The sequence below is a fragment of the Condylostylus longicornis genome, unplaced genomic scaffold (assembly GCF_029603195.1).
Source record: "Condylostylus longicornis isolate FDR11 unplaced genomic scaffold, ASM2960319v2 ptg000135l, whole genome shotgun sequence".
Taxonomy (NCBI): Eukaryota; Metazoa; Arthropoda; class Insecta; order Diptera; family Dolichopodidae; genus Condylostylus; species Condylostylus longicornis.
The window spans coordinates 18,964,048-19,108,226 of record NW_026578103.1 but is presented as its reverse complement, the minus strand read 5'-3'; the positions used below and the strand labels follow the sequence as shown (position 1 = coordinate 19,108,226).

At 27.2% G+C, this 144,179-nt stretch overlaps 1 protein-coding gene across 1 annotated transcript; it reads right to left on the bottom strand.

Moving 5' to 3' along the window:
- Nucleotides 1-72,261: 72,261 nt before the first annotated feature.
- LOC129615438 (ATP-dependent DNA helicase PIF1-like) lies at nucleotides 72,262-128,742 on the bottom strand. The gene is made up of 2 exons (XM_055530649.1): nucleotides 128,465-128,742; nucleotides 72,262-72,322 (listed from the first exon to the last, which is right to left on the bottom strand). The coding sequence occupies exons 1-2, from the start codon at nucleotides 128,740-128,742 to the stop codon at nucleotides 72,262-72,264; spliced, it is 339 nt and encodes a 112-aa protein (XP_055386624.1).
- Nucleotides 128,743-144,179: the final 15,437 nt, after the last annotated feature.

Sequence of the window (144,179 nt, the reverse complement as noted above, 5' to 3'; positions counted from 1 at the left end):
AATCGCTCTATCTCTTCTAGTTTAGCCAGAAAACGCGTTTAAAGTTTTGCAAGTGATTTTTTCGAATATCTCCAAAAATATTTTTGCTACAACCTATTATCATATATCGGCAGAATCTGTGCATTTCCAGTGATCACAAAAAACACATAGAATCGCTCTATCTCTTCTAGTTTAGCCAGAAAACGCGTTTAAAGTTTTGCAAGTGATTTTTTCGAATATCTCCAAAAATATTTTTGCTACAACCTATTATCATATATCGGCAGAATCTGTGCATTCCCAGTGATCACAAAAAACACGTAGAATCCCTCTATCTCTTCTAGTTTAGCCAGAAAACGCGTTTAAAGTTTTGCAAGTGATTTTTTTAAATATCTCCAAAAATATTTTTGCTACAACCTATTATTATATATCGGCAGAATCTGTGCATTTCCAGTGATCACAAAAAACACGTAGAATCGCTCTATCTCTTCTAGTTTAGCCAGAAAACGCGTTTAAAGTTTTGCAAGTGATTTTTTCGAATATCTCCAAAAATATTTTTGCTACAACCAATTATCATATATCGGCAGAATCTGTGCATTCCCAGTGATCACAAAAAACACGTAGAATCGCTCTATCTCTTCTAGTTTAGCCAGAAAACGCGTTTAAAGTTTTGCAAGTGATTTTTTTAAATATCTCCAAAAATATTTTTGCTACAACCTATTATTATATATCGGCAGAATCTGTGCATTTCCAGTGATCACAAAAAACACGTAGAATCGCTCTATCTCTTCTAGTTTAGCCAGAAAACGCGTTTAAAGTTTTGCAAGTGATTTTTTTAAATATCTCCAAAAATATTTTTGCTACAACCTATTATTATATATCGGCAGAATCTGTGCATTTCCAGTGATCACAAAAAACACGTAGAATCGCTCTATCTCTTCTAGTTTAGCCAGAAAACGCGTTTAAAGTTTTGCAAGTGATTTTTTCGAATATCTCCAAAAATATTTTTGCTACAACCTATTATCATATATCGGCAGAATCTGTGCATTCCCAGTGATCACAAAAAACACGTAGAATCGCTCTATCTCTTCTAGTTTAGCCAGAAAACGCGTTTAAAGTTTTGCAAGTGATTTTTTTAAATATCTCCAAAAATATTTTTGCTACAACCTATTATTATATATCGGCAGAATCTGTGCATTTCCAGTAATCACAAAAAACACGTAGAATCGCTCTATCTCTTCTAGTTTAGCCAGAAAACGCGTTTAAAGTTTTGCAAGTGATTTTTTCGAATATCTCCAAAAATATTTTTGCTACAACCTATTATCATATATCGGCAGAATCTGTGCATTCCCAGTGATCACAAAAAACACGTAGAATCGCTCTATCTCTTCTAGTTTAGCCAGAAAACGCGTTTAAAGTTTTGCAAATGATTTTTTTAAATATCTTCAAAAATATTTTTGCTTTAACCTATTATCATATATCGGCAGAATCTGTGCATCCCCAGTAATCACAAAAAACACGTAGAATCCCTCTATCTCTTCTAGTTTAGCCAGAAAACGCGTTTAAAGTTTTGCAAGTGATTTTTTCGAATATCTCCAAAAATATTTTTGCTACAACCTATTATTATAAATCGGCAGAATCTGTGCATTTCCAGTGATCACAAAAAACACGTAGAATCGCTCTGTCTCTTCTAGTTTAGCCAGAAAACGCGTTTAAAGTTTTGCAAGTGATTTTTTTAAATATCTCCAAAAATATTTTTGCTACAACCTATTATTATATATCGGCAGAATCTGTGCATTCCCAGTGATCACAAAAAACACGTAGAATCGCTCTATCTCTTCTAGTTTAGCCAGAAAACGCGTTTAAAGTTTTGCAAGTGATTTTTTTAAATATCTCCAAAAATATTTTTGCTACAACCTATTATCATATATCGGCAGAATCTGTGCATTCCCAGTGATCACAAAAAACACGTAGAATCGCTCTATCTCTTCTAGTTTAGCCAGAAAACGCGTTTAAAGTTTTGCAAGTGATTTTTTTAAATATCTCCAAAAATATTTTTGCTACAACCTATTATTATATATCGGCAGAATCTGTGCATCCCCAGTAATCACAAAAAACACGTAGAATCCCTCTATCTCTTCTAGTTTAGCCAGAAAACGCGTTTAAAGTTTTGCAAGTGATTTTTTCGAATATCTCCAAAAATATTTTTGCTACAACCTATTATCATATATCGGCAGAATCTGTGCATCCCCAGTAATCACAAAAAACACGTAGAATCCCTCTATCTCTTCTAGTTTAGCCAGAAAACGCGTTTAAAGTTTTGCAAGTGATTTTTTCGAATATTTCCAAAAATATTTTTGCTACAACCTATTATTATATATCGGCAGAATCTGTGCATTTCCAGTGATCACAAAAAACACGTAGAATCGCTCTATCTCTTCTAGTTTAGCCAGAAAACGCGTTTAAAGTTTTGCAAGTGATTTTTTCGAATATCTCCAAAAATATTTTTGCTACAACCTATTATCATATATCGGCAGAATCTGTGCATTTCCAGTGATCACAAAAAACACGTAGAATCGCTCTATCTCTTCTAGTTTAGCCAGAAAACGCGTTTAAAGTTTTGCAAGTGATTTTTTCGAATATCTCCAAAAATATTTTTGCTACAACCTATTATCATATATCGGCAGAATCTGTGCATTCCCAGTGATCACAAAAAACACGTAGAATCCCTCTATCTCTTCTAGTTTAGCCAGAAAACGCGTTTAAAGTTTTGCAAGTGATTTTTTTAAATATCTCCAAAAATATTTTTGCTACAACCTATTATTATATATCGGCAGAATCTGTGCATTTCCAGTGATCACAAAAAACACGTAGAATCGCTCTATCTCTTCTAGTTTAGCCAGAAAACGCGTTTAAAGTTTTGCAAGTGATTTTTTCGAATATCTCCAAAAATATTTTTGCTACAACCTATTATCATATATCGGCAGAATCTGTGCATTCCCAGTGATCACAAAAAACACGTAGAATCGCTCTATCTCTTCTAGTTTAGCCAGAAAACGCGTTTAAAGTTTTGCAAGTGATTTTTTTAAATATCTCCAAAAATATTTTTGCTACAACCTATTATTATATATCGGCAGAATCTGTGCATTTCCAGTGATCACAAAAAACACGTAGAATCGCTCTATCTCTTCTAGTTTAGCCAGAAAACGCGTTTAAAGTTTTGCAAGTGATTTTTTTAAATATCTCCAAAAATATTTTTGCTACAACCTATTATTATATATCGGCAGAATCTGTGCATTTCCAGTGATCACAAAAAACACGTAGAATCGCTCTATCTCTTCTAGTTTAGCCAGAAAACGCGTTTAAAGTTTTGCAAGTGATTTTTTCGAATATCTCCAAAAATATTTTTGCTACAACCTATTATCATATATCGGCAGAATCTGTGCATTCCCAGTGATCACAAAAAACACGTAGAATCGCTCTATCTCTTCTAGTTTAGCCAGAAAACGCGTTTAAAGTTTTGCAAGTGATTTTTTTAAATATCTCCAAAAATATTTTTGCTACAACCTATTATTATATATCGGCAGAATCTGTGCATTTCCAGTGATCACAAAAAACACGTAGAATCGCTCTATCTCTTCTAGTTTAGCCAGAAAACGCGTTTAAAGTTTTGCAAGTGATTTTTTCGAATATCTCCAAAAATATTTTTGCTACAACCTATTATCATATATCGGCAGAATCTGTGCATTCCCAGTGATCACAAAAAACACGTAGAATCGCTCTATCTCTTCTAGTTTAGCCAGAAAACGCGTTTAAAGTTTTGCAAGTGATTTTTTCGAATATCTCCAAAAATATTTTTGCTACAACCTATTATTATATATCGGCAGAATCTGTGCATTTCCAGTGATCACAAAAAACACGTAGAATCGCTCTATCTCTTCTAGTTTAGCCAGAAAACGCGTTTAAAGTTTTGCAAGTGATTTTTTCGAATATCTCCAAAAATATTTTTGCTACAACCTATTATCATATATCGGCAGAATCTGTGCATTTCCAGTGATCACAAAAAACACATAGAATCGCTCTATCTCTTCTAGTTTAGCCAGAAAACGCGTTTAAAGTTTTGCAAGTGATTTTTTCGAATATCTCCAAAAATATTTTTGCTACAACCTATTATCATATATCGGCAGAATCTGTGCATTCCCAGTGATCACAAAAAACACGTAGAATCCCTCTATCTCTTCTAGTTTAGCCAGAAAACGCGTTTAAAGTTTTGCAAGTGATTTTTTTAAATATCTCCAAAAATATTTTTGCTACAACCTATTATTATATATCGGCAGAATCTGTGCATTTCCAGTGATCACAAAAAACACGTAGAATCGCTCTATCTCTTCTAGTTTAGCCAGAAAACGCGTTTAAAGTTTTGCAAGTGATTTTTTCGAATATCTCCAAAAATATTTTTGCTACAACCAATTATCATATATCGGCAGAATCTGTGCATTCCCAGTGATCACAAAAAACACGTAGAATCGCTCTATCTCTTCTAGTTTAGCCAGAAAACGCGTTTAAAGTTTTGCAAGTGATTTTTTTAAATATCTCCAAAAATATTTTTGCTACAACCTATTATTATATATCGGCAGAATCTGTGCATTTCCAGTGATCACAAAAAACACGTAGAATCGCTCTATCTCTTCTAGTTTAGCCAGAAAACGCGTTTAAAGTTTTGCAAGTGATTTTTTTAAATATCTCCAAAAATATTTTTGCTACAACCTATTATTATATATCGGCAGAATCTGTGCATTTCCAGTGATCACAAAAAACACGTAGAATCGCTCTATCTCTTCTAGTTTAGCCAGAAAACGCGTTTAAAGTTTTGCAAGTGATTTTTTCGAATATCTCCAAAAATATTTTTGCTACAACCTATTATCATATATCGGCAGAATCTGTGCATTCCCAGTGATCACAAAAAACACGTAGAATCGCTCTATCTCTTCTAGTTTAGCCAGAAAACGCGTTTAAAGTTTTGCAAGTGATTTTTTTAAATATCTCCAAAAATATTTTTGCTACAACCTATTATTATATATCGGCAGAATCTGTGCATTTCCAGTAATCACAAAAAACACGTAGAATCGCTCTATCTCTTCTAGTTTAGCCAGAAAACGCGTTTAAAGTTTTGCAAGTGATTTTTTCGAATATCTCCAAAAATATTTTTGCTACAACCTATTATCATATATCGGCAGAATCTGTGCATTCCCAGTGATCACAAAAAACACGTAGAATCGCTCTATCTCTTCTAGTTTAGCCAGAAAACGCGTTTAAAGTTTTGCAAATGATTTTTTTAAATATCTTCAAAAATATTTTTGCTTTAACCTATTATCATATATCGGCAGAATCTGTGCATCCCCAGTAATCACAAAAAACACGTAGAATCCCTCTATCTCTTCTAGTTTAGCCAGAAAACGCGTTTAAAGTTTTGCAAGTGATTTTTTCGAATATCTCCAAAAATATTTTTGCTACAACCTATTATTATAAATCGGCAGAATCTGTGCATTTCCAGTGATCACAAAAAACACGTAGAATCGCTCTGTCTCTTCTAGTTTAGCCAGAAAACGCGTTTAAAGTTTTGCAAGTGATTTTTTTAAATATCTCCAAAAATATTTTTGCTACAACCTATTATTATATATCGGCAGAATCTGTGCATTCCCAGTGATCACAAAAAACACGTAGAATCGCTCTATCTCTTCTAGTTTAGCCAGAAAACGCGTTTAAAGTTTTGCAAGTGATTTTTTTAAATATCTCCAAAAATATTTTTGCTACAACCTATTATCATATATCGGCAGAATCTGTGCATTCCCAGTGATCACAAAAAACACGTAGAATCGCTCTATCTCTTCTAGTTTAGCCAGAAAACGCGTTTAAAGTTTTGCAAGTGATTTTTTTAAATATCTCCAAAAATATTTTTGCTACAACCTATTATTATATATCGGCAGAATCTGTGCATTTCCAGTGATCACAAAAAACACGTAGAATCGCTCTATCTCTTCTAGTTTAGCCAGAAAACGCGTTTAAAGTTTTGCAAGTGATTTTTTTAAATATCTCCAAAAATATTTTTGCTACAACCTATTATCATATATCGGCAGAATCTGTGCATTCCCAGTGATCACAAAAAACACGTAGAATCGCTCTATCTCTTCTAGTTTAGCCAGAAAACGCGTTTAAAGTTTTGCAAGTGATTTTTTTAAATATCTCCAAAAATATTTTTGCTACAACCTATTATTATATATCGGCAGAATCTGTGCATTTCCAGTGATCACAAAAAACACGTAGAATCGCTCTATCTCTTCTAGTTTAGCCAGAAAACGCGTTTAAAGTTTTGCAAGTGATTTTTTCGAATATCTCCAAAAATATTTTTGCTACAACCTATTATTATATATCGGCAGAATCTGTGCATTTCCAGTGATCACAAAAAACACGTAGAATCGCTCTATCTCTTCTAGTTTAGCCAGAAAACGCGTTTAAAGTTTTGCAAGTGATTTTTTTAAATATCTCCAAAAATATTTTTGCTACAACCTATTATTATATATCGGCAGAATCTGTGCATTTCCAGTGATCACAAAAAACACGTAGAATCGCTCTATCTCTTCTAGTTTAGCCAGAAAACGCGTTTAAAGTTTTGCAAGTGATTTTTTCGAATATCTCCAAAAATATTTTTGCTATAACCTATTATCATATATCGGCAGAATCTGTGCATTCCCAGTGATCACAAAAAACACGTAGAATCGCTCTATCTCTTCTACTTTAGCCAGAAAACGCGTTTAAAGTTTTGCAAGTGATTTTGTCGAATATCATCAAAAATATTTTTGCTACAACCTATTTTCATATATCGGCAGAATCTGTGCATTCCCAGTGATCACAAAAAACACGTAGAATCGCTCTATCTCTTCTAGTTTGGCCAGAAAACGCGTTTAAAGTTTTGCAAGTGATTTTGTCGAATATCTCCAAAAATATTTTTGCTACAACCTATTATCATATATCGGCAGAATCTGTGCATTCCCAGTGATCACAAAAAACACGTAGAATCGCTCTATCTCTTCTAGTTTAGCCAGAAAGCGCGTTTAAAGTTTTGCAAGTGATTTTTTCGAATATCTCCAAAAATATTTTTGCTATAACCTATTATCATATATCGGCAGAATCTGTGCATTCCCAGTGATCACAAAAAACACGTATAATCGCTCTATCTCTTCTAGTTTAGCCAGAAAACGCGTTTAAAGTTTTGCAAATGATTTTTTGGAATATCTCCAAAAATATTTTTGCTACAACCTATTATCATATATCGGCAGAATCTGTGCATTCCCAGTGATCACAAAAAACACGTAGAATCGCTCTATCTCTTCTAGTTTAGCCAGAAAACGCGTTTAAAGTTTTGCAGATGATGTTTTTAAATATCTCCAAAAATATTTTTGCTACAACCTATTGTCATATATCGGCAGAATCTGTGCATTCCCAGTGATCACAAAAAACACGTAGAATCGCTCTATCTCTTCTAGTTTGGCCAGAAAACGCGTTTAAAGTTTTGCAAGTGATTTTTTCGAATATCTCCAAAAATATTTTTGCTACAACCTATTATCATATATCGGCAGAATCTGTGCATTCCCTGTCATCACAAAAAACCCGTAGAATCGCTCTATCTCTTCTAGTTTAGCCAGAAAACGCGTTTAAAGTTTTGCAAGTGATTTTTTCGAATATCTCCAAAAATATTTTTGCTACAACCTATTATCATATATCGGCAGAATCTGTGCATTCCCAGTGATCTCAAAAAACACGTAGAATCGCTCTATCTCTTCTAGTTTAGCCAGAAAACGCGTCTAAAGTTTTGCAAGTGATTTTTTTTAAATATCTCCAAAAATATATTTGCTACAACCTATTGTCATATATCGGCAGAATCTGTGCATTCCCAGTGATCACAAAAAACACGTAGAATCGCTCTATCTCTTCTAGTTTGGCCAGAAAACGCGTTTAAAGTTTTGCAAGTGATTTTTTCGAATATCTCCAAAAATATTTTTGCTACAACCTATTATCATATATCGGCAGAATCTGTGCATTCCCAGTGATCACAGAAAACACGTAGAATCGCTCTATCTCTTCTAGTTTAGCCAGAAAACGCGTTTAAAGTTTTGCAAATGATGTTTTTAAATATCTCCAAAAATATTTTTGCTACAACCTATTGTCATATATCGGCAGAATCTGTGCATTGCCAGTGATCACAAAAAACACGTAGAATCGCTCTATCTCTTCTAGTTTGGCCAGAAAACGCGTTTAAAGTTTTGCAAGTGATTTTTTCGAATATCTCCAAAAATATTTTTGCTACAACCTATTATCATATATCGACAGAATCTGTGCATTTCCAGTGATCACAAAAAACACGTAGAATCGCTCTATCTCTTCTAGTTTAGCCAGAAAACGCGTTTAAAGTTTTGCAAGTGATTTTTTCGAATATCTCCAAAAATATTTTTGCTACAACCTATTATCATATATCGGCAGAATCTGTGCATTCCCAGTGATCTCAAAAAACACGTAGAATCGCTCTATCTCTTCTAGTTTAGCCAGAAAACGCGTTTAAAGTTTTGCAAATGATTTTTTTAAATATCTCCAAAAATATATTTGCTACAACCTATTGTCATATATCGCCAGAATCTGTGCATTCCCAGTGATCACAAAAAACACGTAGAATCGCTCTATCTCTTCTAGTTTGGCCAGAAAACGCGTTTAAAGTTTTGCAAGTGATTTTTTCGAATATCTCCAAAAATATTTTTGCTACAACCTATTATCATATATCGGCAGAATCTGTGCATTGCCAGTGATCACAAAAAACACGTAGAATCGCTCTATCTCTTCTAGTTTAGCCAGAAAACGCGTTTAAAGTTTTGCAAATGATTTTTTTAAATATCTCCAAAAATATTTTTGTTACAACCTATTATCATATATCGGCAGAATCTGTGCATTCCCAGTGATCACAAAAAACACGTAGAATCGCTCTATCTCTTCTAGTTTAGCCAGAAAACGCGTTTAAAGTTTTGCAAATGATGTTTTTAAATATCTCCAAAAATATTTTTGCTACAACCTATTATCATATATCGGCAGAATCTGTGCATTCCCAGGGATCACAAAAAAAAAAAAGAATCGTTCTATCTCTTCTACTTTAGCCAGAAAACGCCTTTAAAGTTTTGCAAGTGATTTTGTCGAATATCATCAAAAATATTTTTGCTACAACCTATTATCATATATCGGCAGAATCTGTGCATTCCCAGTGATCACAAAAAACACGTAGAATCGCTCTATCTCTTCTAGTTTAGCCAGAAAACGCGTTTAAAGTTTGCAAGTGATTTTTTCGAATATCTCTAAAAATATTTTTGCTGCAACCTATTGTCATATATCGGCAGAATCTGTGCATTCCCAGTGATCACAAAAAACACGTAGAATCGCTCTATCTCTTCTAGTTTAGCCAGAAAACGCGTTTAAAGTTTTGCAAGTGATTTTTTCGAATATCTCCAAAAATATTTTTGCTACAACCTATTATCATATATCGGCAGAATCTGTGCATTCCCAGTGATCACAAAAAACACGTAGAATCGCTCTATCTCTTCTAGTTTGGCCAGAAAACGCGTTTAAAGTTTTGCAAGTGATTTTTTTCGAATATCTCCAAAAATAGTTTTGCTACAACCTATTATCATATATCGGCAGAATCTGTGCATTCCCAGTGATCACAAAAAACACGTAGAATCGCTCTATCTCTTCTAGTTTAGCCAGAAAACGCGTTTAAAGTTTTGCAAATGATGTTTTTAAATATCTCCAAAAATATTTTTGCTACAACCTATTATCATATATCGGCAGAATCTGTGCATTCCCAGTGATCACAAAAAACACGTAGAATCGCTCTATCTCTTCTAGTTTAGCCAGAAAACGCGTTTAAAGTTTTGCAAATGATGTTTTTAAATATCTCCAAAAATATTTTTGCTACAACCTATTATCATATATCGGCAGAATCTGTGCATTCCCAGTGATCACAAAAAAAAAAAAGAATCGCTCTATCTCTTCTACTTTAGCCAGAAAACGCATTTAAAGTTTTGCAAGTGATTTTGTCGAATATCATCAAAAATATTTTTGCTACAACCTATTATCATATATCGGCAGAATCTGTGCATTCCCAGTGATCACAAAAAACACGTAGAATCGCTCTATCTCTTCTAGTTTAGCCAGAAAACGCGTTTAAAGTTTGCAAGTGATTTTTTCGAATATCTCTAAAAATATTTTTGCTGCAACCTATTGTCATATATCGGCAGAATCTCTGCATTCCCAGTGATCACAAAAAACACGTAGAATCGCTCTATCTCTTCTAGTTTAGCCAGAAAACGCGTTTAAAGTTTTGCAAATGATTTTTTTAAATATCTTCAAAAATCACAAGTGATCACAAAAAACACGTAGAATCGCTCTATCTCTTCTAGTTTAGCCAGAAAACGCGTTTAAAGTTTTGCAAGTGATTTTTTCGAATATTTCCAAAAATATTTTTGCTACAACCTATTATCATATATCGGCAGAATCTGTGCATTCCCAGTGATCGCAAAAAACACGTAGAATCGCTCTATCTCTTCTAGTTTAGCCAGAAAACGCATTTAAAGTTTTGCAAGTGATTTTTTTAAATATCTCCAAATATATATTTGCTACAACCTATTATCATATATCGGCAGAATCTGTGCATTCCTAGTGATCACAAAAAACACGTAGAATCGCTCTATCTCTTCTAGTTTAGCCAGCAAACGCGTTTAAAGTTTTGCAAATGATGTTTTTAAATATCTCCAAAAATATTTTTGCTACAACCTATTATCATATATCGGCAGAATCTGTGCATTCCCCGTAATCACAAAAAACACGTAGAATCGCTCTATCTCTTCTAGTTTAGCCAGAAAACGCTAAAATGATGTTTTTAAATATCTAAAGTTTTGCAAATGATGTTTTTAAATATCTCCAAAAATATTTTTGCTACAACCTATTATCATATATCGGCAGAATCTGTGCATTCCCATTGATCACAAAAAAAAAAAGAATCGCTCTATCTCTTCTACTTTAGCCAGAAAACGCGTTTAAAGTTTTGCAAGTGATTTTGTCGAATATCATCAAAAATATTTTTGCTACAACCTATTATAATATATAGGCAGAATCTGTGCATTCCCAGTGATCACAAAAAACACGTAGAATCGCTCTATCTCTTCTAGTTTAGCCAGAAAACGAGTTTAAAGTTTGCAAGTGATTTTTTCGAATATCTCTAAAAATATTTTTGCTGCAACTTATTGTCATATATCGGCAGAATCTGTGCATTCCCAGTGATCACAAAAAACACGTAGAATCGCTCTATCTCTTCTAGTTTAGCCAGAAAACGCGTTTAAAGTTTTGCAAACGATTTTTTTAAATATCTCCAAAAATCACAAGTGATCACAAAAAACACGTAGAATCGCTCTATCTCTTCTAGTTTAGCCAGAAAACGCGTTTAAAGTTTTGCAAGTGATTTTTTCGAATATTTCCAAAAATATTTTTGCTACAACCTATTATCATATATCGGCAGAATCTGTGCATTCCCAGTGATCACAAAAAACACGTAGAATCGCTCTATCTCTTCTAGTTTAGCCAGAAAGCGCGTTTAAAGTTTTGCAAGTGATTTTTTCGAATATCTCCAAAAATATTTTTGCTATAACCTATTATCATATATCGGCAGAATCTGTGCATTCCCAGTGATCACAAAAAACACGTATAATCGCTCTATCTCTTCTAGTTTAGCCAGAAAACGCGTTTAAAGTTTTGCAAGTGATTTTTTCGAATATCTCCAAAAATATTTTTGCTACAACGTATTATCATATATCGGCAGAATCTGTGCATTCCCAGTGATCACAAAAAACACGTAGAATCGCTCTATCTCTTCTAGTTTAGCCAGCAAACGCGTTTAAAGTTTTGCAAATGATGTTTTTAAATATCTCCAAAAATATTTTTGCTACAACCTAATCACAAAAAACACGTAGAATCGCTCTATCTCTTCTAGTTTAGCCAGAAAAACGCTAAAATGATGTTTTTAAATATCTAAAGTTTTGCAAATGATGTTTTTAAATATCTCCAAAAATATTTTTGCTACAACCTATTATCATATATCGGCAGAATCTGTGCATTCCCATTGATCACAAAAAAAAAAAGAATCGCTCTATCTCTTCTACTTTAGCCAGAAAACGCGTTTAAAGTTTTGCAAGTGATTTTGTCGAATATCATCAAAAATATTTTTGCTACAACCTATTATAATATATAGGCAGAATCTGTGCATTCCCAGTGATCACAAAAAACACGTAGAATCGCTCTATCTCTTCTAGTTTAGCCAGAAAACGCGTTTAAAGTTTTGCAAGTGATTTTTTTAAATATCTCCAAAAATATATTTGCTACAACCTATTGTCATATATCGGCAGAATCTGTGCATTCCCAGTGATCACAAAAAACACGTAGAATCGCTCTATCTCTTCTAGTTTGGCCAGAAAACGCGTTTAAAGTTTTGCAAGTGATTTTTTCGAATATCTCCAAAAATATTTTTGCTACAACCTATTGTCATATATCGGCAGAATCTGTGCATTGCCAGTGATCACAAAAAACACGTAGAATCGCTCTATCTCTTCTAGTTTGGCCAGAAAACGCGTTTAAAGTTTTGCAAGTGATTTTTTCGAATATCTCCAAAAATATTTTTGCTACAACCTATTATCATATATCGACAGAATCTGTGCATTTCCAGTGATCACAAAAAACACGTAGAATCGCTCTATCTCTTCTAGTTTAGCCAGAAAACGCGTTTAAAGTTTTGCAAGTGATTTTTTTGAATATCTCCAAAAATATTTTTGCTACAACCTATTATCATATATCGGCAGAATCTGTGCATTCCCAGTGATCTCAAAAAACACGTAGAATCGCTCTATCTCTTCTAGTTTAGCCAGAAAACGCGTTTAAAGTTTTGCAAGTGATTTTTTTTAATATCTCCAAAAATATATTTGCTACAACCTATTGTCATATATCGCCAGAATCTGTGCATTCCCAGTGATTACAAAAAACACGTAGAATCGCTCTATCTCTTCTAGTTTGGCCAGAAAACGCGTTTAAAGTTTTGCAAGTGATTTTTTCGAATATCTCCAAAAATATTTTTGCTACAACCTATTATCATATATCGGCAGAATCTGTGCATTCCCAGTGATCACAAAAAACACGTAGAATCGCTCTATCTCTTCTAGTTTAGCCAGAAAACGCGTTTAAAGTTTTGCAAATGATTTTTTTAAATATCTCCAAAAATATTTTTGTTACAACCTATTATCATATATCGGCAGAATCTGTGCATTCCCAGTGATCACAAAAAACACGTAGAATCGCTCTATCTCTTCTAGTTTAGCCAGAAAACGCGTTTAAAGTTTTGCAAATGATGTTTTTAAATATCTCCAAAAATATTTTTGCTACAACCTATTATCATATATCGGCAGAATCTGTGCATTCCCAGGGATCACAAAAAAAAAAAAAGAATCGTTCTATCTCTTCTACTTTAGCCAGAAAACGCGTTTAAAGTTTTGCAAGTGATTTTGTCGAATATCATCAAAAATATTTTTGCTACAACCTATTATCATATATCGGCAGAATCTGTCCATTCCCAGTGATCACAAAAAACACGTAGAATCGCTCTATCTCTTCTAGTTTAGCCAGAAAACGCGTTTAAAGTTTGCAAGTGATTTTTTCGAATATCTCTAAAAATATTTTTGCTGCAACCTATTGTCATATATCGGCAGAATCTGTGCATTCCCAGTGATCACAAAAAACACGTAGAATCGCTCTATCTCTTCTAGTTTAGCCAGAAAACGCGTTTAAAGTTTTGCAAGTGATTTTTTCGAATATCTCCAAAAATATTTTTGCTACAACCTATTATCATATATCGGCAGAATCTGTGCATTCCCAGTGATCACAAAAAACACGTAGATCGCTCTATCTCTTCTAGTTTAGCCAGAAAACGCGTTTAAAGTTTTGCAAGTGATTTTTTCGAATATCTCCAAAAATAGTTTTGCTACAACCTATTATCATATATCGGCAGAATCTGTGCATTCCCAGTGATCACAAAAAACACGTAGAATCGCCTTATCTCTTCTAGTTTAGCCAGAAAACGCGTTTAAAGTTTTGCAAATGATGTTTTTAAATATCTCCAAAAATATTTTTGCTACAACCTATTATCATATATCGGCAGAATCTGTGCATTCCAGTGATCACAAAAAACACGTAGAATCGCTCTATCTCTTCTAGTTTAGCCAGAAAACGCGTTTAAAGTTTTGCAAATGATGTTTTTAAATATCTCCTAAAATATTTTTGCTACAACCTATTATCATATATCGGCAGAATCTGTGCATTCCCAGTGATCACAAAAAAAAAAAAGAATCGCTCTATCTCTTCTACTTTAGCCAGAAAACGCGTTTAAAGTTTTGCAAGTGATTTTGTCGAATATCATCAAAAATATTTTTGCTACAACCTATTATCATATATCGGCAGAATCTGTGCATTCCAGTGATCACAAAAAACACGTAGAATCGCTCTATCTCTTCTAGTTTAGCCAGAAAACGCGTTTAAAGTTTTGCAAGTGATTTTTTCGAATATCTCTAAAAATATTTTTGCTGCAACCTATTGTCATATATCGGCAGAATCTGTGCATTCCCAGTGATCACAAAAAACACGTAGAATCGCTCTATCTCTTCTAGTTTAGCCAGAAAACGCGTTTAAAGTTTTGCAAATGATTTTTTTAAATATCTCCAAAAATCACAAGTGATCACAAAAAACACGTAGAATCGCTCTATCTCTTCTAGTTTAGCCAGAAAACGCATTTAAAGTTTTGCAAGTGATTTTTTCGAATATTTCCAAAAATATTTTTGCTACAACCTATTATCATATATCGGCAGAATCTGTGCATTCCCAGTGATCACAAAAAACACGTAGAATCGCTCTATCTCTTCTAGTTTAGCCAGAAAAAAAGTTTAAAGTTTTGCAAGTGATTTTTTTAAATATCTCCAAAAATATATTTGCTACAACCTATTATCATATATCGGCAGAATCTGTGCATTCCTAGTGATCACAAAAAACACGTAGAATCGCTCTATCTCTTCTAGTTTAGCCAGCAAACGCGTTTAAAGTTTTGCAAATGATGTTTTTAAATATCTCCAAAAATATTTTTGCTACAACCTATTATCATATATCGGCAGAATCTGTGCATTCCCCGTAATCACAAAAAACACGTAGAATCGCTCTATCTCTTCTAGTTTAGCCAGAAAACGCTAAAATGATGTTTTTAAATATCTAAAGTTTTGCAAATGATGTTTTTAAATATCTCCAAAAATATTTTTGCTACAACCTATTATCATATATCGGCAGAATCTGTGCATTCCCAGTGATCACAAAAAACACGTAGAATCGCTCTATCTCTTCTAGTTTAGCCAGAAAACGCGTTTAAAGTTTTGCAAGTGATTTTTTCGAATATTATCCAAAAATATTTTTGCTACAACCTATTATCATATATCGGCAGAATCTGTGCATTCCCAGTGATCACAAAAAACACGTAGAATCGCTTTATCTCTTCTAGTTTAGCCAGCAAACGCGTTTAAAGTTTTGCAAATGATGTTTTTAAATATCTCCAAAAATATTTTTGCTACAACCTATTATCATATATCGGCAGAATCTGTGCATTCCCCGTAATCACAAAAAACACGTAGAATCGCTCTATCTCTTCTAGTTTAGCCAGAAAACGCTAAAATGATGTTTTTAAATATCTAAAGTTTTGCAAATGATGTTTTTAAATATCTCCAAAAATATTTTTGCTACAACCTATTATCATATATCGGCAGAATATGTGCATTCCCAGTGATCACAAAAAACACGTAGAATCGCTCTATCTCTTCTAGTTTAGCCAGAAAACGCGTTTAAAGTTTTGCAAGTGATTTTTTCGAATATCTCCAAAAATATTTTTGCTACAACCTATTATCATATATCGGCAGAATCTGTGCATTCCCAGTGATCACAAAAAACACGTAGAATCGCTCTATCTCTTCTAGTTTAGCCAGAAAACGCGTTTAAAGTTTTGCAAGTGATTTTTTTAAATATCTCCAAAAATATTTTTGCTACAACCTATTATCATATATCGGCAGAATCTGTGCATTCCCAGTGATCACAAAAAACACGTAGAATCGCTCTATCTCTTCTAGTTTAGCCAGAAAACGCGTTTAAATTTTTGCAAGTGATTTTTTCGAATATCTCCAAAAATATTTTTGCTACAACCTATTATCATATATCGGCAGAATCTGTGTATTCCCAGTGATCTCAAAAAACACGTAGAATCGCTCTAGCTCTTCTAGTTTAGCCAGAAAACACGTTTAAAGTTTTGCAAGTGATTTTTTTAAATATCTCCAAAAATATATTTGCTACAACCTATTGTCATATATCGGCAGAATCTTTGCATTCCCAGTGATCACAAAAAACACGTAGAATCGCTCTATCTCTTCTAGTTTAGCCAGAAAACGCGTTTAAAGTTTTGCAAGTGATTTTTTTAAATATCTCCAAAAATATTTTTGTTACAACCTATTATCATATATCGGCAGAATCTGTGCATTCCCAGTGATCACAAAAAACACGTAGAATCGCTCTATCTCTTCTAGTTTAGCCAGAAAACGCGTTTAAAGTTTTGCAAATGATGTTTTTAAATATCTCCAAAAATATTTTTGCTACAACCTATTATCATATATCGGAAGAATCTGTGCATTCCCAGTGATCACAAAAAAAAAAGAATCGTTCTATCTCTTCTAATTTAGCCAGAAAACGCGTTTAAAGTTTTGCAAGTGATTTTGTCGAATATCATCAAAAATATTTTTGCTACAACCTATTATCATATATCGGCAGAATCTGTGCATTCCCAGTGATCACAAAAAACACGTAGAATCGCTCTATCTCTTCTAGTTTAGCCAGAAAACGCGTTTAAAGTTTGCAAGTGATTTTTTCGAATATCTCTAAAAATATTTTTGCTGCAACCTATTGTCATATATCGGCAGAATCTGTGCATTCCCAGTGATCACAAAAAACACGTAGAATCGCTCTATCTCTTCTAGTTTAGCCAGAAAAACGCGTTTAAAGTTTTGCAAGTGATTTTTCGAATATCTCCAAAAATATTTTTGCTACAACCTATTATCATATATCGGCAGAATCTGTGCATTCCCAGTGATCACAAAAAACACGTAGAATCGCTCTATCTCTTCTAGTTTAGCCAGAAAACGCGTTTAAAGTTTTGCAAGTGATTTTTTCGAATATCTCCAAAAATATTTTTGCTACACAACCTATTATCATATATCGGCAGAATCTGTGCATTCCCAGTGATCACAAAAAACACGTAGAATCGCTCTATCTCTTCTAGTTTAGCCAGAAAACGCGTTTAAAGTTTTGCAAATGATGTTTTTAAATATCTCCAAAAATATTTTTGCTACAACCTATTATCATATATCGGCAGAATCTGTGCATTCCCAGTGATCACAAAAAACACGTAGAATCGCTCTATCTCTTCTAGTTTAGCCAGAAAAACGCGTTTAAAGTTTTGCAAGTGATTTTTTTAAATATCTCCAAAAATATTTTTGTTACAACCTATTATCATATATCGGCAGAATCTGTGCATTCCCAGTGATCACAAAAAACACGTAGAATCGCTCTATCTCTTCTAGTTTAGCCAGAAAACGCGTTTAAAGTTTTGCAAGTGATTTTTTCGAATATCTCCAAAAATATTTTTGCTACAACCTATTATCATATATCGGCAGAATCTGTGCATTCCCAGTGATCACAAAAAACACGTAGAATCGCTCTATCTCTTCTAGTTTAGCCAGAAAACGCGTTTAAAGTTTTGCAAATGATGTTTTTAAATATCTCCAAAAATATTTTTGCTACAACCTATTATCATATATCAGCAGAATCTGTGCATTCCCAGTGATCACAAAAAACACGTAGAATCGCTCTATCTCTTCTAGTTTAGCCAGAAAACGCGTTTAAAGTTTTGCAAGTGATTTTTTTAAATATCTCCAAAAATATTTTTGTTACAACCTATTATCATATATCGGCAGAATCTGTCCATTCCCAGTGATCACAAAAAACACGTAGAATCGCTCTATCTCTTCTAGTTTAGCCAGAAAACGCGTTTAAAGTTTTGCAAATGATGTTTTTAAATATCTCCAAAAATATTTTTGCTACAACCTATTATCATATATCGGCAGAATCTGTGCATTCCCAGTGATCACAAAAAAAAAAAGAATCGCTCTATCTCTTCTACTTTAGCCAGAAAACGCGTTTAAAGTTTTGCAAGTGATTTTGTCGAATATCATCAAAAATATTTTTGCTACAACCTATTATCATATATCGGCAGAATCTGTGCATTCCCAGTGATCACAAAAAACACGTAGAATCGCTCTATCTCTTCTAGTTTAGCCAGAAAACGCGTTTAAAGTTTGCAAGTGATTTTTTCGAATATCTCTAAAAATATTTTTGCTGCAACCTATTGTCATATATCGGCAGAATCTGTGCATTCCCAGTGATCACAAAAAACACGTAGAATCGCTCTATCTCTTCTAGTTTAGCCAGAAAACGCGTTTAAAGTTTTGCAAATGATTTTTTTAAATATCTCCAAAAATCACAAGTGATCACAAAAAACACGTAGAATCGCTCTATCTCTTCTAGTTTAGCCAGAAAACGCGTTTAAAGTTTTGCAAGTGATTTTTTCGAATATCTCCAAAAATATTTTTGCTACAACCTATTATCATATATCGGCAGAATCTGTGCATTCCCAGTGATCACAAAAAACACGTAGAATCGCTCTATCTCTTCTAGTTTAGCCAGAAAACGCGTTTAAAGTTTGCAAGTGATTTTTTCGAATATCTCTAAAAATATTTTTGCTGCAACCTATTGTCATATATCGGCAGAATCTGTGCATTCCCAGTGATCTCAAAAAACACGTAGAATCGCTCTAGCTCTTCTAGTTTAGCCAGAAAACGCGTTTAAAGTTTTGCAAGTGATTTTTTTAAATATCTCCAAAAATATATTTGCTACAACCTATTGTCATATATCGGCAGAATCTTTGCATTCCCAGTGATCTCAAAAAACACGTAGAATCGCTCTAGCTCTTCTAGTTTAGCCAGAAAACGCGTTTAAAGTTTTGCAAGTGATTTTTTCGAATATCTCCAAAAATATTTTTGCTACAACCTATTATCATATATCGGCAGAATCTGTGCATTCCCAGTGATCACAAAAAACACGTAGAATCGCTCTATCTCTTCTAGTTTAGCCAGAAAACGCGTTTAAAGTTTTGCAAGTGATTTTTTCGAATATCTCCAAAAATATTTTTGCTACAACCTATTATCATATATCGGCAGAATCTGTGCATTCCCAGTGATCTCAAAAAACACGTAGAATCGCTCTAGCTCTTCTAGTTTAGCCAGAAAACGCGTTTAAAGTTTTGCAAGTGATTTTTTTAAATATCTCCAAAAATATATTTGCTACAACCTATTGTCATATATCGGCAGAATCTTTGCATTCCCAGTGATCACAAAAAACACGTAGAATCGCTCTATCTCTTCTAGTTTGGCCAGAAAACGCGTTTAAAGTTTTGCAAGTGATTTTTTCGAATATCTCCAAAAATATTTTTGCTACAACCTATTATCATATATCGGCAGAATCTGTGCATTCCCAGTGATCACAAAAAACACGTAGAATCGCTCTATCTCTTCTAGTTTGGCCAGAAAACGCGTTTAAAGTTTTGCAAGTGATTTTTTCGAATATCTCCAAAAATATTTTTGCTACAACCTATTATCATATATCGGCAGAATCTGTGCATTCCCAGTGATCACAAAAAACACGTAGAATCGCTCTATCTCTTCTAGTTTAGCCAGAAAACGCGTTTAAAGTTTTGCAAGTGATTTTTTCGAATATCTCCAAAAATATTTTTGCTACAACCTATTATCATATATCGGCAGAATCTGTGCATTCCCAGTGATCACAAAAAACACGTAGAATCGCCCTATCTCTTCTAGTTTAGCCAGAAAACGCGTTTAAAGTTTTGCAAATGATGTTTTTAAATATCTCCAAAAATATTTTTGCTACAACCTATTATCATATATCGGCAGAATCTGTGCATTCCCAGTGATCACAAAAAACACGTAGAATCGCTCTATCTCTTCTAGTTTAGCCAGAAAACGCGTTTAAAGTTTTGCAAGTGATTTTTTTAAATATCTCCAAAAATATTTTTGCTACAACCTATTATCATATATCGGCAGAATCTGTGCATTCCCAGTGATCACAAAAAACACGTAGAATCGCTCTATCTCTTCTAGTTTAGCCAGAAAACGCGTTTAAAGTTTGCAAGTGATTTTTTCGAATATCTCCAAAAATATTTTTGCTGCAATCTATTGTCATATATCGGCAGAATCTGTGCATTCCCAGTGATCACAAAAAACACGTAGAATCGCTCTATCTCTTCTAGTTTAGCCAGAAAACGCGTTTAAAGTTTTGCAAGTGATTTTTTCGAATATCTCCAAAAATATTTTTGCTACAACCTATTATTATATATCGGCAGAATCTGTGCATTCCCAGTGATCACAAAAAACACGTAGAATCGCTCTATCTCTTCTAGTTTAGCCAGAAAACGCGTTTAAAATTTTGCAAGTGATTTTTTTAAATATCTCCAAAAATATATTTGCTACAACCTATTATCATATATCGGCAGAATCTGTGCATTCCCAGTGATCACAAAAAACACGTAGAATCGCTCTACCTCTTCTAGTTTAGCCAGAAAACGCGTTTAAAGTTTTGCAAATGATGTTTTTAAATATCTCCAAAAATATTTTTGCTACAACCTATTATCATATATCGGCAGAATCTGTGCATTCCCCGTAATCACAAAAAACACGTAGAATCGCTCTATCTCTTCTAGTTTAGCCAGAAAACGCTAAAATGATGATTTTAAATATCTAAAGTTTTGCAAATGATGTTTTTAAATATCTCCAAAAATATTTTTGCTACAACCTATTATCATATATCGGCAGAATCTGTGCATTCCCCGTAATCACAAAAAACACGTAGAATCGCTCTATCTCTTCTAGTTTAGCCAGAAAACGCGTTTAAAGTTTTGCAAGTGATTTTTTCGAATATCTCCAAAAATATTTTTGCTACAACCTATTATCATATATCGGCAGAATCTGTGCATTCCCAGTGATCACAAAAAACACGTAGAATCGCTCTATCTCTTCTAGTTTAGCCAGAAAATGCGTTTAAAGTTTTGCAAGTGATTTTTTCAAATATCTCCAAAAATATTTTTGCTACAACCTATTATCATATATCGGCAGAATCTGTGCATTCCCAGTGATCACAGAAAACACGTAGAATCGCTCTATCTCTTCTAGTTTAGCCAGAAAACGCGTTTAAAGTTTTGCAAGTGATTTTTTCGAATATCTCCAAAAATATTTTTGCTACAACCTATTATCATATATCGGCAGAATCTGTGCATTCCCAGTGATCACAAAAAACACGTAGAATCGCCCTATCTCTTCTAGTTTAGCCAGAAAACGCGTTTAAAGTTTTGCAAGTGATTTTTTCGAATATCTCCAAAAATATTTTTGCTACAACCTATTATCATATATCGGCAGAATCTGTGCATTCCCAGTGATCACAAAAAACACGTAGAATCGCTCTATCTCTTCTAGTTTAGCCAGAAAACGCGTTTAAAGTTTTGCAAGTGATTTTTTCGAATATCTCCAAAAATATTTTTGCTACAACCTATTATTATATATCGGCAGAATCTGTGCATTCCCCGTAATCACAAAAAACACGTAGAATCGCTCTATCTCTTCTAGTTTAGCCAGAAAACGCGTTTAAAGTTTTGCAAGTGATTTTTTTAAATATCTCCAAAAATATTTTTGCTACAACCTATTATCATATATCGGCAGAATCTGTGCATTCCCAGTGATCACAAAAAACACGTAGAATCGCTCTATCTCTTCTAGTTTAGCCAGAAAACGCGTTTAAAGTTTGCAAGTGATTTTTTCGAATATCTCCAAAAATATTTTTGCTGCAATCTATTGTCATATATCGGCAGAATCTGTGCATTCCCAGTGATCACAAAAAACACGTAGAATCGCTCTATCTCTTCTAGTTTAGCCAGAAAACGCGTTTAAAGTTTTGCAAGTGATTTTTTCGAATATCTCCAAAAATATTTTTGCTACAACCTATTATTATATATCGGCAGAATCTGTGCATTCCCAGTGATCACAAAAAACACGTAGAATCGCTCTATCTCTTCTAGTTTAGCCAGAAAACGCGTTTAAAATTTTGCAAGTGATTTTTTTAAATATCTCCAAAAATATATTTGCTACAACCTATTATCATATATCGGCAGAATCTGTGCATTCCCAGTGATCACAAAAAACACGTAGAATCGCTCTACCTCTTCTAGTTTAGCCAGAAAACGCGTTTAAAGTTTTGCAAATGATGTTTTTAAATATCTCCAAAAATATTTTTGCTACAACCTATTATCATATATCGGCAGAATCTGTGCATTCCCCGTAATCACAAAAAACACGTAGAATCGCTCTATCTCTTCTAGTTTAGCCAGAAAACGCTAAAATGATGATTTTAAATATCTAAAGTTTTGCAAATGATGTTTTTAAATATCTCCAAAAATATTTTTGCTACAACCTATTATCATATATCGGCAGAATCTGTGCATTCCCCGTAATCACAAAAAACACGTAGAATCGCTCTATCTCTTCTAGTTTAGCCAGAAAACGCGTTTAAAGTTTTGCAAGTGATTTTTTCGAATATCTCCAAAAATATTTTTGCTACAACCTATTATCATATATCGGCAGAATCTGTGCATTCCCAGTGATCACAAAAAACACGTAGAATCGCTCTATCTCTTCTAGTTTAGCCAGAAAATGCGTTTAAAGTTTTGCAAGTGATTTTTTCAAATATCTCCAAAAATATTTTTGCTACAACCTATTATCATATATCGGCAGAATCTGTGCATTCCCAGTGATCACAGAAAACACGTAGAATCGCTCTATCTCTTCTAGTTTAGCCAGAAAACGCGTTTAAAGTTTTGCAAGTGATTTTTTTAAATATCTCCAAAAATATTTTTGCTACAACCTATTATCATATATCGGCAGAATCTGTGCATTCCCCGTAATCACAAAAAACACGTAGAATCGCTCTATCTCTTCTAGTTTAGCCAGAAAACGCGTTTAAAGTTTTGCAAGTGATTTTTTCGAATATCTCCAAAAATATTTTTGCTACAACCTATTATCATATATCGGCAGAATCTGTGCATTCCCCGTAATCACAAAAAACACGTAGAATCGCTCTATCTCTTCTAGTTTAGCCAGAAAACGCGTTTAAAGTTTTGCAAATGATGTTTTTAAATATCTCCAAAAATATTTTTGCTACAACCTATTATCATATATCGGCAGAATCTGTGCATTCCCAGTGATCACAAAAAACACGTAGAATCGCTCTATCTCTTCTAGTTTAGCCAGAAAACGCGTTTAAAGTTTTGCAAGTGATTTTTTTAAATATCTCCAAAAATATTTTTGTTACAACCTATTATCATATATCGACAGAATCTGTGCATTCCCAGTGATCACAAAAAACACGTAGAATCGCTCTATCTCTTCTAGTTTAGCCAGAAAACGCGTTTAAAGTTTTGCAAATGATGTTTTTAAATATCTCCAAAAATATTTTTGCTACAACCTATTATCATATATCGGCAGAATCTGTGCATTCCCAGTGATCACAAAAAAAAAAAAGAATCGCTCTATCTCTTCTACTTTAGCCAGAAAACGCGTTTACAGTTTTGCAAGTGATTTTGTCGAATATCATCAAAAATATTTTTGCTACAACCTATTATCATATATCGGCAGAATCTGTGCATTCCCAGTGATCACAAAAAACACGTAGAATCGCTCTATCTCTTCTAGTTTAGCCAGAAAACGCGTTTAAAGTTTGCAAGTGATTTTTTCGAATATCTCTAAAAATATTTTTACTGCAACCTATTGTCATATATCGGCAGAATCTGTGCATTCCCAGTGATCACAAAAAACACGTAGAATCGCTCTATTTCTTCTAGTTTAGCCAGAAAACGCGTTTAAAGTTTTGCAAATGATTTTTTTAAATATCTCCAAAAATCACAAGTGATCACAAAAAACACGTAGAATCGCTCTATCTCTTCTAGTTTAGCCAGAAAACGCGTTTAAAGTTTTGCAAGTGATTTTTTCGAATATTTCCAAAAATATTTTTGCTACAACCTATTATCATATATCGGCAGAATCTGTGCATTCCCAGTGATCACAAAAAACACGTAGAATCGCTCTATCTCTTCTAGTTTAGCCAGAAAACGCGTTTAAAGTTTTGCAAGTGATTTTTTTAAATATCTCCAAAAATATAATTGCTACAACCTATTATCATATATCGGCAGAATCTGTGCATTCCCAGTGATCACAAAAAACACGTAGAATCGCTCTATCTCTTCTAGTTTAGCCAGCAAACGCGTTTAAAGTTTTGCAAATGATGTTTTTAAATATCTCCAAAAATATTTTTGCTACAACCTATTATCATATATCGGCAGAATCTGTGCATTCCCCGTAATCACAAAAAACACGTAGAATCGCTCTATCTCTTCTAGTTTAGCCAGAAAACGCGTTTAAAGTTTTGCAAGTGATTTTTTCGAATATCTCCAAAAATATTTTTGCTACAACCTATTATCATATATCGGCAGAATCTGTGCATTCCCAGTGATCACAAAAAACACGTAGAATCGCTCTATCTCTTCTAGTTTAGCCAGAAAACGCGTTTAAAGTTTTGCAAGTGATTTTTTTAAATATCTCCAAAAATATTTTTGCTACAACCTATTATCATATATCGGCAGAATCTGTGCATTCCCAGTGATCACAAAAAACACGTAGAATCGCTCTATCTCTTCTAGTTTAGCCAGAAAACGCGTTTAAAGTTTTGCAAGTGATTTTTTCGAATATCTCCAAAAATATTTTTGCTACAACCTATTATCATATATCGGCAGAATCTGTGCATTCCCAGTGATCTCAAAAAACACGTAGAATCGCTCTAGCTCTTCTAGTTTAGCCAGAAAACGCGTTTAAAGTTTTGCAAGTGATTTTTTTAAATATCTCCAAAAATATATTTGCTACAACCTATTGTCATATATCGGCAGAATCTTTGCATTCCCAGTGATCACAAAAAACACGTAGAATCGCTCTATCTCTTCTAGTTTGGCCAGAAAACGCGTTTAAAGTTTTGCAAGTGATTTTTTCGAATATCTCCAAAAATATTTTTGCTACAACCTATTATCATATATCGGCAGAATCTGTGCATTCCCAGTGATCACAAAAAACACGTAGAATCGCTCTATCTCTTCTAGTTTAGCCAGAAAACGCGTTTAAAGTTTTGCAAGTGATTTTTTCGAGTATCTCCAAAAATATTTTTGCTACAACCTATTATCATATATCGGCAGAATCTGTGCATTCCCAGTGATCACAAAAAACACGTAGAATCGCTCTATCTCTTCTAGTTTAGCCAGAAAACGCGTTTAAAGTTTTGCAGATGATGTTTTTAAATATCTCCAAAAATATTTTTGCTGCAATCTATTGTCATATATCGGCAGAATCTGTGCATTCCCAGTGATCACAAAAAACACGTAGAATCGCTCTATCTCTTCTAGTTTAGCCAGAAAACGCGTTTAAAGTTTGCAAGTGATTTTTTCGAATATCTCCAAAAATATTTTTGCTGCAATCTATTGTCATATATCGGCAGAATCTGTGCATTCCCAGTGATCACAAAAAACACGTAGAATCGCTCTATCTCTTCTAGTTTAGCCAGAAAACGCGTTTAAAGTTTTGCAAATGATTTTTTTAAATATCTCCAAAAATCACAAGTGATCACAAAAAACACGTAGAATCGCTCTATCTCTTCTAGTTTAGCCAGAAAACGCGTTTAAAGTTTTGCAAATGATTTTTTCAAATATCTCCAAAAATATTTTTGCTACAACCTATTATCATATATCGGCAGAATCTGTGCATTCCCAGTGATCACAAAAAACACGTAGAATCGCTCTATCTCTTCTAGTTTAGCCAGAAAACGCGTTTAAAGTTTTGCAAATGATTTTTTTAAATATCTCCAAAAATATTTTTGCTACAGCCTATTATCATAATATTTGTCGATGTCGAGTTTTCGGTGAATAAAACGTACTTCTCTATAGTGGTAATGCGAAAATAAACTACTTTAAAGAGATGTCGGTCTGTTGATCTGTGTGTGCATGCGTGCGTCTCAAGTTTGGCTGAACCGATTTTGATGCAATTTAATATGCGAGCTAAGTTTTGGTATGGCAATGATCAACTTTTGAGATATGTCCCAGCTCGAGAACTAGAGGTTGTTGCATGCAAATTTTACATTTTTGGATATATAAAATAAAATAGTCAACCAATTTCCTTGAAATTTAATATTTAAATTCGGGGTGTTAAAACAATGAATCTATAAATTTTTTGGAAAGATCAGGGCTCGCAAACCAAGCTGGTAGCCGTTTTTTATCATACCTACCAAACGATTGATGGAATTTGTTGAAATTTGAAATTAAAGTTGTGGTTGTTACCGAAATCTACTGGTGAACTTTTCAGGAAATTCGGGTGGCACAAAACGAAATTCTACTAACAGCCAAATTTACACTTTTCTTGGTATGTTACCTAAAAGCTTGTTAACTTCGTTTAAAGTGAAAGAAAATGCCCAAAATACATCTTCGCAATCTTCTGTAACATTTTCGAACTACACATTGCAGTCGGTTATGTTCTATTTACGAACGCGAACTATTTACGAAAAGTTTTTTTTTTCATCTCATTAAAATTGACAACAATTTTCCTCTTATTTTGGATTTTTGAATAAAAAAGGAAATGGTATTATATCAGATTTTACTACAACATTCCGAAATCAGCAAACTTTTGTCGAATTCCGAATTTTGGATAATAGTTAAGCTCATTTTTAAGCGTCAGGTGAATTGTAAATTCTAAAAAATAACCATTCCCGTGATAAAAGCTACATAAATGAACTTTTCGAAAAGTTTAAAATATACAAAAGTTTTTATAAATTTCGGGAAATAATTATAGATTTTCCTATATAATAAAGAACACAATAGAAGGAAGTATAGGTTTAGTGAAAAATAAATGTTTAGCAATTGACTTGAATTTATACATTTAGATCCCGAAGATTATAATATTATAGTGCTACACTTTAACAATGTGAATAAACCGATATGTTCTGTTCTTTAGAATTATTTATAATAATGTCTTTATATCTAACAAGTCCCAATACTCAATTTTTTTTACGAAATGTTACGAATTTTTGGCCTCGTTGTTGGTTTTTTCTTTAAATGCCACTGATCGTGTCATATTTTTTATTATTTTTTTCTTTTTTTTTACGTAAAAAAGAGATTAATATTTTAAAAAATCTCAGGATATTATACACATTTTTTAAAAAGCTTCCCATTTAAATTCTATTGCACGAAAAAGAAAGAAAGGTAGGAGGAAAGAAAAAATGAAAAAAAAATTCAAATTCATATTTCAGTATGGTTTCAAATGTTAATGAGGAAGGATGTATGATTTTTTATGCACATTTTGTATTTCCCAATAAGGTAAGTTGAGTAGTGTCGGCTAACAAAAATGTTATTAAAAGTAATATAGGTTGACACATTTCAACAATTTGAATTATCTCATTTCGATTATTCATACGTTACTTATAAAATTGTTTCAAATAATTTCAGTTAGTTTTTAAATTATTAAAAATAAATATGTATGTACCTACTTCCAATAAATTTTTTTTTAAATAATTATTTTAAAACTATTTGAAACATGTTATATTGAGTGCTTCAAAAATTTTGCTGTGCTCTTTTTTCATATTTTATTAGCAGGTAAACAAGAGCAATCTATTTATAAAATGTCCCTGCATGTGTATGTATGACCAATCTTAATTCTAAACGGAAAGAATTTTAAAATACCTGAACAAAAATTTTAAAATACCTGTTATTTTACAGTCGGAATTTTCGAGTCATTTGGTAAAATACCATTTATTTCAAAAATAGAAAAATATTCAAATCCGGTCATAAAAATATATGATTGTTTTTTCCAAACATTTTAAATATTTTTTTTTCTTAGGTAATTGATATAAATGATAGTAAGTTTTTAATATTTTTTCAAATAAAAATAGAGGTAAAATTTTGAAGTTTATATAAAATTTGTATTTAACAAATAATATTTGATTGTATTTTAGATATTATTTTCTAATTCCCTCTTCAAATTTTTTCTTTACTATGTATTTATATCAATGTTTAAGAATTATCTTTCATTAATTATATTTTCAACTTGACACCACAGGTACTTCCCATATCTTGCGTTAACTTACCCTATGAGAAAAAAAAGCTGTTCACTTAAAAATAATGAAATGCTTTCAGTAACAAATAAAACGTTGAAGGTGAAGGTTGTGTTTGTTGTTTTTCCGCTTTTTTTTAAATTTTAAAATAATTATCAATGAAAATATTAATATATTTTTTTGATTTTTCAAATATATGTTCTAAATTTTACCTGCTTTATAATAAGTGTGAATTTATTTTAATATTTCTTCTCAAAAAATAGCCACTTCGATTTAAAAAAGGCCATATAAAATAAGGTGTGCTTTCAAGTTTCTCTCTGAGCATTGGGACTTGTTAGATATAAAGACATTAATTTATAATAAATACTTTCAAACAAGGTAAAGAAAAATTTTATAAATTTATTATCATGGAATACTCGGTGAAAAATTTCGGACATTTATCTTACTTAACAATATTGAAACTTTTTTTATGCTACAAAACAAAAATTTCTCTTCTAATAGAATAAGTTGTACAAAAACAACATTTAAATGTTCATTGAATTTAAAGCGCGTTTTTCTCAACAAAACTTCACTGTAAATTTTTTTTCCTCTCTTCACTTCTTAAGTTTTTGATATCTATATCCTTTGTCTCATTTTTAGCACTTTTCCAAAAAATTTTTTGAAAAAAGTGCTTATTAGTTTCACTCTGTCCGTCCGTCCGTCCGTTCGTGGACACTTTTTTTGTTTACAAAACTTCTACACCCTTGAAGATAGAAAGCTGAAATTTCATACGTACATAGATCTTCACTAGAAACTTATTTCCGTAGAACAAAATTTTTACCTATCTCCCCCCCCCCCCCCCCCCCCCCCCCCCCCCTCTAGAAGTTATACCCCCCCAAGACCCTAAAAATGGCCCTTTTTAAATATTTGTTGCAATGAAACCGTAAGCATTTTTGGAATTTTGCAAACGCAAAAAGGCAGTGGTTTGCTTCCCCTAGCGCGCTATACTATAGTTAAACTTTAAAAAAACAAAATGGTAATTTTTTTTCCTCTCTTCACTTCTTAAGTTTTTGATATCTATATCCTTTGTCTCATTTTTAGCACTTTTCCAAAAAACGGTAAATTCCATGAAACTAAAAAATATAATTATTTTTCTTAACTCACACAATTAACCCTTAAAATCGAGCATTATATTAACCCCTTTTTATATTAATTTTTGCTTTATTTCAAAGACTGCATATATGCGTCATCCTAAATATATGCAACCTTAGAAATAGTTTTATATATGAATCAAAATAATTTTGATAGTGTGGTAGGAATACATACTCGTAGACTGTATTTAAAAGCAGAATTTTCACTTGTTGAAGGGAAAAGTGCTACAATACAAACCATTGGTTTGACTAAACTTTATTTTCTTATATATAAAAATTTTGAATTTGTTAAATTTTTTATGTGCAATTTTTTGTATAATAAAAATTACTAAAGATAAAATTTTCAATTTAATGCGTAAAACGGCAAAAAATTTATGTTCAATATTTCTGATTTTAAGGATTTGATTCTTAGAATTCTATTAAATAAATTGCATATTTTTATGCAATTTAAAAATTTATTTTTAGTGGATTTTTACTCTAGTCTGAAGCTGTATATTATTTTGATATTTGTTTTAAAATTAAAACTTACGTTTGACGTTGAATGAATTCTAAATAAACAGTATATGCAAAAGGATTCCTATTAAGTCCAAGACTTTTTGAATAGAAGTTTTTTTTTTTAAATTTTCGAATTCTTTTATAATATCCGAAAAGGCAAATTAATTTTTATTTCTTCATTTTTATTTTTATACAAGTATAAGATTTCATACTCCAATATTTTAGAAAAAAATTCAACTATTGTTAAAAATCTGTGCTCCTTTAATTTGTTAAATTCAAAATAAAAAATAAAAATTTTACAACCCGAATAATTCTCGAAATGAATGGTTATCGAAGTTAATAAGAATTATTCTTAAGCTTAAAAACGTTTTGAAAATAATTTTAAAAAAATATTGCCAACTATTGAAAAAAAAATCTAAAACTCCTTAAAAGTTACAAAAACAAAAAAAAAATGTTTAAAAAGTTCTTAAACCATTTTAAATAAAAAGTAATAAATATGAAAAAAAAAAGAAAAAACAAAATCTAAAAAATTTTTTACAATAAAATTCACCCTCGTAAATAAAATCGCAAGTACCGTTTAAAAAAAATATCCCCAATATTAAAATAAAAATATTTTTTTGCTTTTTTATTTGTCCCGAATAGCTTCACTTCACTGGATTTATTTGCTAATCACATTTAAAATTTTATAGTACCTATACTATTATTATGAAAGCAATTTTTTTTTAAAATCGCTCTGCAATGAAAAACTGCGAAACAATCCTTTATGGCTTTGAAATATCTGTAAGTCTTTTTTTGATTTCCAGATTTAATATAAATTTGAACATATGAAGGCAATCATTAGCAATATGATACCTTTACTTTTACCAGAATACTTTCTTTTTCCTTTTCAACCAAAATGGTGTAATCAAGGGCTACAATGGTACAGTCTATGGTACATTGCGGTCAAATCCATAAATTGCAATTCTCATAAACTTCTGTCAAATTAATGATTAAAAGGACTATCAAACTTTTTATCAATTTGTTGGACAATGATTACTAACATACACGCCACACGGTAAAACTTTTGATATTTTATGTACTGATATTTTAAATTTGAAAATAAATTTCTTTGTCAAAGTATTCCAAAGTATTTTATTGATAACGGACAATTGAAATTTTATTTTCATTATTCATTTTATCTTAAATCAATGTTCAGAACTCAGGAAAATGCAGGAACACAAAAAGCAAATAATTAGGAATATATTTAATATCAAAAAACTTAATTATCCTCTACTAAATAAAGAGCATATTTTTGAGACTAATTGTATAGCACATGGAACCTTTTGAACAGTGTTATTAAATATTTAGCCGAAAAAATTTGATTTCCCATTGAAAATGGGTATAAAATACGAAATTCTAATTAAATCATTCTCACTGTTTTTACTACACACAATGTAGAAGTTTTATAAAAAAAAAAACATCAGACACTTGAAAAATAACAAAACAATAAAATTTTTCTTGAATTTTTTTTTATTTATTTTAATAAAAAGTGAAAAAACTCACTAGCTACTTATTTTTCCGCACATAAAAATAAAATTTAAATTTCTTTAAATCAAAAAAAAATTTTACACCCAAAAATCAAATCGAATAATAAAAAAAAAATGTAAGAAAACTTGAAACACACAAAAAAATTGTAAAAATTTTCAAAATAAAAAAAGTCACAGAGTTTACAAAGTAAAAGCAGATGAAAAAAAAAACAAAAATCAGTTAAGATTTTATCGCAGCTTTTGCAATGTGAATAAAATATGGTTTTGACTTAAAAGCCTCAGATTAAGAAACGAAAGTGAAATACAGGAGAAAAAAAATTCCTCTCTTGTTATTTTTTATTCTTTTTGTTTTTTATTATTTTTAATACCACTTTGAAAAAAATAAGGAAATTTCTTGATTTATGATAGCGTCCTCTTTTTCCTATTCCTTGAACATTTTGTTATTCATTTTTTTTTTTTCTTTTAGAAAATTTTAAAGATTTTTCTCTTTTTTAAAGTAAAATAAAGAATTTTAACATGATTTCAGCTTTAAACAAAATTTTTTTTTTGAAATAAATTTTATTTTACACTTTACTTACTTTTCGAATATTCTATTGAAATCCGTTTTGGATTTCTCAGCAAAACTTGAAAAGCAACATAAACTCATAAAAAAATAAATTCATGAAAATTTTGAAAAAATTCTCTTAAGATTTTTATTGTATTTGTTATAAATGTTAAGTATAGCATAATTCTTCTTATTTTTTACTAAAATGAGAAAAAGTATTTGATATTTGTGATCTTGGTGATTCAATATTTCCAAGAAAAATTCTTAAATAATTTTAAAATTCGAAATAATTATATTCATTCAACAAATAATATCGGATAATCAAATATCGTGGGCATGATATTCATTTTTCAACGTATGAAATCTGGAGAAGGTCACTAGCTCACAATGTTCTCATCCCCTAGATTTTTTTGTAACCTGTTCATATGAAAGTAAATTGTATAAAACATCAACCTGTCAGAGAATAATAATTCTTTGCAAACAAAATTTGTAGAAAATGTAATAAAATTGTAAAGGGGGAATACATATTGAAAAGCACAGTGGTTCAATTCACAAATTATCGATTTCGAAATAATTACATGAAACCATTAGAAAAAATATTAGTTTAAATAATAATATGTTAAATTGGATACAATCCTGGCATTTCTACTCATAAAAACAATGCTCTAAAAATGCATCCATAAATATGTATGAGGTCTCCTTATTTAATATTATAAGTTTATATTTAGTTATAATTTTTCAATTCTAATTTGTAAAAATCTTCATTATTTAGATGCATACTAGTAAAAGACTTAGATACATTTAGATATTTCTCTCAAATATGAATGTTTTATACATAAAATTGGGTTCGCAAAGCTTGTATTTCTAAAACATCTATTTTTGAAAATTTACATTAAATTTACCTCAAAATATTTTAGTTTTTGAATGTGACCATGTTGATGTTTATGTAAAAATAAATTAACAGATTAAAGCCCGCAGCACTTTATGTTACCTTTATCATATTATGACAACTCTAATTTAATTCTATCAACTCGAATGCACTTATTCTAGTTACATATTCTTTAATTCAATGAAATTTTGAATAAATTTTTAAGCGTTTATGGCTATAGTATATTCTTTCACCACGTCGACCTTTTTACTGAATTTATCCTATATATATTGAAGTTTTAATATAATAATAACTATTTTATTATACATGGGTACATTTGATTATATTATTAAATATTATTTAATAGGATTTTTATGATTTTTTGATTATTAAAGAGGGAACTTTTAATAAAGAAAGCACAAAAGTAATAATCATTAAACTTGAATAATAATATAGTAATAAGAAAAAAACTGTTATACGTAATTATAAAAGACTTTTACATAGACAAAATATAAAACCTAATTAATACACAAACATATTGAAAAATTTGAAAGGTTTAATGAAAAATTTAATGTTGAATAAAAAGGTACGAGTATTTTTAAATTTTTTTGAAAAAACAGGAAATCTTTTTTGAAATTTCTTTATTTTATTAGCAATAACTTGTTCTAAAACGGTATAACGGGTTTAAATTCCTTCTCTATAATTAAATTATTTTTAAAAAAATTGTACACGGTCTTTTCTCACTTCTCTTTCTCTCTAGGTATAACAGTTCTTTAAATTGTTTCATTTTCGTATATATGCGAATGCGAGCTATAAAATTTTTCGTATACCTTAATCAACCTTAATTGCTATCATTACATTATATTTTAAAATGCTAAACAACCCTAAACACGTTTAATTCGAAACGGAAATTATCTCATTATATTATCCTTTTTTTTTATGTTGCTTCAAATTTTCTTTGCCATACCACCCTCCACGAATGTTTTTGCAATGAAAAATTCTTACTTAAATTTTGTGTACAACCGTAGAAAAAAATTCTCCTTCCAAAAATTTTATTTTGATTATTTCGTTACGGTAAGATTTTTATCTTTTCTCATAAAAATAATGTGAAATATGTACAATGTGTATATAAAAGATTTAAAAAAAAAAATGGAACCCAACATTCTTGTTTTAATGAAAGTGCACAGATTTTTAAGATTTAGTTTATTTTCGCTTCTTAACTACCTGACATTTAAGGACAATAATAATCGAAAATACAAGGGGTTATGAGGTTAATGTTTTTCTACATTTTATACTAGGTACTACAGAAATTGTATAAATTGTTTACAACAATGAAAGATGCGATTTCATTTGGAAATCTTCGTAAATTAAAAGTATCATTTTAATAAACTCCCGAAAATTTAAGTGTTAAAATTGAAAAATTTATTACTTTTCAAATTAAGAATGAATTGTAGAGATTTGCATTTCAAAAATTTTATGTGTTATGATTTACCCTAGCTTTATATCTGACTTAATCTGAAATTTATTTATTTATTTTTTTTATACTAATTATAAATTAGTATTACACCTGTTTTAATCCTTAAAACTGATCAATTACTTAATTTAAATAGAAAAGTAGCCACGTTACCTTCCTGTGTTCATTAGGCAGTCCTCGTTTGCTCTATAATATATAAATAAATACTTTAATGAATTTCTCTTCTGTGTTGTCTTTTGATCTGTTTTAATACCTTTAAGTTGTCTTGCGTAAATATGTGATCTGTTTCACAAATATGTTTTGCAACCATTGAATCGAAATTCCTAATCTCTTTGCACGTTTTACCCCACTTAAATGTTATTTAAGTCTTGTTGTAGCAGGTCTCTTCGTTTAGCCAATATAAAATTTATCGCAACATTTGATTTTGTATAAATCGCATCTTTCATGTTGCTTCAATTTATCCTTAGCCGAATTCAACAAGCTTGTAAGTTGTTTCTATAAGTTTCTATAAAAGATCTATGTATATAATATGGAATTTCAGCTTTCTATCTTCAAGGATGTACAAGTTTTATAAACGAGTTCGTGGACGAACGGACGGAAAGAATGAAATTAATGTTTTTTTTTTTACCGAGAGGAAGGGTGAAAAATTTCGAAAGACACTGCCAGACGAAAAGCAGTAGTGTGGAACTTTAATCCACTAAAAAACACCCTCCTCAAAATAAGCTATAAAACTAGTCGAAAACGACTAACCATTAATTTTGGTCTAACCTTTTTGATTATTTACAAGCTTTTGATCTGGCACAATAGCGTACTAAGTACTCATTGTTAAAGATAAAAAACTCTAAACTAACTCAGGAGGTCTCGTACGTTTAAGTCTCCTAACAAAGTTTTGATTGTCAACCAATCGGGCCGCCTCGATATTGACATGATTGGATAAACGCATTTTATGATTGGCTGCTTGCTCTCTAATTTCGTCTGTGACACTTAGGATCGTGAGATCCCTGTGTATATCGGCATTACGGACATACCAAGGGGCGTTTACAATGTCCCGTAATACTCTATTTTGAAATCTTTGTATAGATTGGATATGAGTCTGCGCAGCGCAGCCCCATAACTGAATACCGTAAGCCCAGACAGGCTTAAATATTTGATTATATATCAAAACTTTGTTGTATATCGTCAATTTGGAACGCCTCCCCAAAAGCCATTCGAACTTTCTGTATTCCTCCTCTAACTGAGATCTCTTTTTCTTTATGTGCTCCTTCCAGCTGAGCTTCGCGTCCAACGTCATTCCCAAATACTTCGCTGTGTTTGCGGACGGAATCAAGAACTATTCGAACCGAAAATGAATAGTCAATTTTCCTATTAGTGAAATTTACGTGTACTGATTTCACCTCGTTAAGTTTTATATTCCACTTTCTAGTCCATTTTGAGATCTCATCACTGGCCCTTTGCAATTTTTGTGTAGATTCATTTTCATTTCGTCCTATTGCGATAACTGCTGTATCGTCAGCAAATGTAGCTGTTGTCACTCCTTCCGATTCAGGAATATCACAGGTGTATAGCAATTAAATTAATGACATTTTTTTTTCAAAATTTTTTTGGAAAAGGGCTAAAAAGTGAATAGATTGCAGGTAAAATTAATTTTCTCTTTTCATTTTTTATATCATTTCCAAAATAACTCAGAATTTTACTCTATTATTTTTTCATTAATACTCTAACAGTCTGCATATTGGAAAAATTTCAGTCGGGACAAAAAATTTAATAATATATTTGTAATATTCCAGAACCAAAAAAAAAAACATATGAGAAAAGGAGCAGAAAAAAAATAAATGAAAACGTCCAAAGAATATTTGCTTCTATAATAATGTAAAAGCATTCTTTTAGGCGTTTTATTGCAATTTGTATATAGCTATTACCATATATGTTTTTCACATTCATTTTGGAATTTGAGTGAATTAAAGTAAATTAATCGGATGATGGCATTGTTTTTCTCTTCTCAACAATAAGGCCGCACAAATATTTTTTTTTTTTTAAATATGAAAAAAAATATGAGATCACTTTTTACCTTGAACGTGCTCTAAAAAGCTAGCAAATGGACGATGAAAAGGAAAACCACAACAGAAAATTTTTATATTTCACAAAAAACAAAAAAAAATTTTTGTTTTTTTTTTAAATAGGAAAAAAATTCCAGAGAAAAATTTTTATATAAATTTTTTGGCAAATTTTCATATCTGAAATTATTTTTTGTTTTCTTTAATTTTAAAACGTACACACACGCAGTCAGCTATAAAGCACTTATATAAAATTTGCGGGCCGTAGTAATAAAAAAATTGTTTATTGTATTGTGTGCCAACATTTAGAATCCTAAGAGAATTCCGGAATTGTAATCTATGACTTCTAAGATAATAATAAAAAATTTAATCTCAAACAATGTCTAATAAGTAATTTTAAAATTTACTCGTTGCCTCCATATGCGTGCACCAAAGTATAGCATGCGAAAATAAAAAAAAATATTTTATAGCTCTGATCTGAGAGAATTGGTATGAGTTATCGATGAAAGTTTTTAGGGTATGAGTAATGTAGGGAGATTGAAATAAATGAACCAGCAAATATTAATCTCTTTAATTGAGGTTCCAGCCGGACAGGATTATTTATTTAATATGAGTCCGATAAATTTCAACAGAATATAAAAGTAAAATAAAAAATGTATGTTAAAAGCAATATGCTCTTTTGTCCTTTGTTTTTTAAAATAATTTTTTGTTTGGCTGTTTTCGCTCATATAATATAACATTATGTGTTTGTACATTGGCTTATAATAAATGAATGAACATACAAATTTTATTAAAAATCCCGAATACAACATTGTAGGTATACTAATTCGTTGAATATAGTGAACACATGTACATAAATACACCATTCACCTATACAATAGGTATGCTGCTACTATGAGCTACGTAGGCTCACATATATTCAATGTTATACTCACATATGAAAGTAGGTATAGATATGAGTAGAAAAAAAAAATTTTCCCTAAAGAATTTATAGGCATTTATGAATGTAGGCACATAGCTTATATTATCTATATTTACTTACATAATGAAATTTAAAATGGTGCGTTGTGGTATACCAAAGACTTGGTGTTAAAAATTATATAAATTCCCAGAGGCAATCCGTTTTACATAGTTCTATAGGTTTTATAGTTTTATATACAGATAAGCTATTAAATTATAAAATAAAAAATTTGCACATATTTTTTGTTTTTTCAAAAATACCTACAATATAATGTTTGTATGAACGTATTTGTGTAGTGAACTTCTTGTGTACTTATAGAAAGTAAAATTTGTATACAATATGCAAGTTACAGCCATTAACGCGAAACTGTAATCAATGAAATTTTTAAACAGAAGCGTTTTTAAATGAATTTTTGTTTTGAAAAATAAAATGAGATTTAAAAATTAAATTTTTTGAATAAAATAACATTTTAAATTTTAAATAATTAAAATATGCTTATATAATTAATTAAACATTAATTATTAATTATGAATTTTTGAGTTTAATATTAAATTATTTAAAAATTTAAATATTATTCATTTTGATTATTCCTTGAGGGATGCTTTACATTGACTCGTTATAGATTTGGGGTTTGATACATTCATGAGGTGCGTGTATATATATTTACGTATGTATATAACAGTATTATGTAAAAAAATTTTTAATTAAATACTATAGAGATTAGAAATATCAATTAAATTATTTTAAAATTTCATTACTTTAATTTTTGGAATTTAAAGTTGAAATTTAAAAATTAATAAACAATAATAACATTCTTCGACTATATTGACATGCCGCTATTGACATAATGAGTATACAATTAGTTAGGTTTAGCTGTCATATTCCCTGAAGTACGAATAAAAATTTGAAAATTAGACTGTTTTTAGAAATTCTTACTTTAGGGTCTCAAAACTCGATAAGGGTGCCCAAAAATCAAAATATCACCAGGTGTTTTTTGTTCATTAGAGATATTTAATCACCATACCTTTTAAGTTCCGTCGAGTCTCGGACACGCTACTACTCATTTCAGTAGTAATACGACTTAGCTAATTTTATTGACAATTAAAAATTGTCCGACAATATTATTTAATGTAGGCTGATCAAACTTTGACAGAGTACAAGCAATATAAATAAAGTTGAGGCAAACTTTGTAAAGAATCACGTTTCTTATAAATTAGTGATCGACTGTTCTCTAATTTAAATTACTTGTATTTATATATATTTCAAAATATACATCAATTTATTGCACACTTTTAGGTTGACCAAAAGAAAATATTGAAAGAGTCGTATACGCAATGGTTGAATTTGACGAATAAGTTGCCGAATTATTATAAATAAATGTATTTTTTTGGCTTTTATTTTAAGAATATTACAAGTTTCTGAAATATAAAACACAAATTTTATGAAATTTCAGAGGCGATAACTTGGAAGGTGCTAGAGGATGAAAAAAATTCTTTTCTAACGAAATAAATTATTTATTAATGTCTAAGAGCTGTTATAGAGTTAAGATATTTCAGACTCGTATGAGTTGTCGTTCAGAGGAAAAACTTTATGAGCACTTTGAAGCAAGGGTGGGTGGCGTTTAATTCTAACGTCAATTATTTGTCTTCTTAATGTTAAACGTGTTTTGCCGCGATAAAAAAAAACATATCGCTGTATTCCCAGAATTTAAAAAATTTTTCATCGTTTTATTACAATAAATAATCAAAAAATGGCATTTTTAGAACTTGAATGTGCTATAACTTTAAAAAAAAAGTGAAGATTGGCAAAAGTTTTATTCCGCAGAAATAAGTTTCTATTAAATTTCTGTTTGTGTACGAAATCTCAGCTTTCTATTACTAAGATAGAAGGAAATCTATACCGTATCTATCTCAAAGACAGTTTGGTAAACAAACGCACTGACAGGCTGAAAGAGTAAAGCTAATAAGAAGTTGTTTCAACTTTTTTTGGAAAAGTTCTAAATTTAACCAGAAATTTCAGGAAAAATCCATATACTTTGATTTAATTTCGTAAAAAAAATGGATTTTGCCATTGGGAGAACTTGAATAGCAATAAAATAAAACACTAACAAATTCAACTTAGGCAGATGCTGCTTATTACCACAGAATTAATTTTATAATTTCGATAAATTTGAATGGTGTTATAATTTCGTACACTGAAGCAATCTTATTTCCTTACGTTTCAATAATTAATTAAATAATTTTTTCACTTTAATATAATGAAAAACCAAGCAATCACAATAAAATATTAGGTCAAGATCTTTTAACATCACGTTTGATTTCATTTTCTATTTTAGTACAAGTAGTATAAGATCCTTAAAATTAATTTGAAAAATATTTTTTTCTTCGATTTTATTTTAAAATGTAAAGACTAATTACAAAATATTTTTCTATTTTAATATTTCAATAATATTTTAAGTTAAAAAGTAAACCCTATATAAAAGTTTCTAGTTCCAAATTATTCTCGATTTTGAATTCTTTTGAATTTCACAGTGGGACTATAAAATCCTCCTGTTAATTGATTTTTTTTTTTTAATTATTCTCGCGACCCAATAATTTAATTTTTAAAATACGTCTGAAAAACAAGAAAACACAACTTTCAATTTTCATATTTTAATTTTTACTACTTATCTTTTCCTAATAGAAAATTTGTTTTCGATGAACATTGAAAGGCAAAAAAAAAAACAAGGTCCTTACTGCCACTTAAAGAATTTTCACCCTCATTAAAAATTTTTTTTTGGTATTTCTGAATTTTTTATCGTTTTTATATTTTCTTATTCTAAAAATAAAATTTGTTTTTTACTCCTTTATGGTACCAAAATTTTTAAATTAGAAAGTGAAAAGTTTAATGCCACTTTGTCAGTCTCTTACTTTCTATCAGTCTTTTATCTTTTGATATTCTTTTGCACACCACTAAATTATAAATAAAAAGAAAAGAAGAAAAGAAAAACATGAAAATTTTTTTTTTTTTGTAAATATTTGCTAAAAATATTAAAAAGGTAAAGAAATTAAAAAGGAAGCTTCTAGGATTAAAATGTAATTACTAAGGATATCATTTTCATTATTTTAAATGTGTATATAGTCCTTATAAAATATAGCTATAGAATAGACTAAGAAAATATTATAATGAAGGTGTACAGAAAGTAAGGTGTAGAGAATCTATTATTATGATGATACCCGTTATTTGTAACAGTAGTAAATTAGTATGAGAAAATAATAAAAAACAAACAAAAACAAAAAAACAAAGACGCACTGAAAATAAAATTGCAAATTAAAAATTCCAAAAAGGATATTTCTTCTAACGATAAAAGAATCCTGTTTCCTATTTGATTTTTTGTTTTTTTTTTCCTTATTTTTGTTCTAATTCTAGCAGACAATGATGGCTTTATACATGTAATATGTAAGTGCCTGGTTTTTTTTTATTTTCCAAAAATAAAATAAAAAAAAAATTTTAATTTTTATCATCCAATTTTAATGATGGGTTTGTTAATCCTATCACAATCCTAGAGATTTATTTCAATTAATTTCTTTGTGTTGTATACGTGTTATACGACGTGCGTTGTTGTACTCATAAGGTTTTATATGAGTTAATACTGTTAAATGCGAAATATTAAAGTTTATATAAGTTTAATTTTCATTAAGTTTTTAATATTGCAGTTGAATTATGGTGTATTAGAAGTGTGTTGAAATATTTGAGTGTAGAGCAGTAATTTATGTATTAAAAATAATTTTGAAATAGTCAACTGTAGAAAAGATGAATGACATAATCAAAGGTCACAGCAAAAAAAGGAATTATCACATCCTATGAGAGGTTTAAGAAAACGATCTAGGGAAATGAAAGAGTTTTGGCCACGAGCTCCAAAAAAAATCACAAAAAATTCTTAATTTTCATAGCTAACAATAATTTAGGTGTATTGGGTGTTCCCTATGTACAAATATGAGCATCTGAAAAGTTATTTAGTATTTGTGTACAAGTACTGTCCATCAATTTTACATACATTCAATACAAAGACCAATTTCGTTGAACTCCGTTCTTGAACATTGAAAGGCAGAAATTGTTCAGAAATACCGGGTTTTTTAAGCATACATTATCAAAATGTTTTCGATACTGTCTTAAGTCTAAACTTAAATATTTGGAGTGCCCGCGCTCAATGTTACATTCAGTTGGTAGTTTAGAGGATATGATAAAGTCGATTAGGAATAATTGCGATTGCTCTGATTTCAGACTCAAAAAATTTTATTCAACTTTTGAAAATCTTTGAAAATTTTATTAAAAATGTTTTTTAGTACCAAGTAATTTTACAGCATATGAGTATGAATTAAATTTTTTTGTTAAATATAATGTAAGAGACGAAGCAATTATATTGATATACCTATATATATACACACATTTGGATAATAAATATTTATTGTTGGTAATAAACAAAAAAAAATTACTTAAAAATTTTATCTGTTGTCTACATTATGTAAATTCTTTAACATATGATACACAACTATAACATATTGTGTACTATATCCTTATATTGTATGTAATACATACATATGTGTTCAACAATATACTACTATACTTTATATGTACAGTAATCCTTTTTCGTCAACTACTTAACGAGGCATTAAATTCGAATTGAAATTTTGATAGGAATTGAATTAAGTGATACGGAACAAAATAACCATCATTTAGTCATAACACAAACACTCTTTTTCTTTTAATATTGATTATGATTATCAATATCATTTCAATGATTATAATGATGAATATCAATCAATATTCTATTTTAGAGTAATGTAAAAAAAAATTTGAATAGTTTTATGTATGAAAATTAAAAAGATGATATGAAAACCAGGTCTTGGGTTCACCAATCTTTTCTATAGAATTACAAATTATAGAAAAATTTGTAAAAGTACTTTAGAATATAAATAAAATATATAAAAAAAAAATTTGATATACAAAAAAGGATACAAAAATTATAATCTTTTAAATTCAATTTTTTTTTTCATCCGAAATGTTTTTTGTTTTTATTATTGAAATAAAAGAAGGGCACAGGAAATAAAAATTATGTTCTTTGCATGTACTTTAAAATTTTTAAAAGAATTGGGTAGTTTTAAATTGGTCGAATGAAATTTTAAAGGAAATCCTTTTTTGTGTTTTAAAGATTATGATTTAAAGGGATAACGTTTCTCTTTTTCCTTTCGGGTATGTTTACGAGAATGATAAATGTATAAAAGAAGATGGACCCTTGTATGGTTTTCTTTAAATATGAAATTGATTAATAAAAATTCCTACATTCCAAAAATTTAAAAAATTCAATATTTCTGCAAATATTTTAAAAGAATTTGTCCTAATCTTAGTTTTAATAAAAATATTCTAATTATATTTAATTGGAAATAATCTCCGAATTTCTGTAATTTTACAGAACACCCTAAAATATTTCTCTTATATTTTAAATTAATGAATGACTTGATCTATATTTGGATCCAACTGAAACATGCAATTAAATTTTGAAGATGTTTTCCAATTTAGGAGATGTTTTAGATAATCTAAACTAAAGGGGAGTGTATTTTACATTTTATTATCTAAAATGGTTAAGTTAGTGAAATAAAATTCGAAAATATTCATAATTTGATTAGAATCCTAAATTGGAATTTTGCTTAATTGGATTTTTTTTTATTTAAGCAAGAGTACAGTGGTTGTTTCAGAGAAAATAGCAGTGTTCTTTTAAGGAGTATATAAAAAAAGAGTAGTATAGGGGTGGTTTACATATTCTTGTCACTAGACAGCTATAAATTTTTTTCTATGAAAAATAAATTTATGTTAAAATTTATAAATTGCATATAAAAAATACTCACCATTACTCTCAGCTCTATAGTTTATAATACATGTACATTCCAATAATACAATATTCCATTTACCAGATACCAGGTCCTGCCGTCCCTCCAACACATTTTTTGGATTGCATATATTAAATATTTTTAATAAAACTTCCACCAAAAAAACTTCTTTAAAAATTTCATATTTTCTTTAAAGATTTTCTTAAAAATCGAAAAATATTGAAAACTTAAATAAACAAAATATCAAAACCCCTATAAATATGCAATTTTAATAAATTAAAAATTTCTTTTAAATTCATAAATTTAAAATTTATTTCAATTTGTTTACTTAAATTTATTCATATGTACCACTTTTATTTATTACTTTTTAAATTTTTAAATATTTTTTGTGTAATCACTTTAACAATATCGTAAATTTATATTTTAATTTCAAAAATTTAATTTTTTAAGAATTCATACGTATGCACATGCATGTATACATAGTAACACATCCGTATATACAAATAATATTATAATAACAATAATGCGAGGAGGAGAAAATAATGTGAAGTCTCTTGTAAAATTGAGTTCATCATTATCATATGTCAAAATCATATTATATAAATTTAGAGAGTTAAATATTAAAATAACGGTGAAAGTTTAAAAATATAATAAAAATTTTGATGAGAATGAAATCTTAAAACGGTAAAAATTTTCATAATTTTATATAAAAATAAGAAAAATAAAATACAAGAAAAAATTTCTAATATTTTTCGGCAAGTTTAAAAAATAAGGCAAGAAACAAAACGCAAAAAATTAACAACAATAAACTTGACACTAATACATAAACATTCTATCTCATGCATATACAAGATACGTAAATAAATATATATGCAGTTATAATAAACGTTAAGTAGGTACATATATATATATCGGTATAGATATGGCAATAAACTTTACGAAGAATTACAAGAGTGCCAGCAGGGAATTTTTCATTACCCAATTTTTGCTTTTTTTTCGTTTTTAAAGTGAAAAATTGTATGTATAATGATAAAAGTTGATTATGATGTCAATGATGATAATGATGCTGATGATGATATTGATAATGATGACGATAATATGAATATACCACAGCATATCAACTTTATTAAAGGCATATATAAATTTTTTGACATCTTATTCAGATTTCTAGATTTTTATTTTTCGTTTTTATTATTTTACTTTCATCGCGTCGTGTGGCATCAAGATTATTTTCTTTTGAAAAAAAATTGGTTCACATTTTTACGATATTCGTTTATGATACTCGGTTAGTTGTTAATAGTCAAAAGTGCAGTCAGAAACGGTAAAATTCTATAAAAGAACTATTCTAGAAAAAATTAGAACTATTCTATTTTCTTTTGAAAAAAAATTGGTTCACATTTTTACGATATTCGTTTATGATACTCGGTTAGTTGTTAATAGTCAAAAGTGCAGTCAGAAACGGTAAAATTCTATAAAAGAACTATTCTAGAAATGTTATAAACTACCATTCATAATAACTAATAAACTCTGGTTCAGACTACCAAAATTTCATAAAAACTTTTACCCTAATTACAAATCCTGTGAACCCTGTGAAATTACAATTACATAGTTTAAATATTTACAATTTTTCGGTCTTGGATATTCCAAAATAAGCAGAGACAACGTACATTTTTATATTCAACTCATCTTTTATTTTTTATTATTAGTTTTTTTCTTATTTTGCGCCTTTTCTATCCTAAAGATGAAGAGTAATGATCTCATTTTGAAACATATCAAAAACGATGCCTAAAAGCTATCAAAACTTAAGTTATACAAGGATAAAAATTTCTATAACTTGCAATTTTTACTCATTTTTTTTCGGTATTACATCTCCTCTCTCTCTCTCTCTGTGTCTTCGTCTTATATTGCAATATAGACTTATTTTAATATTATGTCTCTTCTACTCTATTCTTCAATTTTTAACCCTCATTTTATGCTCCATCTAAGTAACTCCATAATATTAATTTAGCAATGTTCTATTTGAAAAAAGAAAATACATTGTTTATGTATGTAAGTATGTAAGCATGTAAATTTATATCGAGAAATTTTAAAGTGGCATAATAACAAAAAAAAAAAAAAAAACAAGAAAAGAAAAATACCTAAAAAAATTTTCAAGTGAAATTTTTCAATGAGAAAGAAATGAGATAGAAGATGAAGAAAACCAATTTTTAATATGAAAAATTTGTCAGAAAAAAAAACAAAAACAGAATTAAAAAAAATTAAAAGAGAAAAATTTAATGAAAGCACAAATAACAGTATGGAATGAATACGGAAGTAGAGCAATGAACTTGCATTTTGCATAAAATTAAAGCACAGAGAAATTTTTGGAATGAGGCAGAAAGAAATGATTTAAGAGAGGAATGAGAGAATTATCCGAAAGTTATTATAACAGTATTTATGGGAATTTATGTTAAACAATTTTTGTTTTTTTGCTTTTTTTATTCTATAAACTTTTTACAAGAAAAAAATTTAATTGAGTGAGAATTTATGTAAATTTTTTTTAAAGGGTGTATTTTGGGGACAAAATTTGAATTTATTACTTAGTTAATTTTATAAAGGTTTTCCGAAAATTATTTATGAAATTCAATTCATGTTAAAATGTCTCAAGTATTGGCGAAAACGTGTTTTATTTTTATTTTGTATATTACTTTTCAATTCAAAATTATTTGGCATACATTAATTTTACCATAATAATATCGAAATAGATTTTGATTAATTTTTTGGTAAATAAATTTTATTTAAGAAATTTATTGATTGCGGGATGTTTGGTTCCTTGTGTGGCATTTAAAAGTATCACTTGTCTTTTCGTAATCGCCCGTCGTAATGGTGTCGATATGTTTTTTAAGAGAAGTTATTGTTATTATTTAAATATTCTACGAGTTTTATTTGAGAGATGTGTGGAACAGTGGAAACCAGAAATAATTCTAAAATTCGAGTCGTTGTTATAACATTCGAACTACGAATTCAAAGAGACATTTACTACGGATGCCTGCATATAAATAGATTGAAAACTGAAAATTTTCATTAATAATTTGCTTGCTTTTTACCATAATATTGTCTGCGAAATTAAGGCAATCATAAAATTATCTTTTGCTAACTCTTATAATAAAATAATTGAAGTTTGAAATCATTAAGAGACGAGCTTAACATGTGCCTTTTAACTAAATCCCACAAATGAAAATAATTATTCCCTTAAAATTATGAAAACATAATTTTTTGACTCGCTTTTAACTTAACATTTTATTCTTTCTCGAAAAAATTAATTTTTATAAGTTTAACTGAAATCAGTGTGCCAAGTATTATACAAAATATGCTGAAGCTATACATGATACTTATTGTAACATTAAAAACGTATGGCAGGTACATCTTCAAAATTTTCATGTAAAAACTTTCATGTACAACTCTAATTTTCAAAATTTAGAGCCTTAATACTAAATTATTGAAACAAAACTGCAATAACTATTGTAAAGTTTTAATACCGACACAAACCTATAATAAGCAAATAATAATATTTCAAATAAAATAGACCTACAAACAAAAAACAAACACTTAAACTTTTATAGAATAAAACCATAGCTATTAAAATTTTTCTCAAAACTTTTCATTAAATACCAACCTGTGTAATATTTTATGAACACTTTTACCATATTTCCCTAAAAAAAAGAGGAACAAAAATAAAACGAAAAATAAAAAACTTATTTTACACACTCTAGAGATTTTTGACTACATACCGCCAAAAACCAAACAAAGAAAAGAAAATTTTAAAGGATTTGAAAAAAATAAAATAAAAAAATCCTTACAGCAAAAGATAACCGCATTGAATCCTTCCTTAATATCTACATATTTTAACACCAGAGAGAGTGAGAGGGAAAGAGAGAGAAAAATAAAACGAATATAAATGCTTTTTTTTTGTTATCGTTTTTACAAACGTTCGAGAGCAATGAAATATTTTCTCTTTCTCTTATTTTTATTATTGTAAATTATTATAAGAGTAAAAGAATTACAATAGTTTTAGAACCGAAAATGTGGTCTCACTAAATCATATCTGATTGTTCTTTGCTATTATATTCAAATAAAATAAATTTTCCATGTCCTCAAATGGTTTGAAATTTATGGGTTAGAATTATAGATATACTCACTGACATATTTACATAATATACGCCTTGGCATAAACACTATATAACTAAAATGCTATAGAGAATGGCATCTATTTTGATATTTATGAATTATAACATCTTTTATACGAAGCAAACATAAAATTGTATAAAAGTTCAAATAAATTCATTTTGATAATATTTTTTAACATCATAAATATTGCTTAGAATAAAAATGATAACAAAAACCAAAAATTTTTTCCGAATTACAATTTCCATTTTTCTATATTGTTAAATGAAAATATTGGTGGAAGTTGCCACTGCGTGCCTCAATATTACACACTATCTCTAGTTTTATTTCTTCTTTTTTTTTATTCTCCTGTACTTGAAATGAAATTGTTGCTATTGATGTAGAAAAATCACTAGTTCGAGGTTTTTTATGAATTTGAAAAAGAAACCTAAGTATTTCTTCTAGAAATCGGCAATATTTTTTTACACTTTTTTTATGAGCGCTTCCAATTTTTTTCTTGGGCATCCGCCGTTGTACTTGCTTTGCTTTAAAACCTAATAATGAAAATATTTTCTAAATTATAGAAATTTTTAGTTCAACAATCTATTGGAAAATAAATTGGAGAACTTATAATAGTTGAAAGCCAAAGAAACCGGAACAGATAAACTCCCGTATAAATAGTTTTTCCAAAAATTTCAAGGAATGCTTTTTAACGTTCTACTCGTAATCTACAAGATATTTAAATAAGGACTAAAATTTTAAACCGATATTTAGTAAAATTTTATAGAAATTAAAAAATTTCTCAGGAAAAATTTCACAGAACCGCAAAAAATTTTGTATAGCAGTTTACATGATTGTTTAATATTACGCCTAAGATCGGAATTGTTTATCCATACGGTATTATTACAATTATGACGAGTATTTTTGCTTTACCATTATTCAAATAAATTTTCTTAATATTTATACAACCACTACCATAAAATTGAAACTAAATCAACACAACAGGCAAGAGTTGACAAGCTGGAAAACTAAGAAGACCACTGAGCTGAAAGGAGCATTCCAAAATGTCGAAGAAAAATACAACTTTGTAAAATTTTATTAATGTGATTCTACCTTTGTGATTTTTTCCAATTTTTAATATTAAATCTCCGTAGACTCAGTTATGTTAAAAGGAAATCAAAAATCTTCCGCATTTCTATTTACATTTTGATAAAATTGAAAAGATTTTCGGAATTCTACAGCAATAAAAAAAATTCACACACATAAGCTGTAGGGATATTCATATTCCATACACAATAAAGTTATCTGAAACTATTTATTACGTTATGACTGGACACCACAAAATGTTGGTTTATTTGTCCATTTTTTCTTTTCTTTTTTTCATTTATATTTATTTCTTGTTCACTTTCATTTTAAATTGGAAAATATTATTTGAAAACTATGGTTTAAAAATTATGGTGCGATATGTCACATACTTATTGTTTTGGTATGAACTGTGGTACAAGTGAATATAACATAAGGAAGAAAGAACATAAGCATAAAACAATTGAACATAAGTAAGAAGAAATAATTAAAAAAAAATTTTTTTGGCACATACGAGTACGCTACATATTATGTCAACAATATGACAACCAATATGACTACAAAATGAAGTACTTAAAATGGAAATTGAACTTTAAAAGCAAGTAGTGAAATCAATAATAATTTTAATGTGCCATCGTTATTAAGTTCAAAGATTTTATTGAACAAAAAAAAATTATAAAATTGAAATTATTATTATAAAAATTATTGGAACTTTGACATAAGTTTTATATAACTTTGACGTAATATTGTTAACACAACCAAATAATGTCATTACAGAAAAAAAGAAACAATTTTTTTTTGTTGATTTTGAAAAGAAATAATGATTTCAATTTTATAATGAAAATTTGAAAAACTCCTGTAGAAACATTGGTATTATAAACTCAAATAGAATCAATTGTTGTCATTGAACCACGCCACCTTCCGAAGTTGTACTGACATATATGTCCATTAGAGCCCCAGATAAACTCAAAATTCCGAAATTTTTTTTTTGCAATATTAGGTTTTTTTCAACAAAAGTTTTTACCTCTTCCGTTAATTTTGATTGAAATATATTTTTGGTAAAAACAAAATAGTGGTCTTCTATTTTCCCTAAAAGTATGCAATTTTTTAGAGTATAATGATAAGGTACAGGGACCTACAATATTGATGTTTAAGTTGCATTTTTAACAACTAATTTTAATAAATTTTATTTTTTTATTTCACGAATGTAATCAATTTTCCATTTAAAACAGTTTAACATTCTACTATACTTAGTGGAAACGCAAACAACCGAGAAAATTACCTAAAATTACTATAATATTATGGAATGATTTCAAAATAATATTTTGAAAATCTTTTACCAAAAATTTTATTACCATACTTTTGGGTTCATTTTATATATTTTGTCATATTTATAATTTATGTCCTAATACCATCTGTCAAATCTATAATTAACACTTGCGGCAATATAATGTATACATAATTGTTGTTGTTCTATAGCTGGTCAGTAAAAAAAAAAAAAAACGCAAAATCAAGAAATATTTTTCTATATCCGCACAAAATTTATACAAAAAGGTCAAAATAATAAAATCGAGAATATTTATTATGAGAACGTATACGCCGGACGCAGTAAGAATATTATGATATGCGTTGTGATATAAATAATGAGAAGAAATAAAGTTGGGTCAAACCAATGGTTTGTATTGTAGCACTTTTCCCTTCAACAAGTGAAAATTCTGCTTTTAAATACAGTCTATGTATACCTATCAAACTATTAAAATTATTTTCATTCATATACAAAACTATTTCTAGAATTGCATATATTTAGGATGAACGATTTATGCAGTCTGAAATAAAGCAAAAATTAATATAAAAAGGGGTTAACATAATGCTCGATTTTAAGGGTTAATTGTGTGAGTTAAGGAAAATAATTATATTTTTTAATTTCATGGAATTTACCGTTAGCTTTTTGCTATTATAAAAATTTGGAAAAGCTTGCGGTTTCGGAAATATAAGGTGTCAAAAATTCAAATTTTACAAATTTCAAGAGGTGATAACTTGAGAGGGGGTGGAGATGGAAAAAAATTTTCTTCTAACGAAATGAAAAATTTTCTTCTATTTGTTAATGTCTAAGAGCTCCTAAAATTTCAAGCTTCTACAAGCTAGGGTCTAGAAGAAAAATGACATCAATAATTTGGAAAAAAAGGACTTTAGATAACGGTAAATTTGAACGGCCATTTTGTTTTTCTAAAGTTTAACTATAGTATACCGCGGTAGGGGAAACAAGCCACTGCCTTTCTGCGTTTGCAAAATTTCAAAAATGCTTATGGTTTCATTGCAACAAATATTTAAAAAAGGCCATTTTTAGGGTTTTGGGGGGGTATAACTTCTAGAGGGGGGGAGATAGGTAAAAATTTTGTTCTACGGAAATAAGTTTCTAGTAAACATCTATGTACGTATGAAATTTCAGCTTTCTATCTTAAAGGGTGTAGAAGTTTTGTAAACAAAAAAAGTGTCCACGGACGGACGGACGGACGGACGGACAGAGTGAAACTAATAAGCACTTTTTTCAAAAAATTTTTTGGAAAAGTGCTAAAAATGATTAAAATAAAATTTTGAAGGACAAAATTTTCATTTTATTTCATAATGGACATTACGTATAGTCTTTTAATTTTTATAATTATGATTCATTTTCTATAAAGGATTCAATAAATTTGTTATTTCGTTTATGATATTTCTCAGAAACTTCGTTTAAAATGAAAATTACTAAACACACTTCTTAGAGAATCTGATAAGCTCTGAAAAATTAACGAAAATCTAACTCTAATCTTATGCTAAACATTTTGAGATAAATTCTTCATATTAAACTGAGAAATCAATCCTTCAAATTCTAAAACATCTGAGTCTTCAATTTTTGAGTAAATTATATTGTTTGCGAGACAATATTGTTCACAGCTTGAACCGTAAAAAGATATTCTCTTTTGAACTTAACATTAATGGTTTTTTATTTCATTCAAATTTCAAAGATTATTGTCTGCTATAACTTGTTCGAAAAAACTATTACCATACCAATTTAAAATAGTTATATTATATTAAATGTCTATTAGCAGTTATAGGCTTTATATGCCTTAATAAGAAAATTGAAGAAATTAAAAAACCGCAATAATTAATATAATGTAGGAAAATAATTTTAAATTGATTCTACAACTTAGAATTAATTATAATTCTAATTATAATTCTAATATTCTTAATTATACTTCTACTTACGAGCTTCTACAATTGATAGTTCAAGGGAGAATTGAAGGCAACAGAGGTATTGGAAGAAAACAGTTATCATGGTTGTGAAACATCAGGAATTGGACTGGCATTTCAAACATAGGCGACTTAATGCATGTGGCGACGAACCATGAAGAGTAAAATAACATCGTTGCAATAATATAACAATAACAGCAATCGCCAACGACATATGACCGCTAACATCCAGAAGTGGATAGACGCATTAGAGAGAGAGAGAGAGACAATTTCTTAATATTTTCTCTCCGCTTAATTGAGCTTAACTTTAACTTAATGGAAATTTCTTCATGCAACTGCAAAACAGATGGATGACGTAATCAAAGGAAAGAGTTAAAGGCAGAAAAATTAATTAAAAAATTTTTCTCCTCGAACTGGACTCGAACCAGTGACCTACCGCTTTCTAGACGGACGCTCTGATCAACTGAGCTACAGAGGCATGAAGAAATTGAATTAAAATTAACTTTACTTTTGATTTTAATTGAGATTTTTATTGAAGTCCAATATTTTAATAATATAATCTAAAATTTATTTTTGAATTTTTTTTTATCTCTTTATTGAATTTTAAAATTTAAAGTCAGAAATTTTTGGCCTCAGGAAAAATAAATATCCCAAAGTTAAATAAACAAACTTTATTTCTCTTTATTTAAAATTTTTTTTTTTTTACTGTTCACTGTAAAATATCTATACGTACATATATAATAAATAAATAAATTGTGTGGTTAACAGTGACATCTATTTAAAATTATGAAGCTATTTAGTTACAATAAATTTTGATTTTAAATTATGATAAAAAAATTATTGTTATATTCGAATAAAAAAAATTTAAATATTAAATTTTTCGTGAAGAGAAGAAGTGAGTAGAAGTTTAATGTAATTTATATTTTAAATAAATTCGAAATTTCTCTATAAAAATTTAAATATTTTTTATATTTTCAGAAAATTTAATTCTTTAGAATTGCAGTGTTCTTCCTGTACCTCAAATTACTGAAATTAACAAACCTAAATCCCTAGTAGAATAGAAATTGTAGTTAATTACCAACAGACAGAGGAATTATTTTAACTAGATTACTGGAATATACGATTAATATTTTCTTCTAATACTCGTAAAAATACGGGAAAAATAGGGGGAAAATTTTTAATTTTTCCAGGTTTTCCGAACCGTTATTTTATACGCATAATTATTTAAAATAATGAAACTTTAATTTAAATCTAGAACTATGGAGGCTGACATTTTCTTATCATTCACTAATTTTATTCATCGTATAAATTTTTTTTTCATTTTTATTTTTTTTTTTAAATAAAGGAAGTTGCTAATTAAATTTTTCATATATTTTCACTTAAATATAATTTTTTTATTTTTTCCGCTCCCATTTTTCGACATTAATTCAAAAATTTTCTTTAACGGAGACAACATTATTCATACCCCATTCATATATTAAATTTATGAAAAATAAAAATTTTATAATTATTGCACTATCCGAACTTTAAATCTTATTGTATAGTATGCACAAAAAAAAAAAATTGTAAAAGTTTTTTTGAAAATTTCATTCCAATTTTATGTTTTTTTTACCGCTAGAAAAGAAAAAAACAATTCCAAATAGACAGCCTCAACAATCACTCTTAAGGATGCATATAACGAAAAAATAAAAACTAAGAAATTTTTAACGCAAAAGTTATGGGAAATAGTAAACTTTTTAGCACTTTTTCAAAAACGATTTATAAAATACGCATGCCAGTTTCTCAGGTAAGTCGTATTTCGAGCGTCGGTTAGAAAAATTACTACAGAGTTTAATATCCAAACGACTTTTTAATGAATAATTAATTTTCTTATGGAACTACATTTTGTATCTTCTCTTATCATGTTTAAAGTTTAGTGCCAATGACTTAAAAATGTCATGCTTTTCAAGTCCCAGAACAATTTATTCAAGTCCCAGAATAAATTGTTTATTTCATTAGAAGTTTCTTTATTGTCCCTTATATAATTACTAAAATGTCGTTTGTGGAAAACAACAATATTTCTCGCCCGATTGGTTTACATGAAGCTTTATTATCGAAAAGTATAACTGTCTTATGCTCCACTATGACATAACTAAATGTCAAATTCAATTCTATTAGTACGTTATACCGGTACCTATTTTTTCTTCATAAAATTATGCAAGAATTAATAATTTTATTTCGGTAAAATAACTTTTTCTTTTCATCAAAATTATCAGCTTTTAACAATTTAAATTGTCTTAAGGAAATGTGCTACAACATGAACCATTGATTTTGCTCAACTATTTTTTTTTTGTATTTAAATTCACGGTTGACATTTTTTTTATACATAATATAAGAATTTTCACATAGTTTTATTTTTGCATAGCGAATCACATTGCACACTAAACACAAACACAAGCACACGCACACAATTTTCAACTATTTAAATATTATAAGGTTCTCGTTTTTACTTTTAATGTATGACGGTTTTACTTACCCATAATCCTTAACGATATTTTCATTTTGTTGTTTTATACCAAGTACATATTTAAGTATCCAGACGCATATGGTTCTATGAATATAATCTCGAAATTTTTATCTTATTTTTTTTTTTTTTATATTATTCTCTATAATTTTCTGATTCCTTAAAAGAACAATGAATAAAAAGAAAAACCATCTTTTTCTTTTCTGTTTCTTTTTTTCTCTTCAACAAACAAAAGAACATATAAAATTGCATAAAAAGTAAAAGAGAACAAAACAAACAGGAGAATAAAAGCGGAAAACTTAATCGTGGAATGTAAATCAAGATAAATCCTTCTTAAATTGTCTCGCATTTACAGCGATGTAATAAGATTTGCTATAAGAAATTTTTGAGTTTTTTTTTTGTTTTTGTACCGAAAAAGAAGATGATGGCAAATGAAAAAAAAAAAAAGAAATGAAAATTAAAACAAAAAAGAAAACTAAAAGTGCGGAGAAAAAAGGAATAAGAAGAAGCTACGACGCGATTATCTGAGAGGAACAACAGCAAAAAAAACATGAGTAAGTTATTATAGCGCATTCTAAACCAACTTCTAAGTAACATTCCGAAAATTACGAATCGTCTGCTTGCCTGGTCTGACCAAAAATTATTACTAGTTTACTTTATTAATTTGATTATAAAATCTTTGTCTACTTAGAAACGTAGAAACCAAAGATCTAGTTGACATGAACAGAGCAAGCTAATATTTTCTTGATCTAGTAGATTTTAATTTTACTGTAAAATTCTCTATTTCAACCAAAAATATCTGGTGCTACTATAAAATGGCCGAATAGGTTTAGTGTTGCTTATGTGTGTTGACACAATTAAATGTAGTAGAAAGTAACCTAAAAATTGGATGATTGTTTTTGCTTTAACACGTAATCTATTTACCCCAACACTGCTTCAAAACCTAGTTTAATAGACAACCCATTTAATTTTTTTGAAAAATACAATTGGTCCAAGTTCTTACGGTAAAATCTAACTTATTTTTCATATTTTTCTTATACCATTTTAATTTTTCCTTTTTTTTTCTCAACAATACCCGGTATTTTGTTTTAAATGTTTTAACAAAATTCTTTAAAAATGAAAAAGATTTCCAACATTATCTATTTGTGTGTGTATATGTATGTACACTATGTTATTGTGCATTAAGTTGTGTGAAATGTTTTTTTTTTTCACTTTTGTATTTCATTTCTTTTTTGCTCAAAATTATGTGACTGAGGTTAAATTAATTAAACCTTTCTAAAGAAGAACTGCATTAAGGATGAATAATAAAAAAAACCAACTTGAATAACCAAATCTTTGAACTTAGGTTACTTTTGTAAAATAATAAAAATTAAATGATTGTTAAGTTAATAAATTCTTCGGACTTGATAATATTGCGGGGAACACGCGTATAGTTGAGGTAGGTGTAACCAAAAATTTAAATCAAAAAATGTATTGAATGTTTTCTTTGCACATTACCTTTATTATATTTGTTATAGAATAGTTTTCAGTAAGTTTTGTGTATTAAAGCTGCTCGTGTTGTAAATTAAATAAATTCGCAGTAAACGCAGTAAATTAAAGAATTTCAAGAATTTTTTTGAAGATTTTTTTTTTGCATTCTTCTTCTATAGCTAATTTCTTGCAAAAATCATATAGCCTTTTTGAATAACATAAAATGAATTCATCATAATCCCTGAATGATATTGAAATCTTTAAGAATGAAAGAATTTTCAAATACTATTTAAAAAATTTAAAATACATATGTGAAAATTTCCAATATTGCCAAAAAAAACTTCATTATTGAATTTAGTACATTTGTTGGCAATTGATTTCAAATACTCTTAAAGCAGAAGTTATAGATAAATTAAAATTACCATTCAATTTCTTTACATTTGTTAATTTAAATATTTATGATTGGGCCTGGCTGCATAAGATAGACAAACATATGAAGGTTTTGATTATAATTTTATTTAATAGTTCAAGTTCAAAATGAAAAATCATACTGAATTTTTTTAAAGTGCTACATTTTGAATACTACTATGAGAACTATGTTACTTTTACAAAATCAAAGTCATTAGCATTAAAAACCTTAATCATAATAAAATAATCTTTATTAAATTGTACAATTTTGTTAAATGATAAAAATATTTTCTATGAAACAAAAAACAAGAATAAAAAAAAATCATGCAGTCTTGAAATATTTTTGTACACGATAATTTAAAAAACAATGAAAGGAAATTTATTCATAAATGATTACTGTCAAACGATTTTCATAATAATGGACAAATAAATTTTAACAAAAATTTATTTATAGATGACACACAACCACATAAAGAAAACTAAAAAAAAAAAAATATTATGAAAATTATTAGAGTAGTAGAATGAGAACAATATTACATTATAAAAATGGAAAATAGTAAACAAGAGAAATAAGAAAATGTCATGCTCTTTTCTCTTCAATGCTACGACTATTCGCTCTCTTTCGAAGAATTTTAATGAAAAACGCTTGCCAAAATAATAATTTTTGTCTACAGTTATGCTTTTACTTTATTATTATTGTGATTTTTTTCTGTTTTTTTCGAGAATTTAGGTCGAAAATTTATTTTCTTGGCTCTCATTTTACGAAATTAAACTTTCAGCGCCTTGTATTTTTTTTTTCATCCTAATTCAGTATTCACTCTTTCTATGTATATGCAGGTACATGTAAATAAATATGTAACTTTAGTTACTTACTTATGGACTCATTTTTTTTACTATTTAATTTTCTCTTCAAAACATTTTATTTGATTAATATTCAACGGTCATGCCAAGTAATCCAAAAATTGTCATCATTAATAATGATTTAGTAAATGAAAAAATAATGTCAGAAAAAGAAAAATACCTAGCTTAAGCTAAAAAAAAAACTTTGAAATTTATTCTCTATATAAATTCACAATATTATATAAAATAGTTAAATGCTATTTTTACTTTTTGAATTAAATAATAATTTACAATTTATTTGGTCGTTTACCTTTTCATTTCATAAATTCTATTGGAACAACGATTTAATTATTTACGAGTATTAAAGAATTATAGAAAAATGTGAGAAATAAAGCATAGTTTCTCTATAAATTACTATTGAATTTTCAAAATTATAATTTAAAAATCTCTATGTAATTTGCTCAGATAACTTGAACTTCACGAAAGATATCCTTACTATAGCCAACAGATTCAAATCAATAAAATTGACTTATTGATTTGGATTCCTGGGTATTTAAGAATAGTTGAAAATGAACTACCGGATAAGAGAGGGAAATTCTCATCAAATGTTCTTCAGTTCACTATTATCTCCTGTTCTTTCACTTTCGAAAATAAGAAAACTGTTATAATTCTTTTATGGGAAATTGCATAAACGAAATTGTTGTCGTTCACTTGTAATAGGTCTTAAATATCTAGAATTATATAATGATTTTGAAAATAATTTTCGAAAATCTCTTCTTAAACATTCGCATCCGAAATATTAAGCCGCTTCGATTAACTATCCGAAGCAGCTATTAAAACTATAGCAGACTGGTACACATAATGTTCTTATAGATCAAATTTATTAAGAAATTTTATGGATAGCTCGCTAATGTAAACTGTAAACGTCTTATAATCATTCATTATACGCCACCAAATATATTCACCACTAATATTTTTCTATATGATATGCTCTTAAATTTTTCGAATAATAATAAAGTTTTAATATAAATTCGCCTATGATTTCTATTGAATTATTCATTACTGCATGTCAACTCACATAAGTGAGAACAAATAAATTAGAAAAAAAAACTTTTTTTTTTGGGGTTTTTTCCTTGTTTTCTATATATTTACAAGAACAAGGAATAAAAATCCTAAGATTTTCTATTGTTTTTGTGTTTTTGTCTATTATAAGAATTTTTCATGATAATTTTATCAAATAATCGTCTCATACCAATTTACTTAAGGCTTTACAATTTGATTCGTTTTAATATAATAGTCATCATTTTATAATATAAAATGGTACATTTAATATACAGATAGATTTTTACTATAAATGTGCATGTAAATATATAGGCTTTAACAGTTATATACGTTGAAGTTTAAATTATATGAAAATGAGTCACATTATACAAGATATTCAGTTTTCGATATGGGGGATTATCATATAGAGTGATGAAAATCCAAGTGAAAAGTTTTTCGTAAAGAAAAAATTAAGAAAAACAAAAAAGTAAAAGATATAAAAAAGCAGGATGAATTTTGAAAAGTTTTATTGTTCTTCTCTTCTTTCGTGCCGCCATTTAAATATTGATACCATTACTATAATATCGCTAATATTATTCTATCGAAGTTTTATATATTATAGGAATAGGTTTCTGTTATAAATGTAAATAAAATCGGAATTCATTTATGATTTCTTTTCAAAACTGACTCTCAAGATCTTCCTTGACTCTCTAGATTGTTTTATACTATTTTGTACTCGAATTTCAATAAATAGGCAATGAGTCCAAATACTTTATGATAATTATATGTAGTGTTTAAAATTTAACGAAACCAAGCAGACAGTTTGCATGTTCTTAGCTCACAAACTCAAAATTTCGCTTTCAAAAAATTAAAACTAAAATTTATGAGAACATGATCAAAGAACCATATATTTATTTGAGTCGCTCTTTCTCTTGTCTCTTCGCAATAGTAGTGAAAATCTCTGAGATGCAGAAGATTGAATGCTCTTTTTATATTATGTAAATATATTTCCTTAAATAAAATCATTTTATTATCTCAGACTATATAAGTTTTGATAAAATTTATGTCACCTTATTTTAGTCTTTGTTTTTATTCAATACTATACTATGCCGCCTCCCTTTTTCTTCATTTCTTTCAGCACAACAATAAGATAATCTTTTCTCTATGTGGGAGCGAATAATAATAATTTTGTTTTTTTTGTCTTATTTTAAAATATTTTTCCTCTACATAACAGATAAATACAAACAATGGGCTTAAATGTTAATTCCTTGTTTTTTATAAAATAGAAATTTTTCATGTATAAATGAAATTCTATTGCAGCAAAATATTATTCCTATATACTGCTATTTAGCCTGATTTTCTATCCCTCTGTACATTTTATATTCGTTATTTCCGTACTGTATGATCTGTACACAGAAGCATTGCTATATAGGAATATTATAATATCCTTTAATGTCCTGATTTAAAAACTTTCATTTAAATACACATTTAGCTTTATACATATATATATATTAACAATTTTCAAGTACTCTAAACTTATTTTTGAAATAACATGCATTTTACTTAAGATTTTATAATAATATGGTTAAAGAAAATTATAAGAAAATCATTACAAAGTTAAGCTTTTCCTAACGTTTCTATTGTATTACATATTAAGAGTAAAATATACCCAGACACTTTGAATAATCAAATATTTTGAAATTGTTTAGAAGAAACTTATAACAAAATAAGATCAAAATCGAATGGAACAACGTCATGGAGAACGAAATGCTCTCGTCGGAGTAAAAAAGCAAAAAAGGAGCAATACTGAAAAATAAGAAAACAAAAGCAAACTTTTAAACAAAATATTTAACAATTTTCTTACAATATTCACCATTAAATATTCAACAGTAAAAATAGTAGCAAGAAAATAGCGAAAAATAAAAACACGAAAATATTGTCACCATTACCATAGCTTTATTCTTCGATCATAGATTCCGATGGTATCTATAATATTATGTATGGTAAAGGAAATTCAAAAATTGAGAGCTCAAATCAACGGAAAATAAAAAGGAAAAAATCATACAAGAAAAAAAAAAATGGAATTCCTTAAGCATATTATAATATTAAAGTGGAAAGGAGCTGTGATTCAGGATATTCATTTAAAAACAGAAACAAAAACAACACGATTCCTTAAGAATCCTTAAAATATTGTACTATATGAAAAGGAGAAAAATGCTTTTTACAATAAGTACATAATATACTATGTTTATATGTAGGTATGCAAAAACAAAAATATGTAAAAGCATTTCATCTCTTTACTTTAGATAAAATGATTATTGTTTGGCGTTTATGTTAACGTTAACAAACACATTTTTTGTTTCAACAATTTTTTTTTTATTTGTAATTTTTTTAAATATTGTCACTTTGTATTTTGGTAACAGTAGCGTCTCATATATTGAAGTTTTGGGAAGGAATTTGAATTTATGCAACAAGATTAAAAAAATTTTTGAACAATCTTAAAAATAAGTTACTGACGAAGATTTAGTCACATTAATGACAGTTAAACCAAACTTTAATTCAAAGAAAAAAATATTTCAGAAAATTTCATTTTCATTTGTTTCGAATGATGATCTTATTTTGATTCAAATTTGAAACACCATTCAGACCATTGATATTAATTGCCAAAATATTAAAGAGAGCGTGATCAAAAGCGATATTACCATAAGGCTAAAAATTATATTGCTGAAAACGAGTGAAAACGATGAAGAAAAATGTAATTGCAACGATAAAATTACTCAAAATCTAAGTGAGATCATTGCTACAGAATAGTAGTAAAAATATACCACGTTAGATTAATATTATTTTATAAAAAGTTCTAATATTTTTATTGTAGCAATTAGTGTGAATTATTGTTAAATTAAAATGTAAAAGAGCCACCCTCCATTTCTTTCCTTTTCTAATTCATTTTTATCTCTTAGAATTATTACGAAAATTAAGATTTACTAACATGATCTATACTCAAATTTTAAGAATAAAGATCACAAACAGATAAAGAAATAAAGATTACAAATAAAACTTTTCATTAGAAACTCTGCTCTCCTATTTTATTCCACGGACAGTGGAGACTTCTCGTGGAGACTCCGTTTTCTCCCGTAACAGTAATGAAGAACAGCGATAGTAAAGTAATACAAGGCATAAGACAATAAATCTACCAAAAGAGAGAGGTTTTGAGGCGTTTGTAAAAAAAAAGAGGATTAACCATCATTTTTAACAATCAAAAAGGTTATTCTTACAGATTCTTGAATTCCTTTAGATTTTAAAGTTGTTTTAAAATTTATTTATTAATTTTTCATTATAAAACTTTAACAATAATACCAAAGAGTTTCTTAAATCCAATTTACCCTTCTCTTTTTTAAACTAAAAGTTTTGATTTTAAGTGAAAATTGTTAAAACAAAAAACAAAAAATAACGTTATACACTTATTCGTTTAATAGAAGTTAAGAAGAAAATGTGGTTATGGTTTTTTCTTATACTTACATTCTCTTATAAAAAAAATTTTTTTATATTGTTTTAAAGTTTAAATCTCGAAAATCTCTAAAAAATCTGAAATCTTTCTTTGTGAACAAAAACATCTGCTGACATGGATATCCTTTTTATGTTACTATAATAATTTTATTCTTTTCACTCTATATATCTCTATCTCTTTTTCAATATTATATTAAATGGTGTCTCTCTATCTCTTACATTTCTATTTTAATGTTGTATTTTTTTCTACATTTATGTTATGTGATAATAACATTTTAGTTGTTAAGTGTATCCTGTGTTGTGTGTGCTTTTTTTTTTTTTCTTGGTTAAAAAAATTTTTTATTATTTCCCCCGTTTCTTTTCATATTTGTGTAAATTTTTATATATTTTTTATTTTTCTTGCAGCTTTGCACTGATTTCTTTTTTACGATTCCTAGTATATTGGATAGATAAAATTAATTTGTTATGATGATTAAGTACTTACTAGCAAAATATTTAATAAAAGAGAGCTTTTAGCTTGTTCTAAGAAAATAATTTAGTTTAGACCAAGGGTTCACACAGGTCTCTTTCAATGATCTGTTATTTAAAAACTCAAATAATATAATAAAATTCGTGTGTTAAGATTATAGAAAAATTATGTTTCAGAAATTTTAGACACAAACCAATTTTGTGAATTCGTTCGTCTTCAAATAATAATTTTAATGTTTTCCCGTTATCACTTAATGATTCAATGCTCATACCAATGTAAAACGAAATTAAGGGTAAATGCTATTTAAAACCAAAATTAATGGTTATAAAATTGCTCTCTTTGTGGTAATAATGCATTGTGATTACTTTTTCTATTGTTGGAATTTAACAATACCCCTTAAAGTTGGGTAATTAGGTCACTGTTTTTCCTGATTCTTTACTATGACCATTACTGAAAAAATGTTATTTAACTTAAGAAGTTTTTAAACCTTATTTGAACAAAAACTAAGTTGAAAATTTCGATAGGAATTTCCCATATACTTGATGGGATTATGCTTGACAAACCTAATGTTTTGGGAGATATTTAAAAAATTTGTCTTGAAAAATTTTAAAGGTAATTTGGAGCTAAACTAAAGAATATAAAAGGATTCAATTTTCTAAGAAACTTTCACTTCTACATCAACTGCAATGACATTCGTAAAAGTTTAAAAAAAAAACTTTTCTTTTTATTCCTTTTTAAAGTTTTCCAAGTTGTGTCACCTTTAAAGCGAACACGAAAGGAATGAATAGGATAAGTGAAGAAAATTGTTTTTTTTTCCGTCTCTTTCTTTCCTTCCAAGAAAATTTTAGTTTTTAAAGCAAATAACTGTAATTTTATACACTTTTTTTTACCGATAATCCCTCTCAAAAGTACTGTCATCCTAATTAACTTTTATTTACAGATGTTTTACTAAAGATATAAACATTTTACGTACATACCAGGTTTTTTTACTTTATCTTCATGTCAGAATTAAGGAATTCTTATTCCTTCAAAATGAAAAATATTTTACGTGTATTCTTTTCTTCATTCCACGGTATTTTGTTTCATTTTCTATTAGCCAATATTCTAGATATCTCGGGGATGATATAACAAAACTCTAGTGTTATCCTATATGCATTATTTTTTTCATATTCTTTTAATCTATGAAACAAAAAATATTTAACATGTAGGTAATATAGAAAATTGTGCGGAATTATTCTTCCACTTAATAATAGAGAAAAATTTATAGCCAAATATTATGGATCAAAATATAAAAGCTGTTCTCAAATATTCCTAAAACCAAGTTTAGAATATCAAAATTACTGAATTTGTTGTAATTCCTTTCTTAGTTAATCATCGTGAAGAGCACAATATAATAATTATAATCACAATTCTTATGAAACCAGCTATAACATACGCTGAAGCAAAAGCTATTGCATGGTAAACTAAGAAATTTCATTATGCTAGAACAAATGTAGAATATCCTCAATAAGGCAGGATAAAGAGAAGAATATAAAATGATTTGTTGCTAAAGCAGCTGGACTAGAATTTCCCGCCACTTGGGAATTCTCTTACGGAATCGCGTTTTGAAACAATCTAACGTTTCATGAACAAAAATTAAATTCACTTTAATATTTTTCCCTAATTCGACCACAGTAGTACAATACTCACATTTCCATTAATAATAATCATTGCAAAAAATTCATATATTATACATACATAAATGCAATGAACAACATGTAGGTTGAAAAAACTTTTACAATATCAGACATCAGTTAAATACTTTTTGTACTCCTTGTTTACAATTTTCGCATATATCATTTGTCCTTTAAAACTTAATACCTTCTTATCACGAAAAGATATTTATCTAACTATAACTGTTATTTTCTGTATTTTGTAGATAAATTTGTTTGTATTATAAAAATACCTAAGAAAATTGAGAAAATATCTTAAGCTGTGTACACGCTCTTCAAGACAAAGTTAAATAATAAGAAGCATTGGATAATAAGAGAGGGAAACAAAGATTAAATAATAGTTAATTGTCCCTACTATCATGTGGTTGCTTTGTTTAAAAGAAACTGTTTGTAATAGTTGCTTGTAAAATATCTAAAAATATTAAAGATTTTTCGATTTAAAAGATTTTTTTCAATTACAATGAAATTTCTAAAAAGGCAGTTGCTTTGATTGAACAAATGGAAGACTAAGGGTTTTTTTCTAAAAAATCTCCGAAAATTATTATGTTCGACGGTTTCACTTAAGTTTTTGCTTTCTTCCATTTTAGTCACTCGAAGTATAACGACAATAAAATATTGATAATGCTTTTGGTAATCCGTAAGTGTTCTTTTAGATTTTCGTAAGAGAGTATTTGGAAACGGAAATATATTTAAATGATTATAGGAACCGTAATGTATTTAACACCTTCACGAAGAGACAAAGATTAAAAAACTGAACTTTTCATTAGAGTCTCCTCCACGGAAGATCTCCATGACACTAAAGAAGATCAAGATAGTAAAGCAATTTAAGGCTTGCATGAGGCACTAAAACTATCAAATGAGACTTTTTCAATTGCATATCTCTCAGAAATTTATAAAAAACCAAACATGCAATTGAATTATAAATTTTATTTATACCAAGTGAGGAATCTTTTAATCGGATTAAATGAAAATTAAAACAAAAAATTTGAACAAAGCGAAGTAAAAATTTTTACAATACAAAATTTGAACAAAATTTTTTATTTCAATTCTAAGAAAGAGGACAAAAACAATATAGTTGCCAAATAAAATCCTGGTAAAATGGTGTTGTGCCAATCTTTAGTTTTACCTGCCAAGAAATTTCTCTTTTTCATTTTCTCCAGAAAATATTCTTCATTTTTTCTTTTTTTATTCTCTTTTTTCCAAATAGGAAAATTTCAAATTAAAAAGTTATCTTTTATACAAAAAAAAAATTAAATAAATCTATTTTGTGCAGTAAGAAGAATAAGAAGGTCTATGTACGAACTATTTCGCGTTTTTCTTGTTTTCTTTCCATAAAATTTCCCTTTTATATCGGGTATTAACATTTAAAGAAACTGATAGCCTTTCTTTTTCCAAGAATTTTGGAATAAACAGGTATTGCATAAAATTGAAAAAGCTTATTGCAAATCCCAGTTAATGGATAAATTCTAAAGGATTCATTAACACTATATTATTTTGGTAGAGAGGTAAAGGCAAAAAAAAGTTAACAAAATAATCTACAATAGAAATCAATATTGAAAATAGCTTTTAAATAAATTAAGAAGCCAACAATACAAATACAAATAGTTTTCCGAACAGAAAAATAGAAGTGAAAACGAACAATAAAAACGCTATTGTAAATTTTTATTGCCGGAATACTAAAATTTGTTGTTAATTTAAAATATACACTTATGCATTATGAAAGTGTTGTAGAACTAACTTATGTAACTATATAAAACATTTAATTAAATTATAGCGGCAAAATTTCAAAAAAACTGAATTAATGTAAACAGAAGATTTTATAAATTTACGCTCTATTCAATTAATCTATATTATTATAAAAGCTTCTACTAAATTTGTGCAATTATACAGGATGTTCCGTTATAGTATAACTTCTATTGAGTGCAACTAAATTCTCCTACTTCAATCTCTTGTATTAATATGATAGGGAGAAGTACGAATCTCTTTTAATTTGACTCACTTATCACCGTTTGTTTAATTCAATAAAAAAAGACACACTGCAGCTATTATCGTGATCAACCGGTGAGTCGACTAACAAAGACATGTGCGTTTATTCGAATACATTTTGGTTAGTTGAGTTGATTGGATTTCTTATATTCAAACTTATTCTATTGGGAAGTTGTTTCTGACATAATAAGTAATTCGAGCTTTTACAGTTTCGTAGTATCTCTAGAGCGAATTTAGCAGAAAATCCAAATTTCCTTTATCATTATAGCCCTGTATTTTGAAAATAAAAATAAAGGCGAAAAAAATATTTACTTTTTTGTTTTCAATAAACCTTAAAAATAAAAAAAAACGGATTTCAGTCGGATGCCATTTTGTTTTTGTAGTTAAAAAAAAATTTTACGATTTTTTTTTGTCTGTTTCTTATTTTTGACAACTTTTTACCTACTGTTGCTATTACTGTTAATATTATTATTATAGTTATTGTTGTAATGTTTTAATATTGTTATTTTTTAAGTTTTTAAGTGAGTTTTTCTGAAGCCATTAATCAAATGTTTTTCAATTGTAAAAATAAATTTTTTCTCTTCTTTATTTTTTTTCCTGTTGTAATAAACACACATTATTATACTTTGCAAATACACGAGGTATACGATGTGTAGAACGATGGCGACGACGACAATAACAACAACGAAACGGCAACGTCAACAGTGACATTTTGTAGTAATTTGATAAATGCATTTTTACCGTTTCAAAATTTACTTTTCTCTTTAATATATTGTTATTGTTGTTTGGTTTTTTATTCAATTTTTATTTTTCTATTTTAATTTTTGTTCTCAACAACATGTTCATTTCATTTCTACTGTTACAAGAATTAAATACCTACATACATGATATGTCCCAATATGAACAGTTTTTTTTTAAAAGCAGAAAGGCTTTCCTCTTTAAACCTCAATTTTTTCAAAATTAAAATTGATTTTTTATTCAAGTCACATTTAAATATTATTTACGTATTTAATGTGTAATGTAATTTGTATTTTAAAACTAATACGTTTTTTAATGGAAAACCCATTTATGTTCCGATTATTTTTGGCGTACCTGTCAGTGGTGTCCGAAAATTAAATCAATTACCTAAAAAATTTGAGTATTTAACTAAGAATTGTTGACAAATACAATGGAAAATGTAAGTGCCTTAAATATTTAAGTCATTAAGTTTTTGCAAAATTATAGGCTTGTCATTACAAAACAATTTCAGTATTATTATAGTTTCTCATTGATATTCCAATTTTTTATGCAAACGGAATTAAAGGAATCTTAATATGAGTTGAAGTTGTACACAGAATGCTTTAAAATCAAAAATTGATTTGAAGACTGTAAGTTGTTTTTCACAAATTTTAATTCCAAATTGTTTAAAAATTGTAAAAGAGGTGAAAGGTAAGATAAGGTAGAAATTTGGAAGTCAACAGTTATATAAATTCAAGAAGTTGTATGCTAACGTTTTAAACACTAATGGAGATAATACGGCTAACAAATAAATAATAATGTTAAACCAAATTAATACAAATGTAAAATTGAAAAAATTTTCTTTATTTTAAAATATTTAAAAAAACATCGAGGGTTTGGGAAAATTATTATCAACATATAGGTAATAAATATATTAATATTATTATATTGTAAAGTTTTATAAGTGGAACGCATACAATCAAGGCCCTTATTTTAATTTCTATTGGAATTTTATTTATATTTGGAATTTCAGCACAAATACAAGGAATTTCAATTATAATTAGAGACAGTAACCATTTTTGTATTATCGTAACCTCTATTAACCAGATTTTAAATTGTAAAACTTTTCTAAATTTACAAATTTGTACGTCTTGGCAAATATTGTCATATTACGACCAAATTTGCGAAACAAGTACATAATGAGTTTTGTAAAAACTATTCCAATCTAGTGTATTCCAAGTAAAATTTCCAAGTATAAACCATTAAATATTCATTAAACAGGTTTCATATTATGTGTTGTCCCATCTATAACTATTCAAATTTTGCCCTATATATTTTTCCAAAAAATTTTCACCATTTCCTAAATCACCACAAATTATCATTTAACTTCCATTCTAATAATTCTGTACCAAATTTAATGCCTGAATTTTTTGATGTACAAACGTCACTCAAAGAAATTTTTCTTTAAGATTTTTCTTTCCCGGTTTTATATAAAATTTTTGTTTAATATTTTCACGTACAGAGCATTTAAAACCCATCATATTTCATAACGGTGAACATAGAAAACAGAAAGAACGAGAAAAAGAATAAATTTTATAAGAACGGAAAAGATATTTATCATAAATGAATTCTAAGATTTCGAAAGATGAAGAACAGTCAAAATCCTTAAAACCAATCATAAAACATAATACAAGACACAAAACAATAAGAATTATAAAAATAATACAGAAAAAAAAAGAAAACCAAAAACGCAAATAAATCGATTTGCGAAACATCATCCTTCACACAGGATAAATTGACATTTTGTGTTTGAAATTCTTTGTTTTTTCGTTTTTGTTTTCTTTATTGTCCTATTTTAACGTTATTTTTTTCCTCTAACTTGATTCTGTTGTTATTTAGTAAGTTTATTTTTTTTTTGGATACACATACATCTAATATTTTTTTTATGAAAATTAAATTCCCCCCTTACCTGGATTTTTTTGTGTTTTTCTTATTTTGCGTGTCTGTTTTTATTATCATTGTATTTAGAAATCGAAATTTTTATTATATATTTTATCAATAGATACAATTTTATTTTTATTATAGGATTACCAACCCATATGCATTTTGATACGTTATGATTTTGTTAGATCCTATTCAATAACAAGTTTTTTTAAATAAGTTGAAATCCGAATTGATAATCAGAATATTATTCCGGGTCTACTTTATCATGCTATCAAAAAAAGTAAAATTTTTCAGTTTTTTTCCAAAAACTATTTGGGATTCTTGTGCCCACAGATTGTAGATTGTAAATTACGGAATGGGACAATGATGCACCACGACCTAGAAGATATTTAGATTTAATTATAAAATTTACAAAAAAATCTTCACTGCAGCATTACTCGTAACAAAATTTTTCCAGATGTTGACGAAATATCAGATTTATTGTGCAATAAAAATTAATCAGCTTTCTATTCATGTTTTCTTCTTGTTCATCAGAACATTGCGTAGCAATATAAAACTTTTTTAATTCTCTCCATTGGTATAATTTTTAAATTTAAAATGGAAAAAATTCAAAACATTAATTTCTTACACAAGTGTCCAGTAAAATATTACTTGTGCAAAATTTACAAATCAGACTCCCTTTTGTACAGATTTTATCAGGATGACGCCGAGACGGCCATACATATTCTATCTAGCTGTTCTGCTCTAGATGTCAAATGGTGCAGATTGTTTCGGCGGAGATATCTCAATGTAGAGAGGAGTTCATGTCCTCTAGGTATTTACTTAATCGGGAAAATTAAGTGAGATATGATAGGGTTACAATAAACCACAGTTGACAGCAATTTTTGGAGGGGAGGAATTCCTTTGCCTATTTCTTTCTTCAACAATCTATAATCTATACATGTATGTACTTCCAAGATCAATATAAAAACAATTACAATTGGTAAACTTAAATCTCTTATTACTTAACCGTATATCTTCCCATTTCTTGTATAATATTATTGTTTATATGTTTATACATGGAAGCATAAATATTTTTACAAGTCTCAGTCTATATTTTTCTTATCCAAAGAATTTTCTTTATACTTTACCTTTCTGCTCATACTTCTTACTCTTCTTAAAAAACTTCTTATCTTTACTTTTCGTTATCGAAAGCATAAAAAATTCAAGATTTTTTTCCTTACTTTTTTCCACGAATAAATCTAAAAAAAAAAATATAAAATTCTGTTTCCTTGTGTCTTTTACTCAATTCTTCTTCTTTTTCCAATAAACCATCATTTCGATTTATTTTTTTCCGAAAATATTTTAGGAGTAAAGAAAATTCGTCGATTTTTTCTTATCTTGATTTCATTTTTTTTATGTATAGGCCTAAGAATTAAAATTCTAGATCAATGCATGATGAATTCAAGGTGGCATATAATATGAAAAATGTGAGTTAGAGTATAGTGAAGGAAGTAGAGGCAGATGAAGCCAAGGTAAGTAAAATTTTAACGGGATGGGATGAATTTTTCTACAAAAAAAAAAGAAAGATTATAAAAAAAATTTTTTTTATGTCTTATGTAGGTACATGAATATTAAGATTTCTGCGATGAAAATTAGAGTTGGATGGAGGTTTCAATAATAATATTTTCGCTATTTTTATAACATTACAAAGATTTACTTAGACGTCATTTTAACTTTAACAACTCATCTGCATTTTTGTTGCCATCCCAAGATCATTTCTATAAGATTTTTATTTTTACGTTTAGAAATCATTGTACCGTTAAATTTTTCTTGTCTTATTCCTTCATTTCCATTTAACGTTTTCTACAAAATATATATACAAAAATAATGTTAAGGTATATAAAGAAGGACGACATTTCAATAGGAATTTTATAAACAAGGGTAAAAAAGTTGTAAAATTATGGAAAAAAATTGGATTTAAATTAAGAGAAAATTGGAATTAAAAAAAAACACAAAATCTTTAATGGGAAATTTTTCCTTTTCTTACTCGTATATTTTTTATCGTAAAAAATGTTTAATAAATTTTGTGGTAATGATTTAATTTATGGAAATTTATTTGCAGAATTTCCATTAATAATTAAATATTTTAAACTGCAGTTCATGAAATTTAATTTTTACTGAGAGTATAATTGTGATTTTCAATTCAGAAATACTTAAATTTAATAATATGAGTATGTTCGGCTTAATTGTGCGTAAAACCTGTTGACAATAAATTTGTCATATATTTCCTGCATCATAATATTTTGGACAAGGTAACCAAAAAAACTGTAATTATGTTTAACCCTAATTATAATGAGTTTTGTCCTATAACAATGCTGACTTGATTTCAAAATAAATCTGGAAAATTTAATAAAATTCGGAAAAATGAGCGCAATACGTTTGAAAAATGAGAGCATTTGACAGTAATGCCTTTTCGTAACCTCATCAACTAATCAAAATACTTTGATTTATTCCAAATTTATTTGAAATATTCAGCTCAGAAATAAAATTTCCTTTTAAAAGTAAAAAAATATATTTGTTATACAATAAAATTTTAAGAGTATCAAAACTATTATATCAAAACTGTGTATACCCTGTGTGCTAGCTAAGAAATTCGTGTCGTCTATTTCTCACAATGTTTTCTTTTCAAATTTGTATTAAATAATTTTTATAAGCCACACTTCATAATAAGCGCTTATAAAATCAAAGCTGAAGTAATTTATTTTTGAGCTCAAGAGAGTAAAAAGAGAGTTAATTTTGAAAACAAGCTAACATATTTGAGCTTAAAAAACGCAACACTGTAAAAGTAAGAGTTTAATAAGAGATTTAAATACAAATCACATATTAAAGCAACAACAATTTCAGCAATGAATTAAACTATCCTGCGAATTTAAAACTAGAACTAATACGTGTTCCTGTACAATAAAAGAAGAGAATTGTATTGGCAAATGACTTAAGAACAGTTTAATTTTCATAAACCGCAAAATTCATGTCATAACAAAGTGAAAAAGAACATACTCGTAAAAATAAAAATTGAAATGAAAACTTTTTCATATTTTTAAACTTTTTCTAAAACTTAAAAAATATTTAATTTTAAAATTCACAATAAAAGTTTGAGAAATTCAAACTTTAAAGGTTAAAATCAATTAAAAAAGTTTTTGTTTTTGTTAATTATTATTATTAAAATATTTTCTTATTATCCTTTTTCTTTAAAAGGAAATTTTTATAATAACCACAATTCTATTTTAAAAATAACAACCACAAAACACTCAGATGAATTTTTTTCATCTTCATTTTTAAATTTTAAGGCAAGTGGAGTACAAATTTTTCCGGTTTATTTTGCAATCTAAAATTCTGTTTATTCATTCCACAATACACTCATATCCTTTCTATAACTTGAAAATTAAATAAAATATAAAATAATTTTTTCAAAAAATTTCAAAATTAACTCCTAGGAATATTTTTACTCTTCCATAATATCAAAAATAATTTTCTAGTCACACAGAAAAACTGTTCAGTCATTTTGAATTTCTACGTACCTTAATAACAATATGTTTTTTTCTTTTTATTTTTTAAAGATTTAATCTTCCACATTAATTTAATTGGCAATATTAAATAAAGAAACTTTTCAAAAAAAAAAAAAATAATTCCAATTTCTTACTTCTCCCTTGGTGTTTCTCTTATTATTGTCATTTTGGAATAATTTTAGTGTAGAAAATGAGGGAAAAAACTAAAAAATATAAAAAAGTTTTTCAAACAATTTAATTAACTCCAAACTCAACGGAATCATCATCATCTCCATCATCATCCACAGAATCATCACTATCACACAATCATCTTTAACATATTTGAAAAAAAAAATAAATAGTTAAAAGTGGAAAAATATTCATAGTTCTAAAACTAGAAGGTTTTCTTGTATCTTTCAAATGTTGTTATTTTTTTTTAGTTTTTATACTTTTTTAAGGTTTAATGATAAGTACAAATTTCCAATTTATTAAAAAAAAAATAGGATACTAATGTGGTCAGTACGTAATTGATCACAAGTTTAATATCTAGTTAAGTGAAAGTGCCGCACAAAAATTATGACAATAATGTTTAAACATTTCTATCACAAATTTCAAGCATTCCTTCAAAACTTCTTAATTAAATTCTCAGCTAGACATCCTAATTTGCTTAAAAATTCGTCAGTTAGTTTCGGAAACAAACAGAAATTAGAAGTTTCTAAGATATGAGATAAAAATTTTAAATTAACCCCTAGAAAAGGTCCAGTTCTCGAGATTTTATATATTTCAAAAGTTCATCAATTTGTGACGTAACCAAATAAATTTGGACATATATTTTCCTCCAAATCGCTTCAGTCAAAAATATTTCGCTAAAAATATGTTTTTTTTACTGCTCCTTACGCTATGGAAAATTGAATTTCCGGCGAAAAGTCGAAATTCGATTTCATTACCTAATTACGCTTATTGTATTCAATCCAATTAATAAAAATTTGGATGAGAGCTCAAAAATTCTTCCTTTTCCAATGAAATTTTATGGACGAGAATTTTTTGTATTTGACATGTTCTTTATATCAATGAAAATAATAAAATTCGTACCTCTCAATGTTCAGTGTTAAATTCAAATAATAATTTTACTGTCCAAATTTGACTTAGTGGCTAACCAATAATTAAGATCATAAAATTATTCAAATCAAATAATTATTAGATTACTGAGACAATTGAATAATTTCATATAGAAATCTATTACCCAGATTACATAAATGTCTACTGGTATTAAGTAACACATGGACAATTCTATTAGAAAAAGGAATATAATTATTAAAGTCTAAAATCAAAAATAATATTTTCAAAGTAGCTTTCTATTGTTGAATTTAATTTGGCTTTCTAAATTTATTGCTAAAAAATTAAAGCTGTTAATTGATAAATTAGCAAATAATTTGGTCAGTCCAGTTTCAATGAAATTTTAGATAGTCTAAACTATTTTAAAGGTGATCTACATAGTTCAAAGATTTTTAAGAAATTAGACTCTTATTTGAACTTTCAATTAATGGGACTCATATTTCTTTAATAAAATTAATATAAATGCCAATCAGACTAACTTATGATAAAGTGGAATGAAGATTTTTCAAATATTCAACAATACAAAAAAACCAAAATAGTTAAAAATAATCAGAAAAAATAAATAAAATAAGGCTGGGACAAAAAGTTTTTCGTTTTTTATTTTGCCTCAAAACTTTTCAACTAAATTCTTATTTAGCCAATTTGAAAATTATAAAAATTTTTCCTTTAAAAGTTTGTCTCTTTTTATAGAATTTTTATACATAATTTACGTATACAAAATGACATACTCATTGAGAAATACACATTATACGCTTGAAAAGCAATGAAATCATTATTGGCCTTTATGGTTTCCTTTTTTTTTTCTTAAACTTTTTTTCTTCTCTTTATCTCAAAATAATGATTCTGGGCTCTTTAACTCTTTTCAGTTGTAGAGGGACAACATTAATTTTAAATCAAATTTGTAATTTTAAATATTTGTCAACTACTCCGAACTTTTTGTTCAATATAGAGTTATAAAAGACTTAGGACTCAGACAGACATAGTTCTGTAACAGCTTGATTGCTTACTTCTATTCCATAGGTTTAAATTCAAGGTACAACTCTATAATCGCATACAATTAAGCATACAATTAATTTTTCAGGTTAGTATATGCAAAACTTAAAAATAACAAGGACAATGCGGTACGATCCCAAAATATCTGTCATTTAATTGTATATGAAAATTATAACTTTAGAAATTATTGAGGTGTTTTTAACAAATTCTTCTAGGACTCCTAGGAACCACTTAAATATTCTTTGGGTTTGCTACCGTCAATACAATTTTCTAGTAAGATTCTATTTTAAATTTCTATAAAGCCCATGTAGCAATGTGACACGAGAAAATTACATAAAGTAGTTATTCGACGTTTTCTAAAAATAAACAAGACCACCAAAATAATAACGATATAAAATAAATTACGCTTTTAAACATTTTGTTTTTTTCTCTTTCTTTTTCTGTTGTTTGGGTTATCTGTGATTTTTAAATAGAAATTTTTTAACTAATTTCTATAATTACTTTTTTGTCTGGATTCTTCCGAATAGGGAGAAAAAAAAATATTTTTTTGGGCATTTTTAAGGAATAATCCTTGATTCAAACCAATACAATGTATTTATTGCTATAAATAGAATTTCCCTGCCCCCTGTCCAACCCCTCTCTTTTAATTATTATAAAATTTCTTTGAATTTTTAAATATTTTGGTTTTTTTTTTTTTTAATTTCATTAAATTGTCATTTAAAGAGAAACAAAAATAAGGAAGAACTTTTTTGAGTAAATTATCTTGTATATTTCCACGAGTCTCGAAAATATTGTTTTCATTTTTTGTTTTTTTTCGTTTCTTTTGTTTTTCTTTTTATTTAATTAAAATTTTACGAATTAAGTCTATCGTATAAAATTTTAAATGAGAAAATTAATGAAATAAATAAATTTAAAAATGAAATTTTTCTTTTTCGTAATTTATGAATAAAAATTTAAATTTATTGAATTTATTAAAATAAAAATAAAAAAATTTAATTCTTTATGCAGTGATTAATATCCAAATATTTCAAAAATAGATAGAAAATTGTTGAGATTCTTCACTTTGGATTATTAAACCTTCCGAGCCCGTTACATGATCTTGTGTCGTACCATCTATTATAATTTTTAGATTTTGAAAAGCTACAATTTGTTAAAGATTTCCCGAAGTTTTTTGCATTCATAAGTTTTTTCTCCTATGAAATGTACTCAATGAATTAAAATATTTTATTAATATTTTTACAAACTGATAAAGTTTCAGATTTCTGCGTCTTGCCCCCAATTAAAAAGCGGATCTCTCAAAAAATTTTGAACTGAGAAGAAACTGTTTAAGTTTGTTTAGCATGAAGGTAGAAAACCACTGCATGTTTCTGATTTTATGAAATTTAAATAGATTTTATGGTATCGATAACGTAGCAGGATTTTCAAAAAATTTCAAATTTGAGATTTAAAGCCAAGGGCGCCCGTATATTAATTTTAAAAATTTTTTGTGTATAAAATTTTAATCTCAATTTCTTTTCGGAAATGTAGGCAATTAATAAACAAATGTGAAGATAAAGAGACAAAGTCAAATCAATAGGTACCATTCCGGAAGCATAGGTATGAGACGCTTATTTCTTGGAGCTATACAAGATTGAAGAGATTTAAATAGGAAAAAACTATCAAAGTTTGGAAATTAGAGACAACACTATTCTAATAAGATGCATTTTAAGAATTTGTCAACAATATGTGAAAAATATTCACATACTATTATCCTTTTTGTCCTTTATATTTTTCAATTATCTACAAAATAAAATATAAAAACAAATTATTGTCTTTGATTGAAAATACAAAAAAACTAATCGTAATCGATTCTAAATTTCAATAAGAAAAAACAAAAACAATTGATAATTTCCTGAATCCTTTATTTTTAATAATTTTCTCTTTTTCTTTTATTTTCGAATTTTTATTGAATTTATTTACTTGTTTCCATTCCTTCTTTTTTCCTTTCCTTATGGTTTGCGATTATTATATATATATTTTTTATTTTCAATTGCTACACAGGTTTTCATTAATATTGCAAAAATCATTGCGATCACAATGATTTTCATCCTTTCCAGATTTTATTTTTCTATAATATTTTTTATATTTTATATTTTTTAGAATTTTCCTATATAATTGTAAATGAATCCTGATTTTTTGGTTCTTTTATGTGCATTATTTATATTGCATATAGGACATTGACATATACATGTATGTGTGATTATATGTTGGTCTAAGACCAGAAAATATTGAAAACGTGACTTTAATACTAAAATTATTGGTAAAAAGTAAAAAAAACAATAAACAGTTTTCTTAGTTTTGGTTTCACATTCTTTGAGAACACATGCATGTTATAATGAAAGTGTGTAGGAAAATTTTGGAAAATCTTAGAAGAAGAAAACAAAGAATATGCAATATAAAAATTAGAAAAAAATATTACTATAGAAAAAAGAAAAAGAATACCAGAATAGAAAAATTCTAAGAACACTATAAACTCTCAATACACAGCTGGTGCTATAAAAAAATTATAAAGGAAAGGAAACAAATCGCAAAACAAAAAGAAAACCAAAATTTTTGAACAAAATAGTGCAAAATCCTTAAAAATATTATTTGCACGCTCAAATTCGGACCAACATTTTTATTTATTTTGCGTTTTTTAAAAAAAATATGCTATTAATTTTTTTGTGGTCTGAACGTTTTGCGTTCTCTATTACATTGAATGAATTTCTTGAAATTATTGACGAATTTACTTAAAAATATTTGTTTAAAAATTCGCTGTTAGCTCCGAATGGGTTAGAAATTAAAAACATTCACGTATTTCAATGAAATTTTCGGTTTTTGACCGAATCTTGTTAAAAGAGTCTATTTATGTTGGCTCAAGCTGTCGTTGAATAAAAGATTTGTGTCTTTGAAATAAATATTGGTATTGAACTACCCTATGAATTGAATATCTTTGTAATCTCATCAAATTATTAAAGAAAAAATCCTCTCATATTGTTACTTCTCATATTGTTCTTTACTGCGGAATGGCTAGATAAATGATTACGAAATATTGCATCATACTCCACTACTTCATTTTGAAGAATAATAATTCTTCGCTTTCTGGCCAGTTTTATCTACTGCTTTTTCCCAATCTATTAGACAATTATGCAACTACAATGTCATAATATATCGATGATGCCTCCCGAGATGCAATATTATTTAGCCTATAAAACTCATTTCGATAAAAGTAGAAATTTTTTATTATAAAATTTTGTATTAATTACAGAATCAATCTACCATTGCATAACTTTAGGCATTTTATTCTATTTAAATAGTAAATTCAATTTGCTGATAAATCATTTGATCTGAAAGCATCTAGAAATTATAAATTACATTAAACGGCTATGCAACAAACGATGCCACATTTGTAAATTAAAGTTTCTCACATTAAATTGCGGGTACATACAAGATAACTCCACATATGACACATATTATTACAAACATTTTCAATAACATAGAATATATATATGATCGGTATCCTGTCTAGAAGATTTGTTAAACAATATTGGTGTCTTGTATTATGACTTTTTCATATTAAATACAATATTTCTTTGCTTGCAAGAAATTTTCCCGATGATTGTCTAACAAAATTTTATATAAAAAAAATTAAATAATAGCCATACATGGAAAACAATAATTTGAAAATGAGGGAAAGGGTGTAAAAATTCTTACCGGTTAAATATGAGAAATCAAAAAGAAATAAAAAGAATTTTTTTCCCTTTACAAATATTTTACAAAAGAATGGTTAGAATATTGCCTCCCATACTAATAACATTGCCTATAATAGAATTGGTCAGATTTTCTCAATTCCCCATGGGATCAGTCTAAAACATTTCATTGTAAAATGCTTCTATATGCGAGGAAAGTTTACTTATATAGACCATTTAAATAAAGAAAATTGAAATTTTTACACTATCGCAAAATTTTTTTTTTTGCTACTATTTTGGATAGTCGCCTTAAATATAATCTTTATACTTTCACTTAAAATATTTTATGGCAAACTATATATAAAATCCATGATTATTCAATCATTGAATGATGTCTTTTTTGTTGAATATAATAGCGGATAAATTTTTAAGCATTTGGTTCTTAAATTTCAAGAAAAACACAGAAAAATCAATGCTAATTGCGCCTGTAAATTTTGTAATCGCTACCCCAATTTTATTAAGGATTATATCTTGAGAAACGTAGACATGATTATACGTTTATGGAAGCCAATTTGAAAAATCTAACTTTAAAGTAATTTTCTAGAATTACACACTAAAAATATTGTTTTCCAAATATGCGATCAATGCAAGGACGTCGATTGAAACAATAAGATTTCACGTACCTCCAAAAAAAGTGTTTCAAAGCTGGCAAACCGTATAATCACTACATACTTCTGCTAGATGCAAATTGCAAAATAATTACTAATACTAATTACTTGAATTTGGAAAAACTCTTTTGGCGTCAGTTGTTTTATGTTGTAAATGAAACCAAGCCCAACAGAAAACTAAACAGCAAAAAAATCACCCTTTATATATATATCATATAAATATAGTTATACATAATGTACATACACAAATTATTTTTATATATTTTATAAAATGATTTTCGGGTGATGAAATATTTGTTAAAAACGTGAAAGAAATCCTTAAAATGAAACGATTATTAGAAAAGGATATTTTATAATATTATTGATTAAACATATGTACTTGTACATGTGTTTATGTATATATACCTTATTATAAGAGCACATAGGGTAGGAATAGTCCAAAATGATGAGTAAGAAACGGGTAAATACATAGAAACTAACAATTTATCATTATTGAATACAACATAAATAATAAACGATTACAAGGTTTTGAAAAGTTCAAAATGTTGGAAAAAAGAAAACTATTAAGGAATTGAAGAGAACCCCCTTTATTATTTTATATAAATTTTAACAACTCAAACGTCATCAGACTCTCTGTTTCACGGATACTTAACAGTAATCTATATATCGACTCAATATCAACCGATCAATTTTATATTAAACTAGAAATCAGCCTGAAATTTGAACAAATTTATCGCAACCACTTTCTTTTTCAATTTTTTAAAATTTTGAAATATGTTATTAAATATTGATTTGGAACACTATAGTTCAAGAACCTATAATGCATTTAATCACAATAAAAAATGAAAATATTTAATACGACAAATTCATTTCCTGCAGTAATCAATTCAAAAAATAACTTTCAATCTTATTTGAATACAAAGGCGAAAAATTAATATTGTGATTTAATCATTATAACTGTATTCAACATTATCTTTAAAAATTTTGTTTATATACTTTAAAAGCGTAAGTATTAAATACTCATATCTTCATATACATATTTAATTAATGCTCTTTTTTAACCCATTTATATTTTTTAGAGAGAGTGTATCAAACATATTTGCAAACCACTGCTCTTTCTCATATGAGGATAACAAATCAAAATTTTGAGAGAATAATTCACGGTACATCACTCAATGAGAGATAATCATAAAAAGAAAATTGAAAAGTAAGGCCCAAGACATCTTTTAAGCTTAAAGGTTCTCTGGAAAGATTTTGATTTCATTAACAGCTGCTGGTAAATTTCAAATCCAATTTAATCTAAATCCATTGCACAGGCTTAATGTGCCATCTTGAAAAACATCAGCAAGGTTGTTTTAGAGCACTTAAGAATAATAAAAAAAAATAACAAGTCACATAAAACTACAATTTGAATAAAAATTTGAATTACCCTTCTACTCGAACCCCATATACAAATTATTTAAATAATTCACAGATTTTTAATATCTCTTTTAACATTATTCCTTAAACACCCTGTACTGTTATATTTACATCACTATATATGACGTATATGCTCGTATAAAACAAAAATTTAAAGATTAAAGAAAATATTTGCATACCTTCAGGCGTTTATGTCCAAAAATTCCTTTATATCTTCATTTTTTTATTTTTTGGTGATGATTTTATATCAACAACAATTATAATTTCACTGTTCATAACAGATTAAATGTCCAGTAAAAGCCAAATATATATATACATGAATATACATACATACATACATACACATATTATATTATGCATATATCAAAGGAATCAAAAATTAAATTTGCCAAAAAAAAAAATCATCTATACTCGTTTTTACATGGTTTGCTACTGCCTAAAGGATATTACATTAAAATCAACATAATAAGTAAAAAAAAACAAAAAATAAATAAAAACAAATCACAATTACAAAAACAAAAAAAATTTAAAATAATCAAAAAAACAACAAAAAAAAGTATTCATAATGACAAAATCTTTTTTGAATTAAAAAAAAAAAAATTTTTTTATTTCAAAAACTTTGTACATCTTTGCCGGATTCTTTGTTTTCTTTAACAATTCAAACACATACAATTGAATTTTTTGGTTGTTTTTAAAAAATATTTTATCTATGCAAAAATACTATGCTCATATATGCACACAAACCCATGTATACACAATCACAAATATAAAAATATGAACTGAAAGTTTTCTTTTTATTGATTCTCTACTTCTAATATTTTGAAAACTTAATTTTCTTGTTTGTTTTTTTTTTTTTTTTGTAATTCTTACAATACCATGATTTTCTTTAACTTTTTTGTCTACAGGAAAGCACTTTGAACATAACAAAATTGAACAGGATATTTGTTTCATACGTTCCTTTAAGGAATATTTTAAATAAATTTTTGAATAAAATAAGAAAACAGAAAAACTGAACTGAGCTGAATTGAACTGAACTGAACCGAGAAAAGTATAAGAAAACTATAAAAAAGGAAAACAAAAACTTAAAATACTAGGTTGAATTTTAAGTATATGGAAATAGGATATTACTTTTGTATCCTGGTAAAGGAAATATGAAAATGAACACTTATATAGGTATGTACACCAATAAAAACAAAAAAAAAACAAATAGGAATAGTTAGAGTTGACCGTGACAACTCTGTGATACTCCTACGAATGAATAATTTTAAGCGCTATGTGTTAATTGCGATATTCGTTTATGTAAAAATTCACTACAGTTATTTCATTAGTATCCGTAATATATGACCAAATCACTGTTGAAATTGTTTGACTGGTACCAAAAGAAGACAAGAATTTTCAATGATTTTTATCACAAATAACAGCCTCAATAATATATTTGATTGCACGAAATTTCGATATTGTCGCTTCAATAATTTCTGAGTTATAGTCAAATTATTTTTGCAGTTGCAGAGCAGCTACCCGAACTCTCGATCTTGCTGCCTCGACCACATTTGAATAGGTTTATGAAATTTGAATAGGTTTATGGAATAAATCTTCCATTCGAACAATTTTGAATAGGTTTATGAAATTTACTATTATAAATAAATTCGTGAAAATTTGGTAGGCTTAGCTCAATTTGTTTTTGTGTTATCCTTGGCACGGCCATTCAGATAGACAAACATGGTCAAATCGATTCAGAATTTAACGCTGATCAAAAACCATACACTTATGCCCATTTCTTAGACCACAATATTATTATCGCAAAAAGTGGTAAGGCAAATTTATTATACCTTTCGAAAATACGTTCGTAAAAAAGGAAACTAAAAAATGTAAAAATCTTATGTTTAAGCTATGCAATAAGAAATTTACTCTTATTTATTGTTGTTGTGCATATTGCGACAAGGATTTTTTTCGTTTTTTCTTTTTTTGTCTTTTGTATATTAGATGGACGTCGAGGAGATACTCTATTGAATATGTTAGGAATATAAAAATATTCTTACTGTTTAAATTGCATCGTCTTCAAAATTTATACCTAATATAAGTAATATATTTGACAGAGAACGAAGTCTTCCCGGGAAGGTGCATTTTTCTAATTTTTACAAAAGACAAACAAGTAAAAAAATTATTTTTGGTTTTTTCGAAAGTGAACCACCAAATAAACTTTACGGTTTCTGAGCTACAAGGATTTGAAGATTCTAATATGATTTTGATTTTTAAAAAGGTTCTTTTCACGTTTTACACAAGATCCATTTTAAAAAAAGATTTTGAACAAGAGTTGTATATTTTTATTTCGTGACCTCTTTTGTAGAGATTTTCAACACATTTGCAACGATTTCAATTTTTGAAGAGAGCATTTGCAAGATCTAGAATCTTTAACAAACGATGTTCAAAAAAGTTGTTAAACAAAAATTTAACGACCACATGATCAACGATATACCACAAAATACTTTACATATGTATAATATTAAGCACAATAATATCAAAGCTTCCTTTAATTATCTTTGTGCAATTAATTCCAACTCCAAGCCTGTTACGGAATTAAAAACAATCAATTGACCCATTCGATAGGAAACATCCTTATACGTATGCGTTCAGTGCAATCTCAAAAATTATATTAACAGTTTTCTACCTGGAAATAAATTAAAATTGAGTGCTTTTTTCCAGATTGCTTCATAAAATCATACGACTCTATGGAAAAAAACACCTCTTACGTGGTTCTATAATTCAGTAAAAAATATTCTCGGAATTTTAACAAATCAAACAATGTCCTAGCAGTATTTGTCAAAAGCCTTACATTATATACACAATTGATGCTTGTCAACCTTTATCAAAGATCTATCCAAGCAACCTTAATTAAATAAATTAAATAACTGTTAAGTAAATCAAATCTGCTAACTCTTATGTTAATATCATTAATTAGAAATACGTAAACAAAAAACTCTTCTTACATAACAATCCTTTAACATGCAACCTGCACAATTTTTTGATATGCAATATTTAATTGAATTACAATTCCTATATTCTCTATAACATCTTATTGTTGAAGTTTTATATTTTCACCAATATACATTAGTATAGTGTGGTGAATAAGTTTTATTCTCTCTATTCGGAATTTGTTTCATTCCAATGAAATTCATTCATAAAATTTTACTTGCCACGCAAACAAATTTCATGCGCAGTTGTAAAAAAAAATTTAAGAATTTTCTAAATTTTCTCTGAATTTTTGCAGTTTGTCCCTGTTGTTAATGTTATTCTTTATCAGAATTTTTAAACAGCCCTTCCTATTATTTTTAAGTTGCATATAAAATCAATTTGTTAAGGTTACTCGAAATAATGTCATTAACGAAGTAAGAAAATTTTTCGAACTATCTCATTGTTCGTATAGAAGAATATATTCAGTTCGTATACAGAAAATTGTATAATAAACAAGCACAAATATTTTCAATGAATGATAAAAACCTGTTGGAGCAATATTTTGAAAAATATAATTTGGTAAAATCTTTGGAAAATCCATTAAAAAATCTACTGAAAGTTCTAAATTATTTTTATTGATGATGAATCTCATGTATACTTAACTCTACTTTAGGCATAGATTGCTGCTTTGCAAAACAATACTGAGCTTGTAATTTTTAATATTACCACCGAAATGTAAAAATGTTTCCAAATTTTACCATTCAAATAGACTCCTTAAAAAACTACAAAATAAAAATTAAGTACATAGCAATTTTATCGTATAGCTTTGTAAGTTTAAAATTCAAATATTAAAATTTCCACCGCTTACAAACAAAATTGAACTCATAAATTTTTATTTCCTGTATTTTTATCTAGTTAATTCAATCCCATTTTATTGGTGAAATAATTTAAAAAACAAGGGAACCAAAAATTAACGAATACATTGAACGAAAAGATAAAGTTACTTATCCAATTTGTATTTAATTTTTTTAACCCTTAATAACTATAATATTTCTAATACGACTTTTGGCTTAATTATTTTTTCAAACATTTCGAATAATCTCTTCGAGTTATACGGCAGTTAATCGATTATGTCCGATTGGTTCTAATTACAATATCAGCTGTCCTTGGCACAAAAGCAACAACTTGTAAAAGCTTGGTGTCGATTGTATTATTCTTTCTTGAGTTATCGTACAATCGGACGGACGGAAGGACATGTAAAATAGTGGTTAGATACCCGTAAAATATAGCGGTAAAATATATAAATCTCCATCTCCTATATTTTGTAATAGCATTATAATACTCTCCTGTATTTTATACCTCTTCTTTAGTGTTGTCTTGACCTTAGCATCACACGCAAATTAATAATAATTTAATGCTTGTGTAGCTTAGTATACAAAACAAAGAAAGAATCAATTCATTCTTTTTACGCAATTGTGTAACTAAAAAACCTGTTTTTATTAATATGGAATGGAAATATTTTTCTTTAAATTATAAAGTTAAAAAACTAAAAAGTATTTCACTTGTTGCTCTTTACTTAATATACCTTTTTTACCTTATCAATTCAACGACGCCTCCGGGCTGACTAAGGCTTCAGTGGTAAGGGTACATAGTGAGTGATTAAGGGTTAATTTAAAAATTTAATTTAAAATAAATTTTTTTCCGCGCACATAAACGTACAAACAAGTAAAATATTTTTTCAGTGATTGCTTTTAAAAAATTCCCAAAAAAAAATTTACAATTTTAACAAAATTTCCTTAATTTTTTTTTTTTGCTTTCATTTTGTTTATTTTTAATTCAGTAATTATAAAAAAGAAGGAAAGAATTTCTTTTATTGTTTTCATTACAAACTTAAAAGAAAAAATCAGAAAAAAAAATTTAAAGTTGCATGTTTCACACAATATGCCAAAAAACAGAAAACAGAAAACAAAAGCATTGCGGACATTAGGAAACAAAAAAAGTACAATAAAACAAAACAAAAACGTATCCTTTAAATCAGTTCCCTATTTTGTTCGCATTAGTTTCACCTCTAATATTCTAGTTCCGCATTCTCATATAAATTTTTTTTTAATACTCACACATTTTTACAATATACGAATTCTATTTTTCCGCGTCATAAACCCTGCCCGCCCCGTTCCACTCATCCCTTATACAGTTTATTCTTCTTGGCGAAACAAAAATAAAACAATGAAGAAAACAAAAGAAGAAAAACTAATTTTCCGCCTCAGAAACTTTTTGTTCTATTTCGTGTTTTATAAAAACAAAAGAAAAAAAAATAAGAGAAATTTTAATTCTAATGTTATTTTTGTTTTAATTTTTTTTCTGGTTTTTAGAAACGCCAAAACAATGGAGACCATATATTTAACCTGAAAAGGTGATTACTGCGGATGGCAAAAACAAATTTTAGTTTTATTTTGTGTTGGTGTTCTTTAATACTGTGATAGCAAAACGAAAAAAAGAAAAACTTGTGGTTCCAATCTCTTGCCCGTCCCACCACCCCTCCTTTTTCCTCCTAAAAAACCAGATTTCATTCTCATCATCCTGTTGTATACACTCAATTGCTTTTATTCAACTTATTCGTTTAGTTTTAGGTGTAATTAAAATATGTAGAGACCAAAAGAACAAACAAAATTTCAAAAGAAAAATCAAAATATGCCCCATTGCGGTTTTTCTCTTCTCTTCTGTTTTTCTTTTTTAATTTTTTCTTCTCTTGTTTCATTTTCTTTTTTTTTTTTGGTTTTTGTTTTTCTTATGTGTTATTTTCTTGTTATTTTCATTTAGGACTTGTTAGTTTTAGATTTTAAAAGGATAATAGTTTCGCCTTTCAGAAAATTTCTTTAAGAAATTTCAATATGTTTAAAATTATTTACGTGTGTTATGTGGAAAAATTGCAAATCCAAAAAGCAAAAACGAATATAATTTTTTTTTTTGTGTTTTTTTTTTTAAATTCTTTAAAAATTTATTTTAGTGCAAATGAAAATTAAGCCAGGCAAAATTTTTATTTTTTTTTTCTTTTTTTGTAGAAAAAATTTTACAAGGATATTAGGCATGTGGAATTTGACTGATTATAGTTGCGATATTTATACAGGAAATTGAGCTGACATTTGACAACAAAACAAAACAAAAAATAATGATAAAAACTTTAAACTTTATTTATTTATTGGGTTCGTAGTATTGCTTTTATGCTTTTTAGATCTAAGATAAAAAATAGGAAAAACTAAAGCAAACGAAATTTGAATGGAATACCGAAAATTTCTAAAAATTATTCATTGACCATTTCGGAGCATGATCTATTTGAATCTGTGCAGTTCATCAGTAGACATAATTTAGTGCCTACATTAGCAAAACCATTACAATATTCACGAGCTTGTATCAAATATTTTTCCGAACTTCGAAAATTACCAGAGAGCACAAAATAACACTCAGAATGAGTGGAAATATTTTCAAATATCATTTAAAATATTACTTTACGAATTTTTTTCATAGTCTCACTTATCTTAACACAACTCTCAAATTAATATCCACAGAAGGATATTAATTTTAATCCACGTTCCTAACTTCTCAACATTAATTGCATCGCTTTCTAGTTTAGACACAAATCCTATTTTCAGATTTGAACAAGTTAAAATAGCGGCCTATCTCTTTAAATTTATCCGCAAATTGTGTTTCCCTGCATATTTCCCAATTGCCAAAATTCTAATTGGTTAAGCTCGGAATTCTATAGTAAATAATATAACTATTTCAATTAACTCTCACGTTTAAAATTCAACAGTTCTGAAGCATTCAAAATTATTAAATAACTTTATGTTATTTATAGGGTAATAATATTAATTCACGTGTAAAATAAAACTTTTAATAAAAATTCCACTGAAAATAGTTATGAATTTCGTTCCATATTTTTATTTTGGCACAGGTTCCATTAAATATAATTATTCATATTTAAATTTTATTGTTAAATGTAAAATAATTGCAATATTCATATCACGGTTTTAAGTTTTATTGGGGTTGCTAACAAAAAAATTGAAAATTAACAGAAAAAACCGTAAAAAATTAAAACTAAAAATTTTCATATTATTTTTCTCCCCCATTTTTAAAATTTCTTTACAATTTGTGTTAATTCACTTAAATGATGTTCAAAATATTTTATTCACTTAATAATTTTCTATACGCTATTGCTAATATTCCACAAAATAAATGCATCGGAATCTATATTAGTTGGGTCACAAAAAATCACAGCAAAAGTTCAAATAAAAAAATTTAAATGGGGTTCGGAACAGAAGTTTTCCATAAGTAAACTTTTTTTTTTTACTAAGAACAATGACATATTGTATAATTGTTTGAAACTATATAAAAAAAATTTTCAATTTAATTATGAATTGAAAAATTTAAAAATAAAAACTAATGTCTTAATTTTTATTTTTAAAATTTTTGCAATTACGTAATTGTTAATATTACGAACTCTGTCCGTTCCTACGACTGTTTATATCAATTCTATATTCTTTATAATAGAATGGTTAAAATATACGCAAAGGGCAAGTAGTTGAGAATCAAAATCATTAAAATTTAAGATTTTGGAGGATTTAAGCGTAATTCCTTACGGAAATAAAACTACAAATTGTTTCTTCCGTAACATCCGCTCTTATAAAAATTAAATAAGAAAATATTTTCCATTTTTGTCGACCACATTAAGGAATGCAATAAGGCAGTTTGTTTGCAATACCACAGTTTGTATTTTGAGTTTTCTACAAGCCAGCTCTTCTTTTTGTCTATCGATGCACTGGTGTATCTCAATTTCGGTTGAGCCGATTTTAATTAGAATGATAAATGCTTTTAAGCTATGGAACGACTCAGAAACTCGTCGGATCAATTTCACGTTTTTGACTATTTTTGAGAAAATTATCATTTTTGACTATCAAGCTATAAAACACTATACTAGAAATTCAATATTTCAATTGCCATTGATAAACCACTGAATTAATAAATTTTTTGTAGAAAAATAAAGGCTCGAAACTTGATTTTCACAAGTGGTCAATTTCACATTTTTGACAATATCTAAGGAATGAATTAACAATATTTCTTGCAATTTAATTTGTAAATGATTTCAAAAAAATTAGATCACACAAAGTAAACCTCCTCTAAGAACCAAATTTTGTCATTTCAACCTAACCTAAAATATAACTGACTTTGTTAAAATTTCAAATAAATAAAATATTTTTACAATTATGTGGAAATTGTTTTCGTCAAACTTGTAAGAATAAGTAAATGAAAATTTCATAGTATCACTCAAACAATACACATTTCGATCGATTAGTAGCTGCTTTATTATATCCGTAATTCCTCATACTTTAAATTCTATGCAAATTTTTTATTTTGCAGAGTATATATACATTTCTACAATATAGCAAGGGTTTTTCTCACCGCGATTAATCCTTAAATCCCACAGTAATTTTGGTTTCAAATACTAAAAATATATTGTTGATTATCACGTACGTGACTTTCTATAATATATTAAAATTATTTTTAAAATTAATAAATTTCAATTGATATTACAATAATCAAATCCAATTAATTAAATAAAATATTATATTTGATGGGGATTTCTATCAAAAATTTTATTAATAATAAAGCTAATTTGTCACTCAAAATATCAACTATTAAATTTTGGTTAGATTGGTAAAAATATTTTATGGTTTCATTTTGAATTCATAAAATAGGGAAAATATATAATAGATACTTATTATTTCAAAAATTCCATAATTTTTTTTTCAAATACCTTGTATTATAATAATGCAATAAAATATGGAGAAAAATAAAAACTAAATTTAATAAGCTGCGTTATAGCTTTGAATGTTACTATGATTAGAAATGAAATTTTAAATATATTAAAATGAAATTTAAAATTTATTTATAAAAGTATTTCACATCTCACTTACAGAATCATAAAACTATGAATGCGCTCCATTAAAATACGTGTACTTGCAATGTGTCCAATGTGTGTACTAAAAACTCGAATTTATTAATTAACACATTCACAAATTTGATTTGTAATAAAAGTTCCAATACTTGAAATTAAATACCAAATATTTTTTCCACGGCGAAATATAACGAAATTCAATTAAGAATTCTGGAAATACTGCAATGGGTTAATAAAATGAATGTATGCAATCCTCTTTTAATTACCTATATCTAACTACAACTTTAATTTGCTTTAATATCAAATACTTAGCTGCAGGTACATTGAATTTTAATTTTATAAATGTTTTTATTATAATTTTGCAATTCATTATTTTTACTCACCGTAATGTATATGAAAAGGCCGGTATTATGATTATGAGTATTATGACAGTTTTCAATTTATGCCATTTATGTATATGCCAGATTCCAGATATTTTAACATTTTAAGTAAAAATGTAAACATTTTTTTTTAAGTTAGGTGCAATGTTGCATCATTGTGAAAAAATGTTTCAAAAAAGTGCTTATTAGTTTCACTCTGTCAGTTCCTCCGTCCGTCCGTGGACATGTTTACAAAACTTCTACATTTTTGAATATAGAACCTAAAACTTTATACGTGCATAGATCTTTACTAGAAACTAACTTCCGTAGAAGAAAATTTTTTTTTAAAAGTTATACCCTCCCCCCCCCCCCTTTTAAAAGTTATACCACCCTAAAACCCTAAAAACAGCATTTTTGGCAAAAAAACCATAAGCATTCTTCAAATTTTGCAAACGCAGAAATATTTTTATAATGAAATGGCTACTTTTGTAATAACATACTATAGTTAAACTTTAAAAAAGCAAAATGGCAGTTAAAATTTACCGTTATCTAAAAATCGTTTTTTCCAAATTTTTAATGTCTTTTTTTTTCCAAACTATAGGTTGTGAAATTTTAACAGCTTTTAAACACTAATAAATAATTCTTTTCTTTAGAAGAAAATTTTTTCTCACCTCCACCCCCTCTCAAGTTTTCGCCTCTAGAAATTTGTGAAATTTGAATATTTGGCACCTTATATTTTCGAAATCGCAAGCTTTTTAAAATTTCTATAATCGCAGAAAGCTAACGGTAAATTCGATGCCATTAAAAAGCATAATTATTTTTCTTAACTCACACAATTAGCCCTTAAAATCGACTATTATTTCAAAGACTGCATAAATCGTTCATCCTAAATATATACAATCTCAGAAATAGTTTCGCTTATGAATGAAAATAGTTTTAATAGTGTTATAGGTATACATACACTATATTTAAAAGTAGTATATTGCCTTGTTGAAGGGAAAAGTGCTACAATACAAACTATTTGTTTCACCCAACTTTATTTATTAAGTTTCTGCTTTTATTTTAGATGTTTAAATGTTTAACAATTACATCAAAAAAAAAAACTTTAGTCAAGTTTTTTAGCATTTAATTATTTTCGTTGCAGTAGAAACATTTCAAATTAAACTAAATAAACACGTAATATTACACATATATGTTTCTATATAAGTATACAAGGAAACTATGCACATGTATTTGGTTATTCAAACTATAAGACAGAGTTTGGCAGAAAAATGAAATCAAAAGACTCGTTCCGATTTCGTGAATAAATTAAAATATACGATTCTTTTAATTCTCAATTTAAAACCTTAACTTTTACGACAATGTTTTGCATTCAGAATTAAAAATGGTTCAGAATATTTTTGTCGTGAAGTGAGATAGTTTAACTCTTCACCAAAACTATTAAACGACAAAAAACTAGAATTTGTTTTGCTTATAAATACGCACAATATGGCTCATATCTAACACTGCTATAGACTTTAAGAGCCAATTAAGACCAAATATTCGCACTTGATGACCTTTTCCAATTTTACTTAAAATTTCTGATAATATAATTAATTATTAACTCTAACCTGATCAGATAACAGGCAACATTGAATACTTTTAATTCTACGGCATCGTCATTTTTTATTGCGAAAGTTTTACAAATGCATTAACTCAGCCTTGTTTTTCTCTTGCCACATCATTTTATTTTGAGTAGAATTTTATGCACCACGTCCTTCTATAACATTGCAAATAAACTAATTAATCTAGAATACCCGATATAAACTGGTTGAGCGTATATAAAAAAAATTTATGATTTTTAACACTATATTTCCAAAATATTTAAACCTTTATAGCAAACATAAGAAAACATAACAAATACAGAATAAAATATTGTTTTGTACTCCAAATTCAGATTATTTTTATATGGCAGACTTTATTTTCAATGCACTAAAAATTAATTATTTCATTACTCTGTAATTATTTACATTAATACTTGTACATTATTTATAATGTATGTATATAAATACAAATACTAACACAATTTATTATAACAAAATGTTTGGAAGGATTTTTTCACATGAATCAGTTTTTTGGAATGAATAAAGTTTATTGAATTTTCTATTGTTGCGTGTTAAACCACAACATAAAATTTAAACTATGTATAACAAAATGGTCAAAGTTTTATACAATATACTTTTTAATAAAAAAAAAAGTAAAACATACTCACTACGGAGATTATATTATTTACAAATTCATTAAAGTGTTAGTGGAATACACCGAAATTTTTTTACTGAATTCTACTCTTGAACATATGAATGAAAGAATGACTGAATGGAAAGAATGAAGTTGAGTGAATTAAATAAAGAACAGCTCGTTATATCTCTAGGTCGCATCTTAACTCTATTTGTAGAAGCTTAGTTAACATAAAAAAGGTTTAAAAGGGTTTATTACTAAAAATATAATACATAATTAGTTGAGTATTAAAATTATCCACGAACAACGAATATTGACTTTTAATGAATTCTTCCAATTAAAGTCCAAAAAAAAACATTATCAATTAAAACAATTTACTCTCATCGCATTTCACTGCAAGCCCAATTTAAATTCTAACTTTTCGGTATGTCTCACACTTTATTACGAAATCTAATGTATTCAATCTAATGTATCCAACCAAAATTTTTACAATATTTTCAATTAAATTCAACATTTATTACAAGTATTTTAGTACGGTCTCAACTATGAAGATTTACCCTATTGAAATTTGAGTATATGATTGGAAAATTAACAAAAATTCAGTCCTCTTTTATTGATTATTATTATTATATAACACGATTTTTATATAATGTACACAATTAAAATATTACATAAGCTTATAATTGCTACAATGATTATATGCAGCAGGATTTTTATTCATTTTTCCCCCACATTTTCTCCTTTTTTCATAACGCTATGTTATAAATTTATGATATAACTATAAATAATATAAAAAGCAAATAAAAGAACACGTAGTCAGAATATTTTATGAGATGAAATTTTATATTGCACTCAAAATATTATAACATTTATTAATCAAGTTAAATAAATAAACTTTTCATAAAGAATATCACTTACGTCTAGAACTTGTCATTTATCATTTAAAATAAATTAAAACAATAATGGGAAAAAAACTGAATTTCACTTTTTCAATAATGTTGCATCAATTTTCCCGTTTATTTTCTAAAAATAATTAATAAGGGGCGGTTTTGTTTATTAACATTGCTGCGTTAATCAACTGACGATTTTTGATTTTCAAAGTTAATTTAGGACAGTTAACACATGAGATACTTTGGCCGTCTAATTCCTAGTGCTTTTAATCTTTGAAATTAGATCTCTTAACCTAGAGAATTTTCGATTGAAAAACAATTTCTTCAATTAAATTCCCTTAAATGTATAAAACGGGAAAACAAGCATATTTAAATTTCAGTCAAATAAAATGAAAAATTAATTGAATTTTTCCAAAAAAGAATTCTCAAAAAATATAAAAATTAAAATTGTTTACAAGAATATAAGTCAACACGAAAAATTTATGAATAGATTTATTAAATTTGAAGTTTTCTGTTGAAGCTTTATTAAATTCTCACTAGTATCAAAATAAAATGATTGAAATATAATTTAAATTTGACCCTATATTAAACATTGTACGACACCAATGCGATCCAATCAATATTTTGCATACGAAAACTATGCTATTGGAGTTCATTTAAAAGGCATAAATTTAATACAAACGTTCATATAACACTAATAATATACAACCCGCCATGAAAAAGTTATTTAAAGAAGCATTTTTGGACTCTATAGTTACTCTGGCAAATGATCTCATATTGTTTTTAATGAAAATGATTGTCACACCTTTGAAATTCAATCGTACAGGTTCGTTTTTAATATTGAATAACAGAATTTATCTAGAAAACAACCTTTTATATACACACTGCTGAACTCATTTCGGGAGTATTTCTGAACGTTATACAGTCATAAATAAAGCACAGACAATATCATGATGAAAATCCAAATTATGCAATTTAAATTGCCTCAGTAGAGATTTAAATATATTCAAAAATTAACAAATTGTGCTTATTGTTTTCTTATTTTCAATTATCACAACATTTGCAAAACCTAATGAAATCGAGAATCGAATGCATAACTTTTGCTTTAGGTACATACTTTCAGGTAATATATTAATAGTGTTATGTAAAATTTGTTAAAACAACTGTAGATTTTTATAATTTCTTTTCAATCACTTTCTTACATAACATCCTTTATTACAAAATTTAATTGAAATATAAAATTCATTCCAAATCTAAAATTTTCTGTTATCAATAATTAACAACGTATTATTATAAAAGTGGATCACAACTATATAAAAAGTCATAGAGCTTTCATAAAGTTCATTGAACTCGAATTATTTATAAAATACGAGTAGAAGGGGGTTTAGGTTCTATGATAAGAAATCCTTTTGAAAATTTTACTTTCAATGACAATGACGGTGAAAAAGGATAATAAAAGGTGCTCTTTTCTTTATTCAAAATGGAAAAAAAAAATAATAAGTCTACAAAATTTTAAAACTAATGTACAAAAAATCATTGTTTAAAGTTGAAAAGACGGTTTCGCTCTTGTTTTCATAAAATACAATGAAAAATTTATCTTTGTTAAAAAATTTTTTGTTGTTATTTTTATTCTTCTTATATTACAAATCCTTTACTGATATTGTTTTTTACCGACCGTATTGTGTAAACAATAGGTAGGTTATGTGATGGCAACAAATTTTGCATATCGAGTTTTCGGTGGGAACGTACTTCTCCATAGTAGGGAAGTGTAAATAAACTATTTTTAGCAACCTGTCGGTCTGTCGGTCTGTCGGTCTGTCGGTCTGTCGGTCTGTCGGTCTGTCCGTCTGTCGGTCTGTGTGTGCACGCGTGTATCTCAAGTTCGGCTGAACCGATTTTGATGAAATTTTATATGTAAGTTTGTTTCCACCATGGCACGGATCGATCAACTTTTGGTATATATCAGGCCTCGGGAACTGCACTTTTTAGCGGGCCTGTTTTACATTTTTGAACATTTTGAAGAAAATATTCAACCGATTTACTTGAAATTTTATATGTAAGCTCAGCTCGACCGTCCGCAAAAATTCGTATGTTTTGGAAGAAATCAGGCATCGGCAACTAGACGTTTACTACGGGCCAAATATACATTTTTGTGTATATAAAGAGAAATAATCAACCGATTTCATTGAAATTTAATATATGAATTCCTCATATTAAAGCAATGAACATATAAATTTTTTGGAAAGATCAGGGCTCGAGAACGGATTTGCGGGCCGATTTTACATTTTTCACCATTTTGAAGAAAGTATTCAACCGATTTACTTGAAATTTCATATATAAGCTTTGCTCGATCATACGCAAAAATTCCTAACTTTTGGAAGAAATCAGGCATCAGCAACTGGGCGTTTACTACGGGCCAAATATACATTTTTGTGTATATAAAGAGAAATAATCAACCGATTTCATTGAAATTTAATATATGAATTCCCCGTATTAAAACAATGAACATGTAAATTTTTTGGAAAGATCAGGCATCGGCAACTAGACGTTAACTACGGGCCAAACATACACTTTTGTGTATATAAAGAGAAATAATCAACCGATTTCATTAAAATTTAATATATGAATTCCTCATATTAAAACAATGAACATATAAATTTTTTGGAAAGATCAGGGCTCGAGAACTGATTTGCGGGCCGTTTTTACATTTTTCACCATATCCACAGAACAAATTGATGGAATTTCTTGAAATTTGATATTTGAGTTCTGGTTGTTACCGAAACTAACTGGCGAGCATTTCAGGGAATTCGGGTAGCACAAAGCGAAACTCTACTAAGAGCCAAATTTACATTTTTCTAAGTATGTTAACTATAAGCTTACTAATGTCCCAAAAATTGGAAAGAAGTATTTAACAGACATTTTTATAATATTCTGTAACACTTTCATTTAACTAGACAATACACAATGCGGTCGGTTATGTGCTGACCACATCAGATTTTTTTTTTTTGTGTGTCTAAAATTTCCTTGAAAATTATGCAAAATTTAACATCTTTTTTTCTACATACACTCTAATTAAGTATAACAGTATGTTCTCACCTATATATCCTTATTTTATTCACTTTATTATTCTAGTATACACCTATTTTGTAGTAAAATTTTAAATTATCCTTTATTTTGTGTATGTTTTGTTAATTTTAATTAAAAGGATATCGCGAAAACTTAATTAAAGCGGCAATTGTTAAAATATTATTTGCTTTGTTGTTTATTGTTTTATTTATTTAAAGTTTTTTTTTTTTGTATTTCTTTTATTATTTTAGAAAATAAGAGCAAACGCAATAAATATACTTACATTTTATTCTATATAATATAGCATTGTGAAGCGTAATATTAATGTATAACATAAAATATAATACAGTGTATAGTTTAAAAAATGAGAATGAGAGAACTAAATTGAGATTCATTAACTTTAGGATATTCGTGTAAAAGAGAAATTTAGAGTAAACTACGATATACTATTGAAATTGAATCCAAAAGTTTGTGGCTTTTGTATAATAACAGCCCCCAAATGTATACTATTTTTTTATTACATTTTAAAAACAAAAATTACCTAAATCCGGTTTACTTAATTTATTTTCCACTTATAATCAATTCAATGGAGAAATATCTAAAGTAAACCACAACATTATTGCGATTGAATTTAAAAGCAAGTGGTTAGCCCCTAAATTTATACTATATCTTTAATAATTAATAATATCAAAAATTATCTAGATCCGATTTATTCAATTTATTCTCCACTTACTATCAATTCAAAGGCTTAGATGACTTCTAATGGACATTAAACGAAAAATGCACTTCTGCCCGAAGAAAAAGAAATTTTTCCAAATAATTCCAGTTACTCAAAATTTGCTCTATTATATTGTCATAGAGAGACACATGAATTTATAATATTTTCGTAAAACTCGTAGTAGTCAACTTTATAATTATGGCACTCATAATTTTTAATAACTTCGATTTAATTTCGATTAATTATTGCAGCAATTATCTTCTACCAAAACATTTTCAAATAAATCGTGGTCTCTTACTTAATGGACATTACAAATCGAATAACAAATTCTTAATTTACTCTTTATACAAATAGTTTTCTAAATGACTATTGAAATTATAATAAAAATTCCTAAATACAAAATAACCTTTGCGGCTCTCTAAATAAAAAGGCTTGTAATAAAAACTTACCATGAATTCATAGATCTCCACATTTATAATAGGAAAAAAATAGACTGCAACAAAACGAACTTAGAAAATAGACAGAATGTGAGGAAGAGGGATATAAAAATTAGAAAAAAAGAGATAAAATGAAAAAAAAAAAATAATAATAATAAAATAAACGAGAATAAAACTCACTCTTTTAAAAGCTCTCTTTTCGGAATGCATTTTGTGAGTGATGAATGGAAAACAAAACAAAGCAAACCATATATAAAAGCATTAAAAAGTATAACATAAAATTGTTGTATAACACAACTGAAACTACAATTCCCACAATATTGTAAATACCATGGACTGTCCTATATAGTTTTTTTTTTTTTTTAGAAATTTAATGGAAAATAATCACATTTGTCTACGTAACTCTTTATTATATAGGGTAATTCCTTTTTCATTTTACTAATAAATATGTCATAGTCTAAAAAGAAGGAAAGAATAAAAAAAACAGAACTCAAAAGTCCATTTTTATGGACTAGACTAAAGGATCAAAACAAATATTTAATATTGGATTGACCTAATTTTTCTAGCTGTTTTTCCATTTAGAGCATTGTATCACCGGGTCAGAAAAAAACAAATTAATTAATTTAATTATATGAACGTTGGCATTTCATACAAGTTTTAATTAAATTAAGAACCGAAGCGGCAAGAAAACATGGCTTTTTTCGAATTAACTTAATTCATTTTGATATCCTCCACGCAAAATTTTTAAATTTAAATTGATTAGAACTTCTAACTATATTCATAAGATCAAAAATGTTTTTGTAATCAGTTTTTTAATTATTTTTTTACGTCTTAGGTGTTCTTATTTGAAAGTTAAAAATTTTAGCTAATTTTTTCAGTCGAATTGCCATGAATATTGTTGAATGCCGAATTTGTACAATTTGATGTCTCTGCAACATTTTCTGTTTTGTTACTTTAGATTTTAAATACTTTATTTATGTCAATCATTCCGGCATTAATTACACTTTTGAAAAATATTGTTAAGGAGCCTATTTAAACATTATGATTTCTCTTGAAAGTTGAAATTAATATTTTTAGAATGGATTCATTTGATATTTCTTTAGCCTTCCCTTCTATTTTTAGCCCTTGCTGTTTGAAATGTGACATTTCTATATTAGTAGAAATTTTAATAACTTTTGAACTATTTAAATTTTATTAAAGTAAATCAAAATTTAAACAAGTTTCTGAGTCTTTGATGAATTTACTTAAAATTCAATTGAAAATTAATTTTTCATCTTTAGAATTAGAAAAACTCGATAACTTTGTTGAAAATCTGTTAAAAGTTTTATTGCTGAATTATTTGTTATTCAATGGATTCTGTTAATTATTTTTATAATTTTTTTTTTCTGTGTAATTGTAAAAATTGTCATTATTCAAAAGTTTTGACATCTACTTATGTACATGAGTATGTTATATAGACCGTATACTTATACAAATTGCAATTAAATTCCAATTTTATAAAATATTGTGATTTTTCATAAATTTCTGAATTCCATGCTTACATTAAAAAAATTCATTTTAATTGAAATCGATTTGAAATAGAATAATTTTTCCACTTAAGTAAACTTATACTACAGTTTTCCAAAAACAAGAAAAAAAAAATCTGATGTGGTCAGCACATAACCGACCGCAATGTTTATTGTCTACTTAAGTGAAAGTGTTACAGAATATTATAAAAATGTCTGTTAAATACTTCTTTCCAATTTTTAGGACATTAGTAAGCTTATAGTTAACATACCTAGAAAAATGTAAATTTGGCTCTTAGTAGAGTTTCTCTTTGTGCTACCCGAATTCCCTGAAATGCTCGCCAGTTAGTTTACCAGAACTCAAATATCAAATTTCAAGAAACTCCATCAATTCGTTCCGTAGATATGGTGAAAAATGTAAAATCGGCCCGCAGATCAGTTTTCGCGCCCTGATCTTTCCAAAAAATTTACATGTTCATTGTTTTAATGCAAGGAATTCAAATATTAAATTTCAATGAAATCGGTTGATTATTTCTCTTTATATACACAGAAATGTATATTTGGCCCGTAGTAAACGTCCAGTTGCAGACGCCTGATTTCTTCCAAAAGCTAGGAGGTTTCATCGCCGGTAGAGCAAAACTTATATATGAAATTTCAAGTAAATCGGTTGAATATGTTCTTCAATATGCTCAAAAATGTAAAACAGGCCCGCTAAAAAGTGCAGTTCCCGAGGCCTGATATATACCAAAAGTTGATCGATCCGTGCCATGGTGGAAATAAACTTACATATAAAATTTCATCAAAATCGGTTCAGCCGAACTTGAGATACACGCGTGCACACACAGACCGACAGACCGACAGACCGACAGGTTGCTAAAAATAGTTTATTTACACTTCCCTACTATGGAGAAGTACGTTCCCACCGAAAACTCGATATGCAAAATTTGTTGCCATCACATAACCTACCTATTGTTTACACAATACGGTCGGTAATAAGCGTGTTTTACTTCATTACTTCTATTTTCTTTAACACAATAAATATAATTTCATAATCGTGTTTATTTACTTACGTACATAAACATACAAACGCATTATATGTAATACTTTATTTATAATATCTTACTCTTACTCATTATCATACGAGACGCGTTGTATGTGATTCTTTTCATATACTCAAATTATTGAAATTTAAAGATTTCATTCTTTATTTCATTACTCATATTGCAAAATTTTTACCCTTCTCACAGCCTCTCTACTTTCTTTTTATTTAATTAACTTCTGAAAAAGGATACACACATAAAATATTCTTTTCAAATGTCAAGACATATCATGAGAAATTAACATGACAGATACTGGTTTTTTTATATTCATTTTTGTTTTTTTTCCTGCTTTTGAATCCTATTCTTAACAATTTTATATATAGAATACGTGAAAAATATTCTTTCGAATTTTGACATATATTTACAAAATTAAAGTATGTATGTATGTAATAGGCAATCTTAGAAATCTATACCATAAATTCGTCATATATATGTTAAGGTAAAAAAATAAAAACTACACATTTTATGATCATCTGCACAAACTAGGGAAATCAAACTCCTCTCGCTGCAGATTTTGTGGATGCGGTGACGAAACCTCCGTGCACCTCCTTTTCAGCTGCCGGATCTTGGCTGTTCGGCGTCGCATTTGTTTTGGACTGGGTTTCCTAAGCGTTCGGGAACAGATAACCAACTCCCTTAGGGATATCTCCAATTTTATACTTGAAACGGGGATATTATAGGCGGAAGCGTGACTGCAGTTACCGGGGAGATCGCCACTCGCTTGCTTTAAAAATCTACAATCTGCAAATTAAATAATAATGATATTGAAGGTGGGATTACACTGACTAGAATTTTCTAGTTGTAAGCCAATTTAATGTTTAAGACTTACGGGATTGAACTACAAATACAATGTGTTGAAATCAATAGTTGATTTTTATATTTCATTCCATTTACCATACACGTGTCATTTATTTTGCGAGACCTGTTCATTCGAACTATTACCAAGAATAATATACAAGAAAAAAATGATTTTTATGTCATCTGTCATTCTGTTATTTGATGACGTCAAGATCTTTGACTGAAGAAATATCAGTTGCTCGAAAAATTTTCCCATGGCAATTTATAATTTTCATTCAAAAAGCAAAATTTTTCATTTTAATTTTAAATTAAAACTTCTACATTAACGAGAAATTTATCAAAATTTTCTAAAATTTTATTGTTTTCGATGTTAGGTACCTGATAGTTGGATACTAATACAAAACCACCTAACCAAATCAATCAGGACACTATTTGAGATATACTGCGACTCTTTTAAATCCCTTACCTTTACTCTCATTCGGCTTACCAAAAATTTAGCATCAATTTGATTTCGGACTCTTTGAATGCCTAAAATGGTAATTTTTTATAATAAGACGAAACTTCTTAATTCCTCACAAACGGTTTTTCCGTTTTGGAAAAAACAAAAATATTTTATGTTTAAATATTTCTAGAAAATCAAGAAATTTCCAATCTTCTTTAAAGAAAATTCTTTATTCTATTGAAAATAAACAAAACAAAGATAAAAATAATTCGGAATAATAAAAGGGAGGCTTTAATTTCTTTCATTTAAAAAAAAAAATCTTAACAAAAGTAACATACTGTCAAAGATTTTTACATTCTTGAATTTTCTCGCACATCAAATTTTTGTATAGGGGTATGTGGTGGAATGCAGATCATATAGAAATACCTACTTTAATACTTACAATTATTATACGAGTACATACTCATTTCTTTATATTTTATTTTTTTATCCCTTGTTTAACATTAAATCATCTGAAGATAATTGTATTTAAAATAATTTTCTTTTTATTATGTAAAATACGCTAATGATGTGTGTAATAAATATAAGAAAAACATTGTATTATTGCAAAAGAACACGCATTCAAAACCACCCACAAAATAATTAAAATTATATGCTTATTAATAAAATTTACATTTAAAGGATGTACATACACAATTATGTAAATAAATACACATACATATATGGAGTATGTGTAAATAGGAAGACAATATTGGAAGAAATTTAATAAAATTTAATAAAATTAAAAGTATGAAGGGTAAGAGGCTTTGATTTTAATGACATGTCAAAACAATAATTCGCATAATTTTCATAAGAAAAAAAAAGAAAGAAAATTTTTCTTTTGTCTAAGTCAACTATAAGATAATAACTATGTTCAAAGGCGATAACATAAAATTAAGGCGATAAAAAATTTGAAAATTTTAGTATTTTTAATACTATTTAGCAATTATTTTTCAGACCTTCCAAGTTTTTCGAGTTCACCAGGGGGGTGGGTCTCGGGAGTGACTGTAGGAGTTTAATATCCCACAACTATTTGGCGGGCACAGTAGTTTTTTATATGCTGGTCGCTGTGCACTGTTACCTGAACAGCGCTAAGAATAAGCATATTATTACTTAGAGTTCCTCGTTATATAAACTATGAGCTAATATACTGATATACAAAATATTTGTTCGCGCTCCTTAAAATACAAACCTTTTTAAAATATGGGCCAAATTTTTTATCTCTTATCAAAGTTATTCTTTCTTTATAAAATTAATTTAATTTGAATGTTACGGATGGTAACACATATTCTATATACCCTACCTAACTTCATTTAAACTTTTATTAACTTTTACTTCTACCTTTATTTATAATGAATGTGGGAAATTGTAGCAATTTATACTTAAAGTTTTAAAACATAATAATTATCGTACAATAATTTCCTTTCTAAAATAATTATTATAAGCATTTAAAGAGCTACATTTATAAAAGAGTACTTCCAACACAGAATATTTGCTTATACACATATGGAAAATAACATATTGTCTTCTGCAATTTGGGAACAGACGTCAAATTATATGAGCTCAACTCTCTGGAATTAAGGGTAATTTTTTGCAAAATTACTTAAAAAATATAGTAAGAAAATATTATATTTGAAATCCTGAAACTAAGACATTTTTTGTATTGTATCTATATATATTTTTAATTATTTTTAATTTATTTTATATGTCTGTACAAAATATTCGAAAATTTCTTACAAAACCACTTACATAAATTTAATACACTACTAAAATATTTGACCTAAAAGTAATTGAAAAGCTCAATCAAATAACATATTATTGTAATTACTCTTTTTGATTTGACAACATATCAGAGAATTTAAAATGTATAAAACAAAATTTTATTCTCCCATATCTTAAATGTGTGAGTACAGTAACAGTATTATGCAAAAGTACACAACATTTTTGAATTGGGATTTATTTTGTTTCTAATAGTAACCATAAATTTAGAACACATTTAGTGGTCTTCTATAAGAATGGATCCAAAACCAATGAGGGGATGGGCGTGGGTGTGTATGGCGAGGACGTAAACATAACAAGGGCTTTTGGACACTGTCCATTGATATTTCAGGCTGAGACATATGCCATAGAGTTGTGTGCTCTAGAATGTATCAGGAGGAACATTAGAAAGAGCAGGATATTTATTATTTCAGACACTAAAGTTGTTCTTGGGGACCTCTCGTCTGATGTGGTAGGATCCAGGCTGCTGAAGGAATACATTGACACCCTTGACGTCCTGGCTAGACACAACAAATTAACCTTGATGTGCGTCACTACGGTGTGGACGAGAATGAGAGAGTTGATGGTCCAGCCAGCGACAAGAGGAAGCGGCGGCTCCGCCGGGCTAGGGTTGAACACTATTGAAATATATCAATAACTCATAAATGACAATTACGTATGTCAAAAACTCAATCTGATGGCAGATTTTTTGCAAATAAAAGAGAGAATTTGTTCACAATTGTCAGACAATTTCCTGATAATTGTAAAGAAATTTGTCATTTCGTCCGGCTATAGCATATGATTGAACCTATTCTTATAAAGTTTCGAACTCTTATATAGAAAAGTACTGTACTTCCATTTCCATATGTCATATAAATCGTTTCATGTATGCTCTCTTTCACTTACAATAAGATTCTTCTTTAATAGCTATTGTAATAATAACTTTTGACATTATTGAATTTCAGCAAACTGCAAAAAAAAAGCAATCCTTTTCTAAAACTTACATTTTGTTTAAATGTAAACAAATATAAAGTTTATGTAAGTCCTTTTTAAAAAATATTTTTCTTTTGGCAAAAAAAGGACATTTTTCTTTTATGAAATAAAAAAAAAATCTTTTCTTTTTTTAACTTTAATCTATAAAACATTTCTTTACTTTGTTTTCCATATTGCATTTTTTGTTAATGTCCTTTTATACCAAAATTTTTAAAGGATTTTTTTTTTCATGTATTTATGCATTGATAAAATTTTTTATTATTTTTTTTTCAGTAAATTCTCTTTGAATTGCAACAAAGGCAATATAACAAAATATTTGTCTTATGTGTGCATATATGTGCACCTTAAAACTATTTCCGTAAAAGATAAAATAAAATTACTTACATATTATTCTATAAGGAAAGGAAGGATTTTTTTTTTAATATAAATATTACTTATGTACATTACATATGAGAGAGAAAATATCCTTTGAAAATAAGGAATAACATTAAATTGAAAATGACATATAAAAGTTACTTTTACTATTTTTGCTTTTTTATTATTGCAATTTAAGTATTGACGTTTTATTGTAACGCTATGAAGTAAAATGGTTTCTTTTGGAAAATTTGAATACGTCAACCGGTCCGATTATATTCGAAATGTGATTAAGTTTTTAGTGGAAGAGTGCAAATATGGCATATATGAAGTAAAATACAGGTTACGTATTACAGATTTTATATTGTGATAAATTTTTAATGGATAAATCAATGTTTTATGCAACACTGTAACTTAAGTTGGCCTTACACACACTCACACTTACATTACATACTGTGTATGTAAGTATTTTTTTATAGTTAATAAAAAACCTCTAATATTTGCATTAATTACATATATATCGAGAAAACAACATTGTATGGCTTTGTATTCCGAATAGTTTTTAAGTTATGGTCAAAATTGCAATGCAAAAGTTTCAACTACATCCTATATTGTGTCCAAATTAAAGAATGAAATATTCTAGTTTTAAAACCATAATTTTACAATATTCGGCCAAAATGAAATTTTTAGACTAAAATTTAATTTGAATAATAAACAATCATTACAAACAATTTAAAGACATGTAGAATTCATTTTCGAATTTCCCATTCTAACAGTTGCATATTTATTATCCACTTATGCTTACATAGAATATGGTAAGGAAATTTTCAAAGAAAACGAGAAAAAAAATAGAGTTGACCTTGTCAACTCTGTGATACCCGTACGAATTTGTTATCCTTTGTGTGAATAAAGATGCCATAACTGACTATGGGGCAGACTATGACTTTAAGTTGCCGTATTACCATATTAATTTATGCAAAATTTCAGTGCTATGTGTTTTTCAAAATACTGCTTGTGCCAAACTACTATTGAAGTTGTATGGCAGCTACCAGAAAGAGCCAAGAAATTTTAGCGAATTTTATCAAGCACATCGGCCCTACTAATATATTCACTTGTGTGAAATCTCAATATCACAGCTTTTATAGTTTCTGAGATATAGCCAAATAACTTTTGAAGTTGTAAGGCAGGTAGCAGAAGGAGCCAAGTAATTTCAACGCCTTTTATGAGACACATTGGCCCTACTAATATATTCGTTTGTGTGAAATTTCAATACCATAGCTTTTATAGTTTCTGAGATATAGTTAAATAACTTTTGAAGTTGTATGGCAGGTACCAGAAGGAGCCAAATAATTTCAACGACTTTTATGAGACACATTGGCCCTACAAATATATTCGTTTGTGTGAAATTTCAATACCATAGCTTTAATAGTTTCTGAGCTATAGTCAAATAACTTTTGAAGTTGTATGGCAGGTACCAGAAGGAGCCAAGTAATTTCAACGAGTTTTATGAGACACATTGGCCCTACTAATATATTCGTTCGTGTGAAATTTCAATACCACAGCTTTTATAGTTTCTGAGATATAGCCAAATAAATTTTAAAGTTGTATGGCAGCTACCCGAACCGGTACCCCGATCATGTCCAATTTAAATAGGGTTCTGGCACTTACTACAATAAATCATTTGTGAAAATTTGGTGAACTTAGCTCAATTAGTTTTTGAGTTATCGTTCGGACGGACGGACGGACGGACGGACGGACGGACAGACAAAGCTAAATCAACTCAGAATTTGACGCTGATCAAAAACATACACTTGAGTCTATATCTAACACCGTTATTTCTTAGCGTTACAAACGGTAAGGCAAATTTAGTATACCCTTCGAACATACGTTCGTACGGGTATAAAAACATTCAGAGAAGTCTTCATTGTTTCTCAATTAATTTAATATACGAGTAAGTAATATTTTATTATGCTATACAAAATACAATGAAAAAGGATCAAATATTTCTATATAATAAAGATGAATTATAATTTTGTCTCAAGGACATATTCATGTTCCTGATAGAATTTTGAATAAAAAGAAATTATAATACTTTTTGCTTTTCTTATCTGTTTTTTTTTTTCTTACTTTTAAAAATATTTTTATAGTTTCTTAGAATTACAATAGTAGAAGAATATCCTTAAAATAATATGTAAAAATAAATAAAATTTTTTATTTCTCGATTATAGTGTGCAATTATCAATAGAAAAGTTGGTGGGTATTAGCGTTTATTAATATCGGAGACACAATATATTTGGTTCAAGTTTCATAGAAAGAAAAATCAGCAAAAGATGAATTACAACACAAACTACTTTCGTTTTTTTTTCTCCACGGGGACCGAGGCCCCTAGGCCCCACTCACGTCGACTCATAGGATCTTTTGTGATTTCCATCCCCCTACATTAGCTCCATGGTTTCGTCCTCCTCCAGGCATAAATGGCATCCCTCATCCGCCACCCTGCCCATCCTTTTCAGGTGGACCCTCATGGAGCAGTGTCCAGTGAGAACCCCCCCTAATGTTCTCAAATTTGGACGACTGAGCAAAGTCAGATCCTACCCCCCAGTCTCAGGGGACGCACAAATTTCCTAGAGTGCGACAGGTCCAGGCAGCTATTCCAGTGTTCAACTCTAGCCCGCTCCTCCCATTCACTGAGGGTACGCAAGACCGTTGTCTTTAAAATATGCATTTGTGAAAATGTTTAATATTTTTTTAAAGTTGTGAAGGATAAAATCGAGAAAATTACGAATACTCGTTATTTAGCTCAAGCTAGTATAATGAAGCAAAACTTCTTTAATATTTTTTTGAAATATTCCAAAAAAATATGCTAATCAGTTTGCCCATCATCTTTTCAAAATTGTTTTTTTTTTTAATAAAATATAATTATTACTCCCTATTTATTAAGCAAAATTATGGAAATTTGTATTAATTAAAATTTTACATTTTGTTTACACAATTTGCTAGTTGATTTTATAATTTTTAACATAATCGTGTTGCTTTGAAAATAGATGCGCCTTAGTATATGCAAAAAAAATTCAATGAATTTATAAATTTCATTACTTTTTTTTTTCGTTTTCTTCACCATTTACAAACTTATTGAAAATATGAATAATTTTAAAATAGAAATGTGCTCCTCATTAGTATTTGATTTTATTACTAATTCGTTTGCAAGTTTGCAATGAAAACTATTTTTTCGTCAGCATTTAACAAACATTTATTCGAATATTATTGTTAGACTATTCGCTATTAAGTGTTAGTAATTATAGTAAATGAGCATTTAATTTTCTGCATTGTTGAATTTTCAAATATAATAAATTGAATGAAATTGTTTACTTTAACAGTTTAAAGAAAAAAGAAACAAAAAATAATCGTGAAGCATGCTGCATTTTTAAGAATTCAAGTGTCAGACGGAATACCTTCTATTAGCATCAATAAAATTCAGTAAACGAGAAAAGAGTATCGTGTACGGAATATCGTTAAAAAGTTCCCAATAAACCATGGCCGAACAGTTTTAGTCTAGAAAAGCTAAAAAACTTCTATTCGATGGCAATATTGGCTCCATTCAGGATCCAACTTCTTAATATGAAACCATGGTGGGTATGTATTTGAATTTTGCTGAAGCTAATAAAAAGTCTACTTCTTAATTTCTTTTATATTGATTGTACACGTTTTTATACCCGTACGAACGTATGTTCCAAGGGTTAAATTTGCCTTACCGTTTGTAACGCTAAGAAATAACGGTGTTAGATATAGACTCAAGTGTATGTTTTTGATCAGCGACAAATTCTGAGTTGATTTAGCTTTGTCTGTCCGTCCGTCCGTCCGTCCGTCCGAACGATAACTCAAAAACTAATTGAGCTAAGCTCACCAAATTTTCACAAATGATTTATTGTAGTAAGTGCCAGAACCCTATTTAAATTGGACATGATCGGGTTACCGGTTCGGGTAGCTGCCATACAACTTCAAAATTTATTTGGCTATATCTCAGAAACTATAAAAGTTATGGTATTGAAATTTCACACAAACAAATATATTAGTAGGTCCAATGTGTCACATAAAAGTCGTTGAAATTACTTGGCTCCTTCTGGTACCTGTCATACAACTTCAAAAGTTATTTGGCTATATCTCAGAAACTATTAAAGCTATGGTATTGAAATTTCACACAAACGAATATATTAGTAGGGCCAATGTGTCTCATAAAAGTCGTTGAAATTACTTGGCTCCTTCTGGTACCTGCCATACAACTTCAAAAGTTATTTGGCTATATCTCAGAAACTATAAAAGCTGTGATATTGAGATTTCACACATGTGAATATATTAGTAGGGCCAATATGCCACATAAAAGTCGTTGAAATTACTTGGCTCCTTCTGGTACCTGCCATACAACTTCAAAAGTTATTTGACTATATTTCAGAAACTATTAAAGCTATAGTATTGAAATTTCACACAAACGAATATATTAGTAGGGCCAATGTGTCTCATAAAAGTCGTTGAAATTACTTGGCTCCTTCTGGTACCTGCCATACAACTTCAAAAGTTATTTGACTATATCTCAGAAACTATAAAAGCTGTGATATTGAGATTTCACACAAGTGAGTATATTAGTAGGGCCGATGTGCTTGATAAAATTCGCTAAAATTTCTTGGCTCTTTCTGGTAGCTGCCATACAACATCATTAGTAGTTTGGCACAACCAGTATTTTGAATAACACAGTACTGAAATTTTGCATAAATTAATATGGTAATACGGCAACTTAAAGTCATAGTCTGCCCCATAGTTAGTTATGGCACATTAGTTATTCGCACATAGGATAACAAATTCGTACGGGTATCACAGAGTTGACAAGGTCAACTCTATTTTTTTTCTCGTTTTCATTAAATTAAATAAAATTTTTGTTGTATACTTCAAATTAAAATATGAATTTAGAATATTATGTTTGAGTTTAAAATCGTAAATTTCTCTTTAACAAAATCTAGAGAAAAAAAACTCAAAATACTTAAATATTTTCTCAAAATTCTCTTCTATTCCCTCAAAATAGAAAAAAGGAAAATTTATTAAACATCTAATGAAAGAAAAACTTTCACTTTAAATCACACACAAACATTTCAAACTTAAATAAAAATTTTTTATTTAACAAGGCTTTAAAATTTAATCCCAAAGGAAGTTTACAAGAAAAAAATCAGAACAAAAAATATAAAGTTAAAATGAAATAAAAGCCTAGTAGCCACACCTAATTTTACACATTCTGATTATATATGTATACAAAAAAAAAAAAAAACAAAATATATTATTATTTTGAGAATAAATAATAATATATAATAATATAAATGTATATGTGTGTATCTATTAAGGGTATATGTGGGATTTTAACAAAGGAAATAACTAAGCGAAAAATTACTTTTGTATGGATGTCGCATTCTATGAGTATTCTATGAATTTATCTTACTGTTTTTCTTTTACTTATTATTTTCTGCTATTTTCATTATTTACATAATAAATACGACGTGTATATATATATATACACATTAAAAAAATATTTAAACAGAGTGTTTCATTTATTATACTATTAATAATCAAATCACAAAATTCAAAAGCAAAGCATGAAAAAGGAAAATTTTGAAACAAAAAAATCCATCTTTCAAAGTAGATTCGAAAAGTTACTTCAAAAATTATAGTAGTACCTGTTATTAAAACGTATTCTTTCGCAGATGATTGTAAAAGCGTCATCCCTTTTGACTGGTAGATCACTGGTTCGAGTCCAGTTCGAGGAGAAAAATTTTTTAATGAATTTTTCTGCCTTTAACTCGTTCCTTTGATTACGTCATCCATCTGTTCTGCAGTTGCATGAAGAAATTTCCATTAAGTTAAATTTATCAACTTATTTTTTTACCTCATCTATACCTCATTGTTCCTCTATCTTTACCATATTGAGTCTCTCAATTATACTTTATTTCCTGCTTAAGTTATTTTATTCCTATATCATTAGAGCTTCATTATTATTGTTTTTAGTTATAAAAGTTCAAAGATGACAATTGTTTTCCAAGATCTTCCCAAAATATTTAATTTATTGCAAACAGGTCAATATAATGATACACTCTATAACATTTAAACGACATTATATACATATATATAAAAATGATGCCTGGTTTCTACTTCTTTATTTTATTTTTTTTGCTTCTTCTTTTTCCTCTTTTTATTTTGCTTCTTTATGAATCCCCTAGAAAGACGGATAGGATCTTAATTCTAGTTTATTAAATTTTCTGATCACGTCTCATTCGAATACATAGGATATAAAAAATGACAAAAAATGTATAGAAAAAAAAAATAAAAAGTATAAAAATAACAAACAAATAAATGAAAAATGAAGAAAAACTTTTATTTTCCTTGTCCTGAAAAAAAAAAGATATTTTTTTTTTCTTTAAATCGAATTTACTTTTACTCGTTTCCACACGACATATTATTTTTTTTATATAATATAATATAATTTATATATATATATATGTACACGCATGTATTCCACTCATATACATGTTTAGATGTAGATGTGACTATATGGGATACGATTATAAAAATGTGAATGTATTTATAATACTTATGAAATCGAGATCAAGAGCAAGGATATTAACCAGACGGAAGAAAATAAGGAAAATAAGCAAAAAAAATATAAAAGAAATAGGAGAAAAATCCAAAAGGATAAGGAAGGAAGGAAGAAAAAATCAAAATTTTTATTCTCTCAAGTTCATTGGTTCGGTCTGAACCTAATGAGGAAAACATCATTTATTTTCCTTTTCTTTATTATTTTTTAATTTTCTACTCCTTTTTTTTTTGAATCTGTTTTTTTTCTTTTTCAGCAGCTGGCCCTGAGTATTCTATTATTATTACTTATTCTGTCCTTTATTTGATCTAAAATGACTAACGAACCGGTTATTCTAATACAAACTATAGTGAATTAGAAACATTTCCTATATACATATATATAATGTATGTAAGTATAAATGAATGTGTATTCGTATACAATTGTGTTTGTGTATATAAAATTATTTTAGTATGTAATTCCACTTCCTTTTAAGGATTTTAAAATAAATTTTTTTTTTTGGAAAAATTGAAATTTTTTTTCAATTTTTTTTTTTTTTGCTCTTTAATTCAATTTAACAACAGTCAAAACTTAAGAGCTTTAATAAATTTAATTTGCAAGAAAAATTAAATCTATTATCATTCCTTATTTTTCATATAATAGCATAATTATAGGCGTAAATTTAATTTTTGTTGCCATTATTTAAAACAGAATACGAAATCCTCAGTAAATTGGCTCAGAATAATATAAACTCTAAAAGTGGAACCCTATCCCAACTAATACAAACACTCTATGAAAGTATTCAGGAATCAGAATAGGAAAATCCAAAAATTTTCAATTAATATTGTCGGAATTTAAAAAATTTATTGTTGAAAATTTATGTACCTAAGCTGGAATTTGAAATGTAAAAACCTAAGCCCAGAATGAGAGTCAGAATATTTTCATTCCAATATAAACATAAAACTCTGAAATGCGCTTATACAATTCACATTTATACACTACGCAGAGAAATGAACTTTCAGAAACTACTTCATGAGAAAACAGAAACATGCTGCTTATATTTCTAAATTTAAGGTCCAGAAAATGTTAATTTTTTGGATTTTAAAATTTAATTTAATTTTTGATTACATATTGGAATTTATTCAATTAATTTTCATTACAGAATTTAAATCGTAATTTTAACTAATTGTATCTGGGGTCACACAATTGCCACAAGATTACATACTTTCATTATTATTAGAAAGAAGTAAATTTTTATTTTATTTATTTCGTTTATTTTTAGTCTGTAATCTAAAAATATTTCAACATTATGAATGAAACATAGTTACATGCATAAATAGTGTTTATATACAATTAAAATTTTCAAATAAATTTTCTATATTCTATGAGTTGGAAATATTAACTGGAAAATTCAAGAAAATAAGATAGCGGTAATACGAAATATTTGCTTGCTTATGAAAATTAATCAAAATATGAGTATTAAGAGAACATTGAACTAAGTTTTTTTTGGCTGCCTCTTTAGTATTCCAAAAATAATTCGAGATGAATGCAAATGTATAGGTCCTGTCTTCATTATGTGCTGGTTTTTAATTGCATACAGCAAGACTAATCCAAATTATGTGTTTAGATCAAAAAAATTGGACAATATACAACTCATATTTTACAGATCTATCGCCTAGAACTAGTTTAATTTATACTTAATCCTGTTCAAGCAGATACTAGAACTTTAATATCATAAAGCCTTTCTAATTTAGGTATGTGAATGAAATTTGGTATGTAAGTGAAATTTGTATTAATAAAATAAAATCATTTTTAAGTAATTTATAAAATTTTAAATTCAATATCGTAAAATTTTCTGAATTCGTACTGAATATGAGACAACAGTTTAAGTTTAATAATACACCGTATAACCAGTTCAGTTTCTTCCAATTATTACTTCAATCATATTAAAAATGTACGATTAATTCGAAAAAATACTGTCCACTAAATTACGCTTAATAAATAGTAATTAGAGATGATATAATTATCGATAAAGTTCTGAATTCTTTCTCTTGTTCTTTCATAGAACCTTTAATATTACTAACGAATAATGCTGAAGGCATACAATTATTTTCACAATTTTTTTTTTTTGTTTTTAAATTCTAAATTTAATGCATTCTCATAAATTTGTAAGATAACAAGATAAATTAATCCTTTAAATATAATTTGATTTCCTCTCTGTATATATCGTAATACCGTAATACCTTTTTACATTTTATATTATATGGATAGAAATAAAGGATAATTCTATTTAATTTAATCAGAAATTTACCATTATACAAAGTATTAATATCATCACATCATTAGAATTTTATCAACAATGGATGATACTTTTCTAACTATATACATTAAAGGTAACACAATTTATGACCGTATGGGATAATAAATAGAGAAAATAAAACATTACTAATAAATAAATGATCATAGTTTTATGTTTTTTTCCAAGGATAAAAAGTACATCCTTTTCATTAAATGTACATTTTACTTTTATATTTTTCATTTAGAAACAAGAAAAAAAAAGCAGCAGAAAATACTTATATATAATTCGACATGGTTACATCTCAGTTGGAATGACATTTTTCACCTTTGTACGGAAAAGTAAAATACTATTATAAAAATCGTTATACTGCTCTTACGTGTATATAATTATGTATATATATATATAGAACTTACAAATGTTAAAAAGAATTACCCAAGTAGTCTGAAAAGTTCAAAAGTCCTCTTAACCACCTGTGGTTAAAAATAATAACTAACTACAAGATAAGAAACAACAGAGAATCAAAAAACAGAAAAAAAGCAAAAATGTAATAAAAGCCAACATTATCTTTTCGAATACAAAGTGTGTCACAATAAAGTAGAAGTGGAAGCACAAGAGTAATATCGAAAAAATTCAAAATGAATAATATGGTGGTGAGTCAATAACAGTAAGTTCATTTTTGAAACACTTTCCAGTTATATAAGGTTCGTGTAAGAGAAATTTTACTCAAAGAATTTCACAAATCCTCCTACAAAATAATTGGCTAAACTCAATCGAAAACTAAGCATGTTGTTATATAAAATTTGTCTTGTGCGTTTTGTTATTTCTCACCGAAGAGTAAATTTATCGAACATCACGTTTCTTATTATTGGTAATTGCTGTAAAAATTATTGCCAGTATACGATATAAGCTTTAAAACCTTGTAAACACTCTGTACATCAATACTCTTATAACTATATATTTGTGTTACCGTGTCTTTATTATTAATTTTCTAGTTTTCTTTTCGTCTTTGTTTTCTTTTTTCATATTTTTTGATAAATTCTCAGTTGACATATTTTAGTTCTAAGCACGTACATAATATACAACGTCAATTTCTGTAACTTCTGAAATTCTTATAAACACAAAAACAAATATATAATAATAATAAAAAAAAAAAACAAAATGAATTTTTAGATAGAAAAATTTTTTAGCATGTAATGGAAAATAACATGCATACCTACTTACGTGTACATACACAAACACATACACCTCATATACAACCTTATTACAATTATTTTCATTATTGCTCCCCTAATGATAGCAACTACACCAATAGCAACAATATGACATCTAATATAAAAAATAAAAGACTGAAATAAGAAAAGTTATGATCTCTTTTATTCTTCTTATTTTGCAATATTTGTGACGTGAAAAATATACCGAGAATCACGATGTTTTATTACAAGCTTGTATATTATGGATATAATGCTTGTTACCTTAAGATTTTCAATTTATAATAATTATTACATTGCAAAAATAAATGAATTATAAAAATTAAACTTTGTCATAATTTTTTTCAATTTTAAAAATCATTAAAATTTGTTGGTATCTCATGAATTAGTACAGGTATAAACGTCACACGGGTAAGGCCAAAAAATATTAAATAATGCTTTATTGTTACATGATTACACATTGCCTTGAAATTATTTAATGGGTTTAGCACGTTAAGTCCCAATACACCACCGTTTGCCAAATATAAATACTTCGTAAAGCAAGTGAACATTTTGTAAATGGCCAAATTTTATTTGAAGCCTAATAAATAAGTAACGAAAACATAAATTTAATTTTTAGATATTCTCACCAGTGACACATTGGGATTCAACATAACTTTTTTTTGTGAAAATATCACAAAATATTGACTTAATTCAGTGCCATAATTTGCCACAAGTAGTGCCATAATTTTTCGGTTTTAAGAACCATATCATTTGAACGTTGGTGCATTTGAAGTTACACTTACACATAAATATTCCTGTACCTGACAACATTTTTTACACATTATATTCATTTTATTATGTTTATATACTTTTAAATCAGACTGTATTATAAATATTGAATATAAAATATTTTATTACACCCGTACGAACGAATTGTCGAAGGGTATACTAAATTTGCTAAGGGTATAATAAGTTTGTGACGCAAATGAATAATGGTCTGAGATTAAACATGAAGTGTATGTTTTTGATCATGGTCGAGTTCAGAGTCGATTTGGCTTTGTCTGTCCATCTGTCCGTCAGTCTGTCTGTTCGTCTATTCATCTTAACGATAACTCAAAAACTAATTGAGCAAATTTTCACAAATGGTTTATAGTAGTGAATGCCGGAACTCTACTTAAATTGGATATCAAAATTCATTTGACTACAACTCAGAAATTATATAAGCTACGGAATTGAAGTTTCGCACAAGCAAATACATTATTAAGGCAGTTAAGTATAATAAAAATCATTGATATTTCTTGACTTCTTGTGGTAGCTTCAATGTCATGCAGTTTTAATAGGTTTTTGGAAATATCTTAGAAACTATTGAAATGACTGTACAAAAATTTTGCATAAATTAATATGGAAATATGGCAACATAAAGTCATAGTCATATTTGTTCGTCCATAGGATAACAAAATTCGTACGGGTATCACAGAGTTGACACGTTCAACTATTTCTATTCTTATTTTTATTATAAGTTTGCCACATTCCATTAAATATATTAATTTTGAAATATTTATAACTATACATAAGTATATAGATTTGTAACGTTTCTATTATTTTTTAAACTATTTTTAAGTGCTTAATAAATAATTCTCTATTATGAATATTAAGAAAATGAGGTTAGTAATATATTTTTAATATATAACGCATTATAAATTGATAAATATTTTGATTTTTCAATGGTACTTGAATATCCTTGGTTGAAATTGAAATGAACAAGTTATTATTGCTTTTCACTTACATTACAAAATATAAAATATGCATTTTGATTCTATTTTACCTATAGGACCCTTTATAAAATTATTCGTATCGCAACTACATAATTTTTCATTTATAAAAACATTTTTTCCCAACATATGGCATTATCAAATATGTAATATGATGTAACTAAACTGTCTCGTATAAAATATGTCAAGAGATTATAATATGAGAACTATGAAGGTATATTAAAATAAAGAAATGCAAGGCGAAAATGCTTATAAGAGCTTATTAAAATTGCATTCACCGTAGCAGCAGGAAATATTTTTAATATTAATATTTAGGTCACATAAAATTTTTCTAACCTCTATTTTATTCTACTATTAAATTAAGCAAGTTCGTATTTTAAATAGAATTTTTCAGAAAAGAAACGATTTTATTTGTAAAAGGAGTTGTTGTTCATGTTCTGACGAAAAAAATTTTTTTATTGAAATTAGGAAAGGCATAAATATTGAAAATATTGCATAAAGTAAATTTTCATAATATATACGGTTTTGGAGAGGAAACCCCAGCAGATTTACTCTGACTTCATAATTTAATTTATGTCTATTTTGAGTGATGTAGGTTGATTTAAATTTTATAAGTAAAATTATTTGTATGATTGGTAACAGTTCATAATACCAAAAAATTTTTAATTAAATTTCAGAAACCTTCAGAGATTTTCCACTATTTTAAGATTTTAAACAACAAGTGAATATTGGCAGATTCTTCGAGTTCTTGGGGATCACCAAAAATTAATTATTAAAAAAGTTATTTTAATAAATCAATTTAACGTATAAGTATTTGTATCCTAACATACGCATTGCATAATTTTGGTCTCTTGTATGAGAGTTTTCTATAATATCTAAATTTAATATAAATAAAGCACAACCTCTAATATCATCAAACATGAACCAAAGCATAATGCTTTATAATATTATAGATCAAAGTATCAAATATTTTATTATCAAATATAATTAACAATAAATTTTAATATGTATAACAGAAAAAGAATATTATTTAATTATATATTTTCTATAAATTTTACTTACACGCATTATATATCAATAAATAATAAATTAGTTATTCATTTATATACATGCATATATGAAACAAATTTCTATACGTATATATATTATTTATTTATGTATGCTAATGTATACAGTAGAAACTCTACAAATGTATTACAAAATTTCTTGTGACAAAACGCTTCACAGTAAATTAAGATACATATACAATTTCAAAAATTGAAAATATTACCTCTAAGACTGAATATCGTATGTCATAAATTCAACACCTTATAAACCCATTCACAACTTATAAACACATATAGATGCATCTCAAAAGATTCGATCCATTTAATAAAACAGAAGATAGCAGCGTTTAATTTTGTGATTTGCAGAATGCTAACTACACCGATAGAAAAAGAAAACTTAATAAAGTTGGGTCAAACCAATTGTTTGTATTTCCCTTCAACAAGTGAAAATTCTGCTTTTAAATACAGTCTATGAATACCTATCGCACTATTAAAATTAGTTTCATTCATATACAAAACTATTTCTAGGACTGCATATATTTAGGATGAATGATTTCTGCAGTCTTTGAAATAAAGAAAAAATAATATAAAATGGGGTTAACATAATGCTCGATTTTAAGGGTTAATTGTGTGAGTTAAGAAAAATAATTATATTTTTTAATGTCATGGAATTTACCGTTAGCTTTTTTCGTTTATAGAAATTTGAAAAAGCTTGCGGTTTCGGAAATATAAGGTGTCAAAAATTCAAATTTTACAAATTTCAAGAGGCGATAACTTAAGAGGGGGTAGAGATGGAAAAAAATTTTTTTCTAACGAAATGAAGTATTTATTATTCTCTAAAAGCCCCTAAAATATCAACCTTTTACAGGCTGGGGTCTAGAAGAAAAACGACATCAAAAATTTGGAAAAAAAAGGACTTTAGATAACGGTAAATTTGAACGGCCATTTTGTTTTTCTAAAGTTTAACTATAGTATACCACGCTAGGGGAAGCAAGCCACTGCCTTTATGCGTTTGCAAAATTTCAAAAATGCTTATGGTTTCATTGCAACAAATAGTTAAAAAAGGCCATTTTTAGGGTTTTGGGGGGGTATAACTTCTAGAGGGGGGAGATAGGTAAAAATTTTGTTCTACGGAAATAAGTTTTTAGTAAAGATCTATGTACGTATTAAATTTCAGCTTTCTATCTTCAAGGGTGTAGAAGTTTTGTAAACAAAAAAAGTGTCCACGGACGGACGGACGGACGGACGAACAGAGTGAAACTAATAAGCACTTTTTTTCAAAAAATTTTTGGAAAAGTGCTGAAAACAGAAGAAAATTTAATATTAAACAGAGCAGTTAAAAATGGTTATCTGTTGAAGCAATTAACAAACTATTTATCAATAAAAAACGAAAAATTGAACGGAATAACATGAGTACTTTGTGCAAACAATAAAAAGTTTATTTGATAAGTAATCAACTAAAAAAACATAATATCCGAACATCTGAAACCACATAGCAATAATGTCAACTAAGTAGTTTGTTAAATTCGGCCAAGGATATATTTAAGAAACAATTTAACGCAAAAATTGCGACAAATTTTACGCAGTACAAACGAGTATAGAAATAATAATAATCTCGAACCAGTTATTACAAATAGTAGTTTTACTGTAATACTCGTACGAATAAAAACTGTTATAAGTACATCAGAAATTATTTATCGCATTATGATAAATACACTGAAATTCATTTTTATACTGCATTATAATTATAAATCAAATAAATTCTAATTAAATATTTATATTTTCATCTTTTTTGCATTTTAATTTTTTTCATTATTTTATTTTTTAATATAATTAAAAGTTAATTCAATCATAACGCGGGAATCTCCACATTTTTTCTCCTCAACATTTTATATTAAAATTATTTACTTTGTATTAAAATAAAAAAACAAAAAACCTCCGCTTTTATAAGTAATTATTATTGATATTTTAACCTCAAATTATATAAAATACACACATCATTATTATATTGCTATTATTGTAAACTAAATAAATACTTGTAATGATATATTTATCCATAAATATTTAATATAAAAGCTCATACCGATTACCATGTATAATTATAACACATACATTGAGTACCTACATACAATAAGTACTACATTATTGAAAAAACACAAAAAAAAATGAGAAAAATTGTTTTTAATTAACTTTACCGAAGACTTAAATTAAATTCCCATGAAATTTTAAAATTTTGTACAAACAAATATTGTTTTATTATACAGGGTGTATTTGTTGAAATTTAGAATTTAATTGAATGAAACAGCAAATTTTGGTTCAATACAGTTAGAGCAACTGCAACAATTCTTATCTAGAACGGCAACTACATATTAGAAAGGTTAAACTAATTATAATTTAGTTATGTAATTAACATGGTAAAGAGTATAAAGTGCCATACATACTATAGGTAGCTTCCATATACATGCAAATATAATAAATTATGAAGATTCATATCTCCCTTAAAAAATGTCACAGGTTACAACAGGTAACGAAATTTAAAACTATTTTAAATACTAAACTTCACTCGAAAGATAATTTCTCAGCTCCAACCAAAAATCAACTTTGCTGTATAAATTCGAGAGAATTTATATTTTGTGATAAGGTACAAAGACAGACTTAATGAGCTATTTAGATTACAGCAATAGACGTACTAAGTATTAAAATATTATGAAATTCATTGATTTAAATAGGCTAGATTATATTTTTGCGATATGCATCTGCCGGCAGTGAAATTCGCGACGGTAATTTCATTATAAAAAAAGACCATCTTAAAGAAAAATACTGGGTTGTGATTGGAGCAGAGCTGAGGGTTAATGGTAAGAAAATGTTCAATTCAATTATAATATATAAAAATATTTAAGTATATTTAGAAATGTAATATTAAATATTTAACAAATGTGTGTTAAACGGCGTGGCGGTCTTTAAATGATAAATTCGGCCGAAATTTGAAAATTTATTTTCTCTTTTTAATTTTTTTTAAATCTAGCTTAAATATGCAATACTTGCCATAACTACTTTTCTTTGCTATTTTTGTTTTGCTCGAAACCATTTTATATTTATGTTCTTCATCAGTTTATTGTCGCTGCCAATGTAAACTGAATTACGACAACGTCATTTCTGCGACATCTCTTACGACTCTCGCTATCGCGTTGTCATAGGAATGTAAATGGCGCATAATACTCGCTGATATTAGATACAAGAGCTACAAAACACGATTCATTTTAATAACAAAACACCATGTAAAAATATTTTTTATTTATGCATTAAATTTCTGTCTTTTTTTTTGTTTTTTTTTTTTAAATTCATTGTTTTTATTTTATTCTCAGAATTTTAAATGATTCATTGTCTCATTTAATTTATATAAGTATATTAGTGCAGGATATGGATGTGCGTATATATGGCCATTGTCCAGCGAAATTAATGCGATGTATTAACAATAATTCTGTTTAGTTAAAATTTTAGATTTTTAATTATTATTATGACAATAACAATTTACGAACCTTTGATTTTTCAATTCTTATAAATTTTTTTTATTTTAAATTTTAAAAAAATATTATAAAGCAAATTATGAAATATGTAGGTGGTTTGAGTAATTAAATTTATTAAGCGGATAATTTTTATATTTTGAATTTTCCCATAACATTATTACAATTTTAAATAATTTTTTTTACGCCCAATAGTTATTAATTTGTGAAAAGAATGCCATAATATTCAATTATGTTTGTTGTAATACATAAATACATATTTATTTATATATATGTATATGTAAATCAATTTTCAAGAAGAAAACAAACGAATGAATTTGGTAATGAATTTGGTTTTGGAACTAATTGAGAACTCCCTATGACAAACTAAAGAAAATTTATGAATTAATTCAGAATTAAAAGACTTATTATTTATGGCCAATTGTAATTGATCATCTACTCCAATTTTAAACACGAAATCTTTAGAACTAAAATAGTAATAAGAAACTCATTTCCCAATAATTAAAGAAATCCTCGAAAAATAAAAGTATATATTATGTATTATTTACATAAAGCATGCATAATCCCAGAAAAATAAAAAAAACCTTTGTAATTGAGTTTAAAAGCAACAAGAAAATTCACTTAACTTAAGAAAATTTAAAAACTTTTTAGAAACAATTAAAGAGCATACAATGCACTATATTGAAAAGATTCAATAGAGTCTATGAAGCATTCTTAAGAAAATTATAATAAACTGATAAAGTTAATGGACTTTTTAAATAATCCTTAGAATTCTTGAGCAAAGCACTCAAGAATGTTCAAATAATTGTTCCAACATTTCTGATGACAAAATTAGAATTAGAATAGATTATAAAATTTTTCAGTCCTAAAACATAATGATAAAAATAATTCTAATTCTTTCAAGCTACGACCAGTGGTTTGAACTTCTATATTTCATTTCATATTCCCCAATAAATGTTATTAAATTTCCTAAATGATGAAATTTTTCAAATTGCATTCTTTTTATTTACGATTTTATCTTTTCACTCTTTCTAAAATTTCAAATTTAAATGTAATATGTAATTAAAAACCACCATTGATTTTTTATGTTAATTTATGATATTTAATTCTAAATATAATATCCCCAATAATTCTAAATATAATATTGCTCTTTTTACCAACACGATCTTACACAGAAAGAGGTGTTATGTGATGGCATCAAATTTCGATAGGAAAGCGTAAATACACACATCCCAAGTAAGTAACTGAACCGATTTTCACGAATTTTTACATCTGACTATATTTTGAGAATGGACGGCTTGATCAACTTTTGGGATATATCAAATTTCAGAAACTGGATCATTACTACGAGCCAATTTTACATTTTTGACTATTTTCAAGAAAATAATCAGTTGGTTTTTTAGATATTTTATATATTATCTCTATCAAATCACCTAACTTTCTGAGAAAATTTTTGGAGGTTTTATCAAGCCCTTTGAGCCAAATTTACATTTAGGCTCATTTATAGAGAAATAAACAAGTGATTTCTTTGAGATTTCATATATCAAATCTAGTTATAAAATGAATGTAAATTTATCAGTAAGCCAGTTATTTTTTTAACACATCTTCACTGACAACCGATTTTAACATTCACTGCAATATTCTAAGGAATAAATTCACGAAACTTCTGGAAATTTAATATTTAACTTCTGGTTGTTAACTACTACTTCAGTAAATTACTATGTTTTCATAGAATTTGAAATAAATATTTAAAGAACTTTTTTATAATCTTATAAAATACTTTAACATTGCGCCCAGTTATGTGCTGTTTACACCGTTTTATTTTTTTCTATTTTTTTTTTATAGTTCTAATTCAAATTACAATTACAAAAAAAAAAGAAAATGATCAAAAAACAATTTTGAAAAACAACTGCATTACATTGTGGTTTATATTTGGTTTTCGATTTTCTATGTTTGTCTCTTGGTTATAGATAGACAATAACCTATCAACTTTATTTACAAATCCTAAACATATATAATATGAGTATATAATGTATATATACGAGTATATATGTATGTCTGTATGGTTTATACAAAGTTATACAACCCTTCTACATTTCAAAATAAATTTTATTTAGAAATTTATTCAACCAAAGAAATGTCCTGTTAATTGTAATTAAATGAAAATAATAAATACGCGTAAATATTTACGTAAATATTAAATATGTAAATAAATATTTATTTATATATGTACGTATATGATATAAAAAATTATTTACATATAGACAATGATAACAAAGCTGGTAAAATAGCATTATAATTATAAAAAAGGATGTAATTTAATATTTTTTACCAAAAAAAAAAATAAAGTGAAAAGAAATTATTTTAGTAAGCAATTGATAATTTATGAACAAATGTAAGTTGCATGCTCTTTAAAATTTTCATATATGTACAAGCGAACATGTATAATATCAAATATTTGTAAAATTACATCGACAAACATGCGACTGCATTCATGTTGAAGAACACAAAAGGGTTAAAAAGGATTTTATTTCTTTATGGTTTGTTTACAAAATATTTACATTTTTATATTTTATATTATTTATGTATATATATGTTCATATGCATGTACATATTTATACTGATAATATATAGAATTATGAATTGAAGAGGATTATTAAATTCAGTATTAAAAAATAATTTAATTATTTTATTTAACCTTAACTAACTTATTCGGGTCATTTTATCATTCTCATCTTGTATCTTTAGTGTAGATGAGGTTCATTGGCATCTCTCTGTGATACACTCTTCTTCACTTAATGTATCCAAGTCGCTTAAAAAAGTTCAGCAAATTATCAATTCATTGAACTGATATCCTCCCCAAAATCATTTTATCTTTCGTATCGCATCATAGCAGGCCCTCGCAAATCACGTTTTTCACGTGTTGCAGTTGGAGATTTTATATTGAAATATGTTATAACCGTGTATTACTAGTTTTTTATTACATCTGAAGCGTAGCCTCAGTATCCATCTTTGCAATACATTTAAGTATCTTTTAGGTTTGCTGAAAGGTCTCAGTTTTTCTGCTTCAAGGAAGTAGAATCAAAACGAGTCTTTTCTCCTGAATGAATACTCTAAATATAAATTCCTCAGACGATCTTTGACGGAATTGAAGATTTTACGTTAATAAAACTGTGGTGAGTAATTTTTATTGACATTACCAATCTTTGTACTATTTCCTAAGCATACTTTCAGTCGTAAACAAGTGAAATCTCTTTAGGTTTATGCAACACAGTATACTCTTTCAACTTAACGTTTCAACCTCTTTTTTGAAAGTTACAAAAATAACGGAACTAGTTTAAGGTTAAATAATTTATTATTGAAAATACAATTCACTCCGAATTTTTTAACTCCGAATTTTTAACTCCGAATTTTTAACTCTCCCAATTTTTAACTCCGAATTTTTAACACTCCGAATTTTTAAATACACACAATTCCTTAATTCTACCAGAAATATTCTTAATTGTTTTAAAATCGGTAAATTCAATTGAAATTTATTCTCATTCACATATTTAATTACCGTGCAAGGATTTTTAAGTCCTAGATTAGAAATAAAGAAAATTTTTTCCCGATTTCAAACTATTTAAAAATTATATTTTTTTCCAAAAATTTTTTTCCCTTTTTCTACACAATTAAATAAAATAATAATGTCATGTCTTTGATTACAATTTAATAATTAAAAAATGCAAAGGAAAAGAACAGAAGACAGAGAAAAACTCCATTTTCAATTCAATTCGAAATCTTTCTTTTCTTTTTGAAGATTTTGAACTTTTGTTCTTCTGAGTTTTTATTTTTCTTCCCGAATTTTGTACTTAGTCCCTTGTACAGATACTACAAATAATTTTCTTTTAGTTTTATGCTAAAATATTTAAAAATGAAACTTAAATAAGCAAATGAAGAAAATTCAGGATACAAGCTATAATATAGACAAAAAAGAAAAATAAAAAAAAGGTTGTTGTTTAAAGGAAGAATTTAATATTTAACTTCTAATTACTTTGAATGATGGCAGATGTTAAAGGAAAAATGGAAAGAATAAAAAAATTACCAAAAAAAAAATGAAAATTTCCAAAATAAATGTTGTTTTTTTTTTCTCTTGGTTTTTTGTTTTCCCTCTGCAAACAAGAAGAAATTGTTTTTTCCTGTTTTATAAAGGACACACAATACAAAATAACAAAAGTACAAAATGAAGAAAAAAACTAAAACTAACTTTGTGCATAGAGAAAAGACTCGTCCTTTTTAATTCCTTTTTTTTTTCTTATTCGTTTTTTTGTACTGCATTCTGTAAGGGAATTGTCCTCTTTAACTAAAAAAAAAAAAACAAAACTGAAAAACTTTTTAATACCGCATAATACTGAAGATAATTACAAAATTATACAAGTAGCAATGATAAAAAAATTCCTTAAGTAAAATAACATTAAATTTTTTTTTATGATATTTTTTTTTTTAAATTTTAAATTTAATTTTAATTAAATTTTAAGAAAATAAAATTTTTTATTAAATGTTCAAAAAAGATATTATAAAATTTTACATTAAAATTTAAAATTTAAGGTCAGCGCCTTCTTAAAGGTTAGTGCCTACCATATTTTAAAAATAGTTAAATTTTGTTCCAAGGATATGCTCTTAAATTCCAAGAAATATCAAAGGATTATAGAATTAAATTGAACAATTATTAATTACGATTAATTTTTATTGACAGATTGGCTATTAATGAAAAATTGGTAAAATCTTTGAAAAAAATGGACAAAGAATTGCGACATTTAGGTGGTAACCCTTTAGTAATATGTGAGATCCGTTAGATGATAATAGATTTTTTTAATTTCAAATATCACTTACAATCATTGAATCACATTAAAGAATATACGTACATAAATGTAACAATTCCAATTTGTTTCAGTTCAACGTCTTCATTACGAAAACCTACCGCCATTTTATTAGACTCTCGCCCGCTTTTCTACAGAGTGAACAAAAAATAAAGAGTCTTTCCTGTCTCATCTCATTATTTCAACATTGCCTGTGTTACTGCTACTCATAGTTTGTTCAATCAATCGTATCCTAAAGTAACACCACAATCAAAAGAGTGGGTAAATAGCCAACAAATCTAGTACAAAATTCACTTATCTTAAAATATACATTAAAAAATATAGGTTAAATTTTTCATTGCTTTATAAAAGAATTAAAGTTCTACTTTCTCTTAAGTAGACTTTTTCTGAGTAAACTCTTTTTCTACATCTTTTATTAAAAATAAAGTTGGCCGTCAAATCAATGGTTTGTAATGTAGCATTTTTCCATTCAACAAGTGAAAATACTGTTTTTAAAAACAATCTGGCTATGTACTATATTATTAAAACTACATTCGTTCATATACGAATATATTTCAAAAATTGCATACAATTAGGATGAATAATTTCTGCAATCTTTGAAATAAACCAAAAAAAAATTGAAAGAGGCGTTAAAATAATGCTCGAATTTAAGGTATATTTGCATGATTTAAGAAAGATAATTATATTTTTAAATGGCATGGCATTTACCGTTAGTTTTCTGAAATTATAGCAATTTAGAAAAACTTACAGTTTCGGAATGCTAAAAATTTACATTTTACTAATTTCGGGAAGGAGGTGATAACTTGAGAGAGGTTGGAGATGGAAAAGAATTTTCTTCAAACGAAATGAACTATTTGTAAGAAACGGATCTTAGATAATGGTAAATTTTAATGGTCATTTTATTTTTTTATAGTTCAAATATACTGTACTGAGTTGGAAAAAGCCAGCCGCTGCTTTTCTACTGTGTTTACAGTATTTGAGAATGTTTCTGATTTTGCTATTATAGCTACTTAAAAAATGGCATTTTTAGGGCCTTTGCAGAGAGGGAGTCTACGGAAAGATGGACGGACAGAGTAATAAGCACTTTTTTCAAACTTTTGTTGGCGGAAATTGTAAAAATTTCTGAAATTATACATTTTAAAACTTCTTATATCCTTATCAATAGTTGGTTTTAATGCCATTTAATAATAGTTATGTGCTATAATCTACCATATACTCAAATTTTTTTTATTATTCAACTATAGAATTACATTTCACTTCAGAATGTCATAAAAACTTCCAAGAAGACTTTAATACATCTGAAATTTCACATGAAAAGTTTCTCTTTAACATTTTGATTTAAAATCTTAAAGTATCATAAAAAATTTCTTTTCTTGTTCTTTTCTTATTCCTTACATTTAATTCAATCCTAATTCCTAAAATACTAAAATGAAAATAATTCAATAAACAAAATAATATACAAGATACGGGGAAAAAATAAATGATCCCGATTACAATTTTCTTAAAAACTTTTCTATATCCAAATACAAGTAAAATTCAATATATACAAACATGTGCTAAGCATATAAAAGGATCAAAAATTTAATATAAAAAAAATAACTATAAAATTTTACAATACGACGCGGCAAATAAGATGCTATAACACCTGACCAGGTCGTAAATTTTCACTTTTTCACATAGGATAATATGATTAAAAAAAAAAAAGTAAAACAAAAATAAATAAAAGTTTTGCGATTACATACATTTACTTACATACTCGCACCTCAACTTCTCCCATAAGAACTCCAAAGAGAAAATTCATCTTCAAATTCTTACTTATATTTTTTTTTCTTTTCTCCTTCAAAGTTTATTTTATGATTTGTTAAGAAGTCAAAAAGTAATAATTGGGAAACAGGTGCTTCTTATTGATAAAAAGCCTAAATAAAATGAAAAAAAAACAAAAATCTCAAGGATTGTTCTGAAAATAAAAAAAAAAAAAAATAATTGTAACAAAGTATAAGTCCTGATTTAAGGATCTCATTGTGTTGTCATAAAAATAAATAAATTGAATTTTTATATATAACGTTTATATACACACACATATACATCTATAATATAAGATTTAGGATAAAGGATGGTAATTTTATGGAATTTTCTTACCTTTAACAAAAAAACAAACAAAAAAATGAAGAAGAGAAGCAAAAATTTATTACACAAAGATTATTATCGTAATAAAAATGTCAAAAATTTTAAAAAAGGAATAATTATTACTAATTTACTGAATAAGTCATTAACAGTGTCAGTAAGTTAACAATTAATTATAAGATTTTAGGAGAAAGTACATTAAAAAATTTTCTAATAAGTTTTTAATAATGCTAGGATTATTTAATATTAAATTCTTTCTTAATTATGATAATTTATATTGTAATTATTATTAAAAATTATTTAATTAACATTCCATTACAATAAAGCCAATTATAAAGTTCATTACAGGTAATTGAACTTTCCGAGAGGAAAAAAAAGGATGAATAAGAAGCTCAAAATATTTTTGAGCAAAGAATTATAGTTAACATTAATTGAGGCAGAAAGAAAGACTTTATAAGTCATAACAACATCAAACAACAGAAAACAGTTATTTAATTAAAGGATTACGATTAAGATGAAAAGTAAAAAATTCTGTGGTTTTAGAAAACGCACTATAAATTGGAAAAATATGTTTCGGACAAGTTTTAAGTTTAAAGTTTAGACATAATTAAAAAAATTTGATGTGGCTATCCAGCACATAGCCGACAGCGAAATTGATTTTCTTGTTTGAGGAAAGTATTGCATAAAATCATGAAAATGTTCTTTGAACACTCCGTTCATAAAAGTATATATTTGATTCCTATAGCAAATGTTCTTTTTATACATTCCAATTTCCCTATAGATTGATTAATCAGTAATTTCCAATTGCTAACTGAATTTAAATATTGAATTGCAATTAATTGCGTCTATGATAAAAATTTTCAAATTGTCATCTTGTCTATATTTATTTTACTAGTAACCACAGAATTTCTTTTAAATATTCGAAATTGAAAAGAATTTTCTTTAAATTACTTTGATTTTCTGCGAAATTATTTTATGTTTTTTAACATTAATCTATAAAAAATCGAAAGCACAGTACGTATATACGTTGAATAGAGTATTCATGGAACCATTTGTATTCCATAGGCCAAAACAAAAGTCACAAAGAAATAGTAAGAGGAATACAGGCAGCTATTAGGAAAATTATAGAACAAAATAGGTATTTTAATGAAAAATAGAGAAGAAATTTAACAGAAATTTCATCAAAGCCTTTTATGGCCAATAAAGCTAAAATGAACCAGAATATTTGGAAAGATTGCCTATTACTTTAGATATCAAAAAAATATTTCATGAGCTGCAATCACGGCAATAATCGAATGCGAAATTCAACTGTAAAATTTTTCTTAAAGCATAAAGCAGTATGTAATAAAATTATTTTACGTGAACATTCGAAAGGAAACAAAATTAAAAAAATTCAGAACCCTTTATAAAATTATTATAAGTTATTTTCACATATTTAGCAAACATTTTGCGACTTCTTCAGTAATATACCAATTCGTATGTGGTTAAGAATTTTAATGAACTCTGAATCAGTTTGTCTATGGCCTTGTTTAAGTTCAAAAACAACTTACATACATTTTTCCCACGATTCCCCTTTCAATCGGAAATCATTTATTATTTGTTTAACTGGTACTCCATTTACAAAGTCTCGTTTAATAACTGGAGGTAATTGAAGAAAATCTCCACAAAGAATAAATTGCATACCTACAAAAGGCTTGTCATTACGCCGAATATAACGTGCTACAGCTTCAATTTTATCAAAATATTGGCAATCAACTATTGAAATTTCATCTATTATTAACGGTTTACGTTTTCTCCAATTCTGAGCGGAAACTGGTTTGGAACCCATCTCATAACATCTTTACAAACTAGCTTCTCCACTTCCAATTCCAGCAAACGAACGAAGATACACCCCATCAACTAAAAAAGCTGCAACACCAGTAGAAGCTGTAGCAATAGTTGAATCATGTGGTAAAGAAGATATAATTTTGCCCAAAAGAGAACTTTTATCCGTACCTGCAGATCCCGTGAAAAATACACCTTTTCCATTTACACATATTTGTAAAACTTGTTTCTGTTCGTCAACTAAGGCCAAATTTTCTTCAGTCGATTTTTCTGGATGATCGCTTCATCAAGACTTTCATTTCCAGATAACTTGAAAAACATTATTTTTAAAAAAATCTACTAAAGATGCCGGTGGAACATTTGATATTAGTAACACACATTTTTCTGCTTTGAAAATGATACTAGCTTTTTCTTCAGTCATAAATTTTTTATGAACCAACATATCTTTTAAAACAACTTCATATATGAAATCTTATGAGAAATAAAGCTAATACATCCTTCTAAATCTTTAATTTTTACACAAAATTTTTTATTTAAGAATTTTCATGTATGAGAAAATAATTTTAACAATCTCATATTCCATATATAATAAATCATAATTTCTTTAATGATGTACCCTCTATTATAATACTATTTAATCCTTGTAAAAATTTCTTATTTTTCAACTAAACAATTTTTTAATAATAATTTTTCCTAATGGAAAATTCAATAAAATTCTACTTAGTTTATAACCTAGTTTAAAAAAATATGATCTTATAATCCAATGTCAACAATCCTTTTCTCTCTACATTATGTTTATACCTGTACCTATACTTACCTATACATACCATCGTATCATAATTGTTATATAATATATCATATTGTTATATTATATAAAAGTTTTATAGACCTCTTAATAATGTAGCAACAAGAATAATAATAAATATTGTAAAAAATTAAAAAAAAAAAGAAAACAAGAGAAACTTTTGATAAAGATAATTTTAAAAATGACATTCTCCTTTAGGCAGAAGTGAGTATATGCTCACTCTTTCATTCACATAGCATATTATATACCTTTTGTAAAATAAATAACATGTATGTATATGTAGGTATATTTGTGCATATTTTAAATATATTAGAAAATATAAAATATGAATATAAATTAAGATAAACTTGAGTCAATTTATATCTTTATCCTTTTTTGGCATACATTTTCAAATTAAATTAGAAAAGAAAATGTGCTTATTAATTTCATTCTGTTCGACCGTTTGTGCATCTATTTACAAAAGTTGTAGACTTTTTGAGATAGAAAGTTAAAACTTTTTATATACAAATGGACCAACGTAAAGAAATAACAATTTACTTCTTCCAACGTTAAATATCATAGGTAAACATAACCAAATTGAAAATATTCTTTTACTATTAATTTACTAAACAAACACTTATTTTACATCCATATATTTTTAATTTTACATACCATTTTTTGAAATTTGAGGCTTCAAATTTCTGGGAACAATACTTCTTTCCACCACTTCCAAATTATCGGCTCTTAGAACTAACAAAATTTCAATTTTCGACATATATTAAGGCCAGAATTCGTTTAGCCTTTCCAAAATTTCTAAAAAGAAAATGTAACTAACAGTAAAAAGTAATTAAAAATTAAATTAATTTATTTTAACTTACTAAATTGGGTTATTTTCAAAGCAATTCTTGATTCTTAATTTTTTTTCATCCTAAAAGTATGCAATAAATAATAATTATTCCATAATAAAAATTTTGGTACATTTTATTATTGGGAAAAATTTTAAGTACGAGATTGTCTTTTTTAAGAAAAGTATTTTGACATGTTCAAAGGAAATGTGCTACATTACACGCCATTGATTTCCTCACAATTTATTTATTTTTTCTTATTTTCTTATAAACTGCGTTGTCGTTCTTTTTACCCATTTATTTTTTCTTTTTTCAAGTACAAAATATTTTCTACTATCTTTATTATGCCTTTAAGGTTAGGCGTTTCCGGTTCCTTCCGTATTTCTTTGTTTATGTTGTTTTGTTGGATTTTTTTTTTATATTCGTACTTTATGTTTTTCTTACTTGTTATGCTATTATGAAAAATTGTACATGGAAAAAGGAATTACTGTTTTCCTTAGTATTGTTATTTTGGGTTTTTTTTTTTTATAAAAATATGTTTTTGCTTTCTGTTTTTTATGAAAAATTGTTCTGTGTTGCAGTGTACAAGAGAAAACACAACATGAAAAAATATGTACAAAAAAAAAGTATGGGGTAAATACAGAGTTAGAGAAAAAGGACATTCAGACATTTAGAAAATTAAACAAAAATATTTATGTATATTATATGTATGTAAATATAGAAATTGTGTTACTACAGAAATAATAATATATAATAATGATAAAAGAAGGAAATGCTTAGTAGTAAGCGAAATATTTAAAAATAAAAGGAGTAAAATTGAAATATAGCTAGACATGAAATATAAATGATGGTATACTTACGAGTTATATGATATTATGATTTAAAATATAAGAAGTTGTATGCAGTCTATACTGGCTCCGATACAGAATAATTGCAATGAGAGAAATGAAATAGGTTTGTGGATACAAGAGAAACTGTCTGAATAAAATTTAGAAATATTTTATAGGTATTACTTCATATTGAATCCGATCCATTATTACATTCTACCAAATAAAAAAAATTTTAGGTTGCTTTAAAGCATATTCTGTATTGGGATATAGTGGACGGAAGTTAATGAAATAGCGGATAACATGAGGCGAGAAAGAAGATTCATTCTGATTCTGTCAATGGTTTAAAATATCCTGAAATTATTACTGGTATAGAATTGCATCTCACACGACAATGCAAAGTAAGCTAAGAGAATATCAAAAAAACAAAGATGATCAGAGTAATGGATAAATTTTTCAGCGGGACGAAAGATAAAGTCTTCTCTTATATGATTATAATCAGAAACTCTGTAAGATATATTAGAAAGAACCTTCTGTTCTAAAAGAGAAAAAAACAAAGATGGTTGCTAATTTTGTGGTTTTGAGATCTTCTCGGTTGATATAAAAAATCATTACGTCGAATAAAAACACTGGACAACGGTATAGAATGCTCAGCACCGTCTTATATTGCAATTTTCTCAAAATTTCCTTAAAATTTATTAAATTAAATTTTATTTTGAAAAATATTGCTTTTTTAAAAATTTTTTTGTCACACTTCTCTTCCTAACTTTCTTTTATCTGTGTAGTGTAAAACATTTACAATGAGAGCAAAGATTTTCTTACAACCAGTTAAGATCAAGGTATGGTTAAAATGAAAAGATGTATAATATATCTGTTGGGAAATAAATTAGTTCTAGACAGAACAGTGTTAATACAATGAAAAAAAAAAAACGAAAATATTTTCATTATTTAAAAATAAAAATAAAGTTTGCAATAAATTAAAAATATGATTTAAGTATTTTTAACAGAAACAATTATTGTAAAAAAAAATATTTTTCCATTTTAAATTTAAAAATATTTTTAAAATTATTATAAAATTATACGTGGCTTAATAGAGCCCTTCAAAACTATGACATGAATTGAAATTTTTGTTTAGCCTTAGAAAAACCTATAATGTGTTGATAAAATTATGTGAGGTAAATTTAGATAATAAATATTACTAAATTGAATTAGAAATCTATTTTAAGAAATTTTTGCCTTAATAAATTTTCCTTCTTGCATTTATGCAAAATTTATGACGGCATAGGACAGGAATCGCATTGCGAATTCTATTTATTCCATATTTGATGTAACACTATATTTGAAAATTTGAAATTTGTCATTTAAATTTACAAAATTATTAGCCTGATTTATAAAGGATTCTTTAATTAAATTAATACATTTCATATTTGTGAAATGGGGGATTGTCTCAAAAAGTACCGAGGCTATGAAACTGTTCAATCTGGAATGGCGCAACGCATATACTCGTCTCATAACACGAACTCATGTTTGAGCTGTAATGACAAGTATATTCAAAGTTAATTTCATTTTAGTCAAATAAATATAGAGAAAATTATTGGCTCCTAGGTCGTAAGTCTAATTTGGCAATTGATAATAAGATATTAATTTATAGCTAAATCATTAAACCAATATGGCGATATGGCATTCAACAGTGTTATCCGCAGGAACTTAGGAATTCCTTTGGTTATGGATGAAATTAGGAGTTGTGCTAAAAAGCATAGGACTTGTCTAGAACAGCATGTAAATATGGAAGCAGCTCGGCTGCTAGACAATGGCGTTATGACAGAAAGACTTAAATGAACAAGACCATTCGATTTAGCACGAAGTACCAATTTCCTTATGGAAGGTATTTACTTCCTGCACGGAAAAACCAAGTTAGCGCGGAGGTAATAGTTGGTCTGTAGGACCAGTTTTATCCGTTCAGAATTTAGGTGATTTTTTAGGGTAGGAGTCACGCTCCCCCACTCTCGGAGGAAAAAGGCAGATGTACTATTCAAGTACTTGTCCTTGTAAAAAGTAGTCTTATCAACAACGTTTATTAAATGAAACTTTTAAATTAAATCATTTTCTTTTAATTTAATTTTTAAAAATAAAAGCACTACTAGTTTCAAATTAATTTTATATTATTGTTGCGAATCATTTTCTAGCTACATATATGAAACTTTAACTTCAATAATATTAAAATTCAATAAAAAGTTCAAATAAAGCTATTTAAACTTGAAAAACTCATAAAATTTTCTATATATATACAACATTTAATAGTAGCAAGTCCTATATGTATACCTCAATCATTTTGTGAATTTTATTAGAAAACTAAAACTAAAAAATAGCTAAAATAACATAAAAAATTTCTAGCACCCATATTCTCACAATAATAATTTAAAGTGATCTCCAGACATTTTTATATAATCGCAATCAAAATGTATAGTAAAAAATAGAAAAAAAATAAATAAATCTTGACGATAGTTTTCAAATCCTTGTTAAAAGTATTCAATTATAGTATGCAAAACGAGCAATCACCAAAAGAAAAATAAAATCAAAATATAAAAATTATTCTAATCGCTTTGCCGCACATTGCATTCAACCATAACGAAAAACAACGAAAAAAAAAAAGTAAAAAATTATAAAGAGAATAAAAAATCAAGCTTCCAAGTCACTTCTGTTGCATTGAAATTTATTTCTTTTATTTTAATATTCAATTTTGTATACAATTCGAAAATGTACAAGGCTACCTACCAAGAGCAAAAACGTTTAAAGAATTCCAAAATTTCTCTACTATGGTTACCGAAGAAAAAACCTGAGCGTCGCATTAGGCTTATTTTACATGACTTGTCTTAACTCCCCTGCGTCGAAGTTAATAAAAGTTTTGCGCTCCTGAAACCTGAAAAATGTAAAAATTTAATAAAAATTTGAAAAACGTGCCGTTGCTAAACTGCAAACATAATTTTCTCGATTTAGAAAATATATAGCGTAAGAATTAAAATTGCGCTCAGCCGACGAAATGTCGAAAAATTTGGCTTTATATTTTATATTTATGTATGCATATGAACCAATGTGTAAGGTAATAATAATAACAACATAACAACATAATAACTACAATTCCAAAAACTTGTGTGCCAAAATATGATTTAAAGGTTCTTGTCCAGAATAATCAAAGAAAATATCAAAATTATTGGAGTTCATTTTTGACTTATACATATTCAAGATTTTATTGGGTGTATTCAGAGAATGTTTTTCTCAATGTTTTCTCAACAACAAAAACAAAAAATACCAAAAATGGTGTCATTTATTGTCAGGAACGTAAAACTAGTGCTTATTTAACATATTTGAAAGAGATTGTTTCCCATAATAAACGAGGAAAAGCCATAAAATCCAATTTCTAATGTGCACCACGAGCTTTTTTCCCATATCTGAAGAAGGTTGTTGTCCTCAATATTTTATTTTGCCTCATAATTTTCATTAATTGAGAGACACTCTGTATCTATTCGATAACATGTGTTTGAAAATATATATATGTATGAACCAAAAATTGTTGTTGTTTTATTTTTCTTTAATAAAACATTGAAAATTATTGCAATTTGAATAGAATTCTTTTGTTTTCGTTTCTTATTTTTTATATTTGACTTTTTCTTTTGCCATCATCATCAATGGTATAATCCACCTGATCCATTTATAGAAAGTCGTGAACATTAACTTTAAGTCATTTTTCATTCCTTACAAAATTTATTTTCCAAAGATGTGAACTGTCTGCAAGTTTTTTTTTTTGTATTTTCTTATTTCTAATATTTTTTTTTGTCAAGTTCAAAGTCTTAAAGAAAAATTTTTTTTTCTTTTGAAGCATCTACCAACAATGTACCTATATAGTAACACTGCTTTTCTATTACTAATACAAATTATAATATAAATAACATTATATAAAGTGTGTAGGTGTATTAAACTTTCAACAATTTGATATATTGAAAATTGCATACTTTACGGAGACAATAAGTTTGTAAGCAATAATTTTAAATAATTTTTGTTTTTATTCATTTTTTTTTTGTGGAAAAGAGTTTTCTACTCTAAAATAAATTTTACAAAATACCATTTTTCACGAATCTGAAAGAAAAATTAAAAAAAAATTGCAAAAATAATAAGACAAAATGTTTAGATCTTTTAGCACAAATAGGGATGTGTTGAGCTCTTTAAAACTATAGATTCGATTAAAAACTACCGATTCGTAAATGAATACATTTACAAATTTCACATTTATCAAATTTTTTAAGGTTAGAATTCTGTTTTTACAAAATTTTTCCCAAAAATTTTACGGGAATTATTAAATCTATGTATATATTTCTGACTCCGTTGATTTTTTATTAGAATTCGATTTGGTTTGTCATTTTTCCAATAAGATTTTCACTGAATGAAATCCTAAAATGAATTTGATGAAAAACTTAATAGCGAATTTGGTATGCCATCTCCCCCTCATATGCGGATGAATTTCTAGCTAAAAATGTTATAAATCGTATTAATTTGTTTTTTAACGTCGAATGATAAAAATTCATAAAAGAATACGAATAAAAATATTTGGTACATCCCTTATACTTTTAAAATATATGACAGCGTCATCTAGCCATAATAACAATAAATTCGTTGACGTTAAACTTTTCAAGTAATAAAATACCGATTATAAGTGTAGTCGACAATGTATCGAGCACTCGAAATAAAATAAAAACGCAAAGTGAAAAAAAATCAATTTTGAATTTCTTTTACTAAAAATCATTCTAAAATTCTTGTGAAGCCATCAGGCTTCCAAATCACTTAAAAAATGTAACAAAATAAAAATCTAAGTAGAAAATTTGCAAAATTTTTCAAATTTTTTTTTTTTTTGTTAATGTCTTTAAGGAAACACAAAAACTTTTCCCTTATAACAACAATATTTTTTTTTTTTTGAAAAACAAAATTCAGGAAACTCAGGATTTTCCTAAAAAAACAAAAAATACGTTCGGAATAATTCTTTTGTATTAAAAATAAAAAATTTTTTATTTTTGAACTTCTCTTTTATTTGTTTTAGTACTGAAAATTAAACTTTTTAATTTTGGAAATGAGCCAAGTTTTGTTTTTTTTTTTTCCTCTTCTAATTGAAAATTGTTATAAAAACAAAAAAACGAAAGGATTTTTTTTTCTTCTGTTTAAAAATTTTTTATATTTTCTATTTTTTTTCTATTTTTTTCCTTATATTCTACAATTAATTTTTAATTTAATAGTTAGCATTATCAAACTTTAAAAAAACAAAAAAAAACAACAACTAAAATAGAATCGTAATTTCTAATTAATAAAAAAGTTTTCTTTGGCTTCAATCATTATGTTAAATTGAACTTTTAAAAATGGCTGAATTTTCGTAAATTGCAAATTAAACACAAAAACATTAGAAAAAAGAAAAAAAATATTTAATGGAATGCAATTAAGCAATAAAGATTTTCGTTTTATCAATAAATTTGCTCTTGATATTGTGCATGATGGCTTAATATATAGGTACTCGTAGGTACGTGATTACAGTAAAGTTGGAGTGAAATTTTTGTAGTTATTTAAAGTATTTTATAAATTGGTTTATTAATTTGAATATAAGAATTTAATATACGAGTATAATTAACATAATATTACATATATTTCAATCAAATCTGGCAACACTGAAATGTCAAGTTTCCATACATATAAGCTTTCAAAAAACTTTCATTCAGGCACATTTAGTGTAGATTATGAATGGATTATTACTTTTTTTTTTTTGTTTTATTTTAAACTTTATTTTATCCTTAAAACAATTATACTTGACTTAGCCTAGAAAAGTTCACAAAAACGGCTCTATAGCTTGTATTTTTTTTAACAACATTTAAATTCAAAACTAAATTTTTATGTTGATGTAATTATAGTAATCCTATATTTATTTCAATATTTTGGTATTAATTTTTTATTTTTATTTTCAAATGACTTTATTGGAAAATCCGGGAATAAAAAACCAATAATTATTTCGTAAAGAAAAATAAAACTTAACCTACCCTAACCTAACTTACGTCCTAATTAAAACTATTTGTACTACTACACAGTACTTGCTCATCACTAACTATTGTCCAACCACCAATATTTTTTATGTATACATTTGTTCTTATCTGAAGTTGACATTTCGTATTTTAAATTTTCCCTGTTTATGTCATCTGGGTTATATTCAATGGCCTTGCACGTAGCCCGTCTATTATAGTGATATAATAGGGGGACGTGACCTTGGCCCTGAATATAACCATTTTGGTCTAAAAAGACGAAATGCTCAGGGGCTATGAATCCTGTGAGCAACGTCTTTCTAATGTACTCCCCATTGTGGTAGAATATATGTGATATCAGACAATTTTCAGGGGTGTTTTGTGCTTTATGATTATTACTTTTTTCTCACAAATATTAGAAAATTTCAAAAAATTAAAATAAAAAATTGTTGATCAAATCGTCAAGCCAAATTAGAAGCATATATCTAAATTCCAATTAGTTCTAAATTTCTAATTAGTTTCATTTTGCCCATAATTATTTCTCTAAATTTATGGCTCCTTAAAGATCAGAATAGCTTATTGCTCAGGGAATTTTAAATCCTAAAAATCAAATTCTCGACTTATTTTATTACCTGAAATTTTTCGACTTATTTTATTACCTAAATGTCAATATGTCAAATTACGTTATAAAATTTATTGAGAATTTTGTTTAAATTTTTTTAAAAAAAATTTTCTCCTATGGCAACATTTTCCCTGCAAAATTTTTCTCCTAAATTCGAATAGAAAAACCTTAAAAATAAATTTTTGTCACTTTTTCAACTATTTTAGATAAAATATTCTTAAATAGCCCAATGTATGAATGAACATTTATAATCGAAAAAAGAAATTTCAGAAATCCTAAAATTTGTGAAAGGCAAGAGCCTGAAATATAACTGAATAACTCAAATTTTCCGATTTTTAACTAAAATATAAAATTTTATTTTATTAAATGTAAGTTCTTTTAACTTAATGAATTTTGTCTTATTTTAGTAAATGCAGAATTAGAAACCTAGAGTCAAAAATATTTACCTAATTGTAATTTTAACAATAAAAATTTACGCTAAAGTCAAACATAATTGAAATTTAAAATTGTGCCTAAACAACTCCTATATGTACCACACCATACAAATCCTATACCCTATTAATATATTAAACACAGTAACACACACATCACACCTTATTTACTGTACACAATTTTATATACATGCATGTAAATATTTCTCATACATACTTTGTACATAATTATATATTTACAACAAAAAAAATTTTATCATTATAAATATTGTAATCTACAATAATTTTAAAAAGAAAAAAGAAAAATTATAAAAATTTAAAAATAAAAAAAAGAGAAAATTTAAATAAATTCGATTTGCGAAAAAATAGAAAAAAAAAGTAGAATATTTTCCCTGTCGATGCAAATATTTTACAACATCTGCACGTAAAGATAAAAAAAAAAAACGAAAACAAAAAAGCTAAAACGTGTCTAAAATTCTAAAGACTAAATGATTAGGCTTCTTTTATTCTTGTATACAAAATGTTTGTTATATTTATAATACAAAATTATATAACATTATGTAAAGCATATTATATACAAAAATTATAACCGTACATATATGCCTTCTGGCGCAAACACATAGACACGTTTCAATATTAACCTATACAATAAAATTGTAGGACTCAGTTCTTTATCTTCAAAGGATAATGAAGCAAATTTTTTGAAAAAAACAAAAAAAAAGAATAGAAAAATAATGGAATAGAAAAGAAAAATAGAAAAATTAAAAAATAATAGAAATAAGAAAAAAAAATATCGCAGTCAGAAGCCGTCGTCTCATTCTTATTATATAATGTATTTGGAACAACAACAAAGTGAGCCAGAATCAAAGGTCTAATTTTATATAATATGTCTGCATACAATGTTTTTAATGGTTTAAATACGTACATAGGTGGCGTTTAATGGATTTATGCTTTTTGACATGAGAAACCCCTGTTCTGCCACTTTTGGCGAAAATTTCATTGAAGGATAATTAGGAACTGCGAAAATAAAAATATTTAAAAATTTTTAAAAGCTTATGACACAAGTCCACCAAAATCCATCCAAAATCCAGGCTCGTTTGAAACAGAACTGGTCTGCGCCTGTCGTTGCACTGAAGGAACTGTATAGTAACAAAACTACAATTTTTATCATGTGAAATATCCAATAATAATGCGGTAGTGGTATTTACCAAAATGCCCCTATCAAAAACGTTTACCAAAATAGATATTACTGCTGCCCGCGAGGGCTTCTTCAAGACATTCAGAGATTCTATCGGAGATATTAAAAATAAAACCGTGTAAGATTAAAAAGAAAGAAAGTCTGAACAAGACAATAAGAATAAAACTTCGGAAGGCAATATTTAAAGCCCGTTAAACATTAAAAAAGTAAAACTTCTCCACATTTTATCAAAATTGTAAACAAAAATCTGAAAATATCTTAGTACTGATCACTCTGTATGTCCTTATATATTTATATTAAATATTCTGTATGTAAGCACTACTTTTACATAATGTTCTTTTAGTTGAAGGTACACAATGTATATTATGTATAAAATATATATAAAGGAAAATTATTGTTATATAATTGTTATCATTGTGAAAGATCTTTGTGGAAATTTTTTTTTTTTTGGAATTTCAAAAAAAAAGATTTTATCATCCTCATAGCTTCAAATATACGCAATATAAGAGAATAATTTAAATTATATATAACTATTATATATATACACAATAGTATATAACATAAGTATATCACACTCTACTCGTATATATATTTGTATATCTACATTATTATATACTTTATATCAGGTATATATCAGCTATATATATAAGAAACGTAATGTGTTTAGATCAAAAAATAAAATTTACTGAACTGTCTGATAAGGTGTGAAGTGTTATAATGTCTCGAATCAATTGGATTATAATACAATAATTTTTTTTTTTCTTTTTCCTTTCCAACATAGTACTCTTATATGTATAACAAATAATAGTTTTAGTTGTATACATAGTTTTAGAATTATTTCATGATTTGAATTTAAAAACAAAGTTATTTTTTCGATAATGATTATGGTCATTACGTGCTATTGCATACTATTTATTTTAAGTTGAAATAAGTATAAAACTGTCATACATTTATTTAAATTTTAATTTTACATACACACATACTTACAATAATATACTCATAGGTAGATATTTTACGTTCTCAACATAAAATTGAATTGAAAAGAATAATGATTTTTTAAGATAATTTTCAACATATGAAAAAAATTTTTTTTTTGCCATCATACTGCTTTGCTATATATAAAAATTTTCACTATTAAAATTTTATTTCCCAATAATATTTTTTTTTTCATTTTATAAAAGTTTTTAAATTAAAAAATCATAATCGATTTAATACTTTTAATCTTTTATTTTAGACATACGAAATTAAAACTTAATTTGGCCATTTTCCAAAATGTAATGAACAAATTTTTTATTTTAATTCTGCAATTTAACTTTATGGGCAGCAACAGCTTAAGGAATTTTTATATCAAAAAATAAAAAAAAATTGAAATGACAAAAAATTTAATAAACGGAATATTCCAAGATATTTTACAAAGGATAACACATTTGGAATTTGTATTTTAATGTTGAAATTTCAAATTCAAAGTAATTGACAGCACTTAATGGAATTAATTTCTAATTAAAACTTATGTAATGCTTCTTTCACCTTTTAAACTAAAAAAATTGGGTATTCAAATAATATTTTTCTATACATTGCACAACGAATATGAGTTTATTAATAAACTTCTCGTTCTAAAATCATTCTTTGAACGTAACGTAAATTTTACGATATTCAACACAAATTCTTTTTCATGCAACACTGAAATTGCTATTAATTAATTATAATTAAAAGTGCTTGCAGTATAAATAACAACTTTAGTATGACATGTATGTCAAGTAGCTATACATCAGTTTCGTACCGGAATTATTAGAGAAAACCAGGAAATAAAGGAATTTTTGTATTTGAATAATGAAATTGTCACAAATTATTTCATGAGGAGCCTTTTAATTTTATATAAAAAGAAATCCGATCTATACTTCAATAATTTTACACCTTTACTTGAACAATAGTCAAACTAGACAAAAATTTAATTTTACTTCAAAAAATGCATTCTTAATTTATGTAAACGCTCATATTGTACAATACAGACTCAAATACGATGAGTTGTATATATACAATGACATATACATGAAATTTAAAATTTCTTTAAAATGTTCACTCCATTTGCATTTCTAATAGATTTTAAATTATTGACATATAAGATACAATTATTATTTTTAAAGGAAGCATTTAGAATAAAATAGACAATAATAAATTACTTTATATAAATTGTAAAATCTTATTGTAATTTAAATTTTACGGTAAATTTCAGAAAGTCATTTTTAAAAATTATTTAATATTTATTTCTTAAATAAATAATAGGTAGCTATATAATCAATACATATGTATATGTGTACTCATACTTTTATCAAAAATCTGTATAAAATATTAATTTGTCCAAAATATCATTTACAACTTTAATTACATAACAAATTTAAATCAATTTTCGAAATAATATTAAGGCTTTTTAAAAATGTTTTGTATAAAATTTTTATTCTAATATACACAGTAGAAGACCTAATTCGTACATTCAACGAGTATATTGAAATTTAAATGCGATAGTAGCGCTATGTGGTTGTGAAACGTTTTTAATAACACTGATGTTAAAATGTTTTCAATTAATGTTTATTGTTTTTGAGCGTGACGAAATTTTTATAAGTCTTCATTAGAAGATTTATAAAACCTTCATTACATATTTATTGAATCTCCATTAGAACTTTTGATAATCCATATTTTTCTGTTCAAATTTATGTTCTCTAGTTAGAACTGCATGAAATTTATAAAACTTTTGAAATGTTTTATCATTTAATTAAAATTGCATGCTAAATAAACGCTAAAGGACATATTCTTACCATAAAATCTGTAATTTAGCCCTCAAGAACACATTGTTATTCACAATTTCAACTGCAATTTTTACAATATAATAAATTTTAGGAAAATGCCATCGAAGCCTATACCTTATTCTCTTCTTAATTGCAAGAAATATTTTCAAAAAAAAAATATAAATTTCGATGTTAATTGGGAAATTAGAAGATTGCTCCAATATTTTAATACTTCTACTGTATATGCAAAAAATATAACATAAATCTTTTATTTCAAAAAATTCATACGTAAAATGTATTGATATATGATCTTTACGAAATGTATTACAATTTCTTGAAACTCTATTATATGTATAGGTGTTATACTTTCATATATAACTCTTCAATGTTTAAGTTATATATAGTTAAAATTTAAATAAAAATAAAAAATTTTACCGAAAAAAAATTTGTTATTAAGTGATAGATAACAATGTACAAATATATTTTTATCTAGAATTGTTATATCATTTGTTCCCCATGATTCTAAGTAATATAAAAATATTGAAATTGTTAAAATTTTTAAAATTATAATGCAGCAATTCTTAATAAATGATGCAATAAATTACATTTTAAAATAGACAATAACCTAATACAAATATATGCATATTTATATAAATACATACTTATGTAAGGGAAAGAATATAGAATTCAAAAACAAAGTTTCATCCTCAAAAACCAAACTAAACCAAAAATATATATAGGTCTAAGTGTATAGGATAAAAAAAAAATATTTAAATAAAATTTTTATTTTCTTTCATTTCTTGTTGCTTATTCTTCCTCTATTATTATTGTTATACTATTTATTTAAATCTCCTTGGAAAACTTTACTCTTATTTATATCACCTATCATACTAAACTAACAATATATGTACATAATGTATGTAAATGTGTACATATAAGGTATTAAAATTTTATACTTACTAATATTTTATTTGTTCGTATATACAATATTTATTGTACTACTATAGTAAAGATTATCTGTAACCGACCCTGTAAATTTTTAGAAAAAAACAGAAAAATGAAAGAAAAGACCAGACGGTTCATGGTCCATTTTATTATCCCAATTTATGGTTTCAACACATCATCTGGGAATTATTTAAGAAAAATAAAAATAGGAAAAAAAGAAAGTTTATTTTTTCCTTTATACAAACCATATTATCTACATATTTCTACGTAATAATATATCCTATATATTACATAATAAAGCATTTAAACGTTATATGTATCAAGACAATTATATAATATATAATGACCTATAATATAATGATACAATGTTAAATTTATCATATATATGTAACCTATGTAAGGGGAGGAGGATGAATTCCGGATAATAATAAACTTTCTCATAAAATATATAAACAGATTAAACTTTTACTTTATATACAATAATGTGTGTATAATACAAAAACAAAAAAAAAAAATTTAAGCTTATAAATGTTGGCACATAGTTAGAAAAGTTATAAATAATACAATCAAACACAAACTTATATTATATTAAAATAGTAGTAGAAAACATTTTATCATGAATATGATAATGTTTTCTACTACTATTAGTATATGAAAACATCATGTCCTGAAACTATATTAGGAAGTTGAACTTATTTTAAATGATGTCTTTTACAAATTTATAGAAGGTATTTAAAAATCTTTCTTTATTTCAGATTAGACAAGTCATATAAGAGTATTAAATGCCAAAGACCAACTAAATTTTATGTAAAGTGTTATACTGATGAAATATGAAGTGTTTTCCACTTTTAAATTTCAAGTTATTTTGTGCTAGATTACCTGCTTTCAATCCCATCACCTTACAAATACCTTCAGACTATGTCAAATTTTAAAAAATATTTTCTCAAATAACTTTT

Coding starts and splice junctions, on each gene's coding strand:
- LOC129615438 (XM_055530649.1), bottom strand. CDS start 128,742: ATGGGTTCCAAACCAGTTTCCGCTCAGAATTGGAGAAAACGTAAACCG. Junction 72,323..128,464: donor GAATCGTGGGAAAAATGTAT/GTAAGTTGTTTT, acceptor ATTGTGTGATAG/TGATGATTCTGTGGATGATG.